The sequence below is a fragment of the Medicago sativa genome, chromosome 5 (genome assembly GCF_051527215.1).
Source record: "Medicago sativa cultivar Bolivia chromosome 5, Bolivia_mono, whole genome shotgun sequence".
Taxonomy (NCBI): Eukaryota; Viridiplantae; Streptophyta; class Magnoliopsida; order Fabales; family Fabaceae; genus Medicago; species Medicago sativa.
In genome coordinates this window covers 65,545,517-65,648,392 of record NC_140753.1, presented here as the reverse complement: position 1 = coordinate 65,648,392, position 102,876 = coordinate 65,545,517, and the positions used below count along the sequence as shown (strand labels likewise).

The 102,876-nt window shown below is 34.0% G+C and overlaps 15 protein-coding genes and 1 pseudogene across 24 annotated transcripts; 9 read left to right on the top strand and 7 right to left on the bottom strand.

Annotated features, from left to right (window-relative positions):
* Positions 1-2,336: 2,336 nt before the first annotated feature.
* Positions 2,337-3,941, bottom strand: LOC146924084 (uncharacterized). The gene has a single exon (XM_085711826.1). It carries the CDS (start codon positions 3,939-3,941, stop codon positions 2,337-2,339), a length of 1,605 nt encoding a protein of 534 aa, XP_085567952.1.
* Positions 3,942-8,883: 4,942 nt separating this feature from the next.
* On the top strand, positions 8,884-14,641 carry LOC146924083 (uncharacterized). Of its 2 annotated transcripts, none has more exons than XM_085709114.1 (9): positions 8,884-9,615; positions 10,403-10,618; positions 10,923-11,105; positions 11,310-11,531; positions 11,739-11,855; positions 11,954-12,097; positions 12,740-12,841; positions 13,166-13,234; positions 13,993-14,641. In XM_085709114.1, the coding sequence occupies exons 1-9, from the start codon at positions 9,325-9,327 to the stop codon at positions 14,224-14,226; spliced, it is 1,578 nt and encodes a 525-aa protein (XP_085565240.1). In that variant the 5' UTR covers positions 8,884-9,324; the 3' UTR covers positions 14,227-14,641. The 2 variants fall into 2 exon arrangements, with proteins under 2 accessions (XP_085565240.1, XP_085565241.1); XM_085709115.1 differs by lacking the exon at positions 8,884-9,615 and adding an exon at positions 9,966-9,975.
* A 4,051-nt stretch (positions 14,642-18,692) lies between these two features.
* Positions 18,693-21,658, top strand: LOC146924082 (uncharacterized protein At2g39920-like). 2 transcript variants are annotated; one of them, XM_085709118.1, is made up of 5 exons: positions 18,693-18,862; positions 19,008-19,148; positions 19,511-19,955; positions 20,573-20,758; positions 21,098-21,658. In XM_085709118.1, the coding sequence occupies exons 2-5, from the start codon at positions 19,091-19,093 to the stop codon at positions 21,297-21,299; spliced, it is 891 nt and encodes a 296-aa protein (XP_085565244.1). In that variant the 5' UTR covers positions 18,693-18,862; positions 19,008-19,090; the 3' UTR covers positions 21,300-21,658. The 2 variants fall into 2 exon arrangements, with proteins under 2 accessions (XP_085565244.1, XP_085565243.1); XM_085709117.1 differs by lacking the exon at positions 18,693-18,862 and having other exon boundaries at positions 18,866-19,148.
* Positions 21,659-22,256: 598 nt separating this feature from the next.
* On the top strand, positions 22,257-26,164 carry LOC146924080 (receptor-like protein kinase). Its single transcript, XM_085709113.1, has 2 exons — positions 22,257-24,935; positions 25,104-26,164. The coding sequence occupies exons 1-2, from the start codon at positions 23,858-23,860 to the stop codon at positions 25,715-25,717; spliced, it is 1,692 nt and encodes a 563-aa protein (XP_085565239.1). The 5' UTR covers positions 22,257-23,857; the 3' UTR covers positions 25,718-26,164.
* Positions 22,400-23,854, top strand: LOC146924081 (uncharacterized; annotated as a pseudogene).
* A 2,640-nt stretch (positions 26,165-28,804) lies between the features above and the next one.
* On the bottom strand, positions 28,805-30,373 carry LOC146924079 (Glycosyl hydrolase superfamily protein). Its single transcript, XM_085709116.1, has one exon. It carries the CDS (start codon positions 30,159-30,161, stop codon positions 29,013-29,015), a length of 1,149 nt encoding a protein of 382 aa, XP_085565242.1. The 5' UTR covers positions 30,162-30,373; the 3' UTR covers positions 28,805-29,012.
* A 3,985-nt stretch (positions 30,374-34,358) lies between these two features.
* LOC146924078 (plant cysteine oxidase 5-like) lies at positions 34,359-37,614 on the bottom strand. Of its 2 annotated transcripts, none has more exons than XM_085709111.1 (4): positions 37,322-37,614; positions 36,817-37,114; positions 36,421-36,572; positions 34,359-36,280 (listed from the first exon to the last, which is right to left on the bottom strand). In XM_085709111.1, the coding sequence occupies exons 2-4, from the start codon at positions 36,914-36,916 to the stop codon at positions 36,104-36,106; spliced, it is 429 nt and encodes a 142-aa protein (XP_085565237.1). In that variant the 5' UTR covers positions 36,917-37,114; positions 37,322-37,614; the 3' UTR covers positions 34,359-36,103. The 2 variants fall into 2 exon arrangements, with proteins under 2 accessions (XP_085565237.1, XP_085565238.1); XM_085709112.1 differs by having other exon boundaries at positions 36,817-37,057.
* Positions 37,615-39,456: 1,842 nt separating this feature from the next.
* Positions 39,457-43,612, bottom strand: LOC146924077 (putative sugar phosphate/phosphate translocator At3g11320). Its single transcript, XM_085709109.1, has 4 exons — positions 42,877-43,612; positions 41,120-41,223; positions 40,794-41,022; positions 39,457-40,056 (listed from the first exon to the last, which is right to left on the bottom strand). The coding sequence occupies exons 1-4, from the start codon at positions 43,315-43,317 to the stop codon at positions 39,910-39,912; spliced, it is 921 nt and encodes a 306-aa protein (XP_085565235.1). The 5' UTR covers positions 43,318-43,612; the 3' UTR covers positions 39,457-39,909.
* A 610-nt stretch (positions 43,613-44,222) lies between these two features.
* LOC146924076 (uncharacterized) lies at positions 44,223-44,879 on the top strand. The gene has a single exon (XM_085711825.1). The coding sequence runs from the start codon at positions 44,223-44,225 to the stop codon at positions 44,877-44,879; it is 657 nt and encodes a 218-aa protein (XP_085567951.1).
* Positions 44,880-50,586: 5,707 nt separating this feature from the next.
* On the bottom strand, positions 50,587-51,665 carry LOC146924075 (uncharacterized). The gene is made up of 2 exons (XM_085711824.1): positions 51,081-51,665; positions 50,587-50,628 (listed from the first exon to the last, which is right to left on the bottom strand). Exons 1-2 carry the CDS (start codon positions 51,663-51,665, stop codon positions 50,587-50,589), a joined length of 627 nt encoding a protein of 208 aa, XP_085567950.1.
* Positions 51,666-54,784: 3,119 nt separating this feature from the next.
* Positions 54,785-59,013, bottom strand: LOC146924074 (large ribosomal subunit protein eL33w-like). Its single transcript, XM_085709110.1, has 5 exons — positions 58,886-59,013; positions 58,709-58,744; positions 57,846-58,074; positions 57,708-57,750; positions 54,785-55,021 (listed from the first exon to the last, which is right to left on the bottom strand). Exons 1-4 carry the CDS (start codon positions 58,990-58,992, stop codon positions 57,709-57,711), a joined length of 414 nt encoding a protein of 137 aa, XP_085565236.1. The 5' UTR covers positions 58,993-59,013; the 3' UTR covers positions 54,785-55,021; position 57,708.
* A 3,731-nt stretch (positions 59,014-62,744) lies between these two features.
* Positions 62,745-65,779, top strand: LOC146924073 (O-fucosyltransferase 19-like). 2 transcript variants are annotated; one of them, XM_085709108.1, is made up of 8 exons: positions 62,747-63,176; positions 63,402-63,474; positions 63,589-63,659; positions 63,762-63,850; positions 63,975-64,107; positions 64,370-64,602; positions 64,696-65,172; positions 65,371-65,779. In XM_085709108.1, exons 1-8 carry the CDS (start codon positions 62,898-62,900, stop codon positions 65,597-65,599), a joined length of 1,584 nt encoding a protein of 527 aa, XP_085565234.1. In that variant the 5' UTR covers positions 62,747-62,897; the 3' UTR covers positions 65,600-65,779. The 2 variants fall into 2 exon arrangements, with proteins under 2 accessions (XP_085565233.1, XP_085565234.1); XM_085709107.1 differs by having other exon boundaries at positions 62,745-63,176; positions 63,402-63,659.
* A 1,027-nt stretch (positions 65,780-66,806) lies between these two features.
* On the top strand, positions 66,807-67,545 carry LOC146924072 (uncharacterized). The gene is made up of 2 exons (XM_085711823.1): positions 66,807-66,871; positions 67,207-67,545. The coding sequence occupies exons 1-2, from the start codon at positions 66,807-66,809 to the stop codon at positions 67,412-67,414; spliced, it is 273 nt and encodes a 90-aa protein (XP_085567949.1). The 3' UTR covers positions 67,415-67,545.
* A 588-nt stretch (positions 67,546-68,133) lies between these two features.
* Positions 68,134-75,196, top strand: LOC146924071 (uncharacterized). Of its 2 annotated transcripts, none has more exons than XM_085709106.1 (3): positions 68,134-68,295; positions 69,751-69,999; positions 75,055-75,196. In XM_085709106.1, the coding sequence occupies exon 2, from the start codon at positions 69,755-69,757 to the stop codon at positions 69,986-69,988; it is 234 nt and encodes a 77-aa protein (XP_085565232.1). In that variant the 5' UTR covers positions 68,134-68,295; positions 69,751-69,754; the 3' UTR covers positions 69,989-69,999; positions 75,055-75,196. The 2 variants fall into 2 exon arrangements, with proteins under 2 accessions (XP_085565232.1, XP_085565231.1); XM_085709105.1 differs by lacking the exon at positions 75,055-75,196 and adding an exon at positions 71,098-71,339.
* A 356-nt stretch (positions 75,197-75,552) lies between these two features.
* On the bottom strand, positions 75,553-79,938 carry LOC146924070 (proline transporter 1-like). The gene is made up of 7 exons (XM_085709098.1): positions 79,732-79,938; positions 79,405-79,629; positions 78,448-78,542; positions 77,800-77,989; positions 76,745-76,869; positions 76,427-76,642; positions 75,553-75,957 (listed from the first exon to the last, which is right to left on the bottom strand). Exons 2-7 carry the CDS (start codon positions 79,550-79,552, stop codon positions 75,580-75,582), a joined length of 1,152 nt encoding a protein of 383 aa, XP_085565224.1. The 5' UTR covers positions 79,553-79,629; positions 79,732-79,938; the 3' UTR covers positions 75,553-75,579.
* Positions 79,939-86,085: 6,147 nt separating this feature from the next.
* Positions 86,086-93,226, top strand: LOC146924069 (FHA domain-containing protein DDL-like). 5 transcript variants are annotated; one of them, XM_085709103.1, is made up of 10 exons: positions 86,146-86,282; positions 87,662-87,690; positions 89,178-89,234; positions 89,679-89,745; positions 90,809-90,866; positions 91,219-91,333; positions 91,436-91,483; positions 91,580-91,625; positions 91,736-91,802; positions 92,920-93,226. In XM_085709103.1, exons 4-10 carry the CDS (start codon positions 89,701-89,703, stop codon positions 92,973-92,975), a joined length of 435 nt encoding a protein of 144 aa, XP_085565229.1. In that variant the 5' UTR covers positions 86,146-86,282; positions 87,662-87,690; positions 89,178-89,234; positions 89,679-89,700; the 3' UTR covers positions 92,976-93,226. The 5 variants fall into 5 exon arrangements, with proteins under 5 accessions (XP_085565225.1, XP_085565229.1, XP_085565226.1 ...); XM_085709102.1 differs by lacking the exon at positions 86,146-86,282 and adding an exon at positions 87,298-87,436; XM_085709099.1 differs by lacking the exon at positions 89,178-89,234 and having other exon boundaries at positions 86,086-86,855.
* The last annotated feature ends 9,650 nt before the right edge of the window (positions 93,227-102,876 follow it).

The following is a 102,876-nucleotide window of genomic DNA, read 5'->3' as shown; positions in this document are numbered from 1 at the left end:
TTTAGCATGGGGAAACCCAGGTACTTGCCAAGAGAGGTTGTGCTGCGAATACCAGTAATGGAAGTGAGGCTATTGATTTTTCCCTGGGGTGTGCCTGTAGAATAGAAAGCTCTAGATTTGCTGATATTAATCTTCAAACCAGAAGCTCTGCTGAACCTATCAAACAAATCAGTGATGAAGCGGAGTTGAGAATTTTTTGCCTTGGTGAAAAGAAGGACGTCATCTGCGAAGAGGAGGTGAGATATTTGAGGCCCTCCATTAGAGATGTGAATAGGATCCCAATTACCATGAAGAACAGCATTATTTATAGCAGTGGAGAGCTTTTCCATGCACAAAATAAAGAGATATGGGGAGAGCGGGTCACCTTGTCTGAGGCCATGTGAGGGCTTAAAAGAGGGCATTTTGTTACCGTTCCAAAGAATAGAGAAGGTAGAAGATGAGACATAATGCATGATGAGCTTGATGGTGATGTCTGGAAATCCAAAATCATGAAGACAAGAATTAAGGAAATCCCAGTTGACATTGTCAAAAGCTTTCTCCAGGTCAAGTTTGAAAGCTACATAACCCTTCTTCCTTTTTGATCTTCTCATGAAGTGGACAATTTCCTGCAAAACAATTGAATTGTCAGATGTTCCCCTACCAGGCAGAAAGCTGCTTTGATAAGGGCCAATAATATTATTAAGAATAGGCCTAAGACGGTGCACTAAAACTTTGGTGATAATTTTGTAAATTATGTTGCAAAGGCTGATAGGTCTAAAGTCTTTGTAAGTGTTGGGAGAGTCAATTTTAGGAATGAGTGCAATGAGGGTGCTTGAAATCTCTGGATCAAAGTGACCTGTGTGAAAGGCTGAATGGACCATGTGGAAGATGTCATCCCCTACAATGTGCCAGTATTGCTTGAAGAAGATGCAGTGGAAGCCATCTGGTCCGGGTGCTTTGTAAGGCTTCATAGAGTTAAGGGCAGCGAACACTTCACTTTTTGTGATGGGTTTGGTGAGGGAATTTTTGCCAATGTCATCAATGGTTGGGTGGTCACCTTCTTGAAATGTTCGGTTGTGTTGGTGTTGGTTTCCACAAAAAAGATTTTTGAAGTAATTTTGAGCTTCTTCTTGTAGAATAGAGCTATCAGATGTCCATATGCCATTTGGAAGTTGGAGCCTATGGACTCTATTTCTCCTTCTTCTAATAATGGTTTGAGCGTGAAAAAAGGAGCTATTCTTGTCTCCAAATTTGACCCATTGCTCCCTAGACTTTTGATACCACAGCATCTCCTCTTGAAAAAGAATATGGTTGTACTCTTGTTGCAATTCTTTTTCAAGGTGAGTGTGCCATAGAGAGTCAACTCTTTCCAAATAATTCTGGACGCCCTTGAGTCTACTTTCAACATGTTTTTCCTTTTAAAAATGTTTCCGAAGACTTCATGATTGAAAGTGATGGAGTTTTCTTTGACCTTGGCCAAGGCCGCAATTGTGTTGTGGTTTTGGGAGTTCCAAGAGCTTCTAACCAAGTCAGCATAGTCTTTATGAACAATCCAAGCTGCTTCAAAACGAAAAGGCCTTTGTCCTCTGGCTAGAGGAAGGCCACCAAAACGAAGAAGAAGGGGGTTGTGATCAGAGTGGAGTCTGCAAAGAACCTCAACAAAGGCTTCAGGGAAGGAAACACACCAATCAACATTAGCAAGGCCTCTATCGAGTTTTTTGGAAATAATGCGGATGCCGTTGTTGTTGCGGTGCCAAGTGAAGCGACCACCAGTTGTTGTAAGATCGAGAAGGTTGCAGTTACTCATGAAGCTAGATAAAAGAGCAGCTCTGCCATGGTGAAAAATGCCGCCTCTTTGATCACCAGGGAGAAGAGTTTCATTAAAATCACCGATAAGCATCCAAGGAACATCAATGGTTTGGCTGATGTTAGTAAGGTAGTTCCAAAGGTTAGGGCGATGGATAGGGTTAGGGCTGGCATAGACACAAGTGCAGGTGGTGATGGCATTCCCTCGGCTGATAGAGAAGGTTATGGAGTAATTGTTGGAGTCAAGGATAGTTGAGGTGGTAGTAGTAACAGAGTCTTTGAGAAGCCAGATGCCTCCAGAATGACCATTGGCTTCAATAATATGAACAGGGGTGTAACCATTATTAGACCAAAAGTTGGAAAGTCTTGCAAAAGGAACATGAGTTTCAAGGATAGCCATGAAGGTAGGTCTATGCTTTCTAATCAAATCTTTCAAATTTCTTCTGGCGTTGCTATTGAGAGCCCCTCGGATATTCCAAGAGAGGATTGAAGTATCTAAAAGAGCTTCCATAACAAAAACCAAAAGATTGAGAGCTTGCCAAAGAGAGAGGCTAAGTGACCATGTCCTCCTCTCTGGAGTCATGGTTCTCTTCACTGGTTTCCACTTGCGCATCAATATTATTTGGTATAAACTGCATGCTTTCATTGTTGACAACAGTGGTGTTGGTAGGAGAAAAGTTGGAAGGGATACTGGTGGTTTCATGTTGTTGGCTTGTGCTAGTCTTCAAAGTGGTATTTGTGTGATTGTTGGATATGGTGATGGTCTTTTCTAGCTGCATGTTTGGAGGTTGCGTGATTGGGTGGGTATTGGCCACTTGAACTTTTGGAGCAGGCTTAGTTGTTTGAGTGGGGACAAGGATAGGGGTATCAAATGAGTATTCAATGGTTTGGTTACTATTATTTTCTTCCTGGCGCCGTCTTTTAGGTTCAGTGTGACTTTTATTTGCACGTGCTGTATCATGGAATTTTGGACGTGGGGGAAAGTTGACATTTGATGGTCCTGGGTTGACTTTTGAAGGCATGTTAGACAAGGCACTAAAGCGGTTATTCTTGGTAGAAGCGGTTTTGGTAGAGTTTGTGGCAGGTTTGGTTGTTGGTTTCTTTCTTCTATTGACAAGAAGCCAGTCACCATGAAGCTCTTTATTTCCTTCTTGAAAGCTAATTACTTTCCCATTATCAGGTGACAAATTATTAGGAGAGGCAATTAAATCATTACCGTTTTGAGAAGTCGGAATTGATTGCAGTTGAGTGGGAATGGCGTGGAGCTGATCCTGTTGGTGATTCTCTCCATGATGACTAGCGACGGCTGTGTGATGGGGAGGCATTGTGGTTGCTTCGTTTATGACTGGAGTGGTGGTGCAATTCCTTCCCAAATGGCCATAACAACCGCAGTTGGTGCAGATTAAGTGTAACCCTTCATATTGCACCTTGTACCAGTGGCCGTTCACCCAAATTTTTCCAACCACTGGCACAGTAAGATCGACTTCTACACAGACTCTTGCAAACTTTCCTCTTTCAACCTTCAGGGTGTTTGTGTCGACTTTTATTGGACGACCAATGGCTGAAGCCATAGCTAACAGGAAGCTCTCGTCATAATAAACTAGATTGAGACCCGGAAAACGTACCCAAACCACGGTACGATCTACTTTAGCATCTGGAGAAGCAAACTCTGGAGACCAGTGGGAGACTGCGAGACAGTGATCGAAGATCAACCAGGGTCCACCGGTAACGACTTTTTCCTTATCTGCAGCTTGATCAAATCTAACCATATAGAAACCGTTGTCATTGTCCATGATTTCAAACCCTCCTTGGAGTTTCCATATTTTTTGGAGACGGTCTCTCATAGTAGTGTAGCCAATATTTCTTCCCAATAGTTTGACGACAAGGGCGTCCTTCCATGGTGTGCAGAGTTCTTGAAACACTTTTGGGTCAAGATGAATTTTGGGGAGAAGCCGGTTTCCATCTTCGAGTTCAATACGGACGAGGTTGGCCTGAATCATGTCCTCTTTTTCTCGGACAGGTATTTCTTGGGATGATCCTAGTAACTTGTCACGGAACGACGGCTTTGGTGGTGGGGATCGATTGGGGTCTGGTGGCTGTTTGGTTTGTAGCAGGTTGCGGTTACCATGAGCAGAGAAAACAAAATCGCCACTCATTGCACTCATTAGGGTTTCGTTAGTTTCCATCTAAGTATAGAAATAACATGTTAAAACATGCTAAATTCAATTTAATAAAAGTTTTAAAATGCTTTGTAAAAAAAAAGTTTTAAAATGTTGTTTCTAATGTAAAAACTTATATTTTTAGCTTCCTTGACAGTTTGACCTTTTTTTAAAGAGATAAACTCTACGATTTTCATTTTACCTTTTTTCATTTTCTTCATTCACGGAAAATGGTGGTTTTAGGTCAATTTTTTTACTTGGAATGACCCACGTGCATATTATTCTCGTCTATTCATTTAAATTTAAATTAAGTTACAATCTAATATTGAGTGGCATGCTAAAAAAATATCTATTTCTTTAGGCAAAGAGATAATATTCTAAAATATCTTAATATTAAATATTTAAAACTTAATATGTGCAAACCTTAATTGTTTTAATGAAATTATTACTTTTTATTTGTTGACCAACTTATTATACCTTATTATTTTCCTATAGGCAATAATTCCGCACCATTCTCAATAATTTTGTGTGCATATTTATATTTGAATATGGGTATAGTATTACAATTTACAACTATTAAATTTATATTTTTAAAATATAATATCTCAAGCATTTTTTGTACGAATTTGGGGGACATATATATAGACAAATCTATAAAAAAAATATATATAACGGTCATCGTCCCAGAAACACTAAATTTTATTTTTTTTTGTAAAAATAACAGTCATGGTCCCAGAAACACTAATTTTTTTTTTTTTGTAAAAGTAGCTAAATTTTAATTTTTCAATATTTAAAATAAATATTAAATAAGTGTGATAAATATATTTTATATGGTAGTCCCGTGAGCTTAGCTCAGTTGGTAGGAACATTGCATAATTTATGTAGGGGTCGGGGTTCGAACCCCGGACACCCCACTTCTTCACATTTAATTTTAATTGTGTGAGCTCCAGCCACGTGTGAGCTCCAGCCACTAGGCTACTAGACCAAAAAAAAATATTTTATAAGGCTACGATCCTTTAAAAATACTTGTTTTAAGGAAGGAATCCTTTAAAAATACTTGAAATATTATATTTTATAAGTTTAATATTTGTAATATTATACTCGTATTCATAGATAAATATGTTAGGAAAATTTGTAATATTATACTCGTATTCATAGATAAATATGTTAGGAAAATTAATGAATATGGTTAAATTTATTACCTAAAAAAATATGAAGGCATAAAAGTTAGTCAACATATCCTTCAAAAAAAAAGTTATTCAACATATGAAAAATATATATTCAACATCATTAAAAATAATTAAGGTTTGTACATTATTAACCTTTAAATATTTCTAATTATGATATTTTAGAAGATTTTCAATTTGCCTATAAATAAATATACATTTTTTTAACATACCACACTCAATATTAGATTTCAACTTTAATTTTCGTTGCAAGCTAATTTTTTTATTTATAATGGAATCTCTTTTGAAGATTTTCTTGAAGCTTGTGTTTTTAGTTGTTGCTATTGCATGTGCTCTCATTGGCAATGTACAAGGTATACCACCTTGTTGTCCACATCCTGGTGTAGAATGCCAACCAATCCATTGCCCTAAGCCCCCATGTTGCCACCCTCTATCTAGTGATACAAATCCCTAAAAGCTTGCAATATTTCTGTTGTTATATTACCAGTCATGTTTGTATTCGAGAAAAGTTCATAACCTATGTAGTAATTGTATGAATAAGACTGGTTAAAAAATTATAATATATTATTATATATTATTGTTTGCAATTGATGTAGTTATCTTGTTCACTACATACATATCTTGATCATGTTGGATTTATTTTTTTAAACAGATTATCGATAATCAATTGTTATAATTAAATAATCAACTTAAAAACCCAAATGTGAGGAGTGAAAATGTGAGAATGAGTAGGCACAAGATCTAATTAAATTTTAAACCAGTGGATCGATTCAAAAGATTCCTCACCAACCGTCTTAAAAGATTTTGTGTAAGAAAAATGTTGAATCACTTAACTATATCGACCAATTCCTTTCGCTCATTACAACATGATTCTCGTGACATATCTTTGTTTGGTGTTCGTGAAAATTGATATCCTAGTGGCCAGATTCACAACTATCAATAGAGATTAACTTTCCATTTAGAGAAAAGTGTAGTCAACAATCTAAAACTTGTTTCTCAACCCTAAATCTCAAACTTGTTCGTTAATTATTGAATACTCCCTCCAGATTGAAATATAAGCAAAAATGATAGTTTAAAAATTGGTGTATATGGTTTAAAATTCAGTCCACACACATCAACTTTTCAACTATCCATTTTGTTTATATTTAATTGCGGAGTAGTATGAGTTTTTGAATTTGTGGAGTTTTTGAATTTTGTTCTTCATTGTTGTAAGGTTTGTTTTTATGAGGTGAATAGGACTTGTTCGGTAAGATCCAGGTTGTTAGTCTTGCGAGTCTACATAAACTAAAAAGGAGTTCGTAGACTCGTATGAGTGTATGGAAAATTGAAATTGATTTTAAAAAATATGTAAACGACACACACACTAATCACTTCAAAATAATATTTAAGCTCCACCTAAATCAACATTGTGTTCACCACCACTTTCCACATCCTTATTACCAACATCAGCTTCCACAACATTGCGACTCACAACATGAGAACATCGTTGATGAAGGGAGAAAAAAAGGACGTCAATGAATGCGAATTTGACCTTAATTCTTTCGTTTGAGTGTTTTCGTTTCTATATTTGGAGTGAAAATGAAAAAGAAAAGGGGATTTTAGGTTTTTTTTCTTTTTCAAATTTTGCTTAGTTTGAGTTTACCCATATACTCATAAAATCGTCATATACTCACAAATTTGTACGAATCTACTACAAAAAGTGATTCTATATGTGTTTTCACTCCTTTTTGCCTTCTAGACTCGTACGAGTTTACGAGTCTACTCACGAGTCTGACAATCATGGTTAGAGCTGCATACACCTCATTTCTTACGGCTTCTTTTAGACTACCGTTTTAGAGGATGTATTTACTTTGTACTCTTCATTAGTTATTCATTGTAATTCCTCATCCTATAAAAAAAAACCTTTATCAATTAATTATTTTTCTTTGTCATTTTCCAAATAATAAAATGGAAATGATGGGGCATTAGTTAAGAAAACCAATATAAGATGTTAGTGTCAGTCTTTCTGCTAGTGTAAATAAATACACCCTTTGTTAAGAATAGTCCATCAAATTAAAGAAGTGGATTTTTGGAGTTTTAGAATATATTTTGCAAACATTCAAGAACACAATATAGCAAGCAATTCTATAAGATTTCTTCATAAATCCAACAATCTTTATCAACATCAAAGGGGGAATGTTGTCTCCCACCGATCAACTCACATTCCTCCGCATCGTGTTCCTGCCCAAATTAGAGGTAGATGACTCACCAAAATTCTTATTTATACTCGTGGTTTGTCATTGCACGTCCCACTCAGTACCATGGAGACAATCAATATCAGAGCCAAAAAATGACTAGGCTCTGTTTGGTAAACCCAAAAAAAGAGCTTTTAGCTCTTAGCTTATAAGCTCATTTGACAAAAAAAGCTCTGTTTGGTAACACAAAGACAAGAAAAAGAAGCGGGAAAAACGCACATTTGAGTCACACACTCACACTCCCTCAAAACAATGAACTAAGAACCGCATGTAGGATCCAAGAATCCAGGTTCTTCTTGAGGCACTACCATATGTCGTATCAGATGTTCCATCCTCATTATATGCTCAATAGAAAGTGACGGCAACTCTAAGAACACAATTGACAATTACAATCATCATTACTAGGACTTTGTTTGGGAGTTTGGAGGGGATGGGAAGAGAAGACTTTGGACAATTGAAAATACTAGGCAAAATGGTAAAATCTTTTGCATTTTTTGAAAGAGGAACTATTTAGAGAATGATAATTAATGTTTATGATTACTATATTTTTAATTTTAAGAATATTATATCAACATAAATTGAATTTGAAGAATTAATATAAACACTCCAAAACCCTAAACCCAATACAATTTTGAGTAATGTTAGCAACACTCTCTTTTGAATATTCTCTCTAATACTCACTCTATTATTGATTTAAATCATTCTTGGTCTACACTTTAAAAATTGAACCTACACAAAGTGGTGGGACATACATTGATTTCATCCGATAAAACAGTGAGTGTTAGAGAGAGTGTTGAAAAGTGAGTGTTGCTAACATTCCTCTACAAAGTTTGAGTTCGCCCAAAGGAGGAGTTTTATATCTATACTATATATAAAGAAAACAACCATTTCCGGCTCTTTTGGGTTGACTTTTTCTCTTTCTAAAAATGTTCTCAATTTTCAATACAAATAACACATCTAACAAATAGATAAGAATAAATTTAAATATTAAAATTAAAATGTAACAAACACAAATGTCCAATTTTTTGTCTTTATCATTTGATAAAAAAAAGTGTAAAACTATATTTGTAACAAACACAATATTCATACTCAAACGATAGTTACTACCAAAGTAATCAAAACCGGACCGGACATTAAACCGGTGTAGGTATGGCTTCAGGGTTTCAAGGTTCAAACGGGGTTAGACCGAGGTTCAACCGGATTTAAAAATTAATGTTTATTTTATTATATAATTTCAAAAAAATATATAATAATATAGTAAGTAATCCAAAAATAAAAAATTAAGTGGCGCTATGTTGAATTTGCACACATTAGTCTATTTTCTTTCTTTCAAAAATACGTATTTCTATGTTTTTTAGCTAGTACTACTAATAGTAATTTATGATAATAACAACAAAAAAAAAATCAACATGGGCTTCTTTTACAAGCCCAATCCAGATAGCTTTGCATCTCTCTCTTGCGTTAATCTTTCTTCTTCTCCTATTTTTTTACTTCTATTGTACCTTCAATAATACTCTCATGGAAACATAAACAGAATAATTTGCTTTTCCTTCCTTGTTTTTCTCTCTCAATCTCTGTCCATAGAAACCAATAGGTCTGGTTTTCCTTCTCTTGTTGAGAACAAATGAGGAGTAATTGATAAATCATGGAAAACTAAAGTCTGTACAGATTGACAACTATTCGACATGATTTCAATCCTTTTTTCAAATAACAAGGAAAAAACACGGTCAGACCCATAGAACCGCCTGAACCGCCGGTTTTCCGGTTTTGACGGTTTTCCGGTTTATTGTATCAGCGGTTTTTTAGCCATCCGAACCGGATTGGAGCGCGGTTCCCGGTCCAGCCGATCCGGTCCGGTTTCTACAACTTTGGTTAGGTTTGACACTGTATGAATGACCGGAGCAAAAGAGGAAGAAGCCATAGTTTGAAGCATTTGTTCCGAACTTCAAAAGCTCACTCATGGCACTCTCACACACCACCCAAATTCGAACCTTCAATGCCCTCATCCCTCAAAATCCAACACACCCTTTTCCTTCTTCTCATCTTTCCTTCTCTTTTCCCTCTCACTTCACCTCCAAATCCCTTATCGCCACCACCAATACCAACATGTTCCGAGCTCATTCCGGCGACTTTGAACTCTCTACTTTAACAGCTTTATCTCCGTTAGACGGCCGTTATCGTCAAAAAGTTCAAGAATTAGCTCCTTTCATGAGTGAATATGGTCTCAATTACTTTAGGGTCATTGTTGAGGTACACCCTTTTCTTATTTTCTCATTTTTTGATGGCCCTTTTGCTTAAAGTACCCTTTTTTATTGTTATGTTTATGGTTTATACACGAACTCAATTTCTATAGGGTCATTGCGGAGGTACCCTATAGTTTTTTCCTAATTTTTTGATACCCTTATGCTTAAGAGCTTAAAGAACTGTATAATGTTATGTTTGTGTTCATAGATGGAGTGCATTACTATAGGGTCATTGTTGAGGTACCCCATTGTTTGTTCTTTGATTTTTTTCACTATCCTTTTGCTTAAAGAGCTCTTTTTTATTGTGCTTCTAATGTTATGTTTGTGTTTATATGGACTCAATTACTAGTATAGGGTCATTGTTGAGGTACCCCATTATTTATTTTTCTTGTTAACGGAAGATTAAAGATAATGTAAATCGCAAGCAATGGAACATGATCGTTTGTTCACACAATTCGGTCAATTGTGCCTACCTTTGTGACTATAGAGTAGCTATAGTTCTGAATATTACTTGAGTGGATTAGGGTTTACAATGTTACAAGCCATACATACAGTGGATTAGGGTTTACAATGTTACAAGCCATACATACAGTATTACAGTCCAGACTAGAATAATATCCCTGAAACGTACCGTGGGATACGGAACCTTTGCCAGCTCAGCTCCCCCACCCCTTGTCATATTTCCGTGTCTATATATGTGCCATATTCAACAGATTTTGGATACCCGTTTGTTTAAAGAACTATTTTTTTTTTATTGTTTTTCTAATGTTATGTTTGTGTTTATGTTGTTATAGATTAAATGGTTGCTGAAGCTTGCTGAAATTAGTGAAGTTACTGAGGTTCCTGCTTTTAGTGAAGATGCTAAGTCTTTCTTACAAGGTTTGATTGATGACTTTGGTGAAGATGATGTTAAGGAGATTAAAAAATTTGAGAGGATTACGAATCATGATGTTAAAGCTGTGGAGTATTTCTTGAAACAGAAGTGCCAATCAAATGCTGAAATTGCCAAGGTTGCGATTCACTTTATGTTATTTTTTTGTGCTTTGTCATTGTACATTACTTTCTGTTTGAGTTTTGGGTCTGTTTGATTAACAATTTAATGAAACGCTTATCATATAAGCGCTTATTGATGCAATGTTTCCATAAACTATCATGGAGAACTTGTGAAAATAAGCTGAAAACAGCTTATGTACATGTGATCAGATGTTCCCATAAGCTATCACAAGTTCTTATATCAGTAGATAAGCTCAAATAACTAATTCAAACAGACCCTTGATGGCATTGTGTAATTTTTAAACAAATATTTTTCAACAGGTGCTTGAGTTTTTCCACTTTGCTTGCACATCTGAGGATATAAATAACCTTGCCCATGCTTTGATGCTGAAAGAAGCGATGAATACTGTTATATTTCCTGTCATGGATAAAATAATCAAAGCTTTGTGTACAATGGCCAAAGACAATGCCGATGTTCCTATGCTTTCTCGCACTCATGGCCAGGTAAGCTGATTCGTTCATTATTACTTGATTATTTAAGAATAAATGTACCATTGTAGATTGTAATATTGAGATATTGCAAATAATGCTGACTCAGCAATTATTTCAGTTCGTTAGTATTATTATTCTTCAATTTTATTAGTTGCCAGATTTTCATTCTTAAACCGTCTTGGTTGAACTTGGTGATTTTCCTGTGATATTCTTCAGCCAGCTTCACCAACAACTTTGGGGAAGGAAATAGCAATATTTGCTGTGAGGCTAAGCAGAGAAAGGAAGGAACTATCTCAGGTTGAGATTTTGGGGAAATTTGCCGGTGCAGTTGGAAATTACAATGCACATCTTGCTGCATATCCTGATGTTAACTGGTCTTGCATTGCACAAGAGTTTGTACAGTCTCTTGGATTAGGTTTTAATCCTTATGTTGCTCAGGTGTGTTATCAAATTTTTCTTATTTTTATTTCCTTTTGCTCTATTCTGGTTTAACACAGTTTTACACATATATAGTTATATCTTGAGTGCGTATAAAATTGAAGTTAGCACTAGGAGATCAGAATCATTTAATCATACATACCGATTTGTTCACAAGATGGTAATTTCATGATTCCTTCTGATTATATTACTTCCCTTGGTTAACAGATTGAAACCCATGACTACATGGCAAAGATTTTTCATTCATTCATCCAATTCAACAATATATTAACCGACTTTGACAGAGACGTATGGGGCTATATATCTTTGGGCTACTTTAAGCAGGTGAGTTTTCTAATACATTATCTATGACCAGAGTGTCGCACCCTACTTTTTAGCAAAACAACAATCGTTTTCATTTTTCATAACTGGTTTTTTTGCAGACCACTAAGGCTGGGGAGATCGGGTCTTCAACTATGCCTCACAAAGTGAATCCCATTGATTTTGAGAACAGCGAAGGCAACTTAGGTGTGGCTAATGGAGGTTTTTCTCATCTAAGCATGAAGTTGCCGATTTCACGTTGGCAGGCAAGACTTACTTTAGTTTGATTTGATTTTAATGTTCTTTGTTTTATTCCGATCATTATGTGTTGGCATTATTCTAAACTATAACACTGAGAAGATTTTACAATGAGTTTAATTTTGATACACTGTATGACTTTAGAAGTAGTTATGATTAAAATCAAATATTTTTATTGATCTGACTATCATGGTTGATTTTTCGTGTAAAAAATCTTAACTCTGACATTGTATGTAAATGAAATCCTTTTACAATTACATCTTCTGAAAGTGGTTAGTATAGTTTTGTTTAATAATGTGTGTGTGCGTGCGTGAAAGAGTAACCTAAGCTATCCTAGTGTATGGACCTTTTATCATAATTTAGAGTAGGTGATAGTCTAATTGTGTCAACTGCTGATACAAACAAAATTCAGACCGAATTGTCATAAAAGAATATTTTATTGAAATTGAACAGAAAATGGAAAATATAATTCTTCCCAAGTGTTTTCTCTTTATTTCTAAACTGCTCCTTTCACACGAAAGCTATCCCATTACAAATTAAATCCCTCTATTCTGTTTTCCCCTATTTATCTCATTGATCCCTTCTAAGTTCTCAATAGCAAGTGGAGCTTAGAAGTAATACTTTTTAGTTTGTGCTTTTTTGTTTTGCAGAGGGATTTGACTGATTCAACTGTCTTAAGGAACATGGGTGTAAATTTTGGTCACTCTCTTCTTGCATATAAAAGCACACTTCAAGGAATTGGGAAGCTTCAGGTGTGCAATCCAACATTTGATTTGTGCTACTTTTTTTTTTAGTTTGTGCATAATTATCTTTTCATGATAATAAACCGTTATGTTTATATTTATTATTATTATTATTATTGCTATACATTTTGTTGCCCCAACTGTCAGATTCATTGTAGTTAATATACTGTTTATATGAGGAGGATGTATGTACAGTGTTGCAGTCATTGATTATTTGCACAACTACAGTACAATTTTCTTGTGTTTGCTTATAAATCTGGACAAAAAACAGTCAGCTTTCGCTTACACATTGAGCTTTCTTGTAAATGTTATAATTAACAATTCACAATTTAGGTCAACGAAGCTCGCTTAAACGAAGACCTGGACCAGTGCTGGGAGGTGCTTGCTGAACCAATCCAGACGGTATTTATATTCTTCTGTCTTTACATTTTTATCTAGTTTAATCTTTTTTAGATTATATTGAATGCCTTAAATATATTTGTGACTTGAGTCCATGGATATGCTTCAGTGCACGATGTGTGGCTGTTTACTTGGTAGAACAACATTAGGAGAGTTTTTTTCTTAAAAGTTTACTAGCTGATGACACATTATGGGGGAAAAGGCCTCTTAATCTAGTTTAAAATTTTATTAAATACTTCCACAACTACAAATACTAATCGAGTCAATTATTGTTTTCAATATAAATTTTGCAATGATACTGATGTTTTAGGATGGAATGTGTTCAAATGTGCTTTTCTTTGATGCCTTCATTTAGGACTTTTCATGGTTCACTTCACAAAGGAAATCAGATCGTTGTATTAGTTTGGTAAAAGTAAAACTAAACCAAACTGTTAATGGTTTGTCATGAACCGAAATGGTATAAAGGTTAAGTGCACCTGTTTCGTGGTTTCTTGAACCGAGCTGATTCTTTGTGAACCGAACTGTATGAAATTGCTATTCTTAACTGATAATTAAAACAGTTGAAGAAAAACCAAAAACTGAACCATATTGAATATTATAACTCTAAAAAAAACAATAACCGAACCGAAGGGAACCCAGCTGTGACAGATAGTTCACAAACTAAACGGTTTTTTTAACAGCCCTACCTTTTGTTGTTGCTTGTTGCTATTAACCTTTCAAAATCCTGCAATAATAATATAGTATGCAAATTCTTTATTTAGGTTATGCGGAGATACGGTGTTCCCGAGCCTTATGAGAAGTTAAAGGAGCTAACAAGAGGAAAAGCAATTACCAAAGAGAGCATAAGAGACTTCATCGAAGGCTTAGATATTCCACAAGATGCAAAGGCCTATCTCTTAAACTTAACGCCGCACACTTACGTTGGATCAGCTGTTGAGTTGGCCAGAACTGTAGAACGTGAAGTGAATAATATTTTGAACGGAGTAATCTCATAAAATGGTTGAAACTTGAATCAGTTCTTGAGATTTTGATTAATTAGTGAGAGACTACTTTGCTGACAAATGACAATGCAATTTTGTGACCTGATACTCACCATCTATGATCATCAGTCGGTAAACGAACCTTCAGATAAGTTGTTTCATTTATGAAAAAGGGCATGATTCGGTGATTATGAAAAGCCATAGTGATGTAGAATGATATTCATGATTTAAGTTTTGACTGATAGGTAAATTGTATTGTTATCGAGTTTGTTGCAATTCGGAAGTGTTGGACCTTAATAAGAGCATAGGTCTGATAATTCAAACCATCCAGCTATGGATTGACTCCAAAATAACAAGAATTTTGAAATCTATTTTCCAAATATCTAAGGTATTTTAAATGCATTAGGAAAATTTCATTTCTCTTTTCAAATGAATATGTTTGGGATTTCAATTTCAATTATATGTGAAATGAACTGTAATTCCTTCAATTTTTACATGTTTCTGTGGTTCAATGTATTTTTACATGATTAATCAAACCTAGCCTATTATGTTGAATCAATTTTGTCAAAGGTAATTAAATAAACTTTTTTTAATTTATTCAATTATTGAGCACTACATTAGATTGGCACCGTGTTTTGAGATGAAAGAAAGATAAAAGTACAAATATTCTTAAAGCATATTATGATATCAAGATAGTATGAATGAACCTTTTTATTGTTATTCTTTGGTTGTAACTGCAGCACTGGGAATAATCTTTGTGGTTCATATTTTGAATCAACATGGCTGTCCTCCAGGCATTTTTTGTGACAGCAATTCTATAGTACAAGAATCATTATCAATTTGTTTAGATTCATTTATGTTGTTCTGACACTTTGTGAGAATGTTTAATGCAGACGTGAACTCTTGTACTCCCTCCGTTTCAAAATGAGTGTTGCTTTAGCCAAAATAATTGTTTCAAAATGAATGTCGCTTTCAGTTTCCAATGCAATAATAACTTTTTCTTTTTAATTGTATCCACCAATTAATACTCTGCACACTACTTCCAAAGTATTACTTTTAAAACTAACCAATAGTTAATAAGGATAATTTGGTAAAATAACCATTCTCTTTCTTTTAATCATTGCATTTCTTAATATGTGTGTAAACACCTAAAACGATACTCATTTTGAAACGGAGGGAGTAATATCTAGAGCAAATTTAAAAATCTATTTGAAAATATGAGCATCTTGGAAATATCTCTTATCTTTTTTTTAGAGGGGAAATACATCTTATAAGCAACATTTTTATTATTTTATTTATTTTGGGTAACTTGGACAGTTCTATTTCAATTTTGCTAGGTTGTAATTTTGCCCAATAACACAAAATTGTGCCCAATATTTCACATGGATTAGGATGAAACCATTAGTTTGTTTTTCCGACCAAATTTTAGTTTTCACTTAACTATTGAAATCTGTTTGACAAGGTCTCTTAAGTTTATAGTGAATAATTTCTCTAACCATGAGCTTTGAATTCAAATTTAATGCAACAACCGTGCAACATAATTATTCATCTCAACGAATCTTAAATTAATAATGATAAAGATCAATTAATACATGTAACTACATGTTATTTTGATTGCATGAATTGAGATCCATACAATGTTGCTCCAAGATATTAGAACTATCCAGATCCCTACAATGGTAGCTTGAAGAGCACGCAATTTAAATCCTTCAACAAACTTGAACCATCCATATTTCTTATTTTAATAAATAAAATCCAAAATAAAAACAAAGATAATTGGTGAATGCAAGAAATTCACAAAAATATCCAAGTGAAAATGTGGATTTGGCAAACATCCTAATCAGAATAAAATTCCATTTTGCAGCTGTTATGTCTTTATTAACTGATTTATGATGATGTTGATTGCATTTTGGCCTGATTGCACCAAGTGGATTGTGGAGTATGGACTATTCTTCTAGCATTAATACAACTCTTTGTTTTCTTTTTTAAGGAAAATTACATAGGACTCTTGGAATCTAGAATCTAGCCCCTACTTCCTTTACCCCACCATTGGAGCCTTGCCAAGTGGCTCTAAAGTGTAATAATAATTTCAATGTTCAACGCAAGCTTGTGGGAGCTACCTATCTAAGACATCGTGTCATATATACAGTTTTAATTTTATTCTTATCTACTTCATAGTATTAATTAATTTCATTTCCGGACAATGATTAGCATTTTTAAGATTAAGTTATTAAAATATTTAGAGGAAAAAAAATAGTAAAATGTAGTCAAACGATTTTATATTTTAAAAACGAAATTACATAAAATTTTAGATTTGAATACGAGTTAATGTGTTCGGTCTACGAATACGTGTTGTCGATTGAGTTAAACTTTACATATAAGAAAAATGATATTTGTATAATTATTTAGTGACAATGTTTATAACAATTTTCTTTCTCATACTCACATTATGTTTTTGTTTTCTCTATATTGATTTAGTTTTTGTATCTATACCTATTTTTCTTTACAAATTTATAGTTGTCTAAAAAATTATCTTATAAATGGTTGTTCAATACACTTATATGATTTAACTAGGTGGAAGATTGTTGGAGGTCGGCAAGGTGAGACAGATACACAGTTTTATTTATTTTTTTTAATAAATGAGACAAGTATATATATAGTTAACAAAACATAGCATATATGTGATGGTAGTACAAGGAGGAGAATGGTACTCGTGGTGATGAATAATTGGAAGGCTAGGAGTTAAGTGCTGCCAAATGCTTTCACACAAAAAAGAAATTCACAATATGTTGCCTAGTTTTATAGGTGTTGGGATATTGAGGTATTCTTGCTTGGATACAAACCCAAATAAATATATTTGTGCACACACACAAAACCAACAAAATATAAAAGAGAATAAAATTGAATAATGCTAATTGATGTGACTAAATATTTTACTTAAATTTTGTTCATGTAATGTGAGAGTGCCTAAATGATATTTATTTGTGATTGTGTCCATACAAGATTTTCTCATGTTTCTAGAAGTAAAAGGTTTTCACATTTTCATGACATTTTTACATTTTATTACAGACAATTACAACAGTTTACATAACTCTTGCATGTCTTTTATGCGGTGTTAGTGTATGTTTGGACCAATGACGAGTTCCGTGGCATTGTGATTTAGTTGAAACTTTAAATCCAGCTATCAATTTTTTTACTTTAATAAATCAAATCCAAAATACAAAAACAAATATTATTGGTAAATTCATGAAATTCATTAAGAAAAATCCAAATGAAAATGTGTGATTTGGCAAACATCTTGATCATTAGAATTTATTCCATTGTGCACTTGTTCCGTCTTGGTTAACTTATGAATGAATGAATGATGTTGATTGCATTTGGAAGGTAACTCCACTGATTGCACCATGTGGATCTAGACGTGTGGACTATTTGTGCATTATTTATAAATTATTGTTATAAATTACAAGTACTCTAGAATACCTACACTTCTAATAAAAATTCGGTGTCCGATACATACCAATGTCCGACAACAACACATGTAATTTTGTTTAATTAATTCACTTTGTCAATTTTTAACCAATATTTACATGTTTATATCAATGTCGTATCTGATGTTCGTTTACGTGTTCGTATCAATGTTGTGTCAGATATCGTTTTAGTGTTTTATAGATAAATTACACAGGACTCTTGGAATCTTGAATCTAGTCACTACTGCTTGCTTTACCCCACCATTGGATCCTTGCCAGGTGGCTTTAGGTGTAATAATATTTCTTGTGGGAGCTACAATCTAGAGTCTAGATAGTAACTAATTTTTTTTTTTTTAAGGAACTAATATTGTTTTTATTTCTTATCTATATCAGATTAATCATTTCCGGGTAATGATTACTGATTAGTATTTTTAAATATAAAGTTAATGATTACTATATCGTCAAAAAAGAAATTAATACTTACTATAATCTTAGAGGAAGAGAACAGTAAAATTTTGTTTTGAGAAACACTATAGAAGTAGAAGAGTTTTGGAGTTTGACAATTGAGGCAAAGACATAGTAGGGACTATGGTTTTAACGAAGTAATTATGTCACACAATTTTTTTATCTCAAACGATCGCAAATGAACGGTCAAGATTGTTTTATATTGATTTTGTTCTTGTGTAATCTAAACTATTCTATCCCAGATTAATCGTCGATATCAAAATATCCGCATAACTGTGTTTCTCCCATTATAAGATTCTAAATAAGTTTTTTTTTTTGTTACAAGATTCCAAATAAGTTGAGAAATGGTTATAGAATTTAGATGATTTTAGAATTTAATTTATTGACATTTTAAAATTTAATTATGGTAGTGTAGATAGGATAGCCGATTTTTTTTCCTATGTATGCTAGAATTAAATATGTCACTAACCAATCATGGAAAGGCACGTTAAATTCAAAGGCTTAGCTGTACATTATACTATTTAGACCATAATCTTTCATCCATAATTCACTTTGTCTATGTCATCATCATATCATATAATAATAATGTCTGTCCTAGGTGCTCTTTCCCTACCTTCCCAAATCACCGGCTTAACTGCACACATGTTCACAACATGGCTGTTTTGTTCATGTTGTGTTAGAATCTTATTGGCATAAATATAACAAACAACATTATTTGGGTCAGTGTCCACTCTTTTTCTTCCACCTAAATTTGTTTAGTGCAATTAATGTTGTCTAGGACTAGAAACTTTTATGAGTTTTGTTCATATTTTTTCAATGAAACTGAAGGTTATGATTAATGACCAAGTTTCTCTAAAATTTCAGGACACACCTTGGATTTCTTGAAGCAAGTTTTTGGTGTTATTTGAATTGGATCCTAAAGATAGATTAAGCTTTGGAGTGTTATTATGTCTGCTTATGGCCATGAGCATATGTATTCTACAAGGAGTCTCTCAGCTGGTTCTGGTATGATCAACAATTATTATCACCTATATGGTAGATTCTGCTCATTAACGATTCATCGTTTTAGTCTTTGAAATTGTAGGGGACGAGGAACTCCATCGTCTAAATCAATGAAATTGAAATTTTTCGATCATACTAGTCATTTTGGATCAGTCGATATAGCCAACTAACTGATCTAAAAAAAAGACTAGTATAATCGAGAATTTTCATATGCAAAAGTCATTTTGGAGCCTGCCCTATAGTTTTAAGGTCTAAATTAACTATGTACTCGTTCTTAATCACACGATTCGAGCAAACAGAAATTAATTGTTATTAAAGTCTAATTTTGATTAGTATTTTTGGTCTTGTTTTTTTCTTGTTCACAGAGATGGGGAGTAGTTTTGTGCTTGAATCAGGTTTCTACATCACATCATTTTCTGCAACAATCTTCATTGCTGGATTTGCTGCTCTTGGACTTTTATTAGTCACTCTGCTAGTTTCAATGGCAATGATGCTACAATCATGTCAAAACAGCAATGCTGGAATTATTGAGCTTAGGAATATAAATGATGACTATAGTTATTGCAAAATTCATTCTCTACATGCTAAGCTCAATAATTTGGACGAACATAATGTTCCTAACATTTGTAAAGACCTGTCTTTACAATATATCAAAGGTGGTCAATATGCAAGAGACTTGGATTCAACCAAATCTGTGATTGAGGATTACTTCAATGGTGTTAAACCATCAGAAGATGGTTTTGATGTGGTGTTGATAGACATAGATAGCCTTTTTCAATGGAATCCTCATTCTTCCAATTTGTTACTAAGGTAATTTTATCATTTAAGATTTGGATTTTATTTCTATTAGTTTAGTTTTTTGGGATTTGGATTTCATTTAGTCGAGATGGCTCATGATGTATAGTTTTAAATTTGTGTTTGATATTTAATTTATTTTCTGTACTCAAAATCCATATTAATGTTCGATTTGTCTAACCGTATAGATTCTTGACTGCGAGTAATTCGGATCCCCGTTTTACAATATTAGTAAAGAAAATTCTACTTTCTTGTGTTATTTATGATATCACATTTCACTACTTTGAAAATGTAATTTCATATAGAAAAAATTTGAAGACTTGTAATCTGAATCTTCATGAACTTTGTTTATTGTATTAGCAGATCCTCTATCCATTATGTACAAGCTTAATTCTAGATAATGTTAAGTATAGATAAATGCTAAGATCTAGGACAGCTGGAATGTTTGTGTCTTAATAATTTTTTACTACAACTTGCATTAGTTTACTAATTTTCATTCATGCTATAGCAGCTCAAATGTAATTATTGTACATTTTTTATGTAGCTAATCCAGATTAGTATACTAATCTGCACATTTTGTTAGCAGTAACATGACAAGGTTTTCTTTTGGTGTTGGATTTTCATTGTAACAGCATTAGCAATTGTATTATCGACGCAAAGAATTTAAAGCGCGTGCTTATGTTAAGAATATACAAGAACCTTCAAGCTAGTGGTTGGTCTATAATTTTGTTATCAAGAGAGTCAGGAACCCACCAAAATGTCACCATCAAGAATCTAGTTGATGCTGGATTTAGAGGCTGGTCTTCATTGATGATGAGGTATTATGTTCCACCCATATATCCTAGATAATGGTTGGAGAAAAACCACAAATGTTGTTTTATAGATATCTAAGGTGTCTTTGCTTTATTGTTTATTTAATTATTAATTACTATGAATTTAATTATTTTTAGTTAAGATTATATTCGATTACAAAGTACATGTTTGGATTGACGGTGTGATTGTCAAAATCACATTGAACCACCGTGATTTTGCCAAACTCATTGTTCATCCACAAAGTATATGTGACATGTTTACTAGTATATTGCTACACTTTGTACCAAACATACACAAAGTATGTGAGAACCACATTTTAAGCACCAATATGTTCTATTTTGCAGAACAGTAGATGAAGGTTCTACCAAAGCAAATGAATATTTTTCTAGACAAAAGAATGTGATACAGAAAAAGGGTTTCAGGATAAAAAGTATCATAAGCAGTCATGTTGATATTTTGACTGTTACAGATGCAGATACCGGAATGCGAAAGTTTTTGCTACCAGACCCTATATGTGACATGTTTGAGCCTCAGAGGAGAGCATAGGTGCTGGATATATATTAGGTTTTATCCTAGAGTTTTTGGTTCGATAAATATTTTTTGTATATTACGAAAGAGGTGTGTTTGCGTATGTTTGGGTGAGCGTTTTGCCACCGCCATGGGACAGTGACATACCTTTTTACGGTGATTTTCTAAGCTACAAAGTGTAGCTTCCACGTCAATGTGGTGTTCTTCCGCCAGTTCTAAAGGTTTTGGACGCGGAACCAAACTCATACTTTGTAAATTTGATTTTAAATGATCTCAATTTTGTAAAATAATTTTTAGTTAAAAGTGTACTTCAAATAATGTAATTAATATTTGCAATTTTTCCTAATGTTTGTATTTAAACTTAAATGGTTGCATAACTTTCAATTTGCATATGTGGATATTGAAATGGATTGTCTGCAAGTAATCCAAAATTTGAAATCCAAGAACACATGCATGACAAAATATGGAGAATTAGTGAGAAGTGTAGAGAACTACTAAATCTGAATCACAACTGCGGGGCCAATTTCGTTAAGAGACAAGCTAATCGAGTGGTTCATGAGTTAGCTTGGGCATCAAGCTTTTTTGCTAATCGCCAAAGTTTTTATTATTTTCCACATTGTATTGAGACGGTTATTATTAATGGAATGCATTAAGTTTACTTCCGTATAAAAAGTGGCATTAATAGTCATTTACAATCAAGGGAATTTAAATTTGGGTTTTTGAGGCTACAAAGATAAACGCCTACAGTAAAGAAAATTCTTAACGCTACGAAATTCTCAACTTTCTCCACACAATGCCACTCTTTGCAAAACAATGCGAGACTAAATCCACCTCTTCAAACCCAACACAATGAAGGTGTTGGAGGGTGCAATAAAACAAACCAAATGCCACAATTAGGTGGCTAAGGGTGGACCACAATGAAGGTGGAATTTCCAACAACTTTGTTTTAATAATCAAAAGGAGAAACAAATGCCCACACAGAAACAGAAAACTATAACATTGGACACCTCAACTCAAAGAACAAAACAATCTCATTCACCAGCTCCAAAATCTTTCCCTGAAACGTGACAAGGTAACTAAGTGCTTCTTATTTTGTTTTGAGTTGCAACCTTCTCTAAATGGATAGAACTAGCTGTAGCAATAAAATTATTACACTATTGTTGATGATTATTTCCTTCTTGCATGGTGGTTTTACTCTTAACTCTGATGGGTTGACTTTGTTGTCACTCTTGACACACTGGACCTTTGTTCCTCCTCTCATCAACTCTAGCTGGAAGGCTTCTGATTCCTATCCATGTTCATGGTTTGGTGTTCAATGCGACCATAAGCAGAATTTGATTTCACTTAACCTTACTAGTCATGAGATTTTTAGTCAACTTGGACCAGAAATTGGAAACCTTTATCATTTGAAGAACCTTTTGTTGTTTGGTAATGGTTTCTCAGGAAAGGTGCCTTCGGAGTTAAGCAACTGTGGTTTGCTAGAGAAATTAGACCTTTCTGAGAATAGATTTAGTGGAAACATACCGTATAGTTTGAAAAAACTACGAAATTTAAAGTTTGTGAGATTGTCTTCCAAACTCTTTGTTTGAAATTCCTTCCCTTGAAGAAGTGAGCTTGCACAGTAACCTTCTTAGTGGAAATATTCCAACCAATATTGGAAGCTTAACTCATCTATTGAGATTGTATCTATATGGTAATATGTTTTCAGGGACCGTTCCTTCATCTTTTGATAATTGCAGTAAACTAGAGAACCTTGAATTGTCTTTCAACCGTCTGAGAGGAAAAATTCCGGTCAGTATTTGGAAAATTTCAAGCCTTGCATATCTTGGTTCACAACAACAGCCTCTCTGTGGAACTACCTTTCGAAATGACGAACCTCAAGTATCTAAAAAATATTTCAGTGTTTGACAATCAGTTCTCAGAAGTCATTCCTCAAAGCTTGGGAATCAACAGCACCTTAGTGAAGTTGGACTGTATGAATAACAAGTTTCGAGGTAATATCCCGCCAAATCTTTGCTTTGGAAAGCATTTGTTAGAGCTCAACATGGGAATCAATCAACTTCAAGGTGGCATTCCTTCTGATATAGGAAGATGTGAAACTCTGAAGAGATTGTTTCTCAATGAAAATAATTTCACCGGGTCTCTTCCCGACTTTGAAAGTAATATGAACCTGAAATACATGGACATGAGCAAGAACAGTATCGGTGGACCGATACCATCAAGTTTGGTAAATTACCATGTACGTTAATTTGTCAAGCAACAAATTTGCAGGGCACATACCATTAGAGCTGGGAAACCTTGTGAATCTTGTGATTTTGGATCTTTCTCACAATAACTTGGAAGGCCCATTGCCTCTTGACTTGTCAAATTGTACTAACATGGACCATTTTGATGTGGGATTCAATTTCGTAAATGGATCATTCCCATCAAGTTTACGAAGTTGGAGAGACATAACCACATTGGTCTTGAGAGAGAATCATTTCACAGGGGGTATCCCAGGGTTTTTGGCAGAATTTAGCAACCTTCGCAAGTTACAACTTGGTGGAAATTTGTTGCGAGGAAAACTTCCTTGATTGATGGGAACATTGCATGATCTGTTTTATGGATTGAATCTGAGTGCTAATGGATTGACAGGTGGTATTCCTTCAGAAATTGGGATGCTAGGACTGCTGCAAAGTTTGGATATATCCCTGAACAATTTGACAGGAAGCATAGATGCTCTTGAAGGTCTTATTTCATTAATTGAGATCAACATTTCTTTCAATCTTCTCATTGGTTCTGTACCAACACGTCTAATGAGGTTATTAAATTCATCACCGTCGTCATTCATGGGTAATCCTCTCCTATGTGTTAGATGTTTGAATTGCTTTAAAACTAGTTTTATAAATCCATGTGTCTACAAACCAGCTGATCACAAAGGTATCGGTAATGTTCAAATTGTGATGATAGAACTTGGACCTTCAATATTTGTTTCTGGTGTGGTGGTGATAATAATTTTAACATATCTCCAAATAAATGAATTGAAAAAGGGCTCTGATCCTAAGCAACAGTCCCATACGGAAAGGAAGCTGCCTGACCTTCATGATCGAGTGTTGGAGGCTACAGAGAACCTAAATGATCAATATATTATTGGCAGAGGAGCACATGGTATTGTATACAAAGCCATAGTTTATCGATGTGTTTGTGCTATAAAGAAGGTTCAATTTGGATGGAACAAGCAAAAGTGGCTAAGTATCATGTGCGGCGAAATTGAAGTTCTTAGAATGATTAAGCATCGAAATTTAATCAAATATCGTAACCACTTGATTGGAAATAACTATGGTTTTGTCATATACGATTTCATTGACGATGGAAGCCTTTACAGTATTTTGCATGAAAAGAAACCCCTACCACCCTTAACGTGGAATGTTTGGTTTAATTTAGTTGTTGGAATTGCTCAAGGACTACCTTATCTGCATTATGATTGTGTGCCACCAATAGTGCACCGAGACATCAAACCAAAGAACATACTTGTTAATGACAATTTGGAGCCTATTATAGCTGATTTTGGCACTGTCCTACACAGAATGTTGTTTGAGGATTCTTATAGTCATTCTGAAACCAGGAAAATGCTTTCATCGTGCCTTGTTGGTACCCCTGGCTATATTGCACCCGGTAATTTACTATCCATTCATAATTACTGTTAAATTTCATCACCCTTTCATTGCCGATAATAGTTTGATTTCTAGGATGTGGTGATGAGTTTGTTTTACAACACAGATCAGAGGTAGAGTTTTGCAAGATAGTATTTCTCTAACTTGTTTGCCTTGTCATCTGTGACAGAAAATGCTTATGATATAGTGCCTGTAAGAAAGTCTGATGTATATAGCTATGGAGTTGTTTTGCTTGAGCTGATAACCAGAAAGAAATTATTAGTCCCCTCTATGAATGATGAGGCGAAGGAGACCCACATAGTGACCTGGGCTAGATCTGTATTGCTGGAAACACGCAAAATCGAGAAGATTGTCGATCCCTACCTTGCAAGTGCATTTCCCAATTCAGAAGTACTAGCTGAGCAAGTCAATGCAGTGCTTTCATTGGCATTACAATGCACAGAGAACTTGTTTAAGCTGAGGAGTGATAAGGTGCAATATTGTGATGGACTTGTAATTAAAATAATGGGAAATGGTAAGATTCGGTCTGAAAAATTTGCCAGCGTAGCGAATCTAGTTGTTCGGAAAATAACCTATGCTTGGCCTAGTTTGATATTCCTTCCCTCTATCACTGGTCCAATACTTACCAAACCTTTCAACTGGTTTTTCCTATCACGTTGGGGTCAATATAGGTACCTGCAGAAATCCTTGTACTCACAGATCAAATCACACTACTCTTTAAGTACCAATAAACTACGGTCACAGTCCAAAAGGAAGAGAGAGCTTAAGGAAATATTGATGTAAATTGATGGTGGACTACATGTGCCAATGCCAGCCACATATTATTTGCAAATTGTACCAGGACTTATGTGTACAATATGGTTCTATATCTGAAAACATCAATAACATACAAGTTTAATCTATAATTTCTAAAGGGCAGCCATTAGTTAACTATTGTCCATTATCAAATTTTGCCAACTAATCTAACCTATAGTGTTGATATGTCAGTTTTAGGTTCAAAAAATCTCTCTGTACCCATGCACACCTCTTCATACAAAAATTTCTTTGTTTCATATAGGCCAAACTTGATATGCGGCGTTTCTGGAGGTTTGCTTTCAAGCTTTTGATCCATATACACAATTTTGGCACATGTGAGTGACTTTTAGTCATTTTGTACTTCCATTATGAACTTGGACTCTGGCACGTGATAATGTTTTATTGAAACAGATGGAATATTGCTAATGTTCCCATAATTTGATAAGTTGTTCATGTCATTCTGTTTTGATTGTTTCATCTCATGTACTACAACTACGAGGTGCATCTTTGAGTAAATATACGTAATGGAAAAAAATGTTTGTAGATATAAAATGATTTCAATGTTTAATAACACATATATGTTATCTTATTAATTAAAGAGTATAAACTTGCTTTTATTGTTGTAGATCTAAGTTCATACTTCGAAATTATACACCTATGAAAGAATTTATGTCTACAATAAAACATATGAGTAGACTTTGGTGCCTTTTTGTTTTATGAATGGTGTTGGAATCCTAGGGAGTGCCTAGCTAGGTAGGAGGGAGTTTTGGGTGCAGCTGCCCGGATTGGCGTGGCGTACAAACACCCCAACTGTGCGGCAGTTTTGAGCCTGCAGTTGGTTGGGTTTGTTTGCTGGTTTTTGCTGTTTTATTTTTCCTGTTATGCAGCTGTAGTATTCTTTTTGGTGCTGATCTTGTCTTGTTTGTCCGGTATAGGGAGTTCCCTATTACTAGTATTTGTACTGCTCCCTGTATTGTTGTACGCTGGGAATGCTTTTCTTGTTGTTTTCACATTCGCCCCTTCCTCTGTCTTATGAGGTTGGGTGCTTAATAAAGGTGGCTGTTCAAAAAAAAAACACGAGTAGACTAGACATGTTACTTTTTGCATTGTAGATATCTATCCAGGGTTGGATTTCTATATGTGCCTGAGGCTGAGCGCACTATCTTTTGAGTTATTTTTTTTATTTTTTCGAGTGAGATCCAAATTTAACAATATTTTATAGAGCAAAGAAAAACTATAACATGATTAACACTTCAAAGCATGTAAGAACACACCCTATTAATTTAAATTTCAAATCCATACAGAGACACACCCTTTGAAGCCTTAAGAAAGATAAAATAAAATAATTGATTAGGATTTTCACCCATTTACTATATTTGACAAGGTTTTTTTCGTGTTGGATTTTCATTATAACAGCATTAGCAATTGTATCATAGAGGCAAAGAATTTAAAGCCCATGCTTATGTTAGGATTATACAAGAACCTTCAAGCTAGTGATTGGTCTATAACATTGTTGTCAAGAGAGTCAGGAACACACCAAAATGCCACCATCAATCATCTTGTTGATGCTGGATTTAGAGGCTGGTCTTCATTGACATGAGGTATTAAGTTCCACATATATCCTAGATAATGGTTGAAGAGAAATCACAAATTGCTGTTTTAAAGATATCTAAAGTTTATTTGCTTTAGTTTGAGAAAATATTTTCAGTTTAGACTTTAGTTTACTATTTTTACTTTTGATTACAAATTTGTTTTCACTACTTTTGTTTTCTTCTGTTTTCAATGATGGGAATTGATACTTATAGCGAGAGATAGTCTCACGAAAAATTCACGACCATATATTTACCAAGTAACTTTCCTAAATTATAGCCATTACTTCCATTGATTTCCGGCTAAGAAGAATTTCAATTGGCTAAAACATTTTCGTGATTAATTCTAGATAAAATCTCTCGGGATGAATACCTTTCATTTATCTTACGCAAAATTGTTATAAAAAAAAAATGAAGATAACTAATATCCGGAGATACATTTTTTTTTAATTACATCAAGAAAATTAATTGAGTAACTAAAGTCACTAATTAATATGCATTTAATTATTTCTATTTATTATTATATTCGATTATTATAAAGTTAACGCCGAGATTGTGCGGCTCACAATTTGACAAAAGCTATACTTTAAAGCTTCAATAAAACTATCCACAAAGTATATTTGACATGTTTATATTTCTAACTTTGGACCAAACATACACAAAGTATTTGAATGAGAGCACATTTTAAGCCACCAATATATTCTGTTTTTGCAGAGCAGAAGGTGAAGTTTCTACCAAAGCGAATGAATATTTTACTAGGCAAAGGAATGTGATGCAGACAAAGGGGTTCAGAATAAAAAGTATCATAAGCACTCATATGGATATTTTGACAGTTGCAGATGCAGGAATGCGAAATTTTTTGTTACCAGATCCTATATGTGACATGTTTGAGGCCTCAAAGGAGAGCATAGATGCTGGATACTAGTTTCATCCTATAGAGTTTTTGGTTGGACTATAATTTTTGCTGTATATTAAAAAAGAATTTGTATCTATGTTTGGGTGAGTGTTTGCTCACCACCACGGCACAATGGCACGCGTTTTCCTCAAGCTACAAAGTGCAGCTTCCACGCCGACGTGGTTTTCTGCCTCAGTTCTAAGGGTTTCGGACGCGGAACCAAACACATACTTGTAAATTTGATTTTAAATGATCTCAATTTTGTAAAATAATTTTAATTAAAACTGTACTTCAACTAAAGATTAAAATAGAAGTTTATGGTTACAGTACAAATAAATATTAGCCCTGTTAATCTTTATATTGCCTCTGATAACATTTCAGGCCATGTTATCACTAATTCACTACATGCTCAAAAAAATTCTATATTGTGCACATTGGACTGCAAAATTTATTTAAAACCACACATCTAATTTACACAAATTTAATGCAACTCATAGCTTGTTTTATCTAAATTCAAATAATTCATTATTCAAAAAATGAAAACTTCTCATGGCAAAAAAAATAATGAAAACTTCTCCAAAAGAGACCCTGTTACACCAAACAAAAGAATCTGTATTCAAACTTCATTGAGTCATTAACTCAAACACAATTCACAATACTTCTCTACAGAACAATACAAACTTTCTGTTTCTTTTGGTTTCATAAACCAAACTAATTACAAATCTTAAAACCCAATTAACTAATCATTATCACTAAACACCAAAGCTTAAACAACATTAACACTAAACACAAAAACTAATCAAACAATAACCATGCAACAAACCTGAAGAACAATCAGAAACAAAATGAAACCCACATTCACCAATCTTTTCCATCCAGAAGAGAAATCAATCTTATCATACTTCTTCGAACCATTTGGATACAAAATCCCCCAATTCCGTCCATTTCCAGCACCTTCCTTATCAAACAATTCATACAGATAAACCCCTTTCACTCCGTCTTTCAACAACGGCGTTCCGGCACCGGACTTCAAATGCTTCACCAATCCCTTCAGATAAATCTCTGCATAAGCCGAATTCGCATCAAGCTCACTCCCAGAGCTAGGCCATCCCGTTTCCGTAACAATCACCGGAATCGTTTCGTAACCTTCGAGCGCCATTGCTGAAACCACAGCATCAACCATAATATCAAAGAGGTTTTTATAACGAACTCCGGTAGTGAAATCGTCACGGAAGTTAAACGGATGTTCTTGAAAAAGCGCGATTCCGAGAGGAATCTCAGGACGTAAACGGTAGAGATTGTAGGGATAAAGATTGATCAAGAAAGATGAATTAGTATCGGAGAGAAATTGGAGAAGCGGACCGATTAGGTTAACACCGGGAATTTCTTGAAACGCGGCGGAGGAAGGTGGAAAAGGGGAAGTTATGGAGGTGACGAAGGAGAAGGAAGTTGAAACGGAGATTTTACGAATGCCGAGGTCGCGAAGGGAGATGTGAACGTTGGAGATGGCGGGAAGGAGGTTGTTGATGGATTCAGGGTAAACGTCGGTGAAGGCGTTACCGACGGAGATGGTGGTGATTTTGGCGCGTGGGTAGAAAGGAAGCACGTGAGTATAGATCCATGCACGTGCGACGGAGCGGTTAGTGGCGATGGGAGTGACGAGGTAGTTGGGGATAGTGAGGAAGATGGAGATGTTGGTGTAGAGGAGAGAACGGATTATGGATGGGTCGGGTTCTTCGAGACGGAGGTGAGTGAGTTTGAGGTTTTGCATGGCGGTGATGATGCGGTCTGGTGAAGGTGGTGATGATGGTGGTGAGTCTTGGCGGGTGGTGGAGGAGTATGTGACGCCGATTGTGGGGAGAGAGGTGGTGGTTGTTGGGAGGAGAGAGAGAAGAAGGTAGAGAGAGAAAGTTGTTAGAGAGATCATGAAGTTACTGTGATGAAACATGATGGTGGTGATTCTTGGAAGGTGATGAGAGAGAGAGAAAGGTTTTTGAAGGGTTTATGAATTGTGACGAATTGGTTAGTTAGTTTAGTTTAGTTACACAGATTTTGGAATATGGCGGGAACGTATACCCGTGATTCTTGTTTCTTTTTTGCTTTTCGTATTAACTACAACTATAACTATATAAGAATGTGTATATCTATCTATCTCCTAACTTCAATATGAAATGAATCATATATATATATTATGAGTCCTGATACGTGTACACCCTAACGTGGCAAACACCCTCCTACCTCCACACAAAAAAATGACATGTGGCAATGTGGGGCCCACACTCCACTATCTCTCTTTTCCTTTTTCTTCATCCCTCTCTTCTCTTTTCCTTGCTCGATTCCATCTCTCTGATTCATTGGAGGCTTTGCATCTCAATACCAAATTGAATTTCCCCCAGTTCTCGCAACAATTTTCCAGCACCTTCACACCTAAAACTGCAGTTTCTTTCAATACGGCCTTGTTGCGAAATGATACATTTCGAGATGATTTGTGTGGTTCTTCGTTCATTGGGTCATCATCAACAAAGATGAATGTAATGCTCCCACTCAACTTCGTTTCTCTTTTCGACCGTGGGGGAACTCACTTTGTGTCAACATTGTCGTCGCTGTCGAAACCATCAGATAGTATTATCGTTGCGACGTCCCGGCTTGAAACAACTATGCTCAAATTGACCTTGAATCCACCACCAGAGAAACCTCCATACGGTGAGTATCACACTAAGGACACAACAAGGATAACAAAATTGATACAAACATGCCTGTCTGGTGCTCGACGAAATGTTCCAATGCAGTCTCTGCCACCGAAACCACCAGATCGAAGTGTCCAGATCATTATTGTTGAATTCCAAGCGCCAGGGGAACTCACAAATAAGATTTGTTCTTATGTTTGCCTATCGCCACCTCCTCCAAAACCACCGGATTGGGTTGTCGTCCAGCTGCCGCCGTTCATGCTGTCTCGGTCTGTATTGCCAGTTCGACTTCACAAGGAAAATGAATATGAACAGGTACTCCTTGTCGTTTATCTTGGTGTTGGTTTGAATGGCCTCTAGACTATGGTTACAGTGTAGTTTTTGGATATGGAACAAGTAAATCAATTGCATCAACCAACATCAGTACCTTGTTCACTGTCCGTTATGTGTTTGATGAAATGACTCTTAGTGGAACTTGCTATTTTTCAATTATAAATTGGTCCTTAGATTTCAAACAATGGGATCCAGGTACAATCAAGGCTCTAAGGAGTGCTTTTCCTATCACAAATTTAAGAGTCATTCCTTTAGAACACACAATTGTTGGTAGGAATGGTGAATTGCTTCACGAGCTTTATTCTGAGTTTAGCCACACAAGTAGTGAGAATATTGGCTACCTGGTAATTTTAACTCTTTGGCCATGTGATGTATGGTTACTACTAGATCATTTTTCTGCACTTAAACCATACTCCAGGCTTACTCTATCAGCAAGCTTCAAGGTACATGATCTATCCCTTATTTTCCATAAGGATAATTCAACATTTGATTCTAGACCTTTGTTGTTACAAGTGGCAAGTGGCACTGGCAGCATAGTTTTGTGGCACAACATTTTAGATGTTAATTCAACAATTGATCACATAACAACAACATCTCAAGTGTATGAAGTTATATTGGTTGTATATGTTAAAATTGATCCATTGTTTGAAGTGGTGGGCACTATGATATACCTTGATGTGGTTATTCATGTTACCATCATATCAGTTTTCCCACACATTGTGAAAGTTGAAGTAGTTGATTGGTATGAAGAACCTCCAAGTATCATGCTATGGGATATCACTTTGAGTGGTGCATTAACCTTGCACATAACCAGGATGATACGACAATACCTGCTGGAGCTAGCTTACCCTATGGCAAATAATGATGGTGATACTTTTGCTTTTCTTGAGTTAGAATATATACTACAACTACATAATAGGGCAGCTGAACCATATCAGGTTCACCTTTTGAGCTACATGAAGGATCCTTCTAATACCTTACTGAATCATATTTTCAATTAATTATCTTATTCTATTTTCATTACTGAATCAATATTTTCAATTAATTATCTTATTCTGTTGCAGTATAGTCTCAATGTTAATAACATTATGTAGTGATTACTGTTGAAATTTATACACAGTTTGTCGGAATTGCTGGACTTGAAACATAGCACATACACCGTTTTGAGTGTGTTTAGTTGTGCCTGATCTGAGAAGTTGTATCTAATTAGTCATGATCTAATTAAATTTATCTCATTGGTTCTAATTAGTTTTATCTCTGTTCTTGTATTCTTTTGTTGGAAGGACAAAAATAAAGAAAGAATTTACAATTCATATATGATGGAAGACATCAAAATTTGCTTCTGCTAAATCTTTTGAAAGTGAATTTAAAGGATAGCTATTGAAATCTTCTATTGAATTGTGAGTTTGAAGTTGTCCTTCTTCCCATGAACTAGTTCCATAATCATCAGATTTTATAGCATTTACTTGGAACTGAAACAAAGGGTCCAATTTGTTCTCTGATCCATCCCAACAAAACCCTGCATTATTATTTTCCATCACAGTACTTTTCATTTGAGATGGATAAATAGTACTCATATTTGAGCTAGTGCTTGAATTGTTTTCTCTCCCTTGATAAACTCGCAGATTGTAAAAGAAGTTATTTATTGTTGGAATTGCTTTTAGTGCAGTGATCAAATTTAGATTGTGTGTTTGATTCGCCTAAAACAAGATTATTTATACCTGGTAAATATAAATTGGCCAAATATATGGTATGTGTGACCACATTTTTTAATATGCGTGACCACTATTTTTTCAGAAATTAGAATTTGTCCGTCTTTAGGCGTGATAAACTCGTAAATTGTAAAATAAGTTATTTATTGTTGGAATTGCTTTTAGTGTAGTGATCAAATTAGATTATGTGTTTGATTCGCATAAAATAAGATTATTTATACATGGGAAATATAAACTAGCCAAATATATGGTCTGTATGACCACATTTTTACACATGCGTAACCACTATTTTTTCATAAATTAAAACTCGTCCGTCTTTAGGCGTGATAAACTCGCCGATTGTAAATCAGGTTATTTATGGTTGGAAAGATTGTTAGTGCAGTGATCAAATGAGATTATGCGTTCTATTCGCCTAAAACGAAATTATTTACATCTGGGAAATATAAACTAGCCAAATATATGGTCTGTATGACCACATTTTTACACATGCGTGACCACTATTTTTTCATAAATTAGAACTCGTCCATCTTTAGGCGTGATAAACTCGCCGATTGTAAATTAGGTTATTTATGGTTGGAAAGGTTGTTAGTGCAGTGATATGCGTTCTATTCGCCTAAAACGAAATTATTTACATCTGGGAAATATAAACTAGCCAAATATATGGTCTGTATGACCACATTTTTACACATGCGTGACCACTATTTTTTCATAAATTAGAACTTGTCCGTCTTTAGGCGTGATAAACTTGCAGATTGTAAAAGAAGTTATTTATCGTTTGAAAGGCTTTTAATGCAGTGATCAAATGAGATCATGCGTTCGATTCGCCTAAAACGATATTATTTACACCTGGGAAAGAAAAACTAGCCAAATATATGGTCTGTATGACCACATTTTTACATATGCGTGACCACTATTTTTTGCACATGTAAGTTACAGATAACCAAATAAACGAACAATATAACCATAATTTGTCAAAGGCGTAACCATTTTTGCGTAAATTAGAATGTCTCACGACTAGTTTTAAACACATGAAAGGAAAAAAAAAAACATGGTTACGCCTTTGTAAAACTGTGGTTACACACTTCATATATTTGGTTATACATAATTTTCCTGTGAAAACAATATTATTTTAAGGCGAGTTATCACTGAAATATCAAAAAGTGATAAAATGTAGTGAAAACAATTTACTCATTGTTTAAGGCATTTTAAGGCGATATATGTATTCGAGTTTAAACTATTTACTCATTGTTTGATGATCATTGAAAAGTGAGGTGAATGTTCTTCATTGTTTGACAGACTTTAGGAAAACTATCGAAAAATGATCTGCGTTTAACCATTTTTTAACAAAGGTGTAACCACATTTTATTTTCATGACCAAATTGTCTTTATCACTATTTCACATGATATAAAGAGTTCAAGAAACATAGAATCTATATCTTTTGATATTTTAGTGATAAATTTCCCATTGATTTACAATAAATAAGGAAAGTTTACAATACCTTAATATTACACATCCAAGTCAAAACATTACAAAGAAATCTGTCAATTATCAAAGAATCACTCATTATTTCTTATGGTCCTTCCCATACACTTTTCATCTTTTCTTCTAGTACAACCAATCCCTCCTCTTTGTTAAACTGGTAATACAAGACCTTGACTTTCATGATTCCAAGATCTTTCTTATCTTTCACCTTGGGTATATCAAGTCATGACAATTGACAACAACCTAAATTGAAGCTTCTTTTCAGTTTGTACTTCTAGATCAAGGGGTAATATTATAATTCCATTCCCAATCGTTTATATTGCTCAATGTCATCATTAAAAACCTGAAGTGTTAGTTATTGAGTCTTCTTGCAATCAACTAATTTGCGGAGCCCAAATAACAAACACATTACTAATCGTTATCAAATGCAAAATAAAATATGCCACAAAACAACTCCAAAAATGAAAAATTACATACGGGTCCAATTTATACCAACAACAATCACATTAATATATGTACCTTGTTCCAAGAAACTTATAGAAACTGCTATTCAATTTCATACCAATGATCATCAATTGCAGAAATAGGAAAACTGAAATCCTCTAAAACATACATGTAGTACTTATAACATGAGTTATATGTGAATAATTTTCTATATTTGACAAACTTCTTCATTCCAATTAGTCTCCTTCTCACTATTTCTACACGTATTTTCTGTGCAATGCCTACATCTGAGGCAATTTGCGGGATCTTAACTGATATGCAGGGTTCATATGTGAACTATTGTATAACTTTCTATATCCGAGTTAGGAAAACTAACAAAAATTGTGCTAGAATTCACCATTATTTTTCAAATGAGTTACCCTGTGTGAGATGTGAATTACTAAAAAAAAAGATTGAGAATGACTGAACCATGTTTTATCCCGGGGGTGCAATTTTTATTTTCATATAGATTTTGTCTCTTTCTCACTACTTGTCTACGTGCTCTCTTTGAAAGGAATAAATCTGAGTACTTAATAAGTGCACCTTGAATCTTGGGTATGACAAGATTGAAAGTGAGAAGCAAAATTAACACTAATGTAGATGGTTAACATGTGATAAAAGGCAATTGATTGCAACTTTCTCCAACAATTTATCTAGTAGAGACATGTTAAACTATTTGGAAATAGACTTAAAGAAACTTTCATCCTCTGTAGATGTTAATTTCAAGTCAAGGATTACCCCTTAAAGAGATCTATAAAGACAGGTTTTGACCATTTTGCTTAAAAAAACAAAACAGAAAAGAAGGCCTAAATCTTACTCCACCTAACAGTTGCTCAAGTGCAATGTTGAGCCCTTAATCATCTTTCCTTAATTCCAACTAAAAATTAGCAAAAAGGTATTTTTTCTGTAAACGGTCATCTAGATAGGAAAAAGGGGCATGTTAATGAAGCCAAATTATAAAGTTATTGTGCAATAGCTAATCTACTTGTACTTTCTATAAGAAGTAAGTAAATCAAAGCAATTACGATCCCATGTGCGAGGTTTTAAATTATTGCCACAATTGCAGCCATAATGTCTAGGTTTTGGAACCGTTATTACGGCCGCATCAAACCCATTTGTCCACAATTTCTCACAATATCAACAATTGCAGCGTAGTGGCATTTTCGATTACAAACAATTGTTAAGGACTGAATCATAAGTAAATACAATAAGGAGTGTCACCTTGGGATAGATCACATGATGCAGGCAAGTCGATCCAATCAAATGCTTTCACATGCAACGAACCATAGAGAACCTTGCTTAAAACAGTCATTCTAGGATGATCATGCAGCGGAATCAAAGAACCAGGAGACATACAGAATACTCCAATCTGCAAAAACAAAAAATTCAGCTTCAGCCCATTTGAATCCAAAATTCAGTGTTAAAAACAAGACTCAATCCAAATCTATATAGAGCATCAACACTTAAACAGTGACAAACTGCAATTACAAAAACAATCAAAATGCTTACAGAGAACTTGTCACATTCGTGCAGGTGAATGTACTTAATAGGAGGACCCTCATGAGTTCCATTTCTCCCATTTCCACCATTCATAGAACGTTTCCAACTTCGTGCCAGTTGTGCCTCATGGTCAAGACCGACATGGGAAGGCTTCAACCCATCTGCCATGGCAATGCTGCCAATGCAGTTTATAAAAGGTTAATTAACACAATGATTCACCGTTCACTGTAACAATAAGGAAACTGTACTATTACTAACAACATGCATGTATCCCAAATCAAACATTACAGTATACAGTTCACAATCAAATTCGGCAAATTCAAATGCTTTAATTACACATTTATCATATGCAATTAAATAAGTAAATTGTACAAATTCAACACAAAACAAAGGATCAGATTGTACCTAAAACGGTTCGGACTTTTTTGAGAGCTTCTTCTGAAATAGGTCCTTCAGGAGACAAGGAAGCCTTGCAGACGTCATACAATTTCTGAATATACGGCATTGTACTCAACAATTCTTAAACAATCAATGCAACAGCTAGATTTTCAGATTTCAGAATCCAATAAAACAATGAAACTTGGATCCAAAATATCACTCAGGTCGCTAGAATCCAATCAAAACAGCAAAAGAAACAGCTTCATTTCTACGCAACAAAACAAGTGCATGAGAAATTGATCAACTCAAATCCAATAAACAGTATCTGCAATCATCACAAACATCAAAAATTCACAACACAAATAATTATAACCAATAAAATCAGTTCAAAGTTCAAACCATAAAAAAAAAAAAAAAAAAAAACTTGCAAGTTCTAAACTTTAGTAACATCATCACATAAAAATTCAATCTTTGAAATTAAAAACAACAAAAAAGAAAATGGGTTGTCTTGAATAATTAAATTATGCCATACCCAAGTTTCATATGACGGAATCAAATTATGCCTCAGTGTAGTTCCGCCCGAGTGTGAGCCTACGGTGGTTGTGAGGAGACAATGACGGACAAGAGAGGCGGCGGTGGGAGGAGGTCGTAGTTGTTGAGGGAAAAGGAGATATGGAAGAGTGAGCTTAGAGAGATAGAAAGAGGAGAAGATTATGTGGTTGTGAAGGAAACTACCAAACTACCCCTTATCACGTGAATTTACCAAACCACCCCTGCCACATCAGCGGGTGTACCAAAAGGGTGTAGCAAAAGAGTGGTTCACCAATCTTTTTCCATATATTATATACTAAACTGCTACTATATACTATTGATTGATATCACTCAGGTTCAACTCTCTAGTTGTATGAACGTGTATGCAATGTCTGCACTGAGTCACTGATTTTTGCTTTCTCTTTCACCCATCTACCTTTCTTCTTTCACCAACTAACTAACTAACTAGTAACCACACCACATTGAACTCTACTATAATTGTCATAACTAAGTGTGTGTTTGGTATCCCAGCGATTATATCAGAATCACAGTAATCCTTTGTGATTTTGCAAAAGCTACAAAATATAGATTTGAGAAAATCACGGTGGGTCACCGTAATTTTAGCATGCCCATCGTGATACCAAACATAGGCTAAATATGTTTTAGTTTCGGCTTCTTTATTGTGGGTGTGTTACCAATCACTAATTGAAAATGCACATTAAAATAATAGAGTTTATTAAAAAAATATTATTTTAAGATATTGTCTGTGTGAAAAGAATTTATGCAGTAAACAAATCACATCTAATTATGTTTGTGACTTTAGATATGGTTATGAATAAAGTGAAATAGTTGTTGTTATTAGGCGTTTTTTTTTTTTTTTTTTGAAACGGCAAAATTTAGTAGGCATAACCTGCATAAGAAGCGCAAGGCCAGCAAAAACAATCTAACAAACAAATAGGGTGTTGTATATATGCGGAACACCCTATAATTGATTAGACGATTTATAATAGATTAATAGTGTAAAATCACAATGGATTACTGTGATTCTGATATATGAATTAAACTCTTCTTAAACAACTATTTTAAGAAGAATTTAATTCATATACACTAATAGAGTATATGAATTAAATTCTTTTTAAAATAACAACCATTGATATTCTTGTTTTAAGGTATCTTCACTTTAGAAGAGTTAAATTATTTTTATTGAGTGGATGTGAGGAAAAAATGTAGCTTCTATAAGGTGGCATCACGTAAGCAAACCAAAAGAACTAAGAGGTTTAGAGTTGAAAAATATAATTGTATTCCATTTGAACAACCATCTCATCACCAATGCAAAGAATTAGACTTAATTGGCCTTAACTCCTTGAATGCATGGATAGAAATCGAATTTGATGTTCAAAATTTTGACGCGTTCACGCAGTCAACATACATGTGACCATTGAATCAAGATCGAACAATTCATATTTCAATGCAAGTTTTAATTTCTTTTAAAAATAAAAATACAAAACTTAAAATCTAATTCATCCGATCTTGTTCCAAGACCACCTCTTTGCGTGAATGCATAAAAAAAATTGACGGCATATGCATGTAAAATGTAAATGTAAATGAATGGAGCTTCCACTTCTTTATGTCAAGACAGGTGGAGTTGTGATCAAAGCCTCAAGAGTTATATCTTAAGTTGTTTGCAATAGCTAATGTATGTTCAGTTAAATATGAGTGTTGTTGACTTAGATTAACTTGGGGATGGACCATACCACTGGTCTTTTGTGAGTGTGCAAACTATATCTTCTGATGTATCTGCCCCATTCACAGTCAATATAAGTAATTTTATTAGCAATACGTCTTCATGTGTGTCTAAAGTTATACATGCACACTTGTAAATCACAGTTTCAAATTTATCAGCAACCGGTGGTCTTTCTCTAGTGAAAATCGATAGGGTAAACCCATGAATGATGCTCTTATAAAATTTTCTTTTTCAACAATTTATCAACCCAACTTTTCCCAAAATAGAAACAGAGAGATACTTAATATGTTTAAATTAGTGAGTTTTATAGATTATTTTCTTCAAAAGCTTTTGCTAAAATATTAACAAAATTATTTTAAACATAAACATGTCATTCCAAAGATACAAACATGTCACCAAATAATTACTATTGTAACTTCTAGTTTTGAATAGACAATGTCTCACCAAACCATAAAACTGCACTACCTAATTGAGTACCATATACTACAATAAAAAAATACGAATTTTCTCGTCAATAAACAAATTTAAGCATTGTAAATAACAAATGAGTAGAGATCCAATTATACAACTCTTTCTTCAAGAATAAATGACTACAAGACATTCCTCAGTATGCCAACATGGGTATAGTACAGAGATCATTCACTTACTGGAACTTGGTACCATGAGCTATTTCTGGACAGTCGCTAATATAATGGGGAACCCCTTCAATAAGGCTTTCTATGTGGGGCCAAAAGAATTCTTATATAGAATCTGTAACATCCTGATTCTGAACAATTTGTCTCATAGAATCTTGAAATTGTCAGCACAAAGTATAGAGAATTCACTGATGAATTCTTATATCAGAATCACTTGCTTCTCTTTTTGGCTTCACTATAAAGTACAACTCCAAGGACTGTGAGTGAATAACCCATCATTCCAGTGACTGAAACTGGGTTTCTAAATATTAGAATTGAAACTACAACTGCTACAGCCCCTTTAGCATTCCCAAGTACCTATATGAACAAACTCTTCGATTAGTAGTTAAACTTCGACTTACATCATTTTAAGTAAATATATCAAATACTAGACTACATGATAATTGTACATCTTGAATCCAATATATCTACTCACTCATCCTTATTTGAATCATACTCATTAAACTTTTCCTGATCTAGAATAGGTGTATGAAAAAAAAAAATCCTAAAAACAAATATTTACATTTTCATTTGTTACTATAACATCAAACGCTACAAAGTTTAAAACAATTGTATATCTACTAAGCAATTTAGCAACAAAAAAAATTGCAGCAGCCGGCTTTTGGCCAAAGAAATCTAATGATCTGAATCAGTAAAACCTGAAATGTCATGGAACAAAGAATACTGATAGCAACTCTACGTCGGATAATTGCAATTACAGACAAAACTTCAGTAAAAAAAAATTGACATCCTTAGTTCTAGGTTCTTGTGATGTCTAGCAATACAAGTATTTGAATATACTGCCCTACTACAGGCTTTAGGGATCCAATGAAAATATAAGCAGCATTCCCTGAACCTCTTTTCCAAGAGGTTTGAAATAATTATGAAATAGAAACTAAAAAACAATTTAGTCATGAATTTAAAGAAACTTGTTTATAACAATGGAAAAAAGCTAGGTTGGACCAATTAAAAAGACAGCTGGCAGGCATGTTTGTTTGAGTGAATATATAAATTTAGCAAACAAGTTGTATGACTATATGAAAAGGGAGGCATACCTGAAGGGTGAGAGCACTGGTATGTTTTGTGACCAAAAAATTGGTCAGATTGACAAAATATGCAAGTGCGGAATTGAACAGCAGGTACCAAATGATCTTCACATCATCTCTGGCAAGAGCCAACGTGATGCCGATCACATTTTCTTCCATATAAAGTGTAGCAGGAAGAAGGAAAACAACAGCCATTGGAGCCATGTAAAGTAGAAGGTTCATAGAATTCAGCTTCTCCCTAAGACACAACAAGGATGTCAATACCCATTTATTATATAACTTGATAACAGAAGAAAACAAATTAATGAGGTAAATATCATGCTACTCATACATACCCTTCAGATGAAAGCAAAATTCCTTGTAACACTGTTTTTAGAGCTCGTGCCGCTGTAGCTGCAACACATATTATGAACCCAAACAAATGGAAGCTTGGTTCACCCTGTAAGCAAAGAAAGAAAAGAATAGCAAATGTATCAGAATCCATAAAGATTCTTATTTTCATAGTTTGGTTTCAAAAAATCCATCATCAAAACACCAAATAAGTCCACCAAAAACAGAACACCACACAATATGAACATATCAAGTTCCTATGATAAAGATTTGATCATTTCTTACACCTATTAGTAACTGCAAAGTGAAAAGCGTTTCATTTCACATGGCAGCGGATATCATATAAATCAAGGTTAGCGCAGATCCTAAGATAAACTTAAATCAGATATTTCACTGGTTATAAAAGTAGAGATTCTTTTATGTACACAATGGAAGTAATAAATCAATCTTTCACAAGCCACTCCATTGCTCATAAAAACAATTGAACTAGATCTGTATGGTTTTTAAATCACCAATAGTTAGAATCAGCACAAGCATAAAAATCTCAAGATACTAATGACTTTTGATAAGTGGCAAGGACCATAATTTTGCTTAATTTGATTGAAGTGTTTCCCTTTTAACAGGAGTCTAGCTCCCAGTTTTAAAAACAAAGTCCAAGACCGCAATTTGGGCACAACATCGAGGTTTTTGTACCTCTGCAACTAAGGTTAAGGGGCACATATGCAGCAAGTGACTGCAGTTCTCCGCACTTTGAAGGATCATGACGCAACTGCGACTGCTATTTAAAAGTCAAAACCTTGATCTACCTTCTGAATACCAAAATCCCGAAAACATAAATAACATGATCAACCTTAAGTTGTTAATGAACTCTCAAATCGATCAATAGCACCCCAAGTTCAGTTACATACTGGAATACTCATTGACCAGATTTTTTTAATTGAGAAATGGTTTTTACACAAAATCCAACGTCTACACCGTATACATGTAGACTATGAAGCACAGACATTTCTCGGATTAGGCGTGTTCCGGTGTCGGACACGTGTCGTGCCCGATACTGACACGACACCAACATATAATCACACTAAATTATGTGATGTTCTCAAATTATTAGCGGTGTCGACGTGTCAGTGTCCATGCAGTGTCCAGTGTCCGTGTCTGTATCCGTGCTTAGATTATCTCCAACTTTTATACTTCTTATTTTTCTCTCTCCTCGGATCCGAGGTTCACACACATTGGTAAATTACACAATTGTTTCTGATTTACAAGGACCCTTTAGGAATTAAGACAAAAAAAAAGTACTCCATTTCATTTGTTGTGATTAATGCACTAACAGAATCATTCCAAAACTGTTCTAGAATATACTCTCTACCATCTTAAATATAAGTAAAAATCAAAACGAATTCAACTAAAATTTGAAATAAATAAGTTTGGACTTTTGCTTACATTTTTTTTAGAGGATTTTTGCTTACTTGATAACTTACTAATATAATTTTCTTAAGCAAGGGACTTACCCAACAATAAAAAATTACAAAAGCTAATCCAAAAACATTTCCCATACCCCAAAATGCAATTTATAAACTTTCATCACCGACAATATGTGATCACCGACACATTTCAATCAAACACGAAACCAAATCGTACAAATTGAATAACAAACAAAAACAAAAACAAAAACAAAAAAATCAATAATGAAGAAAAAGTGCTTATTATATATGTACGTGTATACAAGTTGTACACAAGCAGTTAAAAGATAGAGACTTACCCCACTAGCAATGATAACACCAGTAACAACAGGAACAAGAGCAAGATAAGTAAGCCAAGCTTCTCTCTTCAACGTCATAGCATAAGCAAAAACCGCAGTAAAAAACGGCGTAGTAGCACCGATAGCTTGATTAAACGACACAGGAAGATACCGTAACGAAACATTACCAAAAACAACGGAAACACAGAAAATAAAACTTAGAGTAGCGATCTTAAAGAATTGAAGACGAGAACGCATGAATTGCATTGGAACCATTTTGAACCAAGCGATTGCAACGTAGCTGAATAAGGAACATGCTGTCATGTGACACATGGTGAGGAAAATTGGGTATTTGAAACCGTAGTTTGAAAGGAGATACTTGTTTAGGAGTAGGACTCCTATGTTGGATGAGTACCATGCTGAGATTAATGTTATTGTGAAGGTTTTGCTTGATTCTTTCATGGTTTTGGGGATTATTGGGTTTTGTTCATGGATCTATGAAGAGGAATGGGTTTGTTAGAATAGAAGGAATTAAAGGGAGAAGAAAGTGTGTTTAAAAAGCGTATAAAAGACAAAAACGGTGTTATTGTTATTGGTATTGTATGAGTGAAGGAAAGGTAAACGGGAACGCGCATACAAACGGGGACTTAGACTTAGTTGAGTTCCATTTCCTTGCACTTTCTTCTTCTTTTTAGTTACTCGTTCTAATTTACAGCGTTTTTTAAGTGTTGAAGGTGTCAAGAAAAGGAGGAGACACGGAATCAATAAACAACAAATTAGCATATATAAAGATTCAATTCAACTGTAGTATACGTATTTTGTCAACAAAAAAAAAAAAAAAAAACTGTAGTATACATATATTTAATAAAAATATTTGATATTAAATATATGTATATTTCTGAAAGGAAAAATATATGTATAAGTGGTCAACCCTTAATTTTGCTTGAAACTCCAAAGATGACTACATTAATATTTGTAAAAAAAGAAATCATCTTTAGAATAAAAGTTTACGATAAGGAATGAACCATGAATTAAGTTTAGCTAGATCGAGTATTATTTATTTTTGAATGAACGCTAGACTGAGTCGAAAGTGTGATTTATTAGAAAGATAAAATAAATTAAATGCATAATAGATACAAGAAATTTAAGAAATTATAAGATATATTCAAAATAAAAAGAAATTTCAATGATATAAGAAAATTCTATTGTTTGTCCCCTTTTTTCTCTGATAGCTTTAATCTAGATTACATAAGAAATAAGTTAGGCTTGCATAACTTTAGATTTATGTTTTTCTAAAAATGTGTTGACCAAGAATGTGTTTGAATACGTGACAAGACAAACATATACGAGTGAACTAACGATCAAGAATGAGTGCAATGAGCTCTGAGTTTGTCTTCTCCGCTCAAGGTAACCAAAACCTTCAAGCCACCAAAAAACCACCCGACCCCCAAAAGCTCCCAACCCCTAAGATTTCCTTTCGTGATAAGCTCCTAGGACCCTCACAAGAAATACCAATCCGTGAAAAAGAGGACATGATTGAAAAAAAGCTTGCCCGTATTGAGCATGAAAATGGAAACCGGCTTCTACCCAAGGTTTATCTGGAACCAACAGTCTTCCAAGAACTCTGTACACCATGGAAGGATGCAATTGTTGTCAAGTTGTTGGGGAAAAATCTCGGCTACCACACCATGAGAGAAAGGCTGCAAAAAACATGGAGACTCCAAGGAGGCTTCGAAATCATGGATAACGACAACGGATTTTACATGGTAAAATTCGATCAAGCTGCAGATAAAGAAAAAGTCATCACTGGGGGGCCTTGGTTAATCTTTGATCACTGCCTCGCAGTCACTCACTGGTCGCCAGAATTTGCATCTCCAAATGCCAAAGTGGATCGTACAATTGTTTGGGTAAGATTTCCAGGTCTGAATTTAGTCTACTATGATGAGAGTTTCCTTCTAGCTATGGCTTCAGCACTTGGCCGCCCAATAAAGGTAGACACAAACACTCTGAAAATCGAACGATGAAAATTTGCAAGAGTCTGCGTTGAAATTGATCTCACTATGCCGGTAGTAGGGAAAATTTGGGTAAACGGTCATTGGTACAAAGTCCAGTATGAGGGCCTTCATCTAATTTGCACCACTTGCGGATGCTACGGTCACCTGGGGAGGAACTGCAATTCAAAGCCAATCCCAACCAACGCTACTCCTCAACATGCCGCTGTTGACCACCATGAGGAAAGCACGCAGACGCAGCAACAGCCAATTCCCACAGCCAGCCAAACGCATTTAATTCAGGACTCCCAAAATGGTAAGGCTGTTACGAATTTTCCTAACGAATCATCAGCACATAATGACAAAATAATTAGTATTGATGATGGAAATAATGAGTTGCATGGTGATTGGCTACTTGTGACTAGAAAAAAGAAAATACCCATTGGCTCCACCTCAATTTCCACAAAATCTGCCCCACAAAAAGCTAGCCGATTTTCAGCATTAAACAATTTGACACAAAAAATTAAACCTGGCCCACACTACCAAGCTAATCATTCTCGGCCTATCCTTACTGAAATCCCACGTGCTACAAAAAACCTCAAAGACCCCAAAAGGCGCCGACATGATGATGATGTCGTTTTTGACTCAGTCATAGAATACTCTTTTGATCCAACAAACAAAAAAGTTATGTCATCTATTCCCAACCCAAAGTCACCTATCAAGACTGCCTACATGGCTAAGGTCACTCCACAAATCCCCACTCACCAAACTAACACCAACCGTGGCCCACATATACATGCCCCACAAGAAAGTTATATCACCAACCAAGACAATATTCATAAACCCAACGACATGAATTTAAGCTGCCACAAATAACCTGAACTTGACAAAAACATTCCCACAAATGCCCAAAGCTGCGACAGCATTCAAGAGGTGCAAGATGACCCCATTATTACTCCAGAAAATCATGACCCTCATGGAAATAGTGAAGAAGACATGGTTACGTGATTGCTGCCTCTTTGGTTTAAGCTTGAATAGTTTTGTTATGGAAGCACTTCTACATATATCCATCCTCTCTTGGAATATTAGAGGGGCACAAAATAACGATGCTAGAAGAAACCTCAAAGAACTGATGAGAAAGCATAATCCAACTCTCATGGCTATCTATGAAACACATATTCCTTATAGCAGGCTATCCTCCTTTTGGACAAACAATGGTTACAACCCTATCCATATCATTGAAGCCAATGGCCACTCTGGAGGAATTTGGCTTATGAAACAATTGGCCACAAACATCACCACTGCTGTCATTGATTCTAACCGCCACTCCATAACCTTCTCTGTTAGTTGTGGCAGCGCCAGCACCCTTTGCACTTGTATTTATGCTATCCCTAACCCTACACTACGCCCCAACCTCTGGTCCCATCTTGTGAATATCAACCAAACCACAAATGCTCCTTGGGTTCTCATTGGCGATTTCAATGAAACTCTTCTCCCTAGTGATCAACGAGGAGGTATTTTTCACCACAGCAGAGCAGCCACTTTCTCTAATTTCATGAATAATTGCAACCTCCTCGACCTCACAACTACAGGTGGTCGTTTTACTTGGCATAGAAACAATAATGGCATCCGCGTTCTCTCCAAAAAACTTGATAGAGGCCTTGCCAATGTTGACTGGCGTATGTCTTTCCCTGAAGCTTTTGTGGAGGTCCTGTGTAGAATTCATTCTGATCATAATCCTCTTCTTCTCCATTTTGGTGGTCTTCCCCTTGTTAGAGGACCAAGACCTTTCCGTTTTGAAGCAGCTTGGATTGACCATAATGATTATGCGGAGTTGGTAAAAAGATCTTGGCACTCCCCCAATCACAACATCTCTGCGTGTTTGAACAAAGTTAAGGACAACTCTATCACTTTCAATCATGAAGTCTTCGGCAACATCTTCCAAAGAAAGAAGCATATAGAAAATCGGCTCAAAGGCATCCAAAATTATCTAGAGAGGGTCGACTCCAGCAGGCATTCCCTCCTTGAAAAAGAGTTGCAACGTGAATACAATCACATTCTTTTCCAAGAAGAAATGCTTTGGTACCAAAAATCAAGAGATAAATGGGTAAAATTTGGAGACAAAAATACTGCCTTCTTTCATGCTCAAACCATCATTAGAAGGAAGAAAAATAGAATCCATCGTCTTCAGCTTCCTTGTGGTACTTGGACATCAGATAGCGACACTCTTCAACAAGAGGCCCAAAATTATTTCAAGAACTTTTTCAGTGGTAACCAGCCCAACCATGACCGATCCTTCAATGAAGGTGCACACCCAACCATTGATGCCGAAGGTAAAATTTCTCTAACCTCTCCCATTACCAAAAATGAAGTGTTTGCTGCCCTTAACTCTATGAAGCCCTACAAAGCCCCTGGCCCAGATGGTTTCCATTGCATCTTTTTCAAACAATATTGGCATATTGTTGGTGATGATATTTTCCATATGGTCCAAACAGCTTTTCAAACAGGTTACTTTGACCCGGAGATCTCAAACACTCTCATTGCACTCATTCCTAAAATTGACCCACCCTCCACTTACAAAGATTTCAAACCCATCAGTCTCTGCAATATTACTTATAAAATTATCACAAAGGTTTTAGTTCTCCGACTGAGACCTATTCTTACTAACATTATTGGTCCCTACCAAAGCAGTTTTCTGCCTGGTAGGGGTACTTCAGATAACTCTATTGTTTTGCAGGAAATAATTCATTTCATGAAGCGGTCTAAAAGGAAGAAGGGTTTCGTAGCTTTCAAACTTGATCTGGAAAAAGCTTTCGACAACGTCAACTGGGATTTCCTCAACTCTTGCCTTCATGACTTTGGTTTTCCTGACATCACCATCAAGCTCATCATGCACTGTGTATCTTCCTCCAGCTACTCTATTTTATGGAATGGGAACAATCTTCCTCCTTTCAAGCCTACGCACGGTCTCAGACAAGGTGACCCGTTGTCTCCGTATCTTTTCATCCTTTGTATGGAAAAGCTCTCCGTTGCTATCAATTCCGCCGTCAACCAAGGGAGATGGAAACCGATTCAGCTCACTAATGGGGGACCTCAAATTTCTCACCTTTTATTTGCAGACGATGTCCTCCTTTTCACTAAGGCGAAAAGCTCTCAATTTCATTTCATCCACAACCTCTTTGATAGATTCAGTAGAGCTTCTGGTTTGAAAATTAACATTGCTAAGTCGAGAGCCTACTACTCTCCTGGTACTCCGCATGGAAAAATCACCAATCTCACCGCCATCTCTGGAATTCAAAGCACTAATTCTCTTGGAAAGTACTTAGGATTCCCTATGCTTCAAGGTCGTCCGAAAAGAAGTGATTTCAATTTCATAATTGAAAAAATGCAAAATCGTCTGTCATCTTGGAAGAATAGGCTCTTAAATAGAACAGGTAGATTAACTCTTGCAACATCTGTCTTATCCTCCATCCCTTCCTACTATATGCAGATTAATTGGCTTCCCCAAAATATTTGTGATAGTATTGATCAGACGACTCGGAATTTCATTTGGAAAGGAACTAATAATAAGGGAATTCATTTAGTGAATTGGAAAAAGGTCACCAGTCCGAAGAATATTGGAGGATTGGGAGTTCGCACAGCAAGAGAAGTCAATACATGTCTACTTGGGAAACTTGTTTGGGACATGGTTCAATCAACTAACAAATTGTGGGTTAACCTCCTCTCAAATAAGTATATAACAGGGAAGAATTTTCTTCATGCCACCTCCAACAGCAGCAGCTCCCCTGCTTGGTCATCTATTATCAAAGCCAAAGACATTTTTCACTCTGGTTACCGTTGGCGCGCGGGCTCAGGTTCCTCCTCTTTCTGGTTCCACAATTGGAGCACTCATGGTTTTATTGGATCGCTTGTTCCCGTAATAGACATTCATGACATCCACCTTTCAGTTAAAGAAGTTTTCACCTTCAATGGTCAACATACTCAGGCTCTCTATACAACTCTTCCTCCTATAATAGCTGAATTTGTAAACAACACCCACATGAATTTCAATGAAACAGTGGAAGACGCTTTCATTTGGAGTCACAACAAAAATGGTGTCTACACCACTAAAAGTGGGTACTCCTGGCTTCTTAACAATTCGGATTCCTCTCCAAATACTACACCTCATTTATCTTGGTCTTGGATTTGGAAGCTGAAGGTTCCTGAGAAATTCAAGCTGCTTGTTTGGCTCGCATGTCATAATGCCATCCCCACTTTATCTTTACTTCATCATCGTCATATGGCACCAACCGCTGCTTGCTCGAGATGTGGAGAACAAGAGGAAACTGTTTTGCACTGCCTGAGGGACTGCCGGTTCTCCTCCAGCATCTGGCTTACTCTCGGTTTTACAAATCAGGAGTTTTTCTCGGATAGCGCCGCGCACAGCTGGATAAAAAATAACGCAAATGGTGGTCACCCTTCAACCTTTCTTGCCGGCCTCTGGTGGACGTGGAGACACCGGAACTTGATGTGCTTAAGCCATGAAACGTGGGCTCTCCCTCGGCTGAGCTTTCTCATTCATGACACGGCTGATTCCATTGATGACAGCTTTCAAACGACTACTGTCAGCCACCAAAGTCGCATGGTTCGCTGGAATAACGAAAATTTCAGCTGTCATGTGCTCAATGTGGATGGAAGCTGTTTAGGTGTGCCTATTAGAGCTGGATTTGGTGGGCTTGTTCGAAATTCTGCAGGATTTTATCTCTCGGGGTTCTCTGGATTTGTCCCAAATTCAACTGATATTTTGTTAGCCGAGCTCACCGCAATTCACCGTGGTCTTGTTTTAGCTGTGGAAATGGGAATAGAAGAATTGGTGTGCTACTCGGACTCCTTGCTCTCTATAAGCCTAATCACTGGTCATGCCTCAAATCTTCATGTCTATGCAGTTTTAATACAAGACATAAAAGACCTCTTGTGTTCAAGAAGCTACACCATTCATCATTGCCTCCGTGAAGGAAATCAATGTGCCGACTTCATGGCAAAGCTTGGGGCCAATTCCAATGAAGAATTCACTTCTCATGCTACTCCTCCGACCGATCTCCTTCCTTTGATTAGAAGCGACGCTATGGGAACTTTCTTCCCTAGAGCTTAGGCTTTTCTTTTCCCTTTTTTGTCTCTGTTTTGTTTTCTTTTTGTTAGCTTTGTAACCAAAAAAAAAAAAAAAGATATAAGAAAGATAGGTATCTCAAAGCTTGCTAGAGAACGATTTTTAAATAGCAAAGAAGTAAATATGAAACAAAGAAAATACAATTAAAGGAAGATGAATTTATAATGAAATCGCAAGCAGTAGATCGTTCCTAGTAACCCAAAATGTGCAAACAAAATTCAGAATATGAGTCAAAATTTCTAAGTAAAATTGCAATGAAGAATTCTAATTTGGATGAAATTTTTAAAATGACGTATATTTTTGGACGAATGTAATATTTAATATAAAATATACATGTTTCAATATAAATTTACTATTTTGAATTTTTTAACGTGTGCAAATTCACGCATTACGCATAATAGAAAAATCTGTTTTAAATTTTTGTCAATAAGGTATAATTTGAAGTGTGAGGATGAGATGAGTCAAAAAAAAAAATGAGAATGGAATTTTAAATTAGAAATTTGGTAAGCAAACAAAGAAGGGAATCGCATTTGGCGCAAATGGGGTGGTAAAGCCGGTCCAAACGCCGCCTTGTTTGTTTTATCTACAAACAAATTAAAGGGGTCCGAGTGGCGCAATTAGTGCTTGTGCAGCAACCTGTTAGTCAGGGTAGAAAATAAAATTCGTTTCATGCATAAAAATACTGATTTTGAAACTATGGGTCCCCAACTAAGTTTATTTTGAATTTTTATTGGATGCTGCCAAACCATTTTGACCAGTAATCGATAACTGTTTCTTGGTTTTATATTTCATCAAATTAATACTATTATAACAAATATTCATTTTTTTTATATATTTATTGAATAACTTATGTATTTGATATTATATATCAATTATTTAGTAAACTTTTTTTTTTGACAGTAACAAAGTTATATTATTTCATTCCTCAAAATATGAGAGATACAAGATGGAATATAATCAAAGATATGGTGACTAGCATATAATTTTGATGCTCGTGCTAAATGATGAGCAACATAATTAGCTTGTCTCTTAACTAAACTTATCTTAAAGTTTGGATAGTTGGAAAGGAGCATTCTACAATCGCTTACAATTTGGCCGAACTCCGATTGGTTTGTGGATTTATCTAAAATGCCTTCGGTCACTAGTTTGCAATCTAGTTCAATTGACACATTTGACATCCCCATTTCACCAAGCCAAAGAATAGCCTCCTTGAGTCCCCATGCTTCCGCTTCCATTGGAGTAGGTACACCATCAAACCAAGCTGTCTTCGCTTTTACAAAGTGGCCTCTATAATCACGAATACACATACCAACACCAAAACAATGATTTTCTTTAAAAAGAGCTGCATCAACATTACATTTTACCTCTCCGACACTTGGTGGCAGCCATGAATCATTTCTGTTTCTGCTGTTCATATGTGGATCAGCAATCCTCCTCCTCACCTCTCGCCATTGCTGCAAGTAGTCCCTGGCTAGCTGAACAGAATAACAGACATCTTTTTCTGCATCCTCCCATACTTTTTCGTTCCTTCTCTTCCATATACACCACAACATCATGACAAAATCAAGGACATTGTGTTGCTGCCAGTTCTGAATGATATCGAAGAAAAAAGATGCAAAATCCACCGCGTTGGCCATAAAATGGCTCAAACCATCCCACAGCCCAGCTGTCATCCAAACTTCTTTCGCCTTGCCACAACCTACAAAAAGATGCCATTCGTTTTCGTAATGATTTTCGCAAAAAGGGCACGCATCTGTACATTGAACTCCTCGCCTTTGAAGCCTATCACGTGTTGGAAAACAGCCCCTAACAATTCTCCACAAAAATATTTTTATTCTTTGTGGAATCTGCAAACTCCAAAGCCCATTCCAATCACCCGGTATGCGATACTCTTCATTATAATAATGATCAAATAGAATATCTAAATAGAATATCTAAATAACTGATTTCACCAACAAAAAAGAAAACTTATTTGAGGATTTTAACTCATAGGTCTCAAGTCTGTGGAGTATCATTTTTTTTAGTTAGATTTCAGAGAGTTTTAGACGGGAGATTTTAGAAGAGCTAAATAAATTTACATGATATTTAAAAAAAAAAAAAAGATAACAATATGATAAATTATTATAAAATGAGAAAACACTCTATTTTGAACACACTCTCTAACATTCACTCTTTTATTAGGTTATTGGGTGAAATCAATGTAGATTTTACCATTTTACGTGAGTTCTATTTCTAATGTGTAAACTTTACATTGATCTTGCTCAATAAAAGAGTAAATATTAGAGAGGATATTTAAAATAGAGTGTTTCTAACACTACTTGTAAAATACTCCACTCACACTTTTTCATTTTTGAAACCAATCTATAGTGTATTTAATTTTGAAAAATAAAAATAAAAAATAAGTCCACATCTACCCTCCCTTTCAAATCCAAACTCACACAAAGTATTATGATCTATTTCATGTGCTACAATGGATTATTGCAATAGGGCTTTTTAGATGTCATATTTGAACTAAATTGCAAATAAGTTGCAGGTGATATGCTAATTGTCAATATTAATAGAACCGAATAAGATTATATCATAGAAGATTGTAGAACCATTTTATCTGGCTAGAACAATTTTTTAAACGACAAGTTAATGGTAGCACTCATGCTTTCGAAAATGTGTCTATCAACGTGCTCCTTGTAATAATAACTTTCATTTACCATCCAATTGTACTCTAATTTTTTTTTTTAATAATAATATAAGTTAATTTTTTTACTTGAACCAAAAATAGACGTCATGTCCAAACATATGCATGTGTGGGGATGAATTCTTTCCATTTGGACGTGATATGCATTGCAGACAACTATAAGTATTCTAGACAAGGACTTAGCGTTGAGAATCACATTGCTTCCTTAATATGCATTAACATCACATGGAAATTGAGACCAAATGCTCACTTTGCACTTAACCTTTGTGATTGATATGTCAAACTATAAATATTATCACTATTTAATACTCCTTCTATTTTAAGATAACTAAGTCATTTGTAAAAAATATTACTTAAAATCATTTTTCTCTCTTTTTCACTTAACATATTTTCTTAATATGTATATAGTGAACAAAAAACTCGGTTATTATGGCATCAATGAATTAATAGTATATATCAATATTTAATAGTGGTAGTAACATTCTTTAAAAATATAGTAGTGGTAACATGTGAGCTGGTTTGCCTAAGAAAAAGAAAGGAAAATCGTGAGCTAGTTGAAACGTTAAACTCCCGTATTTTTAAAAGACAATCAAGAAAAAACAATTTTCATATAAAAAGTTTAACTATAGAGTGTCATTTGACTTCAAAGGTAAAATTTAGGAACCTACTGAATATATTGTCTAGAAATTTCTTTGGTTATGTGCTCATTTATTTTTTAGAAGAAAAAAAATTACTTGGTGGCGTCTCCCTAGTACCAAAAAATTCCTAATATGTGAATGTGCGTTTACCTTACCGTTCGTTGACTTTATCTTGCCTAACAAACTAAACTTCAGGTTAATCTTGACTTTGTAACTTGCTGTCTCGAAGTTAGGCATATCCTTTATTTTCTTTTTGCCTCATTTGATTCTCGAAATGTAAAGTGTTAATGTTAGTAGAGATTATATAACTCAATTGATTTGAGTTAACAGATAAGGAGTTAAAATTTCTAAATTTAAATCCGAATGATAGAGTAAATGTTAATCTAACAATTATTTTACTAATAGTTGGTTAATGTTGGGTTTACGAACAATAAACTAATCTATTTAGTTGGGAGAGACAATTAACTATTTAATAACCACCAGAAGTTTTTGACTTATATATAAGTATGCAATACTATTGCATCTCCAATCAGGCAATCACGCATAACCCAATATTATTATATTATATCAAACGGAATCTCTAAATAAGTGATTATATTACTCCACCTTATTCATTAAATGAAAAATAAAAAGTTGAGGGTTGCGAACATGTCAATAAAGGTTGCATAAATTGTAAGTTGTTGCGAACATGCATGCACAGTTTGATTTGGTCATGAAGTCCAAAAAATTTGTCAACCCAAATATTGTGTCTTATCATTCACATAAAGTTCATGGGACATTGGAGTGTCCTCATTTGATTAAAGATTGCTTTTTCCAGCACGAATAACAAATGCGAATCTAAAGCTATGTTTTCATAATTGAGCCTCAACATATCTTTGATTTCCTAACACAATCCTTAAAATAGAGACAGAAATGAAATTTCGATTTCTTATTAAGCAATAGCCACGTCTCTGCTATTCAAAAAAACATATTGCTCAGTAATCAACAACTTTTATGTAGGAACAAAGAGCGCATGATTCATGAAAGTGTTGTATCATAGACAAAGTTAAGAGAACTCCACATCTTCACGATCATGACAAGTTTCTAAATTTTTTATTTAAAAAACAAGTAAATTTATTCGATTTTTCCAAAACAAAATAGTCTCAAGTGATAATCACACTCATGACACCTATAATTTTCTTCCAACGAGGCCTTGAGATATCTAAGAAAACACATTCAAATCTTTAAACAATGTTGAAGGAAATGGAAATTGGTTGTTATAGCAAAAAGATTCATCATGAATCATGATGTGCATCACCCGTATATGTAATGGGTCTGATTTAATTTCATCTGAGGGCCGGTTCAAAAAAATCAAGCATAAATAATGAGGATTAACCTTGAAAATTACTTTTGAGTTGAATAATTATAGGTAATTGGATTTCAATAGTTACTTGTTTTAATCTAATTTTACGTAAACACAAAAGAACAAAATTAAGAGGAGCTCCATTTAAGATTTGGACTAAACAAATAGTGCGAATGAAATTAGTACTCATACTCAACAAAACACGACAAATAAAAACATTCGAATTCAACATCCTAGAAAAAGGAAATCTTCTGTTCAGAGCTACAAAAAAAGACCAAAATGCAAAGACAACCAAAACAGGATGAATAAAAACTTCAATGACCTATCCAACTGCTGGCTGTAGGTACCAACGAAAATCTGCAAAGACGAACCAAAATTCAAAGATTAGGAATGCAGCTTCAAGGTCAATTAGAATAAGAGAATGATTCTATGGCATTGTAGCAAAATGCAAAGATTAAGCAAGCAATTTCTAGAATAAAGAGGATGATAGTATTTCATTTTCAGTTATTATAAAGTGCCCTAATGATCATAAATTGGTACATTAAAGAAACAATTCACTTGGCCAGTTAACGTGTGCAATACTGTCAATTAGTCTTAAGATGCTCCCATGAAAAAGACAGATACTACCAAACAAAATGTCGAGTGCCTAAAAAATTTAAAGCAGGCACCAACTAACAAGAAATGATCTAAAACCTATAATCCCAATGTAAGGAATCAGTATATACTTTAATTAAGAACCAACAAGCAAACAACAAGATTAAGCTAACCAATTTACCAAATGAGGTGTCAAAGCAAGAACCAATCACACCATCTATCTTTCTATGTGCAAAAGAAGTATAATCACAATAAAAAGTAAGCAGAGCTTTTACATAACATTATAAATTAATTTTTCAGGAATGTAAGCCAGTCACATTGGAGAACATCTCCATGAATAAAAGAGAAGCCTCAAGCAGAGAGGTTTTACACTTGCTATATGCACAGATAAAATCCTGGAAACAATTTTTGTTAAACAATGTTACCAAGAAGAACTAAGTGCAGTATTTTGATCTCCAGAAAGAGATCAAACAATCAGTTTTGATTTTTATAGAACAGAAATAAGGAGAGAAAACAGAGGATATAAGGTTAAAGGCTCAAGCAGAACCAAATAAGAATGTAAGCCAATTACATTGGAGCACATCTCCATCTCCTTAGATACAAGAGACGTCTCAAGCAGAAAGGTTTTTCACTTGATATACGCACAGATAAAATCCTAGAAACAATTTTTGTTAAAACAAATGTTACCAAGAAGAACTAAGTGCGATTTTCTTTTGACAGAAAAACAAATGTTACCAAGAAGAACTAAGTGCAATTTAATAGATAATCAATTTTCATCTGTTACAAAGAAGAACTAAGTGCAATTTAATAGATAATCAATTTTCATCTATTAAATTGAAATAAAAAACATGGACACAATACAAAGACTATTTCAATTAAATGAGAAAGGTCATGCAGAACAATTCATGCAGAACAGCAGAACTATAGTCTGCCAGAACCATAGTAGTCAATTGCGGATTGCGGCGCGTAGCGGCCGACCCCAAAAATGCTATAGCGGGATAGCGCATAGCGCTATGACCGCTATTTGATAACTTTTTTTGACAAATTACGTAAATAATACTATAAATTATAAACAAACATATATATAATATAAAATTAAATATAACATTCAAATCTCATGACACGTTCATAAATAAACACCCAAATCTTATGAAAGCTTTAAAGTCTTCAACATAGTATCGAAAGTCTTAATCAAAATTCAACATAGTAGTCAATCTCGGATAGTGGTGTGTAGAGGCCAACCTCAAAAGGGGGATAGCGGGTTAGCGTATAGTGGTATGACAAATAGTGGTCACCGATATTTGATTATTTTTTTAACAAATTACATGAATAATGTTATAAAATATAAACAAACTTACATATTTCTAAAAAAACTTATATTTAATATAAAATTAATAATAACACTCAAATCTCTTGAGACATTCATAAAATCAAAATGCCAAAAATCAAAAGAGAGGAACAAATAAAAAAAAACAGAGAAATCATAAAATAGAGGAAGAAAAAAGAACAGAGAAACCGTAGAACAGAGTCAATTTGGTTTTAAAAATCCCCAAAATGCCCTAAAATAAATTTAGAAATTTGAAAACCATACAAAATGTTTTAAAAATAGTGTCAATTTGAAAATTTTCAACTAAAATCAAATAGCGGCTGAAGCGGCCGCTATCTGCTCCGCTATAGCAGCTGAAGCGGCCGCTATAGCGCCGCTATCTCATACCGCACCGCTATGACAATTAGCGTAGCGGTTTGTCGCCGCTACGCTACGCGCGGCCGCTATAGCGCCGCTATCGGCCGCTATTGACTACTATGGCCAGAACTAGATAAATTTGTAAGCCAGTTTTATTGGAACACATCTCCATACATAGAGGAGAAAGTTCAAGCAGAAAGGCTTTATAGTTACTATCCGCACACATAAAATCTTAGAAACTATAAAACTTGGTTCACAAGATGATCTGTGTGCAGTTTGTTTTCCAGCTTTCGAGTAAGGAAGTGGATTGGGTGGAAAGGATAGCAAACATCCCAACACAATTAAGTTTAAATAGGGATTACCGTATTCAACAAAGAAAAAGCCAACAATACAAACAAGCAGTTGAGACATTAAGAAATAAAAACACAGCATTAAGATTAATACACCCACTAAAATACACCATGAAAATAGCACAATGCAGAGACAAACTAAGACACCCATGGATAAAAAAACAAACTGTACAAGACAATTCTAGAGAAGCAGAAATGGGAGAACTTATAACTTCAAGTTGATTCAGTGGAATCGGTACTAAGTATCTAACATAACAAAATTAATAATATAATTATTTGGGTTGTCAACAATTGAATCATAATAATGGCCCTCAAAATCTTAAACCAAGTGTTCACAAAAGCATATTAATTCAACATTCAACAATCAATAATCTATACATAAAGTTAACAACCATTAATAAAATGGTAAAATTACCTTATATATTGCTTGGATACATAAATACTCTAACCCTGGCTCCCTGCACAAATAAATCAACACCAAAACTTTCAGAAACCATAAAACAGTTGGTGAAAATGAAAAGAAAAAAACCATTTAAATGTCTTAAAGAATTACCATTGATTTTGGTGGTAGGTTAGACTTGAACTTTGCGCGGACAATGCCACTGTTACCATGAGGCCTGGTAACCTTACCCCAAATGCAGCGATAGTGGCTTCCATCCTTCTTCACCTTGGCCTTGTAAATGTATGCCAATTTCTTCCCAGCATACCATGCAACCTCCTCCTTGGTGTTTACCCCCTCGATCTGAACAAGAGAGGTGTTTGGGTATTGATTTACCTTGGACCTATAACAACATTACCAATTTCTTAGCACAAATAATCACCAGCAACCCAGATCAACATCAAAATCAAGAACTACTAGGGTGAAGACACATTATGTACGACGGAAGAAAAATTATATATTTGGTCTCTCGTAATGTTGCGACTGCTTAATCTAGTTCCATACAAAAAATAATACCCAAATCTTACAGTAATCATTTAGTCCTAGACTCATTATCACAAGCGGATTGATTGCCTGTACTGTGATAATGCTGGGACTAGTTTGGTTTGGGTATTATATTTTATCGAGGATACATTGGGCCCGCAAATATTGTGAAGGACCAAATTGAGTCTTGGTTTTTAAATTTATCAATCACAAACACAAATTAAAAGCTGGGTTTACTTCAGAAAACTTTAAAAACTTACATAAACTACAAAATTCAAAGAACAACATATCCAGCTAAAACAACATTAAACATTTCTTAGCACAAATAAAGCTCAGCTAAACAAATCATACATTACATATTTCTATATAATTACAAACCCAAACAAATTAGATTTAATTAGCTTAAGATATTAGATTTCATTAACTTAAGAAAACCCAAGAATACATCAAATACAGCAAAAACTGAAAAATAAATCGAGAAGAAAAACATTTACCTCTTGTATCCAAGAACTGTACCCCTGACGTAAAGCCTGATTACAAACACAAAATCAAAATAACAACATTAGTAAATACTCATTAAATATGATTAACTATACAAATTACAATTTTAATCATGAAAACTAGCTCAAATTCGTGTTAAACGAAATAGATCGAAGGGTAAGAAGAGAAACCTGATACGTTCTCCTTGTCGTCCTTTAACCATTTTGATTGGTGTGAAGATGAAGAAGCTGCCTCTGTCTCTGTTAGTGTTCGTTCGGCGGAAGCAGCACAGATTCATTTTGGTTCTAGGGTTCTTATACACTTGGTTAAACCGAGTGGGCCAGTTAGGGTTTTGGTTTCAAGCCCAATCCATTGGGCTTTTCTTACATTTCCTCTCTTTTGTTGTTTTTTGCTTTTACTAACACAAACACGTTTCTTTAGGATTTTAATGAAAATATTATACTCGTTTTGGTTTTAGTCTCTATAAAAAATATATTTTTTGTTTTAATTCTTCTAAAATTTGTTGCGTTTTAATTTTTTGTGTTTTTGCTTTTTTATTTTTATTTTAGTCATATAAACTTGATTCATATTAGATTTGGTCTTTGTAACATGTAGAATAATTGATTTATTTTACTCCTTCAAAATAAGGACTAAAAAGGTTTTTATAAGGACTACAACAGATATTATAAGGACAAATTTCATATGAATGAATTTACAAGGATTAAAACAATACATCCAGGATCAAAACAAAATATTTTATATTTACATGGTTTAATAATATAGAGTTTGACTGAAAAGTAAGTATAACTTAATAAAGAATCGTTTCATCCGAAAAATCAAATTCGATTATCTCAAACGATTCATTTTTTGTTCGAGCTTGTTCACCACCTGACCAAATTATAAATTTAACACCACCAAACGTTTAAGTTTCATACTTTGAACTCTTTTATGAAAATAAATTAGAAGTTTCCTCTCTCCTTCGGATTAAACAATCAATTTAACCAATTCAATTCCACTATTAGAATATGTTGAATGAATTGAGATTAATTACGTTGAAGCGCTTGTCACATCTATTTTGATCTTGCTGGTAGATTTCCTTGACAACAAAGATGGAGAATACACACTATTGTGAGAACAACAATACAACAAACTTGGTATTTTTTTTTAAGATACATTGGATGTCATTGTCAAAAAAAAAAAAGATACATTGGTATTTGTTCTTGTTTGTACAATAGAAGACTCATCGGCAAAGGCTACGGTGGGAGACCTCTATAGGTCTCCTACCGTAGGAGACTTAAACTTTTTTATTTTTTGTTTGTAAAATGGATGTCAACCATTGGATGTAGTTAAAAAATTTTGAATGGCTGAGATTTACAAATAATACATATTTTTTTCAAATAACAACACCTTTTTAATTGTTTGGACTTTATTTTTATTTGATGGTTAATATATAAGACATTGATTTTTCGTTACTGTGATTAAATATGGTAATTTTTTTTAATTATAATTCATAGTAATTACAGTAAATTATTTTTCCTACCATGATTAAATTATTTAACACATAATATAATAAAAATGACAAAATCGGTAATATTCAACAAATATTATAGTAAACTACCAAAGAGGATAGGGATATTAAATTAATTAATATGAATTTCCGATATTGATACCTACAAATATGTAAATAAATTATTAAAAGTATTACTATAAAACATATTATCTCCTACAATAGGTAGAAGTAGTACAACAACATGCCAAAATTAGTAAAGTTATCCCTCCAAAAAAAAAACAAGTAAAGTTACCTCTCTTACGGTGCATGACCTATCTTGCTCTCTCACGGTAGACGGCACCAGAATCATCACGGGTCATTGTTTACTAATCAAGGGTGCAGCATTGGATTGAAAGGTTATTACCGTATTTGTATAAAGTCCTTTGAATTTTAATAAATAACTATGACTGTATCTAATGTATTGTATTGCTTACTTTTGATTTCAGGTTCAATTCAAAAGGAGTGTAGAAAATTGAAGTTAGTTTGTGCTAGGTTGTGGTCATGGCTTGCAAATCGTTGTCATATATCTCTGTGTTGGCCATTGAATCCCTTGGAATTTCGAGAGACCGCGCTGCAATTCAAAATTTAGATTCGTCGACATTGAGTTTGAGACGTCCAGGAGGAGGATGAATCAAACTATTCTTCTTACTAGCGTTGTTGATTCCTCTAGATGCCTTAGGTTGTCTAATGCAATTCAACCATAATATTTGTTTACCAGATTCTACAGCTTCACTCCCATATTTGATCGATGAAAAAAATATGAGCATGTTCATGTTCTTCCAAACAGCCTATACTGTAATTTCAAAGAAGATAGACAAATCCTAATGTAGAATATTGACGTCCTTGCACATCAAGTTTCATTAAATCCAAGCAAAATGCCTTGAGACTAAAGAACTTACTCCAAGGTGATGTATGAAAGTTCTTGTTGTTTTATGACCCTGGACCAAAGTATCCTCGCAGTCTTTTAGAATATGCATATATTGATTTCGGGGCTTCCATGCATCTATCCCACTGAATATCAGAAGTCGGCCACATTATGACTCTTTCTTAACTTGTGAGAAGTCTTCCATGAATAGTTTTCCACAAAGTATCTCCAATTTCAATTGGTCCCTTACATTTCTAAATTTTGTCAAAGAGGGAATTCATACTATCTTCATTATTAGTTCTATCACATAGCATCTCATATGCAACTTTTATAGAGAATTCCTCAGTAGAAGCTTGATTCTAATGGAGCAAATCTGAGCTGTTAGGAGAATGAGGTTGAACAAGATCAATAACTTTTTCATATATACATAGGAATGTCTCAAAATTCTATATATACCAATTCCATCACATATTATTGTTATAAAATGCTATAGGATAGTTAATTTCAATGGGAGGACAATAGTACCAAAACAAGATCAATAACTTGTTTCATATATACATTGGAATGTCTCAAAATTCTATATATACCAATTCCATCTCATATTATTGTTATAAAATGCTATAGGATAGTTAATTTCAATGGGAGGACAATAGTACCAAATTGATCTTCAAGATTAACATGCCTAGGGATCCAAGCGTCTTTCCAAAATCTGATGGTGTTTCGCATAATATATTTTGTTTAACATTCGGCCAAGCCTTTACAACAGCTCTCTAAATAGGAGGGGTCACTCATATAAGACATGTTATTAGCTCCACATTTATATTTCAGTAACTTTACGATTAATAAATCTCTTTTATTTTTTAAACTAGAAAAAAATTATTAATTATTATGTTACATGAGTTTTTATTTACAATATATTACACGAGAATATTGAAAGTAACCATTTGATACATTCGTGGTCATTGAATCGAGATTTGACAATCTATAATTTAAGTTCAGTATTTTTTTTTATTTAAATTTTTTTAAAATCAACACTAAATTTGAATCATTTGATCTCAATCCAATGATCACATATGTGCCAAATGCTTGAAAACATGAAATTATTGAGTATGGACAATCCAATTTCTCTTGTGAGCCATTAAAACTTATCAACTCAAACTTTTTATTTTTTAAAAAAGCTATTAACTAGACATATATGTTTCAAGAAATGTTTTTTTTTCAATAAAAGAAAACCTACCGACTCTTTTTTTGAGGAAATACCTATGAACTCTTTATCACTTATAAAAGAATTATATTATTATTTACCTCATATAAGAAAAATAGTGGGGACTAGAACATGGAATGTGTTACATACTCAAATTCTACAATGCGTTTTGGGGCAAATACTATTTTTATCACATGATGATGATGTTGATCGTTTTTCATGCTACTATAGTGTATTATTATTATACTGAAATAATGAAATTGTCACATGTTATCATCAAACTGAATATAGCATACAAACTATAAAAGCATGAGAAACAAAGAGAATATATAGCCTAATATTCCGCTCTCATGAAATATAGAATAACCATTTAACTATACAAAAGCCTCACCAAGGACAAAAAGTAGAAAAACAAAAGTCCTTCCAATTAACCCCACCCACTTGAACCTATGGTTAATTTTTTTGTTTCTCATTACCTCCAACTCATCTTCATTCTTTTACCTTAATTCAAATCTCTCTAATAACCTCAGTTAAAAATTTAATTATATCTCTTTTTTCAAGCCTGGCTAATTATTATCTCATTGAATGTTCATGGCACCAAGGAGGGGCCTATTGGATGGAGGAGAGGACCGTTATGGATTAATGTCTTTTGGCACCAAAGACATTTTCACTATGCGACGTAAAATAAGATATTGGCAAAAACAATTCAAGCAACGGCATTTATTTGGGGGATTAATGATTCTTCTTTTAATGTGTGTGATTACCAAGTTTTTATTAATGAACATGTTTTCTGATCAACTAGATTTGGATACAGCAATTCCTTCAAACGTGGTACAAGATGAACCTTCACCAAACAATTGGCCGGTAAATGCAAAATATTATTCATCACATTTTGTATCATTACCATATAAGGAGTAATTTTCACAATGCTTGTGTCATTTGAACCTCAAAATGCGACATTGTATGTGACACACATACATGTTTATCTCTATTTTTCATTCACCTTTTATCTTCTACAACTTACGTACATTTAAAAAATAAACACATTTAGATTGTGATGCTAGTTTTCCTCTGATGTTTGTTAGATAGACTCTCGAAATTTGGAAGCATCCAAATAGTGACAACTATTTCAATTGCGTGGGACGAGCAAAGAAAGATATACGTGCGTCCAAATCAAGCTCTTTACTGCTCAATTTTTTTTTAGTAAAATTTGATATAAGTGATTCACACTCTACCATTCATCTTTGTATAACTAGGAAGAATTTCTATTATACAGGGCAAGGAAACAATACAAATGGCTATCTTTTGGTTCACGCCAATGGAGGATTAAATCAAATGAAAACCGGAGTAAGTATGCAGTTATAAATTGCTCATTTTTATTCATCATAATTTAACTTTTGCTTAAACATAATTTTTGTGAGAATAAATATAGTTTTCATCATATTGCAGATAAGCGACATGGTTGCAATTGCAAAAATAATGAATGCAACTCTTGTTTTTCCTACATTAGATCATAATTCCTTTTGGACAGATCCTAGGTAAGGATTAATTATTATATAAACTTGGGTTTCAAGTGAAATAAATTAATATAATAGTCTGATTTTTTTTTGGTACAATATAATAGTCTGATTTATCAGTGTTCTAATAGTTTAATTGTCTTAGTGATTTTAAAGAAATTTTTAACTGGAAGAACTTCGTTGAAGTTTTAAATGAAGATGTTCAAATAGTGGAGTCTCTACCACCTGAACTTGCAGCAATTAAGCCAGCTTTGAAGGCCCCTGTATCTTGGTCTAAGGTAATTAATATTACTCATTATCTACATATACTACAAAATTGTAAACTAGGGTTTTAAATAAAGATTGTTGGTCATGGCTTGTATGTCGCGAAATAACGATTTTTGATGTTGTCAAAATTACAATGCAGTTGTGATTGAGGTCGTACATATTGGTTGCGATACTCTACAATATCAAAAGTTGTGACGCGACCACAACCTGCGATTGCTATTTGAAACTTTGATTTTTTTTAATCTATTTTTTTTATTGGTTTGGAACATGTAGGCAAGTTATTATAGAACAGATATGTTGCAATTATTGAAGAAACACAAAGTAATCAAATTTACTCATACTGATTCTCGTCTAGTCAATAATGGTCTAGCTAGTTCAATTCAGAGAGTGCGTTGTCGCGCCATGTATGAGGCGCTTAGGTTTGCAGTCCCAATTGAAGAGCTTGGAAAGAAGTTGGTAAACAGACTTAGAGAAAATGACACCCCTTATATTGCTCTCCATTTAAGGTAATTCATCTACTATATGGTTAACCTACTTAGCTAAAATTTAAGTACTTATTGTGAGGTTATTTATCTTGTATATAACCCTTATATATGCAGATATGAAAAGGATATGCTAGCATTCACAGGCTGCAGTCACAACCTAACAAAAGAAGAAACACAAGAACTCAAAAAAATGAGATATTCAGTGAAACATTGGAAAGAAAAAGAAATTGATAGCAAATCAAAGAGATTAAAGGGTAGTTGCCCTATGACACCAAGAGAAGTAGCCGTTTTCCTTGAAGCACTTGGATATCCACTTGATACAAAAATTTATGTAGCAGCAGGAGTTATTTATGGCTCAGAAGGAATGAAACCACTCCAAAAGAAGTTCCCTAATTTGTTATGGCACTCTTCTTTAGCAACAAAGGAAGAATTGCAACCTTTTGAAGGACACCTAAATCAACTTGCTGCTCTTGATTACTACATAACTGTTGAAAGTGATGTTTTTGTTTATAGCTATGATGGGAATATGGCTAAAGCAGCTAGGGGGCATAGAAAATTTGATGGATTCAAAAAGACCATTAGCCCAGACAAGTAATGATCTTTCTCTTAAACAACTTACTAATTATGCTCTATTTTACTAGATAATTAGCTTATAATTAATAGGTTAAATTACTTTAAATTATTTAGAGATTTATATATAGCTTTGAACACATTTTTTTTTAATTAGCTTATCTCAACCAAATTTATTTATTTTTTCTTTCTAAAAATACCTTAATATATATGTTGCAGGCAAAGATTTGTGAGGTTGATTGATCAATTGGACAATGGTTTGATTTCATGGAATGATTTCTCAACAAAGGTTAAGAGTATACATGCAAAGAAAAAAGGAGCACCTCAAGCTAGAAAAATTCACCGCCACCCCAAATTTGAAGAGAGTTTCTATGCTAACCCTTTTCCAGGTTGCATTTGTCAGAAGCCAACCCACATGATGGTAGAAACAAGTCATGAATCCTTATGATTTATCCAATGATAGTGTGTTGAGTCATTAGATTAAATAAAATTGTTTAGAATGTGTGTAAATATGGAGAGTGATTTTGGGATTTGAGTTGTAAAAATGAAACTCAACTCGAATTATATGTTAGAATAGAGATACATCATGTGAATTGGTAGATCTTATATATTGGACAATTTATAGTCATGTTAAAAGTTTTATTTTAATTTTTTAATATGCATTGAACGTTACACAAATTAACCAGGCTTTAGAATGCAACATGAATTCAATTTAGGACTTGTAAACATGAGTTGATTTATTTATTAACTAGTACTTGATATCAATTGATTTATTTGTTCAAATGTTTTATGGAGTCCTTTAAGTTTTATGGTTTCGTTTAATTAAGATCAAACATATCATGCAATCTTTTAGGCTATGTTTGAATTGATAGAATAGAATGGAGCGGAGCGGAACAAAATAAAGTAGAATGAAATGGAACATAGCGAAATAGAATAGAGATTTCATTCAATTGTTTGGGTATTACGATGAAGCGGAGCAAAATTGTCATTCCATTGTTTGGAAAGTAGATGAAATGGAATGATTCTTCAACCCTCTTAGTACCTATTTTGAAGATATATACATTTCAAAAGGGTTTCTTTATATGATTGAATTGAACAATGAATTTTAGTGTAGGGGAAAGAGAAGATACAATGAAGAAAATGAAAGTAGAGAGAATAATACGCTAGAATGTATTGATGAATAAGAAGAAGATGAGTGTTACGAACATTCTCTTTTTATCATTCACTTTAACACTCACCTCTCTTATTGGATGAAATCCATATAGGCTCATGCACACTATTTCATGTGTCATTGCACAATAAAGTTAGGCTCATGCACACTACTTTAAGTAATGCTGCATTTATAGTGCAATGACATGTGAAATAGTGTGCATGAGCCTAACTTATTCTTTTTGGACAAGATTCTCGTTTTCATGATAAGAGGAGATACTGCGCATGAGCCACACTTTACAGAGGCATGTGTGATGCGGTAGTGAAAGGGGTACGTTCAATTAGCGGGTGCGCGCTACTTCTACAAGCATGGGCCTACTTAAGAATGTTGTGCATCGCTCCCGTGCCTAGGAAAACAATACCGACAAAATTTCCGTTCACAAATAGGTAACTATAATAATGTTTAAATATCTAATCTATAAATATATTTATAGTCTGGACGTGGGATGGCATACATTGAATGCAGTCAACATAATCTCATTGCATTCCGGTCTAAGATCGATCACATGGGGCAAAACCATGTATTATATCACAACTTTATCTTCATTATTATTATTTTTTAATTATTGTGCACCTACTAACATACCTCTTGTAAACCAGTTCAAATGGAGGCCTTATCTTTCACTACAATACAACAATCAACACGAAAGTGAGGTGGTCTGCAACCACCTATATGATATGCTTCGAAATAGTGGAAATGCACCAAACAGATAGAGTGAAACTTCAATTCGGCTTCCCACAATACCCACCAGGCCAACCAACGTGTATGCAGGAGTTCCATGAAATAACTTTGCAGCAACAAGAGCAATTATCTTGTACAAATAAATTTAAGGATTAAATCAAAAGGTGGAGCCGACATCATCATCACATGTTGACTGGATCTTCTTATAACAATGAAGTTCCACCAGATCGTACCTATATTGCTTGGTATTGGCAATATTTCAAAGACCATCTATGGATTTCTAAGCACGCGTTATTGATGAACCCAACTATACTAAATAATATGCTAGCCAACCAACCAAACTACCCACCCACACCACATTTAATTGAATGAAGCTACTAACTAGAGCTTCAATTTAAATGCACATGTAATTGATTTGAAGCGCTCAAGAAGATGTTTTGATTTCGATTTTTGAAGAGTCAAATAGAGTATAGAAGCTTAGAATTGATTTTGACATACTTATAGCGGCCGACACAATCGCTTTTGACAATAGGTCTAGGTGCGACATTTTGATTTCTTGTTTTGTTGTAGTGTTCGTCTGATTCATATATGACGCTTTTTGTTTTGTTTGGTGTTTATTACAAATTCAAACAATGAATTTGAAATCTTCATTTATTTTGTCCCAATGATGAGTATTTCATAACCTTTATTTTGTCACAATCACACGAGTAGGCATTATGCCTTAAATTTGTTTGCAATTTCATCATTTTTTTACTTTAGCAACTTTAAAATTTAGCATTGTTCACGGTTAATGTAATTTTTACCAATTTAAATGAAAGAATATCGATGTTACTCTAAAAAAAAAAAAAACTTGACTATGTTGCAAGTAAATAATTGTATATTTTTTTAGATAGACAAAATGACAACAGTCATTAAAAACTCACACATACAAGTTAATAGTATAGATTCGAACATCGACATCCAACTTAATAATTATAACATTTTTTTTAAAACAATTTTAACATTTTTATTATTTCACAACTTCACATAATACTCTTTGACAAATTGTATAATTTCATCCTTCAAAAAAAAAAAAAAAGCAAGATTTGACAAAACGCTGCGTTTTGACACACGATTGTTTTTTCATCTTACTTCTACTCCCCGATTAACATTGTCATTGATCGTCTTCCCTGATCCACCGTCCACGTCAGACACCGGCTTCGGCACCGGCGAAACCATCCACCGTTCCATTCTGGTTCTCCCTCTATTCTCAGGTAACTTCCTCCACCTTTTTTTGGTTGTTGAAACTTGAATTTGTTGCTAGATCTAAGATTCCGCACTGTTTCTTTTATTATTGATTGTGAATTCTGAATCTATGGTTTAAATTGTCTTCACCTGATTCTACTAATTGTTTCAGTTTGTAATTTTCCTATACTATTATCATCAATGAACATAACTGATTTTTATCAGATTGGCTCAAACCAGTTGACCTATCCAACGCGCCTTTCAGAAGGATTATTAACGAGTTAACTATCAAATTAGTCCCTATGTAGTGCACTCTCAAATACGTCCTTGAGATTACAAGTATTTTAAAAAGGTCGTCGACACTATTCAATTGTCGAGTTGGTCCTTATATTTAACAACTTACTATCAATTAAGCCTCTATATTTTAACAATTTACTATCGTTTTGGTCACTAACTTTATCCACGTACTATCATATTCTTTGAAGGATTAATTTGAATAAAATTTGACGGAGTTAGACATCTTTTTGAAATATTCATAAAGTTAGCGATTTATTTGAGAGCGCTCTACAAAGTCAGGGACTGATTTGATGGTTGATTATTAACTCACCTTTGTTGCTGATCCTGCCGCCACTTGCTAGGGTTTTCAACAAGGAGAACCGCCACACAATAGCAAAAATAGCTGTAGTTCAAGTAGCTAGACTCACTAGGCATATTGGGCTAGAAGTGCAATGGCATGTTATCCCACCACTGTTGGGCCAACGAGAATTTGCCTCTCTTGTCTAGGACCAACAAGAATTGGGCCATCGTCGTGGCCCCATTGTTGACTCTTAACTTGGAGCGGACATGCCAGCATTTGCAGTCTTTGGGCTAGCCCAGTGAAGCCTGAACCATGTTCCACCACCTAATTTTGCTAGTTAATTTCATGGTGTTATGATTAGTTGCATTGATGAAATAACCGTTGGCCTTATAGAGCTGAAATAGACAAGTCAGTTGAAATAAGTAGTGTCGCAGAAGCTAAGATAGAATTTATATAATGTTTATGGACGTAAGTGCTTCGCTCATTGCATTAAAATGAACTTGGTCTTTAAAATTTGTTGCCCGTGCATAGTTTTTCAATGTTTTTGTAAATCATTAAATAGTCTTTTTTTATTCTAACATATCATATCCTCTGTCCTCCTTCTACAAGTCAATAGTTATGTTTTAATTTATGCTTTTATAGATAATTAAGATATAGTATTTGATTTGATGAACTTAAATTATGATTCCACTTTTTTAGAAGTTATGTATATTGAGATAGTTCATGTGGAGAAGTTTGAGTCGTGGTCAATGACAGAGCTTCTAGAGGAAGCTTTATATGATTTGTCTTAGTCATTTGTTATCGTTTGCTTCTGTTAAAATGTTAATAGTTAAACCACACATGAAAGATTTACTGCAAATGACTTGACGTAATTCCTCAGCTGGGTTGGATTTCTTTTGCGATGCAGGGAAATGGGTTTGTGGACATTACTTGAAGGCCTTTTGCTTCTTGCAAATGCACTAGCGATACTAAATGAAGACCGCTTTCTTGTCCCTAAAGGATGGGGCTTATCAGATTTTTCAGGAGGCAGGACAAAATCTTTCAAAGGCCAGATTATAGGTCTCATTTACGCAACTCAGTACCTAAGAGTTCCTCTCATACTTTTTAACTCCATCTTTATTATTGTAAAGCTGGTTTCTGGGTGATGTCTAGCAAGGTGAGATTTCAATACTTATAGCTATGTCTGACTTAAACATTCTTTTTTATTTTGCGTGTGTAGGCTGTAGAGTATAGTAAATATTAAATAATAATCATAGGAAATATCTGTTGTTATTGAAGTTACTTGAGCACTAATGAACGGAAGATATAAAAAAATTATATGTTTGTTGACTATTAAGATGAAAGCCGTATTTTTCTGAAAATGATATTGTGAGCAGTCTGAGGGATACTTTGTTATAAGTTGCAACACATTTGCAAATTATAAATGAACTGAATTTAGTTCATTGGATTCTGTGTTTAGTTCACTGCATGGGTCTTCAGTGATTTTTTATTTCCTTCTTTCTGGTTGTTGGGCAAAACAACAACATGAAATAACTTAAAAGCAATGCTAAGTTGCAAACAATTAACCACACACTCTCTTGCACACTTTTACTAGGTAAAACTATTGTGAATCTCTTTACTTTAGCAAATGTGTCCCACCAAATAGGGAATGAAGCCTAGGTGATTTAGTTGTGTCCATGTGATTTTTTTAACCAATAACAGAAGTGTATTATTGTGGTATTTACATTGGAATTAACCAAAATAAATGTAAACTTGCCTACTGTAGTTGGTGATGGTGATGTCCAAAACTGCAAATTTAAAGCTATTATTTTTTTTGAAAGAATTTTAAAGCTAGCATGTTCAGCAAAACTTAAGCCATTAATGTCTACCTTAACATTTTTCTTTCTCATCTTTCATTCTCGGGGAATTAGTCACTTTAGTCCCTGAATGAAGAGAAATTGCAAAACAGTCCCTGCATGGTCAATTTCAGGGACTAAAGTGACTAACGGAGTCTACATTCAGGGACTAAATTGACTAACGAAGTTTGCATTCAGGGACTAAATTGACTAACAAAGTCTACATTCAGGGACTATTTTGCAATTTATCTGCATTCAGGGACTAAAGTGACGAATCCCTTCCGATTCAGGGACTAAAGTGACTAATTCTCTTGTACAGTTTGAAGATATGGTTCTTTATTTATTAAAAGTGATCATATTGTGAGGTTTAAGAAAATAACACGATGTTTAACACTAATCCAGTTTCTTAATGGTTGCAGGTACTGGAGTTTTACATCACATTTAAGTTGTTTTTAGGTAGGAAAATTTGAGAAAATCTATTGTAAGAATATACATTTAAAGTATCTCTTTATTGATTTTGATCCATTCATATTATTAGTCACAAAATCACGCTTGCTACATGTAGTAAAAAATGGAGAATCGGAGATCATTACTGTGACTTTAGCTTGGTGGGTGTTGTATTCATTTTCTAAGAATTAATTAGAATGGGCCAACTTCCTTATATTATCTTCATTTTTTTCTTCTTTCAATTGCTTATTGTTTGATTGGTGATGTGTTCTGAACTGATTCTGCTTGAGGAACTGGTGAAATTATATGATTTATAAACTAAATAAATGGCTTATAGTAAATTCCACAATCCACAATTTGTACTTTAGGGTCTTCTGAAAGCCTAAAATTGTATTTACTATTTACCTTTACAAGCCACTTATTCACTGGGGGCTGCAAGGTTTGTTTAATAAAAGAGAAATGATATTTGAACAACCTTTTATGACAACTTTCTCTCTCACACTCACATTATGTTTTTACTTTCTCTCTCTATTGCTTTGATTTTTGTGCCAATACATCATTTTCTTTGTAAAATTTTGGTTGTCACAAAAGTTGTCATCTAAATGGATGTTCAAATAACACAACTTTTAATAAAATATACATGTAAATATTGTGATGTTGAAAGTGATTCATTTTGTTTAATAAAAACATTTTTGAAGTACGATCCATCGTCACTGGAATTGCTGAACGAATATTGAACATAATCATAAATCGGTGAAAACATTAAGTTGAGGGTTTCAATCTCAAGAGGGAGAGATCAAAAATGGTGTATGTTTTTTTTTGAAGGAACAAAAATATGTTTTAATTACTTGTTGATGACCCCGGGACATTATAATCTCGAGCTGATGATTTTATTCCATTTTGGCAACAATTAAAAATGATAAGGATTGTGCTCTTGGTTAGAATGCAAACTCACACTGAATTTATCAACTTCAATATAACAATTCAAGCATTGTGAAAAGCAATTGTTATCATTGAAATATAACGTTTAAGTATGTGTTAGCTCGCTGATAAGAGCTTGGCTTTGTAACATCAAGAGAGTTCAAATCTCACATGAGACAATTATAGAATGATCATTAATGATGTTATAAGAATAATTTTCAATTCCTCAATTATTTTGATATATATTTTTGTAATACTTAATTTGTAACTTTGGCCCTTATTTATACTTGTTCACATAAGAATTGATCATTCTAAAATCAAATTTTTATCCTCAAATCAGCTTTTTGGACTCAGAACCGATGATGTGGACCCATTTTTTTTATTGGCGTTGCATAAAGCTTGCTTATGCAGAATCATGTTCGTGAACTAATAGTATTCACTTTCAATAATACCACATCAATAGTTGTTTTTTTATACCACTTTTGGATCATAAAGTTTGAGTGAATGACCAGAAAATTGGATTTTAAAAATGGACACTAACTCGGGCGAGTGAATAAAAATTTGACATCAAAGCTCCAATTAATTCTAATATAAAAACATCTCACATTCAATGAGAATGATAAAAAAGCTACAGAAATTTACTCTATATTAAAGCAAATCTTTGATGATTACACTAACCACTAATGCACCAAATACCGAAAGAACAAATTCATTGAGTGCCAAAGAAGAAATGGCTTCACCAAAGAACTGAATATGTGTTTTACTTAACGTACAAGGTAGGTTTCATTTTACTTATTTGTTAAGAAAAGAAAAAATTGCAAGCCTATAAAAAGGCATATGCCAAGCCATTGCTTTGAAGTGAAAACTCACCTGATCTCTCCTCTCTTCCGTTTGTGTGTGTGAGTTTTGTCCACTGCAGCAATAACGACAAAACCGATATAGATATCATGGATGTAATCATTACTTTACACAAATCATGATCGTGTCTTCGAAGATATCACTTTTGGTTAAATTGTCACCGGCACCGGAACAACCATCCACCGTTACGTTCTTGCTCCCTCTGATTAGGTTACATCATCCTCCACTTTTTTCTACTTCATCTATATTCTTTCCCATTTTCAATTCTTTCTGAATATTTTTGCATTTGTTTTTCAATTTCAATTTCTTGTTCTTGAACTTTCTTTGTTTCTTTGATTATTGTTTCCTATATATGCGGACAAATTAAAGTTTCATGGTTATGATTAATTGATGATTTCTTTATTTTCCCACTCATTAAGTTGCATCAATGAGATGGCCATTGCATTGGAAAAATCGGCGAGAAAATAAAGGAACACAATTTTAGGTTGTGGAATTTTCAAGACAAGGATGTGTTGATACAACCTTGATTACACGAGGTGTTGATTAGTATGGGAGTATTGATTGACATTGATGCAAAGCGTGCTGTGAGATTATGTCGGTGGTTGAAGAACTTTCAACCAATATGGAAGTTGCATGATAAGTTTTCAACATGATTTTTGACATGTGAAGCGGTTTAGCTTCGAGTGAAGTATAATCCTTTTGATGTGGTATGATAGTTCTTTTGAACTATGATTGTCAATGAAGACAATTTGAAAATTCTTGGAGTGGTTTAACTTCAAGTGATTATATTATTTATGGTAGAATATGCTAGTTCTTTTTATTTTTTCCATGTATGTTTTTCCCCAACCACCTGTATAAGAGTTTTCGGTTTGGTCCAAGTATAAGAATACAAGTTGTTAGTCTGCTCTGGGCTCTGGGATTGCAGCATTTCAAGAAACAACCTTGTGTCCTTCTCTAAAAAAAAGAAAAGAAACAACCTTGTGTCCTACAAGACTTGCCAAGCAAAAGAGTAAACAAGTGAAGGAACCACCTTGCTTGTCTTGGACTTCAAGAAACAACCTTGTTTGTCTTGCACTTCAAGGTTGTTTCTCGAAGTGCAAGACAAACAAGGTTGTTTCTTGAAGTGCAAGGCAAGCAAGGTGATTCCTTCACTTGTTTACTTTCTTACTTGGCAAGTCTTGTAGGCCACAAGATTCTTTCTTAGGCCACAAGATTCTTTCTTAAAGTGGAAGAGAAGCATAGTGATGCCTATATATGCTCTATTTCTTCGTTACAAGATGCACCACTCAGAATCACTAAGCTTGTATTTGACTTCAACCTCTTCCTTTACAATTCTAAGCAATGTGGAACTTCTTCAAAATGTATATTTTCAACTATAACCAACACATTGACATTTTAAAGCTGAAATAGACAAGTTCGATGAGTTAAGTAGTGTCATATATAGTAGTTAAGACAGTGAAATAAATAGTTGTAAACTTACCTAGTTAGTAATAGTTAGTAATAGACAAGTTTATTGAGTTAACCAACACATTTATTGAGTTAAGTAATGTCATATATAGTAGTTAAGACAGCCAAATACTCCCTCCGTCCCTTAATGTAACCCCCCTTTGCATTTTTCACATTTCTTAAGAAAAGTTGTCAGTGTAATTAATGTGTCTGTTTTGTGTATTAATATTACCAAATTGTCCTTTGTTTGTATGTGTATTAAATTTGACTATTCATATTTCAAGACAAGTTAGTAGTATTAATTAGGGGTATCTTTAGGAAAAAAGTAATAAATGCATCTAGTAATTTGAAAAGGGGGTTACATTTAGGGACAAAAATAAAATCAAATGGGTGGTTACATTAAGGGACGGAGGGAGTAAATAGTAGTAAAACTACCAAATACTAAAGCTGAAATAGACAAGTTTATTGAGTTAACCAACACATTGTTTTGCTACTTATGGCATTTACATTGGAATCAGCCAAATAAATAGTTGTAAACTTACCTAGTTAGTAATAGTGAAGACAGTTTCAGCCATTTTTGTCTCCCATCTTTCATACAATTTGAAGAATGGTTATTTATGTTTATATTAAGGGGTCAGGCTGTGCGGTTTAAGGAAATAACACGATGTTTAACACTAATCTAGTCTCTTATTGGTTTGTTGCAGGTGCTGGAGTTTTACATCATATGATTTGAAGTTGTTTTTAGTTAGGAAAATTTGATAAATTTTATTGTAAGAATATGTATTGAAAGTATTTCTTTTGTGATTTTGATACATTGATATTATTAAGCACAAAATTTGATCATTATTATTGTGTCTTCAGCTGGGTGGGTGATGTATTCATTTCCTAAGAAGTAATAAAAATGGTCCAATTTCCTTGTATTATCTTCAACTTGTTTTCAAATTTTTATTGTTTGATTGGTGGTGATTTGTTCTGAACTAATTCATCTCGAGGAACTAATGAAACTTATTTGATCTAAAACCAAATACATTGCTTGTAGCAAAGTACACAATACATATTCATTAATTAGAACCAAAATTTGCATTTAAGTGGGGGTGCAAGGTGTGTGTAACAAAATATACAGGGAAACATTCTGATGTTAAAAGTAATTCAGATTTTTTCATGAAAGCATATTTGAAGCAAGAGATTCATCAACACTCCGATTGTTGAAAGAATATGGAATTTATTAATCATAAATCTGCGAAAACATGATAAGTTTTGGAGTCTAAAGCAATAAGCCGCAGCGCTGCAATAGTTGCGGCAACAGACATGATGGCAAAGAACCAAATGTTGATCCAATGCCAAAGCTTTTGAATGGATGTTAGTTTGTTCTTATTTGTCACTAGGTACATATGATTTGCAAGGATAAATGTAAGGGGAAATGTGCTTATAGCTCCCGTGAGGCTCATGAAATCTCCAAGGAATGGCAGTAGAGCTGATACAAATGTATTCAAAGTCATGTAGCCACCTCTTACCAAGATTCTAAATGATAAGTTCTTAAAAGCTAGAGCACTCCCTTTAATCCCATGTTTGGTATCCAAATACTCGTACATCGGACTTGCAAATATCTACCAGAAGCATAAGAGACGCTATCAGTACAACAAATAAATTCAAGTTATAAAATATTTAGGCTCAATTTCAGTACCTCATTCACGATTTTGGTCCCCCTGTATCTAAATTCACGATTTTAGTCTCCTAATTTTTAAAATGACAAACCTTTTGAGGCTGAATTTTGATGATTTGACAGGTGAAAGCTTGCATGGCAACACTGAATTGATGACGCGGCCCCATCTCGCTAAAAAACTCATTTTCATGTCATCACCTCAGATGTCACGTAAGTTTCTCACTTGATTGACAAATCATAAAAAATCAACCTCAAAAGTTTAGATGGGGAAAATATCAGACGTTTTGAAAATTGGGGGACCAATATCGTGGATTTAAAACTGAGGGGACCAAAAATCGTGAGACAAAAGGGGATTAAAACCACATCTAAACTAAATTTTAAAAGCAGCAAAGTATTGGTTTAGAAGTGATTACATGCAATGCAATGACTGATTGAAGAAAGGCTGTAATATTTGCCACAACTTTCACCCAGATTGGACCCTTGACATTATTCAGCAAAAAAGTTTGTGTCGAAGATCCATAAGCCCAGTATCCTGCAAAGGTAACCAGATATAATGGCAGAACTCCAACGGTAAACTGAAAATATAGCGCTTTCATCATGTTCTTTACAACTGGTTGTCTGATCGTCGCCTATTAGGTTACAACCAAATAAAGTAAAACTCACTTTAAAAATGGAAATGTTATGAATCCAAACAAAAACTCCAGGAAGAAATATATAACCTTGAACCATACCTGTATCTCAGGAAGCATTCCTGTATTGTATGCGAACACGAGATTAGCAGACGCCCCAATTGTCGTAAATATTTTACTTGTTGATGTTCCTGGAACACTATAATCTCGAGCTGGTGATTTTATTCCTGATAGTAAAAAATAAACTGTTGGTTACTTGCAAACCCACACTGAATTAACCAAGCATAGTGAAAAGCAATTGTTGTCAATGAGTAAAGCTTTATGATTCTCAATCATTGGAAATTTGTAACTACTCGTTCAGAGAAGTCAGGAAAGTGCTGATAGGCACCCGATAGCCGAGTCGAACTATATACTGCTTAGAGCCCTAGCCTTCACAACAAGGTAAAGATAAATTTTGGAAAGGTAAAACAAAACTAGAAATTAAAAATATTCAGTGATATGATCTGAACTGTACTCTAGTTAATTTATGAATAAATGAGTAAGTTTAGAACATGTTTACAATTCTAAAAGAATTCTTTCACTTGCATTGTGACACAGCAAATACTGACTGAATATATTAATGTAAATTAACAATGCCAGATGCAAATTACTCAAAAAAAATTATCATTATAAGATATAGCTTACAAACATCAGCTGATTGATTCAAAAATAGAAAAAAATATCAGCTGAAATGCTACATACAAGGACATTTCGAGAGTTCATCAATAAATCAAATGACATTTCCTCTGAATACCAGCAGAAGACCAAAATCACAAAAGAGTGACATTATATTCCTTGGTAAGCAGAGAAAATGAATGAAAATGTTCAAAGATGTTCAGCCTAGAGATAGAGGGAATGATGAAACTCAGAACACACTTGCAAGATCTGAACAACAATTTCAGATGTTGTATGCCATAACACTAGTTATCTGAAGTTAAATAATCAACTATAATTTCTAATAACATGAACATGAAGCAAAGAAACAATTAATTACAGAGGCACCAGGGAACAGAAAACCAAGTATTAAATATGTGTGTTATTCTCTTCACGCAAAAGTATATTAATCGAATGAGTGTAAATGAAAATGTAGCTATGATGTACAAGTCAAATGACATTACCATCTTTTAGTGACAGTACAAGTGCTATGACAATATATGCGAGGCTTAAGACTGTCGAAAATCCGAGCCAAATTCCAAGAGCTGAAAGATGAGGAATACAAATGGCAAACATTGCACACACAAGTCCAGCTATGGCAATAAAATGTGGAAGCTTCATCTGATCATCATCCCTAAATAGAACATAAACAGCCTGCATGACAACAAATCAACAAAATTCAGAAAATTTCTCAAAGCAGAAGATTTGTATAAACAACGTCTGATGACTGCACAAATTGAGATCAGGAGGATAAATATAAACAGCAGAAGATTATTGTTGTTGTCATACAATAATCAAAACCTTTTCCCATTAGATGAGGTCGGATCAAATGACACTACGATAGCATATCACAAATCATGGTTTGTATAAACACCATCTTAATGAATGCACAAATTGACATCAGGATTAATATAAACAGAAGTAGATAACTTGTCAGCATGAAGCACACAGAGAAAACAAGACCCAGAATCCTTAGCAGGTTAGTCGAGAAACAGAAAAATGAAATAACTAATTTTTTTTTTTTTTTATACAAAACTTCAAAAGTGCTCTGTTGCGCAACTAAAGAAGAGAATAATGTAATTATGGTTGATTATGTTATGTCATAATTTTACCTTCAAAGCTGAACCAGCCAAAATGATGTAGCCAATATTTATCATGAAAAGATTGACATACTGCAGAGTCCATGTGAGGCAATATGCTTTTCTACCTACAATGAAAATGGAACAAACATAAGCAGCTATGCTATGCTTATTTACGCAACAAAATGACGCGACAAGCAAGGTTTTAAGATCACATATGCATCCAGATTCTTGATACTATTCAATATTGCTGCTACAGTCACAATTGCATTTGCGAAAGCATGAAGAAAAATATGAGAAAATAAGCTTTTTTGTCCTTGGATTGTAAGTCTCTTAAACTAAATAATGTCTGTCAATTTAGTATCTGAAAAAAGATATTTCCGTAGAAACCAATTCAGTACCTACATATTGCTTTCAATAATCTCACACGCTACATTCAAAACAAACATCGAATCTTCAAAATTATGGTGTTAAATTTGGATAAGGTGAATAAATTGACTGACATTCTTTAATTCTATGACCTAAATTGTCATTTTGCAAATTTGAAAGACTAAATCGTCCGACCCTTATAATTTCAATGACCAAAAAGCTGATTTATTTAATAAAGAAATCTTGATATCATGGCTTCGATTACAAGATAAGAAAAGAAACTAGACACTCACTAACAACAAGTTCTTGAATTAGGACCTGTTTGGATTGAGATTGACTTATTTGAGCTTATCTACTAACATAATCCCTTATGAGACTGTTTGAAAGAGCTCATGGAAACATAGTATGGCATATCCATAAGTTGTTTTCAGCTTATTTCCACAAGCTCTCGAGGCTAGCTTACGAAAACAATTTGACTTTATTTCATCTTTTGTTACAGAAATAGCTTATACATAATCACTCAAATAATAAGCACTCATGCTATAAACACTCAATTAAGCTGATAATCCAAACATAACATCAGTTATATCTAGTCAAGGGGAATAACATACAATAACATACCATAAATATATCCAGCAAGATCACGGTATCTAATATGTCTTGTCCCACCAAATTCATGAAGCATAGCAATAAGAGCATTTGCATAAAGTGAAATTGCAGTTGCAAGAATCAAACCAACAACACCACCTATCCAACCCAAAGGAACCATAATGGTCCCTGAATATCCAAGAACATAAGCACTATTAATTCCTGTTGTCAACACAAACCCCACTTGAAACCATGAATCTACAACAACAAAAACAAAAACAAAAACAGAAAATCATTAAAACTAATTAATTAATTAAAAATAACACAAAATTCATTCATGAAAATTATATTGAAACAAACCAGTGCTGATTTGATGTGCAGTGTCTGGAATTTGAACATCGTTGTTATCAACATCAGGTAGCAGCTCTATCTGCTCCTCTTCATCAACAGAAACGTTCTTCACCGCCAGCGTGAATTTTGCTACAGCCCTCTTTTTTTTTTCTTCAAGAAAAATAAATAAGATCAAAATTGAAAATGAAAATGAAAATTTTGTTCATGGAATCTAGTAATGCATATGAAAGAACCAAATCTTTTATAAGTAGTTTGTTCCACTTGTTTCTGTTGTTGATGATTGCTTGCAGCTATTGTTTTGTTTTGTACAATGTAGTTGTTTGTTATTGGGTTATCATGGGTCCCACAACTTTTTCTGTTCTTCAGAATCGTAGAGCACTTCGAGGTATGTTATACTTGTACTTTTGCCAGATAGTTATGACTTATGAGTTACGTTTTCTTTTTAACTTTTAACTGAAATAGCAATTTTACTCTGCAAATGTGGTCACGGTATGGATTAACCATTAATAGTTTGAGATTTTGGAGTGTACTTCTTTTAAAAATTAGTGTTTAATTCTTCTTAGATGTCGATTTTGGTTAACTGATTTGTTTTCTTAAAAAAAAAAAAGAAGATGTAATTACTTTTTATGTGTGTTCATATCGGTTCCCTCAAAAAAAAAAATTATTGTTTTTTAATTTCATTAAGTTGTGTTGCATTAATCGTTTCTATTCTATTCACTTTGTTAGTCAAAGTCAAAAATCACATGCAACTTGCACTTACAAGTTACGTGTGGAAACTCAAATACAAAAGAAATATACCAGAATACGCAGGGATTATGTAACACAAATGGCTCTGAAACTTGAAATTTAAGAAGAACCTTTGGTGAGATTTTCTTTGACGTGTCTCAACTTCTAAGCTCATATTTTAGATGTCATTTCGCTTCTAAATAAAATTATTTGGGAATCATCACCATAGCAAAAGCAAACAAATGCTAAAGTACAACCCTCAAAGTTGCATATCCTACATGATGGTGACACAGGTTCAAAAAAATGCATTATCAGTTTACCACTCTATTCATATACATCGACATTGTTGGTTTCAACAAACCTTACAAGTTGATACATCACATACGACTATGCTTAAGTCGACTCTTTATGCTCATTTAAGCAATCAACTTAGGGGGTTTATGTTCCATACCATACCAAACCCCATTCCGTATGAGCCAAAGTCCATTCACAAGGGTGACGCCTAATAAGGCGCAAAACCCTGTAATATCTCTTGATTACTATGTAATGGCAACACTACTACCAATCAAGGTATGGTGATTCTTTCACTCTAAATGTCTCACCAATCTCAATCAGATATTGACTTGAGCGTTGTAGTGTCTTTTACACGTACTCCTCCTAAACAACACATCCTCCATGGATTTTGGCCAAAACCACCATCGATAAGGCTTTTCCATAAATTTCGACGAAATCTCAAAGAACACAACGATTTCTTCCATGTATCTAGTTTCACTGTGAGATTACTCAAATTCTCTATAATATTGTGTCCGAGACAAGAACAATACGTAAATGTGCTTATGTGATATGAAAATACGTTAATATTGTGATGTTGATGGTAACCATATATGATAAAACATTACTATCCATCTCGTAAATTATGTGTGAATCATGGAAAATATTATTAAGATCTCTTTTATTAATTTATTATTATGATGGTGAGTCAAGAAGAAAGCGACTTTTCAAAAAAAAAAAAAAAAAAAGTAGAAAGCGACTTCAATTGAAGGTTATATATGCACGCTACTATTTACGGATCCGAAAATACTTATAATCTCAAATAAAAATCATTTAGGTATACATTTAATTATTTTAAAAACACATATGACTTAACTATTGTTTTTTTTATAGTTTTATTCTTTTATATGCGTGTGACCAAACAAATATATCTTTTTATTTTATTTTTTATGATCATCGGTGTCCGAAGGTGATATTTTTCTGAAATAAATGGTAGATATTTTATTTTTTATGATCATCGGTGTCCGAAGGTGATATTTTTCTGAAATAAATGGTAGATAAAAAAGATAAAAGAGAGAGAAAAAAAGACAAAATATAAGTTTAAATAAGAATTCGTAAAAAATGTTAGAAATAAAATAAGTTAGAGAAATTGTGACCAGCGTTTCTTTTTGTTGATATATAATAATTGTAACTAGCACGTCAATATTTTTTTTATTTCTTATGTAACAAGTGTTATCAATAACCTTTTAGCAGCAATCAAGGTGTATGTAGTTTCCCTCACGGAACTTATTTACCATTTTATGAAAGAATTTTTGAATCTTGGTACACGTATGCTTCAACCTTTAATACCTAATAATGGAGAAACACAATACTAGTTTGTCATTGTTACGGAAGCAGAAAAAATGTTTGCAGCTTGGAAGATATCAAAGAACTGAATTAAAAATTGGTTGTGACTGGTTGTTGAACCGATGAGTATTTTAATTAATTTTCTGTTTTTATCCACATTTTTAATTGTTAAACCAACCTCGACCACTGATAATTTCAAGTTCAATGGACATATTCTGATTTTGGTTCACGGGAATTTGAAAGCTGCTTAGTTTGTGTTTTGAGATGATATGAGTAAATCAACCATGCATGATGCGAGAAAATAAGAGTGTTAGTTGAATGACAAGTTTTAATACTTCTATCATTCTATGGATCCTATAGATTCTCTTGTGTTGGAGGTTTAAAGAATCCTCCTAACGAGCTTCAAAAGCTCATTTTTAATGATATTTTTAGAATTTATATGCCTAAAAATTTATCTATGGTTTCTTAATTTCTTTTTTCTTTTGGGCATTGCGATATATTGTAAAAAAAAAAAGAGATATTTGGGTCAGTCAAGTGCTAATAAGATGCAAAAAGTGGATAAGTTGACATGTTGCCTATGTCCTCCGAATAAAATTGCTCTCAGTCGGTCCAAAAATGACCAATTTATTTTCCTAACTGCAGTGAATTATTGTTTGCTCTTCAAGGACAGTTAAATGTCGTATGTAATAAATGTATTCTCTAGCATTTAAATGCACAACCAGGACACAACGACTTGTAAAAACACATGTAACTCATAAACATCATTCAACAAGTAGTACACCAAATTCATCAACAATTATCGCTCATTTTATTTTGAAGAAGCAACACCAATTATCTCTCATAATAGTCAACAAGAAAACATCATCATTCATAATTTATTAACATTACGCCAATTTGACATTACATTTAACAATACATAAATGATTGAATTTCAACAAGAGTCCAACATTACATAATTTGATGACATATTACACAACATTACATCAAATAATTGAAAACTCCATAACATAACATCAAACCTTTACCATCAATTTGGGCATACATTTACCTTTGTGACTTTCTTCTCTTTCACATTCACCTCTTGAGAATCTTTCCCTTTGATATTCACCACTTTGGCATCATTAGATTTGACTATACAATCTGTCTTGTATTTAGCTCTAATATTTTTAAAAATATAAAACCGACACACTAAAGTAGTAGTTTTAGGAAAAACAATGACAGCACTATTCATCAGTGCCATATCTCTGTCAATCACAATCACCTTTGAGATATTGTTTGTAGACTTCAGAAGATCAAAACACATTTGTAGAATCCAAGTGAAGTTGTCATCTTTTTCAGACGTCATAAAAGCAAAACCAATATAATATGCCTTCTCTATTGAGGTTACTCCGTATCTTCTTAGTTTAGTTTATTCTTGGTTCCTTTGTACACACCACCCCTTTCATAAGCCAACAATAACATTGGCGCCCTTCTACCACCATCAAGATAAAATTTGTCTATAATTAACGGAAATCTCACATTTGTTGCTTGTTTACGAACCCAATTAATCATATCATATCTAACTTTCCATTTCTCTAAGTCAAAAAGTAAAGCGGTGGAAATGGGCTAGGCCAGGCCGAACTTTGTTATGCCCAAACCTGACCTACTTAAAAAATTACATGCCTGACCTATTCCCCTTCATAGATTCATTTTTTAAGGCTGCATTTTAAAGGCCCCATGAAACTTAAAAGCATATTTTACACTATGCTCTAGCAACACCAATAAGCCTACTACTGAATAGGTCAAATCATATGAAGGCCTAAAACACACGAATAAGTCTGGTGCTAAATAACAAAATCATACAAAGGTGTAATCACACCAATATACCTGCTACTAAATAACCAAATCATATGAAAGCTTGAGTTTTAAAAATTACAATATCAATAATGGAAGAGAAATTATATATGGAAAGTTTAATAGGCTGACTTGACTGTCTTAATAGGTTTTTTTGTAAGTCTTAGTCTGACCTATTTAATTAAATAAATTTTATAAAAAGTTTGAACTATATTTTTTATTAAACGAGCTGGGCCGAACTAGACTTCAAATAAGCTAAGATGTATGCCCCTATCAAACGACCTAGCATATCTACATCATTGATTCATTATCAATAAGCTTTGAAACACTAGAGTCAATATTTCTATTCACATCAAGAGAAGCATCAACAATATTTAATTTCAAGTAGAAGGAAAATTCAATACTCCCTCCGTTTTAAAATGAGTGTCGTTTTAGGTGTTTACACACATATTAAGAAATGCAATGATTAAGAGAAAGAGAATGGTTATTTTACCAAATTATCCTTATTAACTATTGGTTAGTTTTAAAAGTAATACTTTGGAAGTAGTGTGTAGAGTATTAATTGGAGGGTACAATTGAAAAGAAAAAGTTATTATTGCATTGGAAACTGAAAGCGACACTCATTTTGAAACAATTTTTTTTTGGCTAAAGCGACACTCATTTTGAAACGGAGGGAGTATTTGATTTTGAGTGAACAATATTATCAACTTTATATCCTCTCACAACCACGGGCTGTCACTTTATATCCTCTCGCCGTCACCGAAACCACCGCATCATCTCTCCTCCACAGCGAGACAAGCAACAACATTCAACTTGTTCACCGGATTCTCCCCCTTCTTCTTGTTGCTCTCGTTCTCCTTCTCCATGAACCAAACAGTTGAAGAGAATTCAATCCGAACGCAAACCAAAACGCGAGCATGAGGGGAGCTGTGCAGGCGCGAACCTGAACAGGTCCTGGTGCCACACCACTCCAAGCTAATTTTTTTTCCCACAAGCCAAGCTCAGTCCAAAACAGTATGGTGTTCAAAACGAATCAATCTAATAGAAAAACCGCAAACCGAATAAATCCAAACCAAATTGCAAAAAACCACATTTGGTTTGGATGTATTTAGATCACTTTTTTACTTTACTGCATGGTTTGATTTGATTTGCGGTTTTTAGTCTATCAAACGAACCAAATCAAATCAAATCAAACCGTAACATAAAAAAACACTAAATAAACATGTCATCTAGGTCAATACTCATAGAAACTCAACGAAAACTTTTATAAATGACATATATATTTTTTTGTTAAGTTTCTTCTTTGATTTTTATTTCAAAAATTTATTTATGTGCAAATTGAACTTTTAAAAAATGATGAAATCTTAGGCTTTTATATTTTTACATAATAGAATTACTTTTTGTACACATTTTTAATTTGGTCTATGTTGTTTAGTGAAAATTAAATTTTAATGTTTGATGAAATTAAAAACATTGTTGGAAACATTGCTTTTTTTGGTGGTGTCCGAGGTTTGAACCCCGGACCTTGCATATATTATGCATTGTCCTTATCGACTGAGCTAAGCTCATGGGGATAAACATTGCTAGAAGTATGTTATGTTTTAGTTTTTAACTTGATTTTAATGTTCGGTCAAAAAAAAAAACTTGATTTTAATGTTGAAAACAAAAAATTGTATTGTCCCGTAAAAAACTGCACCAGCCGAACCAATCCAAACCACATTAGTTTAGTTCAGATTTTATTTTAAAAGTCAACCGAACCAAACTGCACCGCGAACACCCACGAACACAAGTACATTGTAAACACTTTCCCCTCACTTTTCACTTCAGCAAGCCCTCTTCATTTTCTCTCAGCAAGCGCACAACACAAAGAGAAGCAAGCACTTTTCATTCGTATTAAATTTAGTTTTATTTAATTATTTGACAAAAAAAATTATGCCTCATCAATATTGTGAGTCCAGATCTGCCCCTGGAGTATTTGAGAGTCCAATTTTAATTAACTAATGAAGTAAGAATTAATTAAAATTAGGATAAGTTGATTAATGTTTAAGGGAAGCTAAGATGTTCTAATCAATATTAAGAAGGATGCAACCCAAAAAAATCAATATTAAGAAGGATAGAAAGGTAAATTGCTACAGTAATGGTAGATTTGTAGATAACTAGAAGAGGAGTGGGAATTTCGTAAATTTGGTAGGGCAGTGTTTAAGTCAGAATTGACCAAAATAGAACACACAAATTCTGAAACTCTCTTCTTCCTCTTCTCTGCGTGTTCTTCTTTTTTCCCCTCATTCACCAAAACTCAATAAATCTCCATTGATGCTATAATCAAGTTTGCATGCAACAACAAAACTGGCAATTCTTTCAATTAAGCTAAGGGAAATATAAAGGCAAGCCAAAAATTCAAACCCTTTTTCCTCAATTTTCACATTTTCTTCATACTGTGTTATGAGCTGTTGCATGTGAATTGTGAGTATTCAAAAGTGTTTCATTGGGTAAGGAACAAAGAGGATTGAAGGAGATAAAGATTTTGGGTCATCATACACTGAGTGGGATGTTACATGTTAGCTTGAATATTAGGTGTTACCACAAGTTGGTTGAAAATGTGGAATGCAGGGTTTTGAAAATAATTGAATAAATTTAAAGCTTTTTTTGGATGTCTGAGTAGATCCCTGATTATTTGTCGAACAAAGAATTTGTGATTGAATAGGTTAAGAGTCTCACATTGGATGAAATATGGCCTGACAATGTTTATAAGTGGGGCTAGTCCTCACCTTACAAGCCGGTTTTGTAACGGTTGAGTTAGGCCAACTCAAATTCTAAAATGGTATTGGAGCCTAGCCAAGATCAGTTGGAACACCTGTTATCAGGTTTCTGCTATCGGACCACATGGGCCACACTCCAGATGTCCAATCTTGGGCATGAGGGATGTGTTAAAACTCAAAAGTTCCACGTTCGATGAGGTATGGCCTGACAGTACGTTTATAAGTGGGGCATTCCTCACCTTATAAGTCGGTTTTGTAAGAGTTGAGTTAGGCCAACCCGAATTCTAAGAGGTAGACTATTAGAATGTGGTGAAACATGAGTTGGGATAATGTAGATACTTTACTTTAGATGCTTAATGCATTTGAGTATTTTGGGAGTATTTGATGACCTCCTGAGTCCAGATGTGGCTTAATTGTTTTATGTTGCTACATAAGTGGAGTAAAAAAATAGGTGATTTTTGCTTAAATGATAGTTTCTACCGTAGGTATGTGTGCCTAACTTATTGAGATAATGATTCAAATTGTGACTTCATGAGAGGTATGATATTGTTAGCTTCTGCAAGGACGACCTTTTAGAAGTCATTTTGTATTGAAGAGTGACATGAGATATACATGGGACGGGGTCACAAAATTGGTTGTAGAGCCGCCTGACCTAGGCATTTGACTGAGATTTAGAGAAGCACTAAGGTTGAGCATTTGTAAGGAACATAGCCTTTCCTTCATGTGGTTCACACTTGTGTAAAGAAGTCTTGTAGAACCCTGAGTAGTTTAAACGCAAGGTAATCCAGTTGTTTGAGTTAGAGGGAGGTTTAGAACATGCTTGGTATTGCTTGATCCAAACAATAAGGATTTATTGTTATCGAATTTTCTTTAAGTTGATATCCTTTTCCCCTTATTTTCTCCATATCTTTTGGTCTCTTTTCTTCTGCTTTGTGCTTCTGTGCATGTTAAGCTTTCATATTCCCTGGATTGATGCTTATATAAGTTGCTTTTAATTTTTGCAGGGGAAAAACTCAAGAGGAGCTGAAATGATGTAAGCCATTGTTTCTACTTTGAATTGCATATTCATGTCTTGCTCCTGATTTACATTGTCCATACAATTTAATTGTCAGTTTTGGTTTTAATTCTTTAATAAGAATAAGAATGCTATATTTTGTGGCTGTAATTACATATGAGAAAAAGGGAAGGTTGGTATCTACTTTTATGGCCTCATGAAATTATTGAATATGAACCTAAATATAAAATAACGTGTTTACTTGTTAAGATGGTTCACTGAACCCAATTCAGTGACAATGGGATTAAGTTAACAGGAGCTGTACTTTACTGACATGTATGGTAAGATTAGATTTTAGATCTGTATTGACATGTGTAGAAGTACAGTTCAGAACTTAAGGACCTTTCTTGGATTTATTGCTTTGGTGATTGGAATGGAATTAATGTACTAATATTATGTATAGCTTATGAATTTAATTAGTTGAGATATGGATTAAGAAACTGCATTTTTATTATAAACTTTTTTTATGGAACCTAGTCACGTTAATCAATCCTTGTAGCTGACTCTGCCCAGTAGGACAAGACTTATTTTTTTTGGTTGTTTGTAGCATTTGGCTTAAAAGAAGAAAAATCTATAGGAATATGATTTTCAACAAGTCTGGTGTGCATTGAAGATAAATGTTTTAAGAAAGTTTGATAAATCTTGGCTGTGTATATGTTATATGACTTGAGATGATAGCATTTACGTCATAAAATTCGTTTAAAAATTTCCTACTGTGAAACAAATGTCTAGGGTGGAAACGAAGGTTGTATTGTGAGAGTCAATGTATGTGGTGATCATACAATGATGGTGTATGGATCAGAATGTTGGGATGCTGAGAGACAACATGCGTAGAAAGGACACTCAATGATAATTTGTATAAGTAATGACGAAAGATATATTGGTGTATTATAAACGAAGACAGTTGTTGCTTGAAGAATGGGGTAGCTTCAATTGAAGTCCAAATGGTACTGAACGATATAAATAGGTTGTAATTTGTAGATGTGTAGTATAGAGATAGAGATGTAAATTTTACCATTTGAAAGAGTGAGTTTGATTAATCAGAGAGAATAATAGTTGAGCAAGTTGTGGTACAAATAGAAATATCAGAGATGTAATTTTGAAATGATTAGTTGGCTTTGACCATAGACTTGGATGTACGTGAAGGATCTTGAAAATCCGGATGGTTAAGGTAGTTCTTATGTAAAATTCATACCAGTATTAGTGTTTGGTAGAATATTTATCTTTAAGCTTCTTTTCCTTTCCCTGTTCATTTGTTGAAAATCCTTGAGGTCCTGCCTTTGTTCATGTTTTTGTTGAATTATAGTGCATATTACATAAAAAGTATTTCCTCATGTGTTTGATGTACTTAGTCTTGGTGTAACATAACTAGTATTACCTCGTGTGTTTGATTTAACTTAGCCTTGGTGTTACATATAGCATTATCTCATGTGTTTGATGTAACTTAGCCTTGGTGTAATCATCAGTTGCGATTTGCTACGAGGACATCAGAAGTAAAACGTGTCTGTAATCACAAGACTGTAGTTAAGTTGCCTCGAGCTTAACATTGCTGCGTAACTCCTTTATTTATTGCAGATCATTCCAATGAATATCTGTACTTGGAATAGCATGCAAAGCTAAATATTAAACTATTAATTTTTATTGAGACTGAATGTGAAGGTTTTCTAACAGTTTTTGTGTTTGGAAAGGAAAAGAGATGAAGTCTCATTTGTTTAAGAGAAATTTTATTATCAAACCTTTGGTTCTGGAACTCGATGAGCTCCGCACTTATTTGAATAAAATTGAAATTGTTAAAGTAATGGTAATAAAACTGGAATGACATTAGCATTTCACTTGGCTTCTGATCCATATATTCTCTGCTCCTATCTCTATATTTTCTTAAAATTTTAAAACTGTCATTTTGTTCTCATATATATCACAATTAGTCGGTATAGTTTCTAATGGCAATTTGATTGCTGCTTTGGCAGGAATGAAGAGGATGATTCCATTATGAAGATGAAGGCTGCTGAAGAGGCTCTTGAAGAAAAACAGAAGGTAACAATGTGCTTTTTTTACATAGGATGTTGGTCTGTAATATTATGCAGTCCTCCTCGCATCCTTGTGCTTGTGGGGTAGGGGTCAAGCTCTCTGTCAGATAATTTAACCTGTGCATTAATTTTGGTAATTATAACATGTTTACTCACTTATACTGTATTGCTAATCTTCATATTTTTCAGCCTTACCATGTCCCTTTCAAGGCTTCTATAGATAATTTGGCGAGTTCGATATTTTCATGTGAACACCATATTGAGTTGTTCCTTTTTATTGTTCATTTAGATTTAGATTCTTATGGAAGAATCACATCTAACCAAGGTTACCACTTTATGGTTTAGAAATTATTCTTCGCAGCACTCAGACATGGATGCTTTGTACTGTTTGTAGTACTTGCGACAGTTTTTTTCTTTTCTCATTGGTTACCATAATTTTCAATCTGGTTTTCACTCCCTCTAAGGAGGCTAGAATGAGACATCCAGTCTCTAGATACAACTATATTACTGCCAAATTTGTTAGTGAGATTTCATTTCACCATTCAAAAAGGAAAAACAAAATAGTTTTGAAAATGGGAAAAAAAATAAAAAATACAAACGGCAAGTCTGATATTTTAAAAGTTCTATTGAAGTACTAAACACTAAGACATCATTTATGGTTAGAGCTGTGTTATTTTGGACACAACACGACACCTTATCCAACATCGTACAAAATACACTTCCGATTTAGTTTGTTTTCCATCCATGGTTAGAGAAAGTAATGATTAAAAATCCGTATGTTTATACAATGTCAGATGTCAAGTTGTGTTGTGTGTCCACAACATTTCTCTGATGGTTATTTTGATTGAATGCAGAGTAAGAAACGTGTGTTTAGTTTGACAATATTAACTAGGGTTGCATTGCAATTCAATGAAAAGTAGAAAATCATAATATGATTTAACAACATTCAAAGCTAACAATTATTATCTTTCTGTATAAACTATAAAGGAGGATGTATATTGCTTAGAAAGGGAAAAAAAGTTAAGTGACCTGTTCCTGTTTGCTTTTCTGAAATACTCTATCACTTGTAGGTAAAACCTTCGTTTGAACTTTCTGGAAAACTTGCGGCTGAAACAAATCGAGTCAGAGGTGAGAGACTACTTGTTTACATGTAAACTTGCGGCTGAAACAAATCGAGTCAGAGGTGAGAGACTACTTGTTTACATGTAAGGCTGTCTATTTTGATTTATTAAGTGAGTTTATGTTGCACTTGATTGTTGCTAAACAATTTATATTTTTCAGGTGTCACTTTGTTGTTCAACGAACCACCAGAGGCTTGAAAACCTGATATTAAATGGAGGCTCTATGTTTTCAAGACTGGTGAAACGTTGAATGGGAAGTCTTTATAGCTTCTGCTTAAAAGTCGCATATTCATTTTTTTTTATTTTTAAATATTATAATCAACCTCCATTTTTCTAAAAGAAATTTATATGACTGACAGAGCCTCTATATATACATCGCCAAAGTTGTTACCTTTTTGGAAGGGAAAGAAGGGTTGCTGATATCCCAACAGATCATCCATCTTGCAGCAAGCAACATGCTGTTATTCAATTCCGGTATTTCTTTAATTGACTCCATGGGGGTTTCTTTGTTTGTTGGTGTTTAAGGTTTTCACACGGATTGATTTTATTATAATTTATTAAATTTATTCTCATTAGGCAAGTTGAAAAGGAGCAACCTGATGGTATGATAGTAAAGCAAACAAGGTAATGACTGATTCTCTTTTTTTCCATGGTTGACTCAACATATACCGTAAAAAATTTCTGCATGCAAAACCCTAACATCTTTGTGATCTGCAATAGGCCTTACATAAAGGACCTCGGAAGCACAAACAAAACATTCGTTAATGTGAGTGGTCATTGAATGCCTTTGATTAGTTTCTTTATGATGTGTTGCAAACAGTGAGCTGAATGAAGTTGGATGTGTATTATTGATTATCTGATACTTTGTTTTTGCAGGATAGTCCCATTGAACCTCAACGGTATTATGAACTTAGGGAGCAGGACACCATCAAATTTGGTAATAGTAGGTAAGCGACAAGTAGATATTAGTTGTTTTTCATAATGTTCAAACACATTTCTTGTTTGATTTTAAAAAAAATATTAGGCAAAAATGTGAATATTTTGCAATTTCCAATTCAATTAAGAAAATTTTCATTATACAGTTATTTTAACATATAATCTGAAGCATTTATTATTAGACCTAAAATGTTGTAATAATAAGGTTTAAGTACTTATTATTGAGGAAAAGAGTTGATGTTATCACTTATCAGGTCTGAAAGTTTAGAGTTCAGTAATGAAAAGGATTCTGTATATTTAGGACCACCAACTCTAAACTTTCAGACCTGATAAAAATAGGATCTTTAGGACTACCAAATGGGAATTTCAGTAATATTCCGAATAATGAAAGTTTAGAGTTCAGTAATATTCACATTACAGTTTTATTTAGGATCTTGAGAGTGCAGTAATGAAAAAGGAGGATCTTATTTAGGATCTTTACAACTAGACATAAATATTACTGAAAGTTTAGAGTGCAGTAATGAGAAAGGAGGATCTTTAGGTGGAAAAGAGCATCTTTAGGTAAAAGAAATTCGAAAAAAAAAAATTGAACATTATTTGAATCCATGGAATCATATCTTGTTCTGGCCTCCAGCTGGGTGTGGAAACTGTCAGGTAGTACTGCTTTCTGGTTTTCTCTAGAAATCTTAAGCCAATCATGTTGTTAGGGCTATTTTTGGATTGGAAATAAAGTAAAAGGAATGAATGTTAATGGAACGACGGTGGATAGAAAGTGAGGCAGTTTTTTTGTTTGTTAGGAGATATACTGGAAGGAAAGAAAGACAAATAAAACTTTTTATTCTCTTTTTGATTGAGTAGAAAATGAGAGGAACATGAAACATGAAAAAGATTTTTGTGACGTTGGGACATTGTTGATTCGCCCGGATGATTTTTCACGTGACTGATAAAATATTCCTGGCTTGAGTTAGTCTGGTGCCTGTTAATGCAATTGAATTTTCTTGCTTTTCTTGTGTTGGTTCCAATGGCATTCAAAGGATGCACATGTAATGTAATGCTTATCCCCTGTTAACCTATATAAACGTATATTTATTTATTGTGGAATAATTTTTTTTTTCTTATTTCAGCCGAGAATATGTATTACTGCACCAAAACTCTGTTTCTGCTTCGTGATCAGCATTGACCTCTCCAAATCTGTACCATCCTGCTCGTCATAAGTGATCAAAACAACATTTGTACCAGTAGTTTTTCTAATCAAGTCCAACTTTTGTGTATTCCCTCTTTTCAGATAGATTATAGCGCAGTTTATCTGGGCTTTTTTAATATTTATACAAGACACAGATTGAATATTTAGGACTACCAAATGGGAATTTCAGACTTTGCTTATGCAAAATGCCCCCTTTGAAGATATGAAAAGGTTAATATTTACTTCAATATTCTCACTACAGTTTTATTTTTGTCGAAGTTAAAAATTGAAACAAAAAAGTTACATATTTTGATCACTTTATTAGTGTATGAATTTTTTTATCGATAATTTACATATAAAAAAATGTTGTTTGGATAATTTGGATTAAAATTGAGTTTGGATGTGTAAATTACCAGACGGGTCCTAATACAATTTCTACGTCTTGGTATGCACAGAAAAGTAATTTGAAGAAATTTCATTGATCAGTTTTTGATGATCTATACAATACAGTACACTAGCTTATATACAATGGTAAAGAAACTAAGTAGCCAAAACAGTTACGGTACTGGCTATTTTAATTCTAATTAAGCTAGTGAAAGACTAAGAGACTAACTAAGTTAAATACAAGAAATAACTATAGTTAAATATTAAGTGATAAATGGTAATATTCCCCCTCAAGTTGGACTATGCGGATTGCAAAGTCCCAACTTGGAAATGAAGTTTTGAAACGAGGTGGCATGAAGTGGTTTAGTAAATACATCAGCAAGTTGAGATGATGATGGAACTGGTAAGAGGTGAATGATGCCCTTTTGAATTTTTTCTCTAATCACATGACAATCAATCTCAATATGCTTTGTACGCTCATGAAATGTAGGATTATGAGCAAGATAAATTGCTGATGCATTGTCACAATAAACTGAAGATGGAGATTTGATAGGAATGTGTAGGTCAGCAAGGAGGTAATGAAGCCATTGAATCTCACAAGATAAACTAGCCAATGCCCTGTATTCTGCTTCAGATGAAGATCTAGATACAGTAGATTGCTTCTTAGATTTCCATGAGACAAGAGCAGAGCCAAGAAATACACAATAACCAGTAATAGACTTTCTAGTATCCAAACAGCAGGCCCAATCAGAATCAGCAAATCCAGATAATTGTAGCGATGTAGAGGCAGGGAAGAAGAGGCCTTGAGAGGGGGCAGATTTAAGATACCTGAGCACACGATTTGCAGCATGGAAATGAGATTCAAGAGGCTGGGAAACATATTGACTAAGTTGTTGTACTGAGAATGTTATGTCTGGTCGGGTATGAGTAAGATAAATAAGCCTACCAATGAGCCTTCTATAAGCTGTATGATCAGAATAAGGAGTGCTGCCTTCATTGGTGAGCTTAGTGGAAGGGTCACAAGGAGTTGTGGCAGGTTTAGTGGCAAGATTGCCACTATCATTAAGCAACTCTAAAGCATATTTCCTTTGATTTAAGGAAATGCCAGCCTTGGTGCGAGCAACTTCAAGGCCAAGGAAAAATCTTAAAGGACCAAGATCTTTTATTTTGAAACGATTATCCAAAATCTGCTTGACATAATTGATTTCAAACATTGAATTTCCAGTCAAGACAATATCATCCACATATACTAACAAGGCTGTGAAAGTAGAGTCGGAAGCTTTCACAAAGAGTGAGTGATCAGCTTGAGATTGAGAATATCCGAGAGAAATCAACGTTGTAGTAAGCTTATGGTTCCATTGACGACTAGCTTGCTTTAAACCATAGAGAGATTTGTGCAATCTGCACACTTTAGAGGAACAATCAGAATTTGGAATTTCAAAACCAGGGGGTAAAGACATGTATACCTCCTCATTTAAGTCTCCGTGCAAAAATGCATTGTTGATGTCCAATTGTTCTAAAAACCATCCTTTGGCAGCAGCTAAGGCAAGTAAAACTCTGACAGTGGTTAACTTGGCCACAGGGCTAAAAGTTTCAAAGTAATCCACCCCCTCCATTTGAGTGAAGCCTTTAGCAACAAGGCGAGCTTTGTAGCGCTCAATGGTGCCATCAGCATGGTATTTAATCCTATATACCCAACGACATCCAATAGGGGTTTTACCTGCAGGAAGATCAACAATAGTCCAGGTTTTGTTTAAAGAAAGAGCATCAAGCTCAGCTTTCATAGCATTCTGCCAACATTCATGTTTTGAGGCTTGAATAAATGTTTTGGGTTCAGGGTTAGTAATAACTGAAAGACAGAAATTTTTATAAGAAGAAGAACAATTGTTATATGACAAAACAGAAGATAAAGGATATGTAATAGCAGTATTAATACCTGAAGATGGATTGGTGCAGCTAGTATAGTTGCAGTGATAGTCCTGCAAGTAACTGGGTCTATTTATAATTCTGGTAGAATGCCTAACGAGTTGAGGGAGAGGTAAAGAAGAAGAAGTGGAAGGAGGAGATAAAGGACTACCAGGGGAAGATACAATAGAGGTATTGCGAGTGGGGGAACCGCTAGGTGAAGATAAATTTGATGGAGGAATGGATGCATCCAAGTTGTTTTCATCAGCATAGGAATCAAAAAGAAATGCAGAATTATCATTGAATGAAGGGTTAAATGAGGTAGGAGTAGTAGCATTTGAAGATTGGTGAAAAGGGAAATAATGCTCATAAAAAATGACATTCCTAGAGATGAAAAGTTGATGAGATGACAAATCATAAAGTACGTATCCTTTGATACCCTCTTTATAGCCAATGAAGGCTGCCTTACGAGCTCTAGAGTCAAATTTGGTCCTATGTGTGTGTAAAGTGGATGCATAACATAAACAGCCAAAAATTTTGAGGTGTAGGAAGACGGGAGGTTTATGGTGAAGAATCTCATAAGGAGATTTGTTGGAAAGAAGGGGTGTGGGAATTCTATTGATGAGATGCACAGCATGTTGAATGGCAAAATTCCAAAAAGTTTTAGGAAGATTAGATTGAAAAGAAAGTGCTCTAGCAACATTTAAAATATGTTGATGCTTTCGCTCAACAATACCATTTTGCTGCGGGGTTTCCACACAAGACCTTTGGTGAAGAATTCCTTTGGATAAAAGAAAATCATGCATGAGGAATTCAACACCATTGTCGCTTCTTAAGCACTTTAGTTTGGTATCAAATTGAGTTTCAACAAAGGAGATAAAATTGGTTAAATGTTTTCTTGTTTCTCCTTTAGATTTCATAAGAATAACCCAAGTGAATCGACTAAAGTCATCAACAAGGGTTAAGAAATATTTGTGCCCTAAAATAGAAGTATGAGAGTAGGGACCCCAAATATCAGCATGAAGGATATCAAAGATATGAGTGGTCTTAGTGATACTACTGAAATGCGGTAATTTTTTTTGTTTTGAAAAATGACAAACATCACAAGGAATTCTTGCTTTATTAAAATGAATAAAAGGAAACTGATTTGCTATACATTGATGCCTATCAAAGGAAATATGGCCTAATCTCATATGCCATAAGGCAGAATCAGAGATATTATTTGTGCTACAATTGGAAGCAGAATGTGAAATAGCATGGCAAACCGAATTAGAAATAGACTCCATTATGTAGAGACCACCAACCAATCTAGCTGTACCAATCATCTTCTTGGTAGTTTTCTGCACAAAGGAACAACAGTCAGCAGAAAAGATAGCTGAACATTTGCTAATTTTGGTTAATTGAGGAACATAAATCAAATTGGCATGAAAAGTTGGAACATAAAGGACATTTTTAAGATGCAAATCATCAGAAAGGATAACAGTTCCAGCCATGAGTGCAGTAGTAAAGGTGTTATTTGGCAAGTGTATGGTGGTGGGCTTAATGGAGTGACTATTGGTAAGTATGGATCCATTATTTGTGATATGATCGGTAGCTCCTGTATCAATGATCCAGAAGTTAGAATGCTTACCAAAATCAGAATTGGAATTGACATTTAAAACAAAAGGATTGGTTGAGCTAGTATTTGAATTGGTTAGAGTTGTGTTGGCAGAATGAATTGCAGATGAAGCTTGTTGCTTATTTTGTTGAAGCAAATCCAATAGACTTTTGTTTTGATCCTGTGTGAAGGAAAAACCAGAATTCGATGTTGCAGGTGTATGAGTGATTTTGTTCTGTTCTTCAATACCAACAGTAGGTGCCAGATTCACTGAGCTCCCTGATTGTGCGCCTTTATTTGATCTATTCTGATAACCCGGAGGATAGCCATGTAGCAAGTAACAAGTATCGATCGTGTGGTTGCTTCTGTGACAATGAGTGCATTGGCGATTCTGATTTTGGCCACGACCTCCTCCATTAGATCTTCCACGACCACGATTATTGTATCCTCCTCTCCCTCGATTAGAATACATATTGTTTACTGATGCAACACTACCAGTAGTTGATTTTAGGTCACCATCAACATCAGAAATTGTTGGAATATGAAACTGCCGTTCTTGTTGAGTGACTAAGGCGAAGGCTTTGGTAACAGGAGGAAAAGGATCCATCAACATAATTTGGGAACGCACATGAGAGTATTCATCATTGAGCCCTTTCAGAAACCTAATAGTGTAGTCTTGATCCCTGAAGGTTTGTAAAGATTGAACAGCACCACATGAACATTGAATTGCACATTTGCAAGAAGGTAGGGGACGAAAATTTTCCAATTCATCCCATAAAGATTTTAACTCAGTATAATAGCTAGAAACATCTAAGCTTCCCTGAGACATACGACAAATTTCTTCATGAATATCGGCGATACGAAACATATCGCCTTGATCGAAACGATCATGTAGATCTTTCCAAGCATCATAAGCTTTATCAAAGAAAGCTATTGATTTTCGAACATTGACAGAAACAGATCGCTGAATCCAAGCAAGAACTAAGCTATTACATCGAGTCCATTGATTGTAAAGAGTATCAGATTTAGCTGGAGTGAGAAACGTACCGTCAACGAAAGCGATCTTGTTTTTCGATGTGAGAGCAAGACGCATCGATCTGATCCATGATTGAAAGTTTTTGTTACCTTCCAATGGAGGCGTAACCAGTTCCACAGCTGGATTCTCGCTGGGATGAAGGAAGAACGGATTTGAAGTATTGGTGGCGAAATCGGCATACGAATCGAAACTCTGGATTGCCATAGTTGGAGAATGAAGCAATCGATGTTGATAGATGAATTGAATCCAAAGAAAAATGAATTGAATGAATTTGAAAGTAAAGGAAGAAGGAACATATGATTTTGACGGATCCAGAGCTTCAAGGGATTAGCTCTGATACCATCTTGGTATGCACAGAAAAGTAATTTGAAGAAATTTCATTGATCAGTTTTTGATGATCTATACAATACAGTACACTAGCTTATATACAATGGTAAAGAAACTAAGTAGCCAAAACAGTTACGGTACTGGCTATTTTAATTCTAATTAAGCTAGTGAAAGACTAAGAGACTAAGTTAAATACAAGAAATAACTATAGTTAAATATTAAGTGATAAATGGCAATACTACGTACGACCGTATGCTTGTCATTATGATTCAACACATGTGTTAGACATTAGGCTTGGCTCAGTCGAAACAATTTTGTTTGTTCAATAGCTTTTCCAGTAATGCTTTGATTAACTGTTCAATATAGCTTGCCAATATTGTTCCAAAACATTTCAAAATTTTCGTTAACTTCAATTGATTAGGACTATAAAGCTTGAATAATAGAGCTATTGAAGAGATGTAGGCGTTGTAAAAAATTTCTAATTTGAGGTACATAGTGCAGACTCGATGTTACAACCTATTATAAAATAAAATAAAAACTATTATCATGAACGAATTTTGAGTAATTCAAAAACTATCCTTAGAGATGCCACTAAGTCCTATGAAATTTAAAAAACTATTCTAACTCATTCACAATGTCAAATCACTATATGTAAAATACGGAGGAAGAAACATGAATACATAAAAAACATATATTATTTATATCATAGGTCAAATATTATCTACACTCTTTAAATTATATGATCATAACAAGTTAGTTTTTTTTTTTTTTTTTAAATTTTTTTGTTTCAAAATGGTCTTTTTAAGTTATAAAATATCTGCATCATTATCCTATTTTTACCAAACCCGGTTAAAAAGTGTACATGTGAACATTTAATGTTAAATTGATATTTCCAAATTCACCGCTCTCATAACTCAAGTTTATATGTATATTACTCGGGCATGGTTTGAAAAAGAAGAGAATATAGTTTATAGTATAAAAATACATGCATATATGATTATATGAATAAGCATTCAATTTTTTTTGAGAGGTTTGATAAAATATATATTTTTTTTTACTATTGATATGGTGACCAAAGTATACACTCCAATAAACACATGAGTAGAAGGAAATGTAGCGACTCAGCATCGAATCTAGGATTTCAAATAAAATAATGTGTTCAGTTCTCACAGTAAAATCATTAGATTATATAGCAAGATAAAAAAAGTTGATTTAGTGAATTTAGTGTCTTAATTTTATGCAAATTTGTAAGTATTTGATTATTGAAAAGGTCGATTCAGTGAATTTGAGGATTGGTTAAAACGCTATTCTAATTGAATTCGGTTAGAATGTATGTTTCTGTTCGGTCCGGTAAAGAGATTATCTTGAGAAAGATAACAATATTTACATTGATGACGAGTTAATGAAGAAGATGTCTCCTTTGCGAAGAACTCGTTAGAATCCATGGAAGATACTCGTTGCCGGTGAGGCGGAAGAGGGTGGTACTTACACACGCGCTCCGACGTTCAAGTAAGGTGGAAAACAAGGACGTTGAGAGGTTTAAGGGATAAAATAAAGTTACTTGGAATTGTATTGGAGTCCCCTATACATAGGCATGAGGAAAAGTGTGGGCTTGGAACCTTGTTGGACTTTACCATATAATTGAGGCTTGAATTTTACTCTTCTCTCCCTTTTAAAATGGCTCTTTCACACCCCAAATTTTCATAATTAACCCTAGCGTGAGTTACCTCACACTCGATATACCCAGCGTGACTTAACTCACGCTCGGTACCAGCGTGAGGTAACTCACATTGTGTTATGTTTTACATTAGAACAGGCAGAAGCGTCTGCCATTGTGTTTCAAATGTTAGAATTTCTTCTAATATTTTGTGGGCTACAATCAATTGTTGGTTTTGGTTTTAATAAAAACGGACTGATGTTGTGATCCATTTGATGATGCTTAGGCCCTAATAAAAGTGATCAATTAATAATGGGCTTTTGGGTACTTAATCTAATTTGTGTAGAAACATAGTGTAGGCCCAAACGTTAGGCCCATGATGGGTGGTGCCTAGGGTTGCACGGTTATAAATAGAAAAGGCTAGGTCCCCTTTGCCATCACTCTGACTATTCTGCTCATTAGCGGTTTGCCCCATCGAAAACCCTAAGTTCGGAGCATGTGAAAGGCAAAGGAAGACTCTTGTCTCCAATCTCGGCGAATCCGCTCACCATGGTTTCCAAGTAAGTGTGTTCTAATTTCATATAATAACTCGATCTTGATTATTAAATTGTTTACATGTGGTATCAGAGCCTAATATTATATGATTTAGAACCCTAATTTTAAATTTCATCTTTCCGTCATGATATATAATTTGGGGTTTTCAAAGTTAATTTTTCTTTCCAACGTGAAGTTGGTTAAATTTCCTCAATTTTGTGTGAACTCAACGATTGCCGGTGTCTGGGATTTTGGTTTCAATTCCGGATTATTATTCTTCCTTCCATTGACAACCTTCTTAGTGTGTGCGATTTCTTTAGTTTTGTTTATTTTGATTGAAAGCATTTGTTTATAATATAATCCCACAATACTTTAACGATTTTCATGAATTTGGTTCAAGCGTTCCATAGTTATTGGCACTCCAGTATTCAACCACTATTCAAATTCATAAGCCTGCATGAGTAATATAACTATGTCCTCTCGTTTAAAAACCACCATTTAATTTGGAGTTATTCATGTGTTGGTTTCATCAAAATTTATCAATGGTACTTGAAATCGCTGTTAGATGCTAAAATTAAGGACCGGCGACGTACGTGAACTAATTTCAGTTTTTTGTTTGATTCATGGTATTAATTTTTTATTACTACTATGAATAAGTGCCGAAATTATTCTTTCCTTATATGTTTCGATCCAAACAACAATCTCCTCTTATGTGCATTCATGTGATGCAAGTATCGTTTATGGGTTTTATAACAACCATGATCAAGTTGGTTCATTCATGTTGGTATTGTTTGGACTTTTCCGGTTTATACAAGTGGACATGTTTTGTTTTAACATTGTTGTTGGATCAGTGGCTTCTTTATTTTCTTGGAAGTATTTGGCAACTTTGATGTATCTCTCATGCTTTGAATGTTTCTGTTTTAAATTAGAAAGAATTTATATTTATATTTTGGCATGAGTTGATTGAATTGATATGTTAAAAAAAAAAAAAATGCTTCTCATCATGCAATTGAATTCAAGTTCCTAAAGTGGATATGGATATCGATTAATTTTGAGTAATATGTTTCTAAAGATTTAGAATTAAATATTTTCACTTTGGCTCATTTTTGTTAAAATCGTTGTCATATCTTGGAATTTGATATTCTTTTCACTTTGATATTATTTGGGCTGTTAATTTATATATATGGTTTGCACTTTATGGTGAATTTGAATATTTGTTTAAAAGGTTCAATTTTGTTTTAAAGAAGTGTTCTTGTTTTGAGCATACAATTTGAAGTTTTGAATTATAAGATTTGTTTGTTAATATTCAATTTAAATCATTGAAATTGTTTCAATTTTCAAAATCACATAGCTGATAGAGAAATTAAATATTTCCTATTGTTGTATGTATTTGATCTTCGATTATCTGGCAAACAATTTTCAATCAAAATGAAGTTACTTGAACAAGAATTTTGATTGTTTTCTTTGTGAAATTTTGGTAAATTTCTTTAATCTATATGAAAGATAGCTTGGTCTTAATAATTGTTTGCTCAATTATTATTGTTTTTACATGTGCCATAGATGTATTAATACATGTGAAATTGGTAAGTTGATCCAATTATTTTTTTTTTTGTGTGGGTCCTTCTTCATTTAAGTTTATGGATAGTTTCTTTTATATATGGCTATCATTTGTGCTAATATAAAAATGAAGTGGATTTGAGATTTGGTTTATTCATATGTTGAATTAGTTTTGAGACTATGTTTATCATGATTGAATTGCAATTGCATGTGTGGATCCATAGACAATTTTGAGTAGTCATGTTCAAATTAAGATCATGTATTTTTGTGTTACTCCTTTTGATGTTGTTTTTGTCACTAAAAATTGATTTTATATTTGTTTCTGTTGCCATAAGGTTTGCGGTTTTTGAAACAAATTTCACATGTTGTGATTCATTGTGCATGTGCATCTAATGTGGATAAATATTGGCATGATTATTATATAAATATTCCATCATGCATAATTTTATTTTATCTCAAATCCGGAAGGAAACACCATGATTAATATTTTATGGATCAAATTTTGCATTTTTAAAAGGATTTGATTTGATTTTGGTGGATTGATTTGTTTTGAAAATTGAGTAATTTGATTGAGATTAATTTCCAATATTGATTTCATATTTTTATTTATGAAATATTCTTTTTTATATGTGAGACATATATTTCTAAGGATGTGAGTCTAAATTATTATTTGTGAAAATCTCTTTTATAGAAGTGAATTATTCTATTGCCTTGTTATTTTTATGCTCAATTGTGGAATGTCATAAAAGATAGTTTTTGAGCAATTCTGAAGGCAATCGAAAACTATTATCCTTGTATTTTATTGATGTATTATTAGAGTCTTTCTTTTGCTTTATTGGTTGTTATTGATTTATGAACCAATTGAGATGACAATATGCCAAGTTTTGCGGAATTTTCCTTA

What these genes read in the sequence shown, in the direction of transcription:
- LOC146924084 (XM_085711826.1), bottom strand. Translation starts at nt 3,941, where the DNA reads ATGAGTGGCGATTTTGTTTTCTCTGCTCATGGTAACCGCAACCTGCTA.
- LOC146924083 (XM_085709114.1), top strand. Translation starts at nt 9,325, where the DNA reads ATGGCACTCTCACACACCACCCAAATTCGAACCTTCAATGCCCTCATC. An exon ending in AAGGAATTGGGAAGCTTCAG is followed by an intron (nt 12,842 to 13,165) that starts GTGTGCAATCCA and finishes TTCACAATTTAG; the next exon opens with GTCAACGAAGCTCGCTTAAA. An exon ending in TTGCTGAACCAATCCAGACG is followed by an intron (nt 13,235 to 13,992) that starts GTATTTATATTC and finishes TTCTTTATTTAG; the next exon opens with GTTATGCGGAGATACGGTGT.
- LOC146924082 (XM_085709118.1), top strand. Translation starts at nt 19,091, where the DNA reads ATGTCTGCTTATGGCCATGAGCATATGTATTCTACAAGGAGTCTCTCA. An exon ending in GAGTCTCTCAGCTGGTTCTG is followed by an intron (nt 19,149 to 19,510) that starts GTATGATCAACA and finishes TCTTGTTCACAG; the next exon opens with AGATGGGGAGTAGTTTTGTG. An exon ending in TCTTCCAATTTGTTACTAAG is followed by an intron (nt 19,956 to 20,572) that starts GTAATTTTATCA and finishes TCATTGTAACAG; the next exon opens with CATTAGCAATTGTATTATCG.
- LOC146924080 (XM_085709113.1), top strand. Translation starts at nt 23,858, where the DNA reads ATGGGAACATTGCATGATCTGTTTTATGGATTGAATCTGAGTGCTAAT. An exon ending in CCCTGGCTATATTGCACCCG is followed by an intron (nt 24,936 to 25,103) that starts GTAATTTACTAT and finishes CATCTGTGACAG; the next exon opens with AAAATGCTTATGATATAGTG.
- LOC146924079 (XM_085709116.1), bottom strand. Translation starts at nt 30,161, where the DNA reads ATGTTTCATCACAGTAACTTCATGATCTCTCTAACAACTTTCTCTCTC.
- LOC146924078 (XM_085709111.1), bottom strand. Translation starts at nt 36,916, where the DNA reads ATGCCGTATATTCAGAAATTGTATGACGTCTGCAAGGCTTCCTTGTCT. An exon ending in AAAAGTCCGAACCGTTTTAG is followed by an intron (nt 36,573 to 36,816) that starts GTACAATCTGAT and finishes TTGCCATGGCAG; the next exon opens with ATGGGTTGAAGCCTTCCCAT. An exon ending in ACGAATGTGACAAGTTCTCT is followed by an intron (nt 36,281 to 36,420) that starts GTAAGCATTTTG and finishes TTGTTTTTGCAG; the next exon opens with ATTGGAGTATTCTGTATGTC.
- LOC146924077 (XM_085709109.1), bottom strand. Translation starts at nt 43,317, where the DNA reads ATGAAAGAATCAAGCAAAACCTTCACAATAACATTAATCTCAGCATGG. An exon ending in GTGTTATCATTGCTAGTGGG is followed by an intron (nt 41,224 to 42,876) that starts GTAAGTCTCTAT and finishes CTTTGCTTACAG; the next exon opens with GGTGAACCAAGCTTCCATTT. An exon ending in ATTTTGCTTTCATCTGAAGG is followed by an intron (nt 41,023 to 41,119) that starts GTATGTATGAGT and finishes GTTGTGTCTTAG; the next exon opens with GGAGAAGCTGAATTCTATGA.
- LOC146924076 (XM_085711825.1), top strand. Translation starts at nt 44,223, where the DNA reads ATGAGTGCAATGAGCTCTGAGTTTGTCTTCTCCGCTCAAGGTAACCAA.
- LOC146924075 (XM_085711824.1), bottom strand. Translation starts at nt 51,665, where the DNA reads ATGACAGCTGGGCTGTGGGATGGTTTGAGCCATTTTATGGCCAACGCG. An exon ending in AATCGGAGTTCGGCCAAATT is followed by an intron (nt 50,629 to 51,080) that starts GTAAGCGATTGT and finishes CCTGACTAACAG; the next exon opens with GTTGCTGCACAAGCACTAAT.
- LOC146924074 (XM_085709110.1), bottom strand. Translation starts at nt 58,992, where the DNA reads ATGAATCTGTGCTGCTTCCGCCGAACGAACACTAACAGAGACAGAGGC. An exon ending in CGACAAGGAGAACGTATCAG is followed by an intron (nt 58,745 to 58,885) that starts GTTTCTCTTCTT and finishes GTTTGTAATCAG; the next exon opens with GCTTTACGTCAGGGGTACAG. An exon ending in ACCTACCACCAAAATCAATG is followed by an intron (nt 57,751 to 57,845) that starts GTAATTCTTTAA and finishes TTATTTGTGCAG; the next exon opens with GGAGCCAGGGTTAGAGTATT.
- LOC146924073 (XM_085709107.1), top strand. Translation starts at nt 62,898, where the DNA reads ATGTTCATGGCACCAAGGAGGGGCCTATTGGATGGAGGAGAGGACCGT. An exon ending in CTTCACCAAACAATTGGCCG is followed by an intron (nt 63,177 to 63,401) that starts GTAAATGCAAAA and finishes TTTGTTAGATAG; the next exon opens with ACTCTCGAAATTTGGAAGCA. An exon ending in AAGACCATTAGCCCAGACAA is followed by an intron (nt 65,173 to 65,370) that starts GTAATGATCTTT and finishes TATATGTTGCAG; the next exon opens with GCAAAGATTTGTGAGGTTGA.
- LOC146924072 (XM_085711823.1), top strand. Translation starts at nt 66,807, where the DNA reads ATGGCATACATTGAATGCAGTCAACATAATCTCATTGCATTCCGGTCT. An exon ending in TCTAAGATCGATCACATGGG is followed by an intron (nt 66,872 to 67,206) that starts GCAAAACCATGT and finishes TTAAATCAAAAG; the next exon opens with GTGGAGCCGACATCATCATC.
- LOC146924071 (XM_085709106.1), top strand. Translation starts at nt 69,755, where the DNA reads ATGGGTTTGTGGACATTACTTGAAGGCCTTTTGCTTCTTGCAAATGCA.
- LOC146924070 (XM_085709098.1), bottom strand. Translation starts at nt 79,552, where the DNA reads ATGGTTCCTTTGGGTTGGATAGGTGGTGTTGTTGGTTTGATTCTTGCA. An exon ending in TCTTGCTGGATATATTTATG is followed by an intron (nt 78,543 to 79,404) that starts GTATGTTATTGT and finishes TTTTCATTGTAG; the next exon opens with GTAGAAAAGCATATTGCCTC. An exon ending in TGGCTGGTTCAGCTTTGAAG is followed by an intron (nt 77,990 to 78,447) that starts GTAAAATTATGA and finishes GTTGTCATGCAG; the next exon opens with GCTGTTTATGTTCTATTTAG.
- LOC146924069 (XM_085709099.1), top strand. Translation starts at nt 86,814, where the DNA reads ATGAGGGATGTGTTAAAACTCAAAAGTTCCACGTTCGATGAG. An exon ending in AAAGTTCCACGTTCGATGAG is followed by an intron (nt 86,856 to 87,661) that starts GTATGGCCTGAC and finishes TAATTTTTGCAG; the next exon opens with GGGAAAAACTCAAGAGGAGC. An exon ending in TCAAGAGGAGCTGAAATGAT is followed by an intron (nt 87,691 to 89,678) that starts GTAAGCCATTGT and finishes CTGCTTTGGCAG; the next exon opens with GAATGAAGAGGATGATTCCA.